The sequence below is a fragment of the Aquarana catesbeiana genome, linkage group LG07, assembly GCF_042186555.1.
Source record: "Aquarana catesbeiana isolate 2022-GZ linkage group LG07, ASM4218655v1, whole genome shotgun sequence".
Taxonomy (NCBI): domain Eukaryota; kingdom Metazoa; phylum Chordata; class Amphibia; order Anura; family Ranidae; genus Aquarana; species Aquarana catesbeiana.
In genome coordinates, this window is record NC_133330.1 from 322,779,165 (window position 1) to 322,918,238 (window position 139,074).

Below are 139,074 nucleotides of genomic sequence, written 5' to 3' on the forward strand. Positions count from 1 at the left end.
CTTGAAAATTGCTGTTCACAGACGCTCTCCATCCAATCTGACAGAGCTTGAGATATTTTGCAAAGAAGAATGGGCAAAAATGTCCCTCTCTAGAAAGCTGGTAGAGACATCCCCAAAAAGACTTGCAGCTGTAATGGCAGCGAAAGGTGGTTTTACAAAGTATTGACTCAGGGGGGCTGAATACAAATGTACCCCCCACACTTTTCACATATTTATTTGTAAAAAATGTTGAAAGCCATTTATCATTTTCCTTCCACTTCACAATTATGTGCCACTTTGTGTTGGTCTATCACATAAAATCCCAAATAAAATACATTTACGTTTTTGGTTGCAACATGATAAAATGTGGAAAATGTCAAGGGGTATGAATACTTTTTCAAGACACTGTATGTTGGTCAATAATTGCATCATAGTAGTACCTGAGCCCCTGTGCTGTTTACTATATAGCTCGGAGTAATCAGTGTGCTCTGTGCTGGTTACTAAAGCCTGGTACACATGATGAGATTATCGGACGAATAATCGTCTGTTTTGTTTTGCATGCTAGTCTCAAATCGAAAATGAAAAGGTTACTAAAGTTCCGAAAATTCTCGTACAACAGAATAATAATTCGGAAGTGATATAGTGCATTGCATTGTATTTCTATTTTATTTTCGAACGAAAACTGTACTGATTAAATGAAAATCATTCGCTCTGGTATTGTATGAGAAACATTTTTGTGTTTGTCCCTTCAGATAATCTCAGATGAACTGTCGTGACCAGTTCTCACAAGCTGTGTACTAACGATCAGATTATTGTACGATCGCTTAGAAAGCAGTACTTTTCATTCGATAATCTGATCATGTGTACTAGGCTTAAGTAGTTGGTGTGCCCTGTTCCCATCAGTGAGTAGCTCAGAGTAGTCAGTGTTCCCTGTGCTGGTCACTGAATGGATCAAAGTAATCGGTGTTCCCTGTGCTGGTCAATGAGTGGCTCAGAGTAGTTGTGTTCCCTGTGCTGGTCACTGAGTGACTCATAGTTGTCAGTGTTCCCTGTACTGGTTGCTCAGATTCTCAGAGAAATTGGTGTTCCCTGTGCTGGTCACGGAGTGGCTCATAGTGGTCAGTGTATTCTGTGCCAGTGTTCCTTGTACTGGTCACTAAGTAGCTCACAGTGGACAGTGTTCCCTGTGCTGGTCACTGAGAGTCTCAGAGTACTCAATGTTCCCTGTGCTGGTCACTGAGTGGCTCTAGAGGTCGGTGTTCCCTGTGCTGGTCAGTGTATGGCTGATAGGTGTCGGTGTTCCCTGTGCTGGTCAGTGTATGGCTGATAGGTGTCGGTGTTCCCTGTGTTGGTCAGTGTATGGCTGATAGGTGTCGGTGATCCCTGTGCTGGTCAGTGTATGGCTGATAGGTGTCGGTGATCCCTGTGCTGGTCAGTGTATGGCTGATAGGTGTCGGTGATCCCTGTGCTGGTCAGTGTATGGCTGATAGGTGTCGGTGATCCCTGTGCTGGTCAGTGTATGGCTGATAGGTGTCGGTGATCCCTGTGCTGGTCAGTGTATGGCTGATAGGTGTCAGTGATCCCTGTGTTGGTCAGTGTATGGCTGATAGGTGCCGGTGATCACTGTGCCAGTCAGTGTATGGCTGATAGGTGATCCCTGCACTGGTCAGTGTATGGCTGATAGGTGATCCCTGCGCTGGTCAGTGTATGGCTGATAGGTGATCCCTGTGCTGGTCAGTGTATGGCTGATAGGTGATAGGTGATCCCTGTGCTGGTCAGTGTATGGCTGATAAGTGATCCCTGTGCTGGTCAGTGTATGGCTGATAGGTGATAGGTGATCCCTGTGCTGGTCAGTGTATGGCTGATAGGTGTCGGTGATCCCTGTGCTGGTCAGTGTATGGCTGATAGGTGATCCCTGTGCTGGTCATTGTATGGCTGATAGGTGATCCCTGTGCTGGTCAGTGTATGGCTGATAGGTGATCCCTGTGCTGGTAAGTGTATGGCTGATAGGTGTCGGTGATCCCTGTGCTGGTCAGTGTATGGCTGATAGGTGATCCCTGTGTTGGTCAGTGTATGGCTGATAGGTGATCCCTGTGCCGGTGTTCTGCCATATAGTGTCCTCGTATCAGATAGTGTCCGCCTCGTACTGCGCAGGCGCAGCGCCTGCGCAGTACGGAGGAGCAGGAGATGCCGAAAATGCCCGAAGTTGATCAGCTGACCATCAGCTGTACACGGCGCTCGGGCACTTGTTAGCGATGGCAGTGTAAGAGGGCCCCTCGCGGGCTCGCTTCGCTCGCCACGCTTCGGGCACGGCCTAGCTGCGCTCGGCAAATATTTATTCTAACTCTATGTCCACTTGGATAGTAGGGAATGATCCTGGACATAGGGTAAGAATAAATGCGCAGGCACCGTGTACAGCTGACGATCAGCTGTTGAACTTCGGAGACTTTCGGCGTCTCTTTTGTCCTCCGTACTGCGCCTGCGCAGTACAGGGAGGACACTATATGATAGGGGACTGAATTCGATAAGACACCTGTCAGTGGATGGCTGATAGGTGATCCCTGTGCCGGTCAGTGGATGGCTGATAGGTGATCCCTGTGCTGGTCAGTGTATGGCTGATAGGTGATCCCTGTGCTGGTCAGTGTATGGCTGATAGGTGATCCCTGTGCTGGTCAGTGTATGGCTGATAGGTGATCCCTGTGCTGGTCAGTGTATGGCTGATAGGTGATCCCTGTGCTGGTCAGTGTATGGCTGATAGGTGATCCCTGTGCTGGTCAGTGTATGGCTGATAGGTGATCCCTGTGCTGGTCAGTGTATGGTTGATAGGTGATCCCTGTGCTGGTCAGTGTATGGCTGATAGGTGATCCCTGTGCTGGTCAGTGTATGGCTGATAGGTGATCCCTGTGCTGGTCAGTGTATGGCACTGCAGTATATGGACAGGGGGAGGCAGGCAGGGGAGGTGCAGCACAGCCGGGCGGGCGGGTCACGTGACGCTGCGGCAGCTCTCAGTCTGGCTCGGTCGGTAGCCGCTCTCTCTGCGCTCTCTCCGGCATTTCTCCGCTCCGTTGGCAGCCATGGCGGGGGCGATCATCGAGAATATGAGCACCAAGAAGCTGTGCCTGGTCGGCGGCGTCCTCCTCATCTTCCAAGTGCTGGCATTCCTGGTGGGGGGGCTGATCGGTGAGTGGCGGCTTCCAACAAACTTTTCTCCCGGGGTTCCCGGATCGGCCCGGATCCTAACCTCCTAAAACTGACCGGGGAGCCGGGACCCCCCCTCCCCCGGCACACGGGGGGGGGGGGGGGGGGCACCGGGCAACTTTGCTGAACAAGAAGAAAAGTTTACTTTGTAACTTGTGTGGGATCCTCATCCTGCCTTTGTTGGAGGATCCTCACCAGGAAGGGTGGGCTGCCTGTGATCACTCCTCCAGACCCCCCCCTTTATATACCCCCTTATCTACCCCCGATAGTAGGACCCCCCAATCCTGGCCGCAGGCACTCCTTATGTACTAATGTCCTGCAGACCACCCCCCCCCCCCCTTCCTTCAATGGGGGACTTTACTAAAAACATCCCCAACCTTCATCTAAGCCCCCCCCTTTTTTTTTTACACCCCCCCCTATCTACCACCCATACCCCGATTGTAGAACCCCCTTTCCTGGGTGCAGGCACTCCCTATGTTCTGCAGACCCCACCACCCTCTTTAATGGGGGACTTTACTAAAAAAACAACCCCGACCTTCATCTAAGCCACCCTTTATTATACAATACCCCCTTATCTACTCCCCATACCCCAATTGTAGGAACCCCTTTCTTGGCTGCAGGCACTCCTTATGTATTCATGTTCTTCAGACCATGCCTTATGTGTTTAATTAACCAGACTCTATTTCCCATCTACGTTTTGATTATGATTTTCTTTTTTTTTTTTCATTGTATGGTCTCTTATTTTACCGGCACTTTAATTTATGAGTTTAAACAAAAGGAGTACCACTTAGGGGTTGTTATAAGACCCCCACCCCCAGGGTACTCCAATCCCTAGCGGAGAGTTTGCTGTGCTTTGAAGCCCTGTTTGTTTTTTGGGGGGGAGGGGTGGGGTATTCATAATTTTATTATGATTTTTTTATGTCTAATTTTTATACTTCTCTCTTTTTTTTTTTTTTTTTTTTTTGTGTTCTGCTTTACAGCAAGATGCTTATTAGTAAAAAAAAAATGATACCAAATAGAATGTTTTACCTTTTTAAATCTCTGCCTACATGACACAGATAACAGGACTTGCACATTTTATGTTTTTTTCATTTTTTTTTGTTTTTTATTATTATATTTTTATCTGCATACATAACACAAATAAAAGCAGGACTCAGTTTTTTTTTATTTTTATCTGCATACATGGCACAGATAAAGCCAAGGCTAACACAATGAAATTTGAAAGTAAGTATGTGTGTATATATATGAATTTTATTGTAATCAGATTTTTTTTAAAGTGAATGTCACCCCAACACTTCATATACCTGATATGTGCCTGCTGTACCATGTACTTGAATTAGGAAGTCTCCTGTTCTCTTTGTATTCTCTAATCTCTGTGTGCTTCCTTTATGTGAAAAAAAGGTGTTCCTCTGATTTCCTATTAAAAACTGACCACACTAAGCAGGAGAGCACATCGTGCTCTAGCTGTTCTGGGAACTCAGCTGATCGGTTACACTTCCTTTTAAAGAAAGCTTTACACCCCTTTCACACTGAGTTGCTATATTGCTGGAAATAGTGCCTCTATTCCAATGTGAAAGCCCGAGGGCTTTCACACTGGATCGGTGAGCTGGCAAGACGCTCAAAAAAGTCCTGCAACCAGCATCTTTGAGGTGCCATAGGAGCAGTGTATATACCGCCCCTGCCCATTGAAATCAATGGGCAGCGCCAGCAAAGTAGTGGCGCTTTTAACCCTTTTTTTGACCGTTAGTGGGGGTTAAAAGCGTCCCGCTAGCGGCCGAAAAATGTCGCAAAAACGTCAGTAAAGTGCCGCTAAAGCGGCGCTTTACCCCCGATGCTGCTCAGTGTGAAAGTGCCCTTATACATTTACACCATTGATAGGCTGTCACACAGAGTGCAAAACAAAAACAAGAAAAACATATATTAATCATACATTATATTTAAACCAGAGTAAAAGAGCATTGTGAATAACACTATAGATTTTATTTTTTTTGGTCTGCATACCTGGCATAGAAAAGTAGGACAGACACTTTGTTTTTAATGCTTTCCTACGTTATTTTATTATTATTATTATTCAAGATTTATATAGCACCAACAATTTGTGCGGCGCTTTACAGAATAAAGGCAGACAGTACAGTTTCTCTACAGTTCTAGACAAGTGGGTTGGCTGACCCTGCTCATGAGAGTGTACAATCTATTTATTGTTTGTATACTTATTGATTATAGGTATACAATTGGTGTATACTTATTGATTATACTTATTGAGTATTGATGGGCTCTAAGGATTTGGCAGTTTTTGTTTTGATGATGTTGACCTTTACTGCTGATTTGTAATGCAGTCTGTGTTTAATGTATGTATGTTTTATGTAACTATGTTGCAATTTTTATTCATGCTTGCTAAATATTTAGCAAAATTGTTTATTTTAAGAGAGCTGGTAGTATAGCTGTGACATTCCATTGAGCTTCTGCAATCTTGAAGAGGCTTATCTCAGTCTCTTCCCTTCAGGGGCGGACTGACAACTCATGGGGCCCCCGGGCAATAGGAGATTATGGGGCCCCCAGGCAATAGATTATGGGGCCACACAGTGTATATATACACACACACACACACACACACACACACACACACACACACACACACACACACACACTGAGAAGGCACTGGAGAGGCGGAGCAGCTATAATCCTGAGATTAAAAAAAAAACACAAATTTTTACATACTGTCCCTGGTTTCATTGAGGCTGGCAACCCTGATGGGGCCCCTTAGTGGCATGGAGCCCTCGGGCAGTGCCCGAGAGCCCGAATGGTCAGTCCGCCCCTGCTCCCCCCCCTTTTTTTTTTTTTTTTTTTTTTACGCAGCATGAGGCTGTTTACATTTTGTGATATGACATTTAGGTCCTAGTGTAGAGACACCCCAACAATTGGGGGGGAGGGGGGATTTACTAAAACCAGAGAGTGCAAAATCTTGTGCAGCCCTGCATAGGCAACCAATCAGCTTCCACGTTTTATTGTTAAAGCTTAACTGAACAAGCTGCAGTCTGAAGCTGATTGGTTACCATGCAGAGCTGCACCAGATTTTGCACTCCCCGGTTTTAGCAAATCATCTCCGTAGCTTTCAAGTAAATCTGCCATTGTAACCTTCTCAAAATGTAACAATGTTACCTTAGATTTAGGAAATAAAATTGCTTGATTTCCCCCATTCACACTGACTGTGTTTGATGGGGAAATCCCTCACGCTGCGCTATTGTATTCTGGCAGCAGGAGGTTTCCCCGCCATCGGAATACAATGAACCGCTGAACCTGACAAATTTCGATCTGTCTATTGCCGGCTTTAGTTTACCAGCTGTATACAGATGGAACCCCCCCCCCCTTACACACTGTTCTGAGCTAGCCGAACACATATACAGTGCCTTGAAAAAGTATTCATACCCCTTGAATTTTTCCCCATTTCGTCATGTTGCAGCCAAAAACGTAAATGTATTTTATTGGGATTTTATGTGATAGCCCAACACAACGTGGCACATAATTGTGAAGTGGAAGGAGAATGTTAAATGGTTTTCAATTTTTTTTTTTACTAATAAATATGTGAAAAGTGTGGGGTGCATTGGTATTCAGCCCCCTTTTACTCTGATACCCCTAACTAAAATCTAGTGGAACCAATTGCCTTCAGAAGTCACCTCATTAGTAAATGGAGTCCACCTGTGTGTAATTAGATCTCAGTATAAATACAGCTGTTCTGTGGAGCCCTCAGAAGTTTGTTAGAGAACCTTAGTGAACAAACAGCATCATGAAGGTCAGGGATAAAGTTGTGGAGAAGTTTTAAAGCAGGGTTAGGTTATAAAAAAAAAAAAAAAAAATATCCCAAGCTTTGAACATGTCACGGAGCTCTGTTCAACCCATCATCTCAATATGGAAAGAGTATGAGTCTATTGCATTTCATGTAATAGACACTGGGGGCGTTGTTTTGCTCAACAGATCTGACCTGCTCCAATATATCTGCGGTCGGCAACTGATTAATTGAACAAGCTGAAGTTAAAAGCTGGTTACTATGCACAGCTGCACAAGATTCTGTGTACTCCAGTTTTAGTACATCAACCCCCCCGCCCATTGTGTCGCAGTTATATACACTATATTATTATTATTTTTTTATTTCCTTCGCAAAGGTGGAGTTACACTTTGATGGTCCTGTAATACATTTTTTATGATTCTTGCAACATTTTCCATGAACTCCCTCTCCTTTTCCCTCTAACTTCTGTTTATTGGAAGTGATCAATGCATATTAGTTGTGGTCATGTGCACTACAAATCCCATGGTCCATAGTGTATCTTAGGAGCGAGCAGGAGAGGGTGGCTACATACAGTGAGATCATGGAGAATGAAAATAGCCACCAGTGGCGCCTGGTGGTAAAAATTTTTTTTAGGGGGGGGTGGCAAACAGTGATGGGCGGAGGCTTCCCCTTCCCCTGCAGACATCACAGCGGCTTCCGCCATGCGTCTCCTCCCTCCTCCTCCTAGGTTAATTGGGAAGCTTCTCCTTTCGGCCAGTCGGGGAAATGGGTCTCGGACCCGCTTCCTGATTGGCCGGGAGGATAATCGGTGTGACAATAGCGAATACTCATTTGCTATTGTCACACAACTGGGTGGGATCAGTTCACTTTTTTTTTTTTTTTTTTTAAGCCTATTAGAGCCTCTGGCTCTACAAAAAAAAGAAAAAAATTGGAATTTATGCTTCCAGTGCCCTGCATGTAGTTTAGGGGGCCGGACACATGGATTGGGGGGGGGGGGGGGGGGGGGGCTGTGTCCCTAATGGAAGGTCCGCCACTGGTAGCTACCCTCTAACAGAAAGTTGGATCACTGCAGCAAAAAAAAGGGATTTGGGGAAGGCTGAGAAGGGACTTGACTGAGCTAAGAATAAGGACTTAAAGATAATTTTCTTCTCTTCCTGGAAACCAGCTAACCAGAGCATTGATCTTTTTTTGTTTCAGTGAAACTGTAATTTTTTTTTTTTTTTTCTCATCTTTGACTTTATTTACTTCCTAATTGTCGTCCTGTATTCCTAAGACAAATAACCTGCTCCAGCATGAGCTTCCTTTTCTTCTCTTTAAAATCCAGCATTCATTTCAAAGCCGGGAGTGTCAATTACAGCACTTTACACAGGAAGCCCATACTCTGCGCTCGGCGGCTTTTATTGTGTTGAATCAGGAAATTGTTGCGTCTGGCCCTAAGGCTGTCACATGGGGAACCTGCAAATAATGACCTTCAACTTCATATGGAATGGGAGGTGAACGCTGACCCATCATCATCATATTTCTCATGTTAAGGGCGTGTATGATATAGAATGTATAGGTTAGGTAATGTATAAGTGTAGCATTTCCAGGTATTTATTACCACTCCTAGATATCACAGTCCTTCCTCTGACAATGAATTTTCTTTCCAGAATGTTGGAACTATCTTTGTCCAGGAATCATCCAGAGCCTCCATCCACTCCCTGAGCTGAGATGCCAGCTCAGACATGACAAAATCCTGTAAGGCTCCATGCACATTGGATGTTATAAAAACGCAGTAGCTTTGCAGTGAGTCTTTCAACATTTTTGAAATAGCGTTTCGTTAGCGTTTAAAAAAAAAAAAAAAATTTTAATGCATCAAAAACGTTAAATAACGCAGGTGAGCCATGTTTTTGACCGTTTATTGACGTTTATCAGCGGTTAAGCATTGGGCGTTTTTTGTGGTCAGAAAAACGACTCATGAACGCTTTTTTTATTTTTATTTTTTTTTTTTGGCGTTCAGAAAACAGCCCATAAACTCCACTGCTGATAAATATCCAAAAACGTCCATGTGTGCAGGGACACATAGGATAACATAGAGGGGAGTTTATGGGCTTTTAAAAAAAACGCCCAAACTCCTATAAACGCCTGTTTTATGAGCTTCAGTGTGCATGGAGCCTAAATTTTGATGCCTGTGCAGTATTTTTCTCAAAAAATAGGTGCAGGAACCCCCCCCCCCCTTTTTCTGAATCATCTTTTGTCTCCAGGACCGTCCCAGTTAGAGATTACGGAACCAAGTACTATTTTGTGATGCTACAGTGCATATGAAAAGTCTACACACCCCTGTTAAAATGTCAGGTTTCTGTGATGTTAAAAAATAATTTCAGAACTTTTTCCACCTTTTTAATGTGACCTATAAACTGTACGACTCAATTGAAAAATAAACTGAAATATTTAGAAGTAAAAAAAAAAAAAAAAAATGATGTGGTTGCACACCCTCTTATAACTGGGGATGTAGCTGTTTACAGAATTAAGCAATCACATTCAAACTCATGTTAAACAGGAGTCAGTACACACCAGCCATCATTTAAAGTGCCTCTGATTAACCCCAAATAAAGTTGTTTTAGTAGGCCTTTCCTGACTTTTTCTTAGTCGCATCCAACAGCAAAAGCCATGGTCCGCAGAGAGCTTCCAAAGCATCAGAGGGATCTCATTGTTAAAAGGTATCGGTCGTCGTGTCCTGGCTATGAAGGAGTGACAACGTGTATCGCCTCAGCTTGGTATCACCGCCGCTTACAGCACAGCTCCGGAGGGGGATTCTTACCTCCAACAGGTCCTCCAATGTCCCAGCAACAGTGGCTTTCTTCTCAGCCAGCACGGACCGACTGCTAGCTGCAGGGACAGCTAGATTCGTACTTCCGTGGGCAAGGTTGCGAGGCTTCCAACATCGCGCTGACCGGTAAGGCCCAGAAGGCCGCAGAAGCCTCCCAGCACACCGCAGCTCAGCTCCAGAAGACTGCAGCTTCCCCGGTTCCCTGAATCAGCCCCCCGCCTCCCCTGCATCTCCAGATAGGGGCTCTGAATTGCCTGACTTTCTTTGGGATGAGGACATCAGACGCCATATTTTGTCCCTCCCCACCAGAGAGGACCTGGAGCGCTTCGCTAGCAGGGTAGAGAAGGCCTTCACAGAGGACATTGCACACGTAAAGGCTGATACTTCACACCTGGGTGCCAGAATGGAATCTTTAGAGTAGAGCATTGAGGAAGCTCTCCCTGTTATTACCATGCTACAGTCTAAATGTCTCATGCAGGATCAGCAAATTGATACCTTACTATGTCAGGTGGATGATGTGGAAAACCACAGTTGGAGGGCAAATATCAGAATCCGGGGCCTGCCAGAAGCCACAGCTTCCAGGGACATTATCCCCACTCTGGTGGATATCTTTAGGGAAATACTGGAACTACCAGCCTCTGCTCCCATTGAGATCGATCGTGCACATAGAGCACTCCGACCTCCATCTCAGGATGTGGACAATCCCAGAGACATCATTTGTAAGCTACATAAGTTCACGCTTAAAGACCGCATCATGCAAAAAAATGCGTGGCAAAACCCTTTTTCTGATTTTGATGGAGCACATTTATCTTTCTATCAGGTTATCTCCAGATGTACCCTAATGCAGTGCAGGGCACTCTGCCAACTACTGGCTGCTGTCCAGGAAGCAGGCCTGACATACCGCTGGGGTTTTCCTTTCTTTCTACAGGTATCTAAAGATGGCAAGAAGGTCACCCTACGCACCAAAGATGACCTCCCGCACTTCTTATCTACTCTTGGGCTGGACTCTGTGGAATTCCTGGACTGGTGAGGATCTTCAGACATCCCTGCAATACAGCTACCCCAACCATTGGCTGCCTATTAAATGCAGAAGTTGTAAAAGAGATTGGCAGCATCCAGCCCCTGGTCCCCCGTCAGGCTCCAACACTTCCAGAGACTGATGGAGCAGAAAAAAACCCTGGTCTTATTATGGCTGCGATCAGACTGCTCCGTTGCAAAAATGCATATGTGTTTTTGATGCGTTTCTAGTGCATTTTCTGGGTGCTTATTACCCAACATGCACCTGTGAAACTTGAACATGTGACTCAAAGTGCACTAAAAATGCAACGCAGGTGCGGTTTTGCCACATTTTCTAATCATTTTAATGGGGACCTGTGTTTTTGGTGTGGTTTTCATAACTTTCGAAGATGCAGCGTGCAGGACTTTTCAAAATGCACTACACCGGCAGTACAGTGGTGTGAAGAGTCCCGTGGGTTTTCACAGGATTGAGTTTTTAGCACAGTAAAAGCAGTGTGAAAGCAACTTTAGGGAGAAAGGAAATGCTTCCTGCTGCCTGAAGCAGACTGATATCAACATCTCGGGCAGTTGCGCTGCAGTGCCTATGTGCTCTCCAATAGGAGGAGAGAGCAGAGTGAATGAGAGGAGTCATCGGCCTGTTGCTTCTCCTTTCACTGTCCAGTCACAGGCTGGGGGAGGCACCTGTAAGTGTTACTGTAGCAGAGGGAAAAGGTTTCCTGTGCTGTGTGGCAGAGCTGTGTAGATCTCAGAACTGGATGGACAGACATACAAATCCTTTGACAAGTTTACCAGCTCCTGTGTATACATTTCATTTATTGTTTGCCTGGAGTTCAGCTTCATGCTGATCCTAAGGAAAGTTTTCTTGGATATGCAGCATTTCACGCATTAGATATGGGATAAATTACTCCGAGCATCACCTTTCTGCTTGGCAGATGAACATTCTAAATTGAAGGTGCCAAAACTGACTTTCCGCTGTTAAGTATTATGCAATGGCAGTGTGCATGTAAAAGGATTTCATTGGTTTCTGTGTACTCTGAAATTCCAATGTGCTTTTAAAACATTTATAACCTATATAATAATTTTACTGATCTATATTCTCTCTCCTGCTATGGGACCGGCCTGCTGAGCCTGTATGTATGTATGTATGTATGTATCGGGGTGGATAAAAATCAATGGTTTAAAAAAAAAATAATTTTAATAAAATGCTTTTGGAGTGAAAATCTATTTAAAAGATATAGTTTTCTATTTAAGATACGTTAATATTTTAGTTTATTCAGTATGAAATGGAGCTTAGTTATGTAGCATGAGGCTGTATATTTTGCAATATTTACATTCAATGAATCCAAGCACTGCAAGCGGAGATAACATGCTCTGCATTCACACAATTTCACAGTAACCATGAGATAAAACAAAGTTCAGGAATATTCCTTTATCCCATTGTTTTGCAAATCTATGTACACTACAAACGGTATGATTGAATCGGTTCTGATATCGCTGTTTTACTAACCTTACAGCTTATTCTAAATAGGAAACCTTAATTTTGTTTGCAAATATTAAAGATTCTAACTTATCAGCAAGACTGAGTCCTTACATTTAAAGAGAACCTGTCATTTCAGATCCATCATGGCAGCGCCTGTTAGCGGGCATCCACTCATCTGCTGCCGCCACGTCCCTCACCTTGTTGTGTCACCGCCGCATCACCAGCCGTCCCATTAAAGTGAATGGGACTGTCGAGTCAACAGCGGGTCAGAGGAGGAGCCGCTACGGGACAGAAATGACAGTTGCTCTTTAAAAATTATGATTTAAAAAATGAGTTGACTTAAATCAAGCCTTTTTCTAGTGATTTAAATTGACTTAATTCAAATCAAATCCACCCTGATTTGAGATATATATTACACAGTATCTCACAAAAGTGAGTACACCCCTCATGTTTTTAAAATATTAAATTAAATATTTCATTATATCTTTTCATGTGACAACACTGAAGAAATGACACTTTGCTATAATGTAAAGTAGTGATTGTACAGCTTGTATAACAGTGTAAATTTGCTGTCCCCTCAAAATAACTCAACACACAGCCATTAATGTCTAAACCTCTGGCAACAAAAGTGAGTACACCCCCTAAGTGAAAATGTGTGTTTGTTTTGTTTTGTTTTTGTTTTTTTTGTTTTGTTTTTTTTTTTTTTTCTCTTTAAAATGTGATTGAGGCCAGTAAACAGCAGGATTGCATTTTACTGCCACTAGAATATGTAACAATGTATCAATGTATCATATTCCTCTTGAAGTCATCTGATTTATTATTTTATTTTTTTTCTCCCATTTTTATTTTTTTACTAGAGCGAGAGATGACCTGGGATTTCCTGTTTTTCTACATTTCTGGGCAAGTTTAAACTTGTACACTTATGTAGCAGCCCAGGAGTCCAACCCTCCTGTGTTTGAATGCATTACTAATACCTAACCGCAGGAGAGCGCGGAACATGATTGGCTTCCTTTTTTTTTTTTTTTGGGCTCGTTCCCATTACAAGATGTGCATGTGTTATAATATTTGTTATTATTATCATACAGGATTTATATAGCGCCAACAGTTTGCACAGTGCTTTAAAATATAAAAGGAGACTACGCAATTACAACACAGTTAAACACAGAAGGAAAAGGAGGATCTTGCTCATGAAGCTTACAATCTAAAACTTTTTTTTTTATGTCCTTGACAGGCTGCACTGAGAGTCCTTTCACACTGATCTGTTTTTCTGCTGTTTTTGGCTTGCCAAAAGCAGAAAAAAAATATGTGACCATTAAATCCTAGGGAACTCTTCACACCGGTCAGTTGCATTTTTAAAGGTCCTGCATGCTGCATTTTTGGTAAAAAAAAAAAAAGTACACTAAAGGCACTAAAAACACACCTCCCCATTGAAATAAATAAACGCATCGTAAACATGGCCCCCGCCCCTTTTCACATGTGCAAAACACACTGGAAACATGGCAAAAATGCATATATATTTTTTTTACAATGGAGCAGTGTAAAAGCAGCCTACTACATATATACTGTAGGTACCCCACAGAAAAGACCTATATGAACAATGGAAAAGTAAATATATGTGTGTGTATGTATGTATGTGTGTGTGTGTGTGTGTGTGTGTGTGTATATATATATATATATATATATATATATATATATATATATATATATATATATATATATATATATATTGTAGCAGAGCGTCCCAGAGAGAGCCAGGAAAAGTCCTGTTCGGGGTTTATACATCTCTCAGGCTCCTCTCATACAGGTTCAGGGATCCATGGTCCAGTTCAGGTCTTGGTCCTCTCCCCCAGGCTAATTTAAGCTCACCTGAGCAGACAGCCCTTGCTCTTGGCCTGGGATACTCAGAGAACTTCTGTGTAAGAGTGCAAAAAAATATGTGGAAGCTGACAAGCTGTAGGCTTGCTCAGCTTAGTAGTTAGGATCTGTAAATATTGTTTAGTTAGTGCCGAGACACGGCTAGGTTTTGTTTTGGCTATTTTTGTTCCTATTGGTTTCTTTTGGAACACTGTACAGCACCTGTATATAGACTTGTATGTATCACAAATAAACACCGCACTGTTTGTCACTATTCCACTGGATTTGGTATCTGTGCCTGAAAGACTGCTGATCCCAGGGAGCTTTGTGCCTGCTACCTGTCCCCCAGGTTAATATATATATATATATATATATATATATATATATATATATATATATAGTGTTATCTCCCATGCGTAGCACAAAGTCATTCATTTTTTTGCATCTTGCTTATATATTGAGGTATTCGTATGCATAAAATGCGTTAATGTTTATGTGGGGTCATAAGTATTTAATATGGATTTTGAGGTTTTTAAAAAAAAAAAAAAAAAAAAAATGAATGACTTAGTGCTACGCATGGGAGATAACACATAACATTATATATATATATATATACACACACACACACACACACACACACACAGGCTTGCGAAAGTATTCGTCCCCCTTGAACTTTTCAACCTTTTGCCACATTTCAGGCTTCAAACATAAAGATAAAATTTTTATTTTTTGTGAAGAATCACCAACAAGTGGGACACAATTGTGAAGTGGAACGAAATCTTTTGGATTTTTGAAACTTTAACTAATAAAAAAATGAAAAGTGGGGCGTGCAAAATTATTCGGCCCCCTTGCGTTAATACTTTGTAGAGCCACCTTTTTGCTGCGATTACAGCTGCAAGTCGCTTGGGGTATGTCTCTATCAGTTTTGCACATCGAGAGACTGAAATTCTTGCCCATTCTTCCTTGCAAAACAGCTCGAGCTCAGTGAGGTTGGATGGAGAGCGTTTGTGAACAGCAGTTTTCAGCTCTTTCCACAGATTCTCGATTGGATTCAGGTCTGGACTTTGACTTGGCCATTCTAACACCTGGATACGTTTATTTGTGAACCATTCCTTTGTAGATTTTGCTGTATGTTTGGGATCATTGTCTTGTTGGAAGATAAATCTCCGTCCCAGTTTCAGATCTTTTGCAGACTCCAACAGGTTTTCATCCAGAATGGTCCTGTATTTGGCTCCATCCATCTTCCCTTCAATTTAACCATCTTCCCTGTCCCTGCTGAAGAAAAGCAGGCCCAAACCATGATGCTGCCACCACCATGTTTGACAGTGGGGATGGTGTGTTGAGCTGTGTTGCTTTTACGCCAAACATATCGTTTTGCATTGTGGCCAAAAAGTTCGATTTTGGTTTCATCGGACCAGAGCACCTTCTTCCACATGTTTGGTGTGTCTCCCAGGTGGCTTGTGGCAAACTTTAGACGAGACTTTTTATGGATATATTTGAGAAATGGCTTTCTTCTTGCCACTCTTCCATAAAGGCCAGATTTGTGCAGTGTACGATTGATTGTTGTCCTATGGACAGACTCTCCCACCTCAGCTGTAGTTCTCTGCAGTTCATCCAGAGTGATCATGGGCCTCTTGGCTGCATCTCTGATCAGTCTTCTCCTTGTCTGAGCTGAAAGTTTAGAGGGACAGCCAGGTCTTGGTAGATTTGCAGTGGTCTGATACTCCTTCTATTTCAAAATGATCACTTGCACAGTGCTCCTTGGGATGTTTAAAGCTTGGGAAATCTTTTTGTATCCAAATCCAGCTTTAAACTTCTCCACAACAGTATTACGGACCTGCCTGGTGTGTTCCTTGGTCTTCATGATGCTCTCTGCGCTTTCAACAGAACCCTGAGACTATCACAGAGCAGGTGCATTTATACAGAGACTTGATTACACACAGGTGGATTCTATTTATCACCATCAGTCATTTAGGACAACATTGGATCATTCAGAGATCCTCGCTGAACTTCTGGAGTGAGTTTGCTGCACTGAAAGTAAAGGGGCCGAATAATTTTGCACGCACCACTTTTCAGTTTTTTAATTGGCTCTGGTGCGCTCAGATGAGGCGGCTCTGGTGCGCTCAGATGAGGCGGCTCTGGTGCGCTCAGATGAGGCGGCTCTGGTGCGCTCAGATGAGGCGGCTCTGGTGCGCGCTGATGATGCTTTAACACAAGCCAGTTATCGCCTCTCTTCTCCTCTCCTCATGCTGTCAGCGTGGGGAAAGAAAAGGCGATAACTGGCTTGTGCTTACATCCATGATCAGCTGTCATTGGACACAGCTGATCACGTGGTAAAGGGCCCCTGTGATTGGCCCTTTACCCCAATCTGTGATCAGTAAGCCCGTGCTGTAGCTGTCTTTTGGCTATAGTGCAGGCAGAAAGCGGAGGGAGTTTTCAGTGGCTCAGTGCAGTCACTTAGGGATGTATTTATAAAACTAAAAACTGCATAGCAATTCCTCCAGTGGAACTGCTGGTTACTGACCTTCGTTCTTTGCAAATGGGGAAAAAATCAAATGTTCTCAAGTTATTTCCTCCACATTTCAAATGTTATTTATTGATAAAGAAGTGTGGTTTGGGAAAACCCCGCATTATGTCCAATAGATGGAGCTAATGATCATAGGAAATACATAAAACAGAAAAATTCTTGAAGCAATTGATTTTTTTTTTTTTTATGGGCATATAGCAAAAGGTACAACAAAGTACATTCATAAAATCATAGTTTTTTATTTTATTTTATACAAATATTAAAGTTGTATATAGCACTCAATTAAATTCATATCAATTAAACATCCACATGTTTGCTCAACGTGTTTCAAATGCTTCAACAGGAGCACATGTGAGGAGTATCCGTATAGGAAAACCCAGTAATGTAAAATCAAGTTTCCATACAGTTTGCTGGAACGGAAATTCTCAAATCTGGAAGGGGACAGCCTAGGGGCATAAAGATAGTAGTTCAAAAGGTGTAATAAATCTCCAATATAGTTCTCCACTTTTCTTCATCAAAGGCAAAGGGCAAAATTTTCCTGCAAGAATCCAAATCGGTTCTGGTCTGGAGTTTACTCCTGCCATCCATAGAGGGGATGCAACAGCACCCCCAGATCCTTAACCACAGTAGCAATATACTGTATGTATTCCAGATAGTTTAATAATCAGAAGATCAAGATACTCCAAACACCATCCCCCAGGCAGATCCCATCAAACTGTCTAAGGCTAGCTATGTGGTTGAACAGACCATCCCTCTTTCCTCCATGGCCGTCTGACAACACCTCTACCAAGAAGACAGCTGCTTTGACAGACAGAACTTTTATCTGTCCTCCATGCATTTGCCCCATTGCCCGGCACACTTTGGAAGACAGAACCCCCTCCCCCTGAATTCCTCATGAGACGCTTGTCTCGGGCAAGTGCTTGAAGATGGAGCAAAGTGATGTCTATCAAAGCAGCCATCTCCTTGCTAGCTGTGTTGTCGGATGGTAATGGAGGGAATAGGGGCGCCAACATCGCAGCTAGCCTTAGACAGCATCTAGGAAGATGGGACAAAGTACTAAATGTTATTGAAGAAAGACTTCTTTAAATTTTTGAGGTTCACCCCTTTTTGTCATTCTTCTTGTGCATTTGAGTGTGATTTTTTTTAAAAAGTTTTAAATAAGGGATTTATCGCATTCTACTGAGCTTCGAATAATAGTTAAGTTTCCTGCAATTGGAATGGAATACATTTTATCCCTGCCAGGCTGCTGCTTGGAGTAATGAGGCCGGGCCTCTATTGTACTATTTGTGCTGTGCAGAGCGGTTTACCTGCAGCAGGGGGTAATTGACCGTAAAGGCAGATCGCACTCATTGGATGAGAGGCGCTGACACCACATCTGTGCTCCGTTATACAGGATTTAATCAGCGCGGACACCCAGCATCGGAGGGTTTGAAAAGGCTTGTTGTTGGTGCCGTCCCAGGGGTCAGGTGCCAATTAAATGCTTCCTTGCTGTATTGTGAGCTAAACTTGCCTCCAATGCAGTGTCCATGCTCAGAATTACTAGGAAAGCCAAGATTTTTTACCTTCTTAACTGAGTGCATTTACAGCGTATCTAATCCTAAGAACGTAAATGGAATATATTGCAGCTTGTCAGGCTTTAGATGTAGCAGTTGCCTTTGGTTTTTTTTTTTTTTTTTTAACTTTGCATCCCTTTGTTAGCAGCTGGTGATCCCGCCATTAACCCCCACCTCCTGTCCTCCTGCCAATAACCCACCTCCTGTCCTCCTGCCAATAACCCACCTCCTGCCAATAACCCACCTCCTGCCAATAACCCACCTCCTGCCAATAACCCACCTCCTGCCAATAACCCACCTCCTGTCCTCCTGCCAATAACCCACCTCCTGTCCTCCTGCCAATAACCCACCTCCTGCCCTCCTGCCAATAACCCACCTCCTGCCATTAACCCACCTCCTGCGCCACTGACCCACCCCCTGTCCTCCTGCGCCACTGACCCACCCCCTGTCCTCCTGCGCCACTGACCCACCCCCTGTCCTCCTGCGCCACTGACCCACCCCCTGTCCTCCTGCGCCACTGACCCACCCCCTGTCCTCCTGCGCCACTGACCCACCCCCTGTCCTCCTGCGCCACTGACCCACCCTCTGTCCTACACTCTACTGTATCTCTATGTAGCGCTACCCCCACAGAAGCCGCTAGTAATTTTTCCCCCCACTCTCAGCCTGCACAGCCAAGCACATGGCATTTTCAGCATTCTTCCACTGGCTCAAGAATCAGTCTAGGGGTTTCTTTTTATGGTTTTTATTGAACAGGAACTTGCATAGGGTGGGGAGAGCATGGTATACCCCCAGCTGTAGAAATGAAGGGCTGATAGGTTTCTGGCTGCTCTAAAAAAAAGTTGCAAACTGTATTGCACATCGTTGGGCTACACTGTACTCTCTCCTGGTTAATTAGTACAAATCCTGGCTGTCTAAGCACTTTAACAGGATGGCACACTCCTGGTGGGGCCCCCAGCTAAGCCCCTCTGGGACTGAGATGTCTTCCAAAATTAAGGACTCCTGAGGCTTCTCCTCTGTCTCTCTGCCCTAAGGGCAGGGCCCACCAACATGTATCTCCTCCAGCAGGCTGAACTCTGAACGCTGGCTGCCAGGCTTTAGACCATTTATAGGCTCTCCAACCACCTACTGAACACACCTCTCCAGGGATTGGCCAGAAATCTATAAATATTCAGGCTGCTTGTTCTGCTCTCCTTCCCATTATACTTCCAGAACTCTCCAGAAGACATGGGAAAGTAGCAGAAAAGCAACCTGTGAGACCCTGAATAGCCCAAAGTAATCAATCCCTGCTCTTCTGCTTATAGAGGAGCCAACTAAATTTGCCTAGCACCCTACTCTAAACTAGGAGGATGCTACATTTATAAAAGTTGACTGGACTCCTCCTACTCTCCTCTTCTCCATGACATAGGGAAGATTTTTTGTAGTCCCCAGAGATTTGAAAATGATGAGACTGATGAACTTCCTGTGTTGTACTGCAAGATTTTTTGGCAGGATCAACAGGTATTTGCTCGCACATATTGAACGGATAGAACATAACATACATTTTACAGAGTAACTGCAGCTTTCTACGCTTTTCTGGCTCTAAAGGAGTTTATATATGTTCACCCATGGTGCTATATGATGCCAGGAGACACCCGTTTTAAGGTAAACCAAAATCATTTTTAGCCAGTTTTAGTTAGAAGCTGGTCATCCTGGTATAGACATCTTGGAACTTTAAAGTGGTTGTAAAGTCTCAAGGTTTTTCACCTTAATACATTCTATGCATTAAGGTGTAAAACCTTCTGTGCTGCAGCTTGCTCACCCCCCCTTTGTCTTACCTGAGTCCGATCCAGCAATGTGCACCAGCGCAGCGTCTCCAGCCGCTGTCGCTCTCCTGATTGGACAGATTGATAGCAGTAGGAGCCATTGGCTCCCGCTGCTGTCAATCAAAAGGTGTGAGACGGGAGCAGGGGGCGGGGCTGAGTGACGCTGTCTGTGTCAATGGACGCAGCAGCGGGCCTGCATGGGTGCCCCCATGGAAAGCGGTTTTCCATGTGGGGCACCCGATATAGAGGAGTAATGAATGGTATCTAATATCTTTGGGTACCTTTTTTTTAAAGCAAAGACAAGCATTTAACACATATGACAGAGCTCTTCTAATAACATTTGTTCTGTGTTTTTCTGATTTTGTAATATACTTTTTGTTTTCTCTCATTCAGCACCAAAGCCAACAACGTCACTGGACTTCTTGGCAACAAAATGTATAGATGTCCGAAGGCCCCATCACACTCAGAAGTGGTTGCTTCCATGGGGGAATGATCGCTGCAACAGCTTCCGGACCTTCGACGAAGAAGCAAGTCGTTTCATTGAAGCTAATGACGTCGTATTTTCTGTCCATATCCCTTTCCAAGGCCAAGAGATGAGCCCCTGGTTCCAGTTTATGCTGATCATCTTACAGTTGGACATTGCCTTCAAGCTCAACAATTATATTGGTACGAACCCTTAAAATCCCTTTAAATTCTCTTGATCTGTTAAATGTCCAGCTAAAATAGTCAAACTTTTTTCCCTTTTCGTCATTTCAGGACAGCCACAATAGAGAGATAGTCTCCTCCCCTTCCTCTGGAAACACTGCGCCAGCCCATAAATTCTCTCCTCCCCTGCCGGACCTCAGTTATTAGTGTTTCCTCCGGTGGGGAGACACTGTGCAGAGGAACCAGGCCGGGTGCAGTCAGGGAGACTGTGGCCTTTCTTTCTAAAAAAAACATCCCTAGGGAAGCAGGGGCTTCCAGGATGAAGAGTGGCGGTACATACCACAGCTGAAGCCACCCCTTCCTTGCCGAGCGTGGCATCAGGTCGTGGGGGACCCCTATCGCGTCCACAGGTCCGCAGCATGGAGACAGTCCGCTCTCTCTGTATCTTGTACAGGCCGCAAATTTGGAACCAGCGGGCCGGACGACGGGTGACGTCATTTCCGGGGAGGGGGGGGGGGGTTACGTTTTCCCTTTGACCCACGACTTCCGGTTCCGGGTCGCGGGGCTGATAGGGGGCCGGGCTCAGGCTGGAGTGAGTCGCTTCACATGTACACAGTGTGAGACTCTACACAGGCAAACCACCTGCAGTCATGTCTGAGGCAGATGCTGCTGCTCATACGGACGCTGTCTCCAGCCTTCCAAAGGTAAGAGTTCCCTGGGGAGGGGTCCTCTCTATCTAAGGGTTGCTCTCCCTCATGTATGGTTCCTTACTTAGAGGGAGGGCAGTCCCCCTGGGTGGTCAGGGGGTGGGGGGGTGAGCGCAATTCCCTTAAGGTGGATCTGGTACACCCCCAGGGTTGTTTCCCCTTAAACTTGCTGAAGGTAATATGTCTCTAAAAGGAAGTGTGCCTCTTGTAGAGACAGTTTAGGGGAAGCATGGACTAAGGTTTTGTGTAAAGAGTGCATAGAGAAAGGGAATCTGAACAGCAGTCTGGGTTGGCAGCTTCTGTGAAAGAGCTGTCATCCACCTTTTCATCTTTTTTAAAAAATTTTTTGAGACTTTCAAGCTTCCCTCTAAACCCATTCAGCAGGACACAACCCCGCCTCATGCTCAGGGCTCTGCACCTGCTAGATCTACTAATATAGTTATGGCAGAGGAGATGTCAGGCCCTTCCGGGGTGGAGCTGAGGCAACCGGACAGTGGCACGTCTGACTCCCATGAGGAATCAGAAGGGGAGGACCAGGACAGGGAGTCCAGGAAAATCTCCAGGTATAAATTGTCCCTGCATGAGGTGGAAGATCTCTTGGGGGCAATATATACAACCCTCGGTATACACGAGGATAAAAAACCCCTATCTCTCCATGACCTTATGTATAAGGGCTTGGGAGATCAAAAAAGAAAAGTTTTTCCAGTACATGAAGTTCTGGTGGAAACGATTAAAAAGGAGTGGCAGGATCCTGAGAGGAAACCCTTTTTTTTTTTTCTAGCTCCCTTTAAAAGAAGGTTTCCGTTTTTGGAGGATCCAGCGTCCATTTGGAATAAAAATCCCAAATTGGACGCCGCCTTCTCTCAGGTCTCTAGACACACAGACCTGGCATTCGAGGATATGGGGGCCTTGTCGGATGTCATGGACAAGAGGATAGACTCACTTCTAAAAAAGACGTGGGACTCAACTGTGGGTAACTTGAAGCCAGAAATAGCTGTTACGGTGGTAGCCCGCAATTTAGAACACTGGCTTTTCCAGATTCAGGAGCACATTGAAGCTGGCACAGCCAAGGAAACTATCCTAGCCTCGTTCCCCACGATTCTGCGAGGAATCGCATACATTGCAGACGCCTCGGCAGAGTCAGTCCGTATGTCGGCCAGATCAGCGGCGCTGGCGAATTCGGCCAGGACAGGACAGCGCTCTAGCTGAAAACTTGGCCGGGGGACACTGCCTCTAAGGTCAAATTGTGCGGGATACCCCTGACAGGTGATCTACTCTTTGGCCCTGGGTTAGAGACGGTCTTAGACCGTACAGCGGACAAAAAGAAGTCCTTTCCGCCTAAGAGGAAAGCCCCAGCTCAGACAAGGAAGGGGTTTCGTCCGAAAAAAGGCAAGGAATCTCCCAAGCAAGGGAAGAAAACTTGGGGCCAAAGAGGCAAGGGCAGAGGAGGGGCGATTTTTCGCCCTCCTGAGAAAGCCCGTAAAGATCAATGACTCTCTAGGGACGGTGGGAGGAAGGCTGGGGGTCATAAGAAGGGGGTATCTCTTGGAATTCTCAAGGCCACCCCCGCAAAGGTTCCTTGTTACGCAGCTTCCCAGCTGCACAGCAAAGGCTGAAGCTTTGGTGGACGCCCTGAAGGAGCTGGAGATTCAGAACGTAGTTCACAGAGTACCAAAGGGGCAGGAAGGAGAGGGGTTCTATTCCCACGTATTTGTGGTGAAAAAGCCCTCAGGAAAATTCAGATTGATTCTGAATTTAAAACCCTTAAACGGGTCAATTTGCTACAAAAGATTCCGCATGGAGTCAATCTTTACGGTCAGGGCCCTGTTACCACACAACTGTTATATGGTGTCTCTGGACCTCAGAGACGCATATTTACACGTCCCTATGGCAGAAACCTCCCAAAAGTTTCTCCGTTTAGCAGTAGACCTGCAGGGCACAATACTGCATCTGCAGTTTCAAGCACTGCCCTTCGGGCTATCCTCCTCGCCCCGCATATTCACAAAGGTACTGGCAGAGGCATTGGCCTTCCTGCGACTCCAGGGGGTATCAGTTATAGCCTATCTGGACGACCTGCTCCTTTTTGCAGTATCCCCAGAACAGTTGATCAAGGACCTCGATCTAACAAAAAGTGTACTAACAGGTTTGGGGTGGCTGCTGAACTTAGAAAAGTCCAGTCTCATTCCCTCACAGCGCATTGTGTACCTGGGGTACCTGCTGGACACTACGCTCTTGAGAATGTTTCTTCCAAGGGAAAAAATTCTAAAACTGGACAGAGCAGTTTTCTCCCTCCAGTGCAGCCATCTGGTGTCCAAGAGGTCCATAATGTCAACGTTAGGCCTTCTAACTTCTACTCTTCCAGCAGTGCAGTGGGCAGGATTACATTTTCGCCCCCTACAATCCTATGTACTAAGAGTATGGGACCACAGTCAGAGGGATTTAGACACCTTAGTACAGGTTCCCCATCAAATAAAGAGATCTCTTTGGTGGTGGAGGAAGGAAGTGAACTTGTCATCCCAGTCCCGCAGATCGTAACCACGGACGCAAGTGGCAAAGGCTGGGGGGCACATCTGGGATCCCTTCTAGCGCAGGGCACGTGGAAGGGCGACGAACTGCAAAGATCGTCCAATTGGAAAGAATTGAGGGCAGTGGGCCTAGCCCTCAGATTTTTCAAAAAGGAACTCCAGGGCCACCATATACAGGTACGGTCGGACAACTCATCCACCGTGGCCTATATAAACAAGCAGGGAGGCACCAGGAGCGGAAGTCTGCTGGCCCTAGCAAAAGACATTCTAAGCTGGGCCGAGTCCAACACTTTCTCACTCTCAGCGTTTTTTTTGAGAGGGGAGAGGAATATAATCGCAGATTTTCTCAGCCGGAGGAGTCTAAAGGAAGGAGATTGGGCCCTCAACCAGGAGGTCTTCAATCTCATATCCGAGAAATGGGGACCCCTGGAAGTGGATCTTTTCGCTTCAAAAGACAACGCGAAAACCCCCTGTTTTTTCTCCCTAAACGCAGGGGAAGGAGCACTGGGGGTGGACGCATTATCTCAGAGTTGGCATTTCAGGACATGTTATGCCTTCCCTCCTCCGGTGCTATTACCGGCGGTTCTGAGGAAGTTTCAACTAGAAAGCACCTCTCTTATTCTAGTAGCTCCACATTTGGCCGAAAAGGGCATGGTTTTCAATCCTCAGTCAGTTAGCAGCGGAGCCGCCCCTTTTACTTCCACCGCGAAAGGATCTTCTGTCGCAGGGTCCAGTTCTCTGCCCACAGGTGCAGCAGTGGAAATTAGCGGCCTGGCTACTGAGGAGGGTATATTAAGATCCAAGGGGTTTTCAGAGAGCTTAATCTCTACCCTCCTCAACAGTAGGAAAAAGGAGACACGTAGGATTTACAAAAAGGTCTGGCTCCTTTTCAACAAATGGTGCATAGAAAACTCCTCGGTGCAGAGTCCCGTAGCTGTGTTGGAGTTTCTGTAGTGTGGAGCGGACAAGGGTTTATCTGTAGGTACCCCTAAAAGTCAGGTTTCAGCACTCAGTGCTTATCTGGAGAAGTCTCTGGCTACTAATCCATGGGTGGTCAGATTCTTTAGGGCACTGTCAAGACAGAGACCTACCAGAGGTCCTCCCTTTCCCGGGTGGGACCTATCTCTGGTTTTACAGAGCCTTACGGGAATTCCCTTTGAGCCATTGGACAAGTGCCTGTTAAGGGAGCTTACCTTTAAAAACAGTATTTTTAGTAGCAGTGACAACTGCCAGGAGAGTCAGCGAAATTGGGGCGTTATCAATTAGACCTCCTTTTTGTGTTATTTTGCCAGACAGGATAGTCCTTTAGACTGATCCAGCTTTTTTGCCTAAAGTGGCGTCAGGCTTTCACAGAAGCCAGGAAATAGTCCTACCCTCGTTTTGTCCCAATCCTTCAGGTGAAAGGGAACTCAAATTTCATTTTTTAGATGTAAGGAGGTGTATCCTACAATACCTAGAGATGACTAAAACAATAAGGAAGTCTGATTCTCTATTTATTTTGTTTTCTGGGGCCAGAAAGGGTCTCAGAGCGTCCCGACGCACGATTGCCAGGTGGCTTAGATTAGCTATTGGGCAGGCATATTCTTTAGCAGGGAAGGAGATCCCTAGAGGCATAAAGGCACACTCCACCAGAGCAGTGGCAACTTCCCAGGCAGAGAAGGCTGGAGCAACGCCAGAGCAAATATGCAAGGCAGCGACATGGTCCAGCTACTCCACTTTCGTTAGACATTACAGAGTGGACCTAGTGGCGGCAGGTGAGCAGGCTTTTGGGCGAAAAGTTCTGCAAGCTGTAGTCCCACCCTAATTGGTAAGTGCTCGATTATCCTCTCTATTGTGGCTGTCCTGAAATGACGAAAAGGGAAAATGAAAGTTACGTACCGGTAACGTCTTTTCCTGTAGTCTTTCAGGACATCCCTAGTTACCCACCCTAGGCTTGGGGGGGTCTTATTAAAGACCAGAACGCAATATGGTAATGATATTGATTGGTATGTTATTAATGTGTTCTTGTGTCTCCCCAGCTAGCCGGAGGTACTCTTGAAAGAACTGAGGTCCGGCAGGGGAGGAGAGAATTTATGGGCTGGCGCAGTGTTTCCAGAGGAAGGGGAGGAGACTATCTCTCTATTGTGGCTGTCCTGAAAGACTACAGAAAAAGACGTTACCGGTACGTAACTTTAATTTTTTTTCTTCTCCTCTCTGGGTCCCATTGGAAAGATTTCTCTTTTTAATTCCTGTGTGGAAAAGACACAAAAGGAAGCAAGAGAAACATTTTTGCTAAAGTGAGAAGAACTTAGGTTTTTAAATGTCATTGAAACAGGTGTCACCCCATTGAAAAATTTCTCCTTACCTCCTGTTTTGGCAAGAGGGTAAATCTCCCCGATGGGGCTATTGAGATTTCACAAGGCTTCCTATTAAATGAAAAAGAAAGAAGCAAACTATAGATGCTTTAAAGAGGCTTTTCAATTATATTTTTTATGTGCCTCTTAGGACTGTAGTCATTGACACAAGGCCTTAGGGAATAGCTTGGCATTTTGGCCTCTGTTGCACATCAGAATTTGGAATGGTCATCAAGGATCAGACTTCCATGACAACCACACAGGATGCCCTCTCTTTGTGACCAGCAATGTTGAGGTGTGGTAGATGCATAGCTGTAAATCCGCTTGAGTGCTTTCGTCATATACCGCTTCCTCCCAGTCTGAATATAGATATCAGATATTCCAACTGCTAACAACCAGAATACAAGACAATACTCATTTGGTTGCTGAACATGGACTGTTTATTGAAAACACAGGTAATACTCTGGACAACCGCCCCCCCCCCTTTGCATTCCGGGCGGGGTAGACTGTCCAATCAGCAGTGAGAGCTGTTGGATGAATATCTACATACACATCCCATAATATCCAAGACAGACACAATAGAACTTTGGAATACAGCCACGACCCAGTAATAATAATGTCCTTTTGCATTACATAACGGAATATCTTCCTAAATGCTTGTAGCTGCCTCAAATGCCAGGGCCCATAGTCGGTAGGCAAGAGGCTAGCATTCAGTCCCCTCTAGAAGTCTCTGTCCCTCTGAGTCTGTCACAAGGTCATTAGAAGGGTTGGCTGAATTCTCTGTCTCAGTCTTTCTCAACCTTTTAAACACAGAGGAACCCTTAAAATAACTGTCTGGTCTCAAGGAACCCCTGATAAAAATGACTATATCTACAACTTGTGATACAGTAGTGTCAGGGCCGCTGATAGGCCAGTACAAATGGCCCTGTTGTACCGGCCTGGCCAGCAGGGGGGCCCGGGCAACCTGAACAGTTAAGTGATGAATGTAAAAAAAAAAAAATCCTCCAGCCATGACCGATAAGAGTCCCCGCACCAACCCCCTAAACCCCCCCTCCTCCGTTTTACTTTTTACGTTTTTTTTTTTTTTTTTTTTCTTGCCAGCTTACTGCAGACTAGGTGGCAGGGGAGGGCCTATTTCTTCTATTTCTGGTGCGGAAGAATGCCTCTTCCGCGCCCGCTCCTCATGCTGGCTCAAGTCCCGGCCAGCGCGTCCTCCATAGTGCCGTCCCCCTGGCACCGCGGAGTGATTCCTCTCTCTACGCGTGAGAGAATTAGCAGTGAGGCGGCAGAGGACAAAAAAGAAGCAGCTGGCATCGGCATCGCATCTGACTGTAATAGTTTGTGGACACTCCAGTCCAGGCAGCAGCAGGATCAGGGAAGAAGTGACTCCTTGGGCCCGGCTAACAATTACACAGGTGTGTGCTTGCTTTGGGGGGGGGATTCAAGATCTGGCATGGGTGGCACTATCTGCAGGTAGGACATGCGTTATGGCCCATATTGCACTGCCACATGATTGAGTTTGCAATTGCAATGGAGGGTACAAGACATGAATGGGTGAGGTGACAATGTCTCCTTATGCACCATGCTTTACCATATTGTGAATTAAAATAATGCACCCAAAGCCTTTTCAAAGAAAATTCTGTGTCCTGAATTTTATCTGTCTCATTTCACTTTTGTCTGTCTATGGAACGCAGGGTGTTAGTTATGTGAGATGCCTTCTTTCTGCTACAATTTGGCCACTTCGATTAAAGAGGGGCTTCTCGAAATAGACATCTTGTCTCACATATGTAAGCTGTGTGTATAGAGCGGGCTCCGTCTATTGGGGCTGGAAGGGCTCCAACAAAAACACAGCTGCTCTGAACAGGAATGTTTTGAAGTTCAACCTGACAGACTGTCTGCAAGATGACAACAACCTTTAAATTTTGTAAAACAAAGAGCAACCAGTTGGGACTTTATATGAGAACGCAGGGCTACCACCGCCAAGCGCCTCCATCCCTGTTAATTGATCTCTTTTTGCAACACATCCATTGTCATACCCCTCTTTTATCTCACCTCATATTTCCTTCTTCACAGACAGCCACACTCCCGTGCTATACTACTTTTTCTTCACCCATGGGGGCCCCTCCTTGGGGAACATTTTCTCCTTTTGGCGATCCATCTACGCCCGGGTTTGTCCACCTCAGCTCCCGGGACTGATGTCTACATCCGGTCGGCCTTCCGGCCCTCCATGCCTTTACCTAGTCCCATTGACATCTCTGTAAGTAGTTGTGGTAAATTGGGGTCATTCCCCCTCTCCTTTTCCTATCCAAAACAATGATTATTTTAGTTTACCCTATAAATTAACTATGTGTTTCAATACATACAGACATCTACCTCATACTTGCTCCTGAAGAGTGGCAGTCGCCACGAAACGCGTAGAGCCAATAGATGCCCTTTTCGCTTATACTGTACTTTATCAATACTTACCAATTGGATCGTACCAACAAATCTAGACACAGTTCTCTATCAGGGAGACACGCTTCTATGAAAATGGCTTTCTATGATGTGCATGATATGAACTCATTATGCTATTATTGTTGTCATTATTATTGATATACTTATCCACCTAATGTACTTTGTTTTTATATAATATTTAACATTGTGAACTCATTATGTCATTATCCTATTATGGTATCATTACTACTATTGTTACTATTTTTTACAAATAAACCATTGACTGCTATTTGTTGCTTTGCAATGTTGTCATCAATGCCCATAGTTATATTATACCTAGTACAGCCCATTTTTCATATGCATCGTGATTTCTCCAGGGATGCATTCTTCATATAAAGTCCCACCCTCCTTTCTCCTCATCAACCTTTAAATTTTACTGGGGAGGTCCATGTGCCCTAATAAACTTTGATATCTCCTCGCCCTGTACTGGTAGCTTTAACCCTTTGCAGGTGGTGGAAGCCAGCCGGTCAAAGGTGCATAATGCTGGAGGTGTTGCATGGTCATGATTGACTTTCACAGCGATTATGTGATCGGGAGCCCGTCCCACAGGCTGCCGATTATAAACAGTGACTGTGTGGTCACTATACAGGGGGTGTGCTGAGTGAGCGCGGTCACGGGTATTTTTCCACTCCCTGTAATAAGGTGACAACGCTGTTCATTCTGCAATGAAATTGCACAGCAATGTTGTCACCCTGCTTTAAATGGACTTTTAAGTGGAAACCATGATATGTTGTGGTAACAGCTACTAAGTGACTTAAGCTGACAATAATTAATCCCCCCTTTATTATATATATATATATATATATAGATAGATAGATATATATATATATATATATATATATATATATATATATATATATATATATATATAGATTATAACTTCCCCTGATGCCACACTGATTGTTCCAGAGTGTCCCCTGTATCCTCCTCCAGTCCCCTCCCCTCCTCCGGTCCCCCATTGTTTTTTCCTCCAATTCCCCCCCCCCCCCCCCCGTCCTCCTCCGGTCACTTTCTGTGTGCTCCTCTGCCCCCCCCTCCTCCGCGCGCTCCTCCAACAGTCCCCCCACCCCCCCCGGGCTCCCCTGTCCCAAATCTTTCATAATGGAGAGCAGAGGAAGGAGCCGGTAAATATGTAATTTACCGGCTCCTTCCTTTTCCGAATGCACAGAGTCAGTGATTGCTGACTCTGTCCATTCATAACTGAGCATCGTAAACTGTGTTTACGATGCTTCAGTTTATGAATGGAGAGGAGCCGCGGTCTCCTCTCCATTCATGTTCAGTGCAGCTGAGGTTGCTGAGAGAGGGACTGGGGAATCTCTATCCTCAGTCCCTTTCCATGTCTCAAAGGGGAGATGTAAAAAAAAGGAAACATTGTAATAAATATTCTAAAGTAATATTGTAAAACAAATAAAATAAACACTGATGGTCCACTCCACTCAAGAAAGCATTGTAAAAAAAAAAAAAAAATTGTAAAATTTATTTAAAAATTAAAATCAAAAGCTACGGACAGTCCATGCCTCATTAGTGGCCATCAGTGCTGCACCATTGTCACATGACACTAAAAAAAAATTATCGGTATCGGCGAGTACTTGAAAAAAGTATCGGTACTTGTACTCGGTCCTAAAAAAAAAGTGGCATCGTTACAACCCTAGCTAAAACCAATGGCCACTACTCCATACTCATTCTACTAGACCCGTGGCCTTTGATACTGTTGACCACTCGCTCCTTCTCAATAAACTGCACTCCTTGGTCTTGAAGATTCTGCTCTTTCCTGGTTCTTCTCCTATCTCACAGCACTCCTTCAGTGTAACCTATAAAAAAGAGACGATAGTTTGGCTTTTTTAATAGCAGAAACATCAAGTGGTTCTCTAGTGAATATCAGAATATTTGTTTCATCTATTTGGGTGATTCTGAATCGATTTTTTTTTTTTTTTTCACATATTTTAGAAGAGAACGCAATGGTGACTCTGGATGTGGCCATGGCATACCGGGATGAGCTGACTGACCCGTGGACTGAAATGGCTCGATCGGTGGAGCAGAGAAAACTTCAGTGTACTTTTCCGGCTTCAAAGGTGAGTTCACCAAATACTTTACTAGTCCACGGAGCCCGGCGTTGTCTTGCTTTTTTAGTGAAAGCTTTCCCTACACTGCCCCCCTCCCACATGACCGTCTTGAATTCACCCCGCGGGGATCTTTGCCAGGTCTATGGAACCCAGCTGATGCCTGTGGTGTGTCTGTGCAATGCGCCCGAGGACACACCTTTGGACCTCTGCCAGTAAACTCTGACATCTGCCCATTTCTGCACATGTGCGACATCCTGCCATCTGCCTCTTGGGATAAGTGACGTAGAAATCCCAGGAGGCGGTTTGCAGGATTGCGCGCCTGCACGTAAACGTCACAACAGTTCCCAGAGTGACCCGCAGCGATCCTGCGATACTTTAGGAAAAAAAAGCAAAAAAAACAAATTTACTTTGAAAAGAAAAAAATGTGTTTGCAGATCTGTTATAGATTGGTGGGGAGGATGCTGGGAAAGCAACATTAAAAACATGTTTGAAGGTCCGCTCTAATAGATAATTACATGTATTTTATTTTAAAAGCAAGCAGTGTAAGTTACCTGAATGTGACCTGTAGTCCCTGTACAGCAGAGTGTGAGAGGAAGGAGCAAGAAGAGAAGCCAATTAGTTTGTGTGTTCACAAATGTTTGACACAGACTGGCCCCTGCTGCAGGCTCACACTTTATGATTTGCTACAATGTTGCAGTCTGGTCACTGGGGAGAAGTGACTAATGGTTGTTGTTGGCGTGTGCGTTTTGTTTAACTTTTAAAGGAGTTGTAAAGGCAGAATGTTTTTTTTTTATCTTAATGCATTGTATGCATTAAGATAAAAAAACCTTCTGTGTGTAGCAGCCGCCCCAGCACCCCCATAATTACATGAGCTCCTTCTCTCTCCAGCGATGTCCACGATCCCCTCAGCCTTCCAGTACACTCCTCCTGATTGGCTGAGACAGAGCAGCGGCACTATTGGCTCCCATGGCTATCAAACAAAGTAACTCAGCCAATCAGGGGGGAGAGGGGGCGGGGCCAGGGCAGGGCTCCGTGTCTGAATGGCTACACGGAGCTCTGACTCAGCATGGGTGCCCCCTGTAGCAAGCTGCTGGCTGAGGGGCACTCAAAGGAGGGAGGGGCCAGGAGCAGCAAAGAGGGACCTGAGAAGAGGAGGATCGGGGGGCCACTCTGTGCAAAACCAACTACACAGAGGAGGTAAGAATAACATGTTTGTTTAAAAAAAACAAAAAACAAAAAAAAAACAAACAAGCCTTTAAAGTCAGTTTTTCTGCTGTCTGTTCCCCCTTTAGGGAGAGTCACTTTCTCTCTATTTGTCCGGTTTCTATTATTATTGAAAGTGAACGTAAAAGAAAATCTCAAATTTTGGGTTGTCCCCAGAAAAGTAATAGAGGGGAAATCTTCCAATGAGGACACTGAGTTCTGGTGACCTGGGGGGTCCCCAAGGAATTCCCTTAATTTACATGGATTTCCTCTCACTTCCTGTTTTTGTTTCCATAATGACGGTATCCTCTGTAACTGTTTTTGTTTAAAGCGGACTTTGACCCTTTTTTATTTTAATATAATAAAATAAATAGTAAAACCAAAATCTAAATTTTGAGTGGATTTGACCTTTTTTTTAAATAAAAAAACAAACAAAATAAAATAAAAATGTAATGTGTCCTTGAATGTTTGCTTTACTTGCACCTCTTTTTTAATTATTTTTACAGACAGAAGAGAGCGAAGGACGTTATTATGAGTGCGACGTTCTTCCCCTCATCGAGCTGGGCAGTGTGACTCATAAATATTACCTACTCAACATCAGGCTTCCCGTCAACGAGCGCAAGAAAATAAATGTGGGCATTGGAGAGATAAACGAGATGCGTCTTGTGGTGAGACATCGTAAAATATTCCAACTCTAGACGTTAATTCTTAGTTGAGACTTTCACAGGCTCGTTACTCTGATAAACGACCTGAAATGGAGCAAATGTTGTTGTGCCTTCCTTCTTGTTGATTAGCAGTGCTCGGCAGAATACACAATTTAAAACTTTTGGTGTTGAACTGTAAAACTCCTGCTGAGTGGTGATACCAGGAAGCAGACTTTCTAAAAATATATATATATATATATATATATATATAATTAATTAATTATACACACAGAGCGATGGGGAAGAAAGCATTTGTTCCCATCCTGATTTTGTACGTTTGCCCACCGACAAAGAAATGATCGGTCTATAACTTTAATGGTAGGTTTATTTTAACAGTGAGAGACAGAATAACAACAAAAATATCCATAAAAACGCATTTCAGAAAAGTTATAAATTGATTTGCATTTTAATGAGTGAAATAAGTATTTGACCCCTCCGCAAAATATGACTTAGTACTTGGTGGCAAAACCCTTGATGGCAATCATAGCGGTCAGATGTTTCTTGTAGTTGGCCACCAGGTTTGCACACATCTCAGGAGGGATTTTGTCCCACAGATCCTCTCCAAGTCATTAAGGTTTCGAGGCTGACGTTTGGTAACTCGAACCTTCAGCTCCTTCCACATATTTCCTATAGGGTTAAGGTCTGGAAACTGGCTAGGCCATTGCAAGACCTTATTGTACTTCTTCTTGAGCCACTCCTTTGTTGCCTTGGCCGTGTGTTTTGGGTCATTGTCATGCTGGAATACCCATCCACAACGCATTTTCAATGCCCTGGCTGAGGGAAGGAGGTTCTCACCCAAGATTTGACGGTACATGGCCCCGTCCATTGTCCCTTTGATGCGGTGAAGTTGTCCTGTCCCCTTAGAAGAAAAACACCCCCAAAGCATAATGTTTCCACCTCCATGTTTGATGGTGGGGATGGTGTTCTTGGGGTCATTGGCAGCATTCCTCCTCCTCCTCCAAACACAGTGAGTTGAGTTGATGCCAAAAAGCTCGATTTTGGTCTCTTCTGACCACAACACTTTCACCCAGTTCTCGTCCGAATCATTCAGATGCTCATTAGCAAACTTCAGACGGGCCTGTACATGTGCTTTCTTGAGCAGAGGGACCTTGAGGGTGCTGCAGGATTTCAGTCCTTCACGGCATAGTGTGTTACCAATTGTTTTCTTGGTGACTATGGTCCCAGCTGCCTTGAGATCATTGACAAGATTCTCCTGTGTAGTTCTAGGCTGATTCCTCACCGTCATCATGATCATTGAAACTCCATGAGGTGAGATCTTGCATGGAGCCCCAGACTGTTGTAGCCCTCTCACCAAGCTGCTTGGCGATGGTCTTGTAGCTCATTCCAGCCTTGTGTAGGTCTACAATGTTGTCCCTGACATCCTTGGACAGCTCTTTGGTCTTGGCCATTGTGGAGAGATTGGTCACCGATTGATTGCTTCTGTGGACAGGAGTATTTTATACGTGTAACAAAAAAAGGGGGGGGGGGGGGGTTACTGCGCATAAGTGATATTAAGTGGTCAAAAAAAGGGGATCAGGTAAAATTACAAATAATTGAAATATTTAAAATATTATAAAAGCTGCAAATTCCTATTTGTGACACAAACACAAAACATGAATATTGTAAAACTAATTGAATCTCGCTATTGAAAAACAGATGTGTATATAAGTGATAATTAAATCACCTTTAGGATACATCCAAATAAATGTGTATTATCATATAGATAGACATGTATAAATCAATAAGTCTACCATCAAAAGTGCAATCTTCGTGTGCAACAATGGAAAACATTAATGTCCATATGTGAACAATAGAATACCCGAGTGTTGAATTAAATGAAATGAAGATCCTGCTGGATAAGGACAAAGTGCTTGAATCCACCACCATGTGTAGAGTGACTGGCCGCTTACCAGAAACCCATGACCCCCCGTTACAGAGGGTCTGAGTGAGCTGTTGAATCGAATTGCTCCAGACCACCGTCAAGCCAAGATTGGACACTAGGATGGAACATCAGGGACTTCGGTGTGGATGGATGGATCAGCGGGAAGTCAGGTTCTCAACAGAGTGATGTGACCATGTATGGAAAAGAAGGGGGGGGGGCTCTAATAATGTTAAATCTTAAGGCTTTATTAAAAACATAAATAAAATATACACTCACATGTAAAATGGAGAATGAGCGCCTATGGAAAGAAGTCTGGAGCACTGGCCGGATGCTCACAGACAGCCCGTCCTGCTGGTATCACAACATCGGTGGGAGGTGATGCGAACACGTCTTGAGCCATGTGTTCACATCACCTCCCACCGATGTTGTGATACAAGCAGGACGGGCTGTCTATGAGCATCCAGCTGGGGTCATGGGTTTCTGGTAAGCGGCCAGTCACTCTATACATGGTGGTGGATTCAAGCACTTTGTCCGTATCCATTAGGATCTTCATTTCATTTAATTCAACACTCGGGTGTTCTATTGTTCACATATGGACATTAATTTTTTCCATTGTTGCACACGAAGATTGCACTTTTGATGGCAGACTTATTGATTATTTATACATGTCTATCTATATTATATATGATTATACACATTTATTTGGATTTATCCTAAAGGTGATTTAATTATCACACATCTGCTTTTCAATAGCGCGATTCAATTAGTTTTACAATATACGTGTAACAAGCTGAGATTAGGAGCACTCCCTTTAAGAGAGCTCCTTACCTGTATAAGAAGACACTTGGGAGCCAGAAATATTGCTGATTGGATAGGGGATCAAATACTTATTTCATTCATTAAAAAAGCAAATCAATTTTTTACTTTTTTGAAATGCGTTTTTCTCGTTATTTTTGTTCTGTCTCTCACTGTTAAAATAAACCTACCATTAAAATTCTAGACTGATCATTTCTTTGTCAGTGGGAAAACAGCCAGATCCCTCTCAGATTACACTGTCACAATGGTCAAAGTGGAGGACCAGGCCATATAAGGTACGCCGTTGGAATTATTATAAGGTTTCTAGGTCTTGCCCTGTACGCCCAAGTTCTATAGAGAATTTAGGTGCGTGCTACAGCCTTAAGATTAGGTAAGAAAACCTTTACTGAGTTTACTGTGTGGGGAGGGAGTGAAGGAAGAGGCCTCACTGTGCCACCTTCTGTTTTTTCAGTCTTTCTCCGAGGGGTGGGATGTCTGATGCCACTATAGACTTAAGAATCTGTCCAGGTCTAGCTGACCTCAAGGCATTGGCCAACTTTATACATAATTTTCTCCCTGTGCTGGTAGATACTACTTTGCAATCGAGCAGTCACAAGGGGCCCTGGTCTCAGACCTCCTTTTCATTGACTTGAATTTTACATTTTCTTTGAGCCTGTAATCTTCTACAAGTGGTCTGACTCATCATTTCTGATGCCGCCAGCCCAGCAGAGCTTATTCATTTCAGAGGCTGAGGCCTGACTTACTGATGACCTTTCCTGCGCCAGAGAATGTTTGTCTAGAGCTGTTGACTTTAATGCTGAATGGTTTCAATTGTTTTATTGTGCCATTTACTTCAGAATAAATGCATAATCGCAAGTGAAAGGGTAGACCAAATTGGTTTATAATATGTAATCGATTGTACGATCTTGAAGTGTACCTGTTACCCTAGTAGACCTTTTGCGACAGAACTTGTAATGCAGCAATGTTACAGGCTCCTAGCAAACTGATAGATGGGTGATCTGAAATATTGGCAGTGACTTCCTCCCCTCTACATGGATGTTGGGTACACCTTAAAGAAAACCAGTCACAGCTGGGCTGTAGGACTTAGAATATTCTGTTGTAAATTTGCATACCTACTTATGATTTTCATTTGTCCCCGTAGTAAGCATTTTTTTTTATCAATGATATGATTTAGGTACCATAACAAGTAAGATGGATGGCCATCTTGCAGGGTCAGCCAAAGCTTGGCAATCTATACTTTAGGAACTTGTGAAGTCCATCTTCGGAGATAACATGATGGCTGGCCATTGACCATTTTCTCCGAAATACAGCCTACCCACAAAAATGAGAACCTTTTGCTAGTAGTAAAAGTAGTGATTTTGATTTTCCTAAACAGTTTAAACAACATTTTTTTTGGCACAAGTAACAGAAAACACGACAAAACAGGTTGGTTTCAATTGAACGTTGGCGCAAATCCCGGACAAGCCCCCAATTGTTTTGCTTGTATCTCGTTGTAATAAACTTCGGTTTCTCCGACGGAATTCCATTCAAGCGGTCTTGCTTACACACAGTCAACCCAAAGTCTGACTGTCCAGAACGCGGTGACGTACAACACTTGCGACGGGACCAGAAAAAAGGAAGTTCAATAGCCAGTACCCAATAGCTTCCGTCTTGTACTTGCTTCAGAGCATGCGTCGTTTTTGGTCCGTCGGACTAGCATACAGACGATCGGTTTTCCCCATAGGAATTGGGTCTGTCGGAAATATTTAGAACGTGTTCCATTTCTAGGTCCGTCAGATTTATCGAAAAAAAAAAAAAAAAGTCAGATGAGGCCTATACACGATCGAAATAGACGATGAAAAGCTTCCGTCCGACTTTTTCTGTCGGACATTCCGCTCGTATGTACGCGGCTTTAGGTTACTTTGCGTTAAAGCAAGGGAGCAGAACGCTGTATTCTATTATTGTGCTTTTACCAAACAAGAATTCTTTACAAACTGCTTACAATTGTAGGAAAATAAAAAAAGACAGAGTATAAGCATACAAACCACTGTAAAAAAAAAGTCAGATGAGGCCTATACACGATCGAAATAGACGATGAAAAGCTTCCGTCCGACTTTTTCTGTCGGACATTCCGCTCGTATGTACGCGGCTTTAGGTTACTTTGCGTTAAAGCAAGGGAGCAGAACGCTGTATTCTATTATTGTGCTTTTACCAAACAAGAATTCTTTACAAACTGCTTACAATTGTAGGAAAATAAAAAAAGACAGAGTATAAGCATACAAACCACTGTCAATGCTTATTTACTAGGAAGGATAGGTAGGATGTGCTTGTGCATTGTATGTATATTTGCAATACTCTATGGGGTTGATTTACTAAAGGTAAATAGTCTGTGCACTTGCTCTATGAAGGGAAGATGCGAGGAAAAAAAAAAAATAGCATTTTTGCTTGCACATGATTGGACAATAAAAAACAGCAAAGCTTTCCCTAACTAAAGAACTTCCCCTCAGATCTAGCGTAATTGCACTTGCAGTGTACATTCTATTTGCCTTAAAATCAAAACTTAAATCAACTTCTATATGTGGTGTATTGTTCTCCCACAATTGTACATAGTTCTTATGTACACCATTCTTGTTTGGCAAAAGCATGTTACCAGACTTACGGAAGGAGCCACACCATCCCATCACCTTTGCAAGGCCACTTGAGGATCTGAGTCTCAAGATAGATTCCCTTGCATTGGATAGCTGATATGTGGAGGCGCATATGTTAAGACTATCTCCATTTTTGACACAATACGCCTTTGGATATGTCAAGCCCTTTTTAGTCCCTGAAGAAGATCTACACTGTGTTTTTGAAACGCGTTGACAGTTTGGGTTTTATCTTCAGCTGGCTATATATTTCTCCCCAGTTTCGTGTGTTTTTACTGTCCCTAATATTTTTGTCATGTATGTTTGATACATATAAATAAATTTATAATTATTTTATTATAAATACTGTTTGTAATCCATTTTAAAATCCCAATTTGAGGAATCTTTTCTTTTATTAAAGCATGTTAATATACCACAGGGTTCTGCCCTCTTGCTTTTGTCGCAAAGTAACCTAAAAGATGCACGCAAAACAGTAGAACCTAGTGGGTAGATAAACTGGTCTCTATTGGTTGTGGTGCAACTTATGGTATAGGGGATATGGCACAAGGACCTCAGTTGGTGGTTCTTGTTGCCACCAACAATTGTAGTTCATAATATTCAGTGTATGCGATGCTACAGACTGTTGGCGACTGCAAACTCGTTTTAGGGAATAGTGAGAGATTACAGTTATACTACCAGTGTGGTTGAATTATATAGAGGTATGTTGCAAGATATAGAGACTGTGTACGTTGCTTGAAATTGCTAGGGATGACAACCGTTATTGCAAATCAATACTCTCACTGCTAAATGCTTAAGTCCAAGGGCCACACTCTTTTTGTAGTGTAGCGGTACTCCCATAGGGGCTGCTGGTGATTGTGGCCCATCTCCCACCCCACACAGCCAGGTACATGAATTTCCAGACACACTTCAGTCAAAATATAGTCCTTTGTTTTGTTTTTTGTTTTATTAGGGGAATAGAACTTGGATGGGGAAATGGTACATATGGGATGCCAGTAACAAACATGCCCACTTCATTGAAGATAGGAAATTTACGGATTAAACTATATACACCACTGGTGTATACAACCTCTTCCCTTCACCTCCAGCACATACACTTGCTTGCAGACGATCACTCCAAGGACCAGCTAGAACTGTGGTTGAGGCCTGACACTGGCTCAGCTAGGCCCAAAGCAAATGCCCTTTGCAGGCAGGACCGCGGGCCCCTATGGTGTAGCAAAATTGGTAGTAGTTCTTAGTGCTGGCTGCTCCACATGTGGCTACTGCTCCCAGCACCACCTCTTCAGGCCCTGCCAGCCCTCCTGGCTGCAGCTGCCTCTTTCCACTGCCCATGCCACTGCAGTCCTGCTGATTTGGCTCTGCACCCATCCTAGACTGCTCCATCCCAGTCCTCTCAGGCTTGCCTCCCAGTCCTCCTTCTGATTTGTGTGTCACTCACCAGCCCTCTTGGCTGTTTCTGTTGCTCCTGGAGACTTGCCTGGCAGTGTTCTCCCACTGTCCTCCTTGCTCCTTTGCCCCCTGTCCAGGACATCTTAGTCTGTCTTCAGGAGGGTCATGTCCGTCCCCCCCCAGACTGGGGAGCTCCCTCAGAGGCCACAACAGCCTAAAACTCCATCTCCAGCTTCCACCCAACACTCCTCCCCAGCTGGGCTGATCCTGAGTATTTGAGGGGCCTGCCCCCTGCCAATCCAAGGTGGGGATTGGTCTAGTCCTTCAAAATACTCTAGGCAGTTCCACCTTACCCCCCCCTCCCATCTTTCCAGAAGGTTCCAGCACATTCTAGAAATAGGTGGAAGGTCTCAGTGATGCTGCCTGTAAGTCATCCAGCTCTCCCTGGATTTCTGCCCAACCCAGGAAACAATCAGGCTTGGCTGCCAGCCAAGACTGCATAAATTTACCTGTACTAGGAAAAAACTATTTACACTTATAGCACTAAAGGTTGTTACAGTAGTATGGGTGCATTTTTAATTTTTTACAAGATGTGGCATGTACCTTTTTTTTTTTTTTTAAGGAGAAATTCACATCCTGGGCAAAGTAACAGGTTGAGATTAAGTGGCTAGTATCTATGTTCCCTGCAGGCTGCAAGACTAAAGCCCCTTTCCCCAGAAATGTCTGGTAATTACAGGTATAGGGGGACACATGACACTAACCTCCCTGCTACCCTACAATGGAGGACTCCTGTCCTAAGCTAGTCAGCAGATTATCTTTTAATTGATTGGTAGTTCCTAGATTGTCCTGACTCCACCATAGACTGCCGTCCCTGCTCCAGGTACATTGCATGTTTGCCTCTGATTTATTTTTTATTCTCTATCCCCTATGTAGACGATTTTCCAGAATGGAGGCTTTACCAAAGTGTGGTTTGCTATGAAGACATTCCTGACACCGAGCATCCTAATCATTATGATCTGGTATTGGAGGAGGATCGTTATGATGGCCCGGCCGCCGGTGCTGCTGGAAAAGTAAGGGAATAGTAAATCCTTCTTTAGCAGATTTGCGTTGTCTTAATAGCTGCAGTCTGCAGGTACCATAACTACAATGACATCGGTCATACGATACAGGAATAGAAAAAAAAAATGCAGCATATTGCATAATTCTACTGTAAATGGTGTAAAATTAGCTGTTTCATTTAGAAAATTTTTGAATATTTAAAGTCTTTTGTTAACAGTGATTTTATATGGAGCATTCTGTGCTTTGACACCCTTTTCCTAATATTCCAAACTCTGCCGTCATCTCTTGGCAAATGTACCAGTTCCTGGAAAGATTGTACAATACTTGGTGACTTTGTCTTTTTAAATATGGATGTACAAATATACCCTAACCTGGCAGATTGACTCCATAAAATAGACCAAATAAATTAAGATTGTTCAGGAGTAATGCCCTGTACACACGGTCGGACTTTGTTCGGACATTCCGACAACAAAATCCTAGGATTTTTTCCGACGGATGTTGGCTCAAACTTGTCTTGCATACACACGGTCACACAAAGTTGTCGGAAAATCCGATCGTTCTGAACGCGGTGACGTAAAACATGTACGTCGGGACTATAAACGGGGCAGTGGCCAATAGCTTTCATCTCTTTATTTATTCTGAGCATGCGTGGCACTTTGTCGGTCGGATTTGTGTACACACGATCGGAATTTCCGACAACGGATTTTGTTGTCGGAAAATTTTATATCCTGCTCTCAAACTTTGTGTGTCGGCAATTCCGATGGAAAATGTGTGATGGAGCCCACACACGGTCAGAATTTCCGACAACAAGGTCCTATCACACATTTTCCGTCTGAAAATCCGACCGTGTGTACGGGGCATAAGAATTGTTGTTCACGACCTATTCTGTTCATAAAATAAGTGCTGCACTAGAGAAAAAAAATATATAATGCAAAGAATATCAAAACTTTAATCACATCATGTGCAAGAAATAGTAAGAGTCCAAATAACTATATAATAGTACACCATTCAATGTGAAAACAAATATAAGTTTTTGATAAATCTTCCCTCAGTGGTAATAAAGTGCAGCTCTTCACACTTATGGACACCACACCACAGTGTTGCTCGCCAGCACTGATTGGGGAATCGAGCTTTAAGACCTGCTTAGACATGTGCAATAAATTTTCTTCTAAATCTATTTTTTTAACGAATTTCGACAAATTCATTTGGAAATATCCGAATTAACGAAAACCCGCTTAACAAATTTTTTCAAACATTCGAAAATTCGTAAACCCGAAAATTCTAAAATCTGAAACAATAACTAATAATGATTACAAATGATTAATTTATAGGTATTTGGAATTTCCTTTTAAAAAAAAAAAAAAAGTTAGTGAGCGTAACCCATATGAATTTATCCGAAGTTACGAATGATCAGAAATAACGAATGTCGTGTCTAAACGAATGGAACGTAACATAATAATAATTGAATAACAATAATAATATCATTATAAATTATGGACACCACACCAGTTTTACTCGCCAACACTGATGGGGGAATCAAGCTTTAAGACATGCTTAGACATGTGCAATTTGTTTCAAATTTGTTTTTAAACGAATTTAGACAAATTCATTAATTTGAAAATATCCGAATGAACGAAAACCTGTTTTAACAAATTTTTCTGAAATATTGTAAATTCAAATATTCTAAAATTCGATAATTTGTATACTCAAAAATTTGATTATTCGTATATTCTAAAATTTGTGTATTCTAAAATTCAAAATTCCAAAAACCCAGAATTTTGAAAATCTGAAATAACTGATAACTATTACTAACGATTAAATTATAGTTGTGGGAATTTCCTTTCAAATTTGGCTGTTAGTTAACGTAACAAATACAAATCTATCTGGAGATACGAAATTCGAAATAACGAATGCTGTATCTAAATGGATGGAACGTAACGAATTAATAATAACAATAATAATGATAATAAAATATATTACTATTTATTATTAATTTAGTTCCATTTGTTTATATGCGGCATTTGTTCTGGATAATTTGTAACTTTGGATAATAAATGGCTTCATGTGATTGCTATCCATAACCGCTTGCCGTCCAGCCGCCGCAGTTTTACTGCGGCAGAATGGCACGGCTGGGCGAAACGACGCTGCTTTATGTCGCTTCGCATTTTGGCCACTGGGGGCGCGCATGCCGCTGCGTGTGCCCGGAGCTGATGCGAGTGCCTGGCGGGCACGATGACTGCCGGGCACCCGCAATCGCTCGTGACAGAGCGAGAACCAGGATCTGTGTGTGTGTGGGTTCTTTCAGGGGAGCAGAGACCGATCGAGCATCTAAGTATGAACACTCTTCTCTCTCTCTCTCTCTCTCTCTCTCTCTCTCTCTCTCTCTCTCTCTCTCTCTCTCTCTCTCTCTCTCTCTCTCTCTCTCTCTCTCTCTCTCTCTCTCTCTCTCTCTCCTCTCTCTCTCTCTCTCTCTCTCTCCTCTCCCCCCCCCCTCCCCCCCCCCCCACCTCCCCCCCCCCCCCCCCCCCCCCCCCCCCCCCCCCCCTCCTAGACAGTCCCATCCCCACTACAGTTAGAACACACATAGGGGAACACAGTTAACCCCTTGATCGCCCCCTAGTGTTAACCCTTTCCCTGCCAGTGACATTTACACAGTAATAAGTGCATTTTTATAGCACTGATCGCTGTATAATTGTCAATGGTCCCAAAAATGTGTCAAAAGTGTCCAATTTGTCCATCGCAATATCGCAGTCCCTATAAAAATCGCAGATTGCTGCCATTATTAGCAAAAACAAATAAAAAATAAAAGACAGTTTTTTGACATGATCAGTCATATTTTCAATATTAATGCCAAAATTTCACAATTTCTGCCAGGGTATGCAAACTTTTGAGCGCAACTGTATCTGTTGGTGTGCTGACATGGTACCTAGAAGCGCAATTTCTTTTCTAACCAACGACCCATTACATTGGCTCAGGGCATGTCATATAAACTACTGTTGCAGTGCATATTGCACCATCGTCCTCTTGGCATGCTACTGCACACCCCTATAGCACCAAATCGTGACAAATCCCCTTTTTTAACTATTTGGCACCAATTGTCATCCTATTTTTTTTTTTTTTTTTTTTTTTTTTTTTTTTTTTTTACAAATGTCATAGCCTTAGATGATTCGATTGGTGGAAGGAAAGAAAATTGCTTCATTTGCTCATCAAAACTATAGGAGAATGCCTCCTGAAGTGCTATTGTGTTCTGCTGATGGAGGGCGTAGGGATCCTTCCTGACCGGCACAACACAATAGCGCTTTGGGAGGAATTCCCCCATCAACACTGACTGTAAAGCCAAGATCCATCCATCACCTGAACCAACTGAGTGAAGCTGAAAACAGGTCACAGAAGTGCCAGAATAGCTGCACTCCTGTTATCTATAGGAGAATTGGGGCCAAAATAGATTTGGCTATGCTTCTCATTTAAAGCCAATCTCCTAGGAAACAATTACTCTGATATGCATAGAAGGGAGATGTTTTACCTGCCAACAAATTTTGTATTTCTGTCCATCCAGTCTTGAAATGTAAGAGGTCTGGCTACACCATGCAGACCTGTCTGGCAATAGAAGAGACCCGATTTTTCTCTGCTGCAGTTAAGCAAAACTTGCATGTCTTGTCCCTCTTCCAGCCTGTGACTGGACAGTGAGGGGAGAAGCAGCAGACTGGTAAGCTCATCTTTCTGTCGCTCTTACAGCATGTTCCTTGCACTGCAGCAGAGCTGATTGGCTTCTTGTGCTGCTCCTCTTTTCCCCAGTCTTGAGTTCTGCTGTACAGGGACTACAAAAGGCTGATAAGAAATCAAAACTCGGTACTTGCTTTTAAATGCGAGTCACGTTAGTTTAATGACATATTATTGGGCTTCTATGGATAACCGTTATTACATACTACAAACAACTATATGCAGTCTTGTAGACAGATTTTGGGGTCTCCATAATGGCAGCACAAATAGGGCGTCTCTGGGACAGATATTGGGGTCTCCACAATGGCAGCACGTATAGGACTTCTATGGGGCACAGATATTGAGGTCTCTACAATGGAAGCACAAATAGGGCTTCTATGGGCACAGAACTGAATTAATGCTGCCTCTCCCTGGAATTCACCTTTTTAAAAAAAAAAAAAAAAAAGTTTTGGCTGGAGTTAAGGTTTTGGTATATTTGCAGCACTATAGTTCCAACCTGCAGTGTTTCGAATGATGAATTGTTTCTGGTTGGCAAATATTTATCCTATGGATATCCTTTTTTAATCCTATTTTCTTCCTTCAGGGTTATCTTCGCTCTGGGCATCTCCATGACTTTTATTAACATTCCCGTTGAATGGTTCTCTATTGGGTTTAACTGGACATGGATGCTGCTTTTCGGAGATATCCGCCAAGGCATCTTCTATGTGATGCTCCTTTCCTTTTGGATCATCTTCTGTGGGGAACACATAATGGTAAGAATTGAGACTTGACCAGTAAGCAGAGACCTCCTTCTGCTCCCTGAGGCTTCGGACTGGGTCACTTTTCCTCTACTCTTTTCAGAGCTGCCCAGCAAAATGAAACCCCTTTTTACCAAATATCTGAAAATTTTAAGTTGTCGGAGCCCTAAGCTAGCCCGGTTACTGCCTAACGGCAATGTAAACAAAGCTGCGTGGAAGAGTACTTGTTGTCCTGCTGCCTGAACCGCCATTCTCCTGTATTTAAAAGATACAGGTTGAACAATCTGTCTCCAACACTTTTGAATGTATCAAATGCTTAGTCCTTGCCCCATCGTGTGATGTGGTTTCTTCGTCCGACCCCTACCTCACCATAGGCTGCACTATTGATGTAGGGATCAGCGGAACAAACCGCCAAGTGCAACGTGGACACCATGCATCCAACACCCCTGGAAGTACCAGATGTTGAACATTTTTTTTAGGTAGCGATATCTTTTTTTTTTTTTTTTTTTTTTTTTTTTATAGTATAGAATGGTGGTGCAGTCAGCAGGACTGGTTTTAAAAGCTACTTTTTTATATTTTATTTTTTTAATTTATAAATTCTATTAGGTGGTGACCAGATATCTTTTAAAGGATTAGTTCATCTCAAAGTGTAATTTAAAGTTTTTTTTTTTTTGTAGACGCTAGCTAGTCTCCAAAGACTTGTGGCTATTCTGAGGGGCTCCCACTTTCCCGGACGATTAATTTAAAAAAATTTTTTATTACAAATAATGTAAGATACGGAGTTGGAACACACGAAGGTGGGAGGGAACACCCAAAACTCCCAGGGAGACGAGGAGAAATGGAATTATGACCTTACCTTAAAGGGGTTGTTAAGGCTTGTGTTTTTTCACCTTAATGCATTAAGGTGAAAAAACACCTTGCAGTCACCAGACAGAGGGTCAGGGGTCCTGCAGCCTCATAGGACAGTCGGAGGAGAATGGAAAAATCCTCCTACAAGCTTTAACCAGACACTCATAAAAGTCACAAGACTGCTCTATACTGCTGATGAGAAAAGGTATTTAGCAGTTTATTTACTAAAATAGTTGCATTTCCATGTTCTGTGTACTGTGGGAGACCAGATATAGTGAATGTAGGCCCCTGGGTTTAGTAACACTTTAAAGGATAGCTCCACTTTAATAGAAAAAAATAAAACAAATAATATACAATTGCTACAAAATGATATTGTAATTTTAATGTTAGTAAAAATTACCTTTCCTGTTCAATACACAGCCACTGTGAATTTTCATAAAATTCAATTCAATATGGCAACCCGGGGGCATTCTGTGCATACCAATAAATGTAATGCTTTCCTGAACACAGAGTTCAGAATACCTCCAAAATCGTTGTTTCCTGGTTGTGTGATTGGCTTATAGATTTTCCCAAAAGGCGCAAGTCAAATTTAACACACCGTGCAATAAGGGGTTTCCGTTTTGGTGAGATACTCCACATAGGTTAAATACTTCCAAAGAGATGCAAACCTTGCAGCTTTTCTCCCTAGAACACTGAGGGTGCACCATGTGATTTATAATGAACCAGACCCTCCCCATTCAGATTCATTCTGCAAAAGGTATGGTGAAACAAAGAGCTATTGTGTGTGATACCTGCTATATACATTGATCACACAGAGGGGATTGTTTTTTTTGTTTATTGATCAACTTTTTATATTTTTTTTTATAGACCCAAAGATTATAAATAAGTATAAATATACCTGTAGACAGCATTTCTAAACTGGTTAAATCAAAAGATTTGATGAGAGAGTGCAAAGGGGACCTGTCCTAATTTGGGTGACTTTACGCCGTCTGTGTAATCTGTTCTCTCTGCTATTTAGGCCAGAATGTATTGACTACATGTTCATTGCTAAATGTATAGGACTTAAATGTCTTCACTTTTTTTCCCTCTATAGGACCAGTCTGAAAGAAATCGTATATCTGTATACTGGAAGCAAGTTGTCCCCATAGCATTCGTCTCCTGCTGCCTTTTTATATTTGATATGTGTGAGAGGTAATTTGGGGTTTGTTTGTTCTGGATGGGCAAAGTCTAGGTTCACGTTTTAAAAATCATTCAATTTATTGATATGAGCAAAATGCCACAGGTACTGTGTAAAAGCTAGAATATGGTCATCAGCATCGCTTTTTACAAGCGACGATGATGGAACAAAAAACAGCAAAACAGCCGCTGTCTGTCACTGTATTCTACCACTTCATAATAATACTATTAACTGCTTCTCTACCGACCAATTCTGACATTCCTCTCCATGTAAAAATCATCATCCTTTTTTTTTTTTTTTTTTCAATATTCGCTACAAAATTACTTGGAGCCCCTAAACATTATATATTTTTTAAGCAGAGGGCCTAGAGAATAAAATGGTGGGCATTGCATCATTTTTTTTTTTTTTTCATATCACGCAGTGTTTGCGCAGCTGTTTTTTAACCACTTCTTGCCCGCTCTATGTAGAATGACGGCCGCAGGGTGGCTTTATTATCCTGACTATGCGTCATATGATGCTCAGCAGGATAAGCCGATCACGCACGTCCGATCCTGGTGAAGAGCCTTTGACGTAGGCTCTTTACCAGATGATCAGCTGTGTCCAATCGCAGCTGGTCACCTCGTAACCAGGAAGTGCCGTTTATCAGCTTTTCCTCTGTTTTCGCTGACAAGGTGTGAGTAGCGGAGAGCCGATCAGCAGCTCTCTTGACGGGGGGGGGGGGGGTCTGCGCTGATGATCATTGCATTGATTATCAGTACAGACCCATCCAGGATGCCCAATAGAGCCCACCAGGGATACCATCCAGTGTCTGTCAGGGATGCCAATCAGTAATGCCTATCAGTGCCACCTATCAGTGCATATCAGTGCCGATCAGCGGCTCTCCTGACGGGGGGGGGGGGGTTTGCGCTGATAATAAGTGCATTGGTATCCTTGATTGGTCTGTACTGATAATCAATGCACTGATTATCAGCACAAACCCCCCCCCGTCAGGAGAGCCGATGATCGACACTCATAGGCGGCACTGATAGGCTTTACTGATTGGCAGAGGCGTTGCTAGGTCTACAAAAGATCTGGTGCTAGAGCCCATAGCAGCGTAGTAAAGAAAGTCATACACTTGGGTGGGCATACATAGATATATAATATACGTGTGTGTGTATATACCCAGAGCTCCCCCCTAACATCAGGGTCCCCAGAGAGCCCCCCCTAACATCAGGGTCCCCAGAGAGCCCCCCCTAACATCAGGGTCCCCAGAGAGCCCCCCCTAACATCAGGGTCCCCAGAGAGCCCCCCCTAACATCAGGGTCCCCAGAGAGCCCCCCCTAACATCAGGGTCCCCAGAGAGCCCCCCCGAAGATGAGGGTCCCCAGAGAGCCCTTCATTGGTCTGTACTGATAAGTGCCCATCAAGGATGCCAATCGAAGATGAGGGTCCCCAGAGAGCCCCCCGAAGATGAGGGTCCCCAGAGAGCCCCCCGAAGATGAGGGTCCCCAGAGAGCTCACCCCCAAAGATGAGGGTCCCCAGAGAGCCCACCCCCAAAGATGAGGGTCCCCAGAGAGCCCCCCCCCAAAGATGAGGGTCCCCAGAGAGCCCCCCCCCAAAGATGAGGGTCCCCAGAGAGCCCCCCCCCCAAAGATGAGGGTCCCCAGAGAGCCCCCCCCCCAAAGATGAGGGTCCCCAGAGAGCCCCCCCCCAAAGATGAGGGTCCCCAGAGAGCCCCCCCCCAAAGATGAGGGTCCCCAGAGAGCCCCCCCCTAAGATGAGGGTCCCCAGAGAGCCCCCCCCTAAGATGAGGGTCCCCAGAGAGCCCCCCCCCTAAGATGAGGGTCCCCAGAGAGCCCCCCCCTAAGATGAGGGTCCCCAGAGAGCCCCCCCCTCCCCTTGGGGACCCCTGCAGAAAATCGGGGCTATGGGCCCCAGATTCAGGGCTATAGCCCCAAAAGCCACCCCCTAGCAACGCCACTGCTGATTGGCATCCTTGATGGCCACTGATTGGTATCCTTCATTGGTCTGTACTGATAATCAGTGCCCATCAAGGATGCCAATCAGTGCTGCTTATCGGTGCCACCTACAAGTGCCCATCAGTGCTGCATATTAGTGCCGCTTCATCAGTGCCTAATCATCAGTTCTCATCAGTGAAGGTGAATACTTACCGTACTTATTTACAAAATTTTATAACAGAAACTAAGAAAACCTTTTTTTTTTTTTTTTTTTTTTTTTTTTTTTTTCTTCAAAATTTTTGGTCTTTTTGTTTAGCAGAAAATAAAAAACCGCAGAGGTGATCGAATACCTCCAAAAGAAAGCTCTATTTGTGGGGAAAAAAATGATAAAACTTTTGTTTGGGTACAGTGCTCAATTGTCATTCAAAGTGCGACAGAGCTGAAAATTGGCCTGGGCAGGAAGGGGGTGAAAGTTTCCAGTATTGAAGTGATTTAAAAACACAAATTTTGGGGAAAAATACACTTTAATGTGTGGCAAAATGTGGTGAAACCGGAAGTGACAAAATTTTAGTTCCTTCCGGTTTCTTATACCATAAAGATGATTGGGTACATTCTGTCCTCTGTCATCTCACAAATCTTCCCTGTAACTGATACTTCTGGAAGAGAGCTTCTTTTAAAAAACAACAGACTTACTGGCCAGATCATTATACACACATATGCATATTCAGGGCCGCTGATAATGCAGTACAGCCAGCCCTCCTGTACTGGGCCCGGGCCCCATCCGTTCAAAAGGGGAAGCTCCGGGCACCTGCTGAGCAGGAGAGCCGGCTGTACTGTCTTCTTATTGCAGACACTGATCCTCTTCTGCCTCCCCCTGCAGCGCTGCCAGCTTCTCCTCCTTATTCTCTCTCTGGCTGCACTGCAGGGGGATTGGTTCTAGCACTTGTGCCCCTTCCATCTGCTCTCCGAACCCCCCATGTGCCCCTTTGCCCCGCAGCGCTGATGGGTTTCCTCCTCTCCTGCCGAAAGCTGCTATGAGCACACACAGGGATATTTCAGGATGGAGAGCTGGGAAAGGGGCTGGTAATTTACTGGCTCCTTCTTTTCCTGAATGAACACAGTGTGCTGGTCAGTACCAATCACTCCTGTGTCCATTACTGAAGCATAGTAACCTTTTTACTATGCTTCAGTTTGTGAATGATTAGGAAACTTCAGAGCGCTTCCTATTCATTTATCTGTGCAGCTGAGGCTTAGTCATTTTCGGCTGTGGGGCCCTGTCAGGTAGGCTGTATGGGGCCCAGTGATTTGTAACCACAGCCTTGTTCATGTCGCCTAATCCTGAATGGGCCCAAGTGACTGTTTCATGTTGTTCATTCCTATACTGAGCAGGAAAGTCCCCCTCATACAGGTGTGCCATAAATTTGAGAAAATAAGTCCTAAGGTCATTTTACATTAAGGTGGTTGTAAACCTCAGACATTAACAAAGCATATCCCTTTTATAGTGTGTACTTGTCCCAATCCATAGCAAGTGTCATTTCTGTCCACAGCCTAGTTCCTCTGCTATCTACATGAGTCACTTCCAACAAGTTTTCGTGAGACTGAAGGGGTAAAATAAATAATGTTCAAACTATTTATTGAAAAAAGTTCATCATATATAAACAGTGTTCAAAGAGGATAAAAACATAGACAAGTGACACAATTTGTACATTGAGTCCTTGTGCGCCTACGCGTTTCGTCATGAGCCTTCTTCAGGACACAGACCAGGTTCAAAATGGGGACAGAAGCGAATCTCACTATTTGAAAATGAGATATATTCCAATTTAAAAAATAGAGCATACTACATATACATATTATATCATTAAAAAAACATATGCTAAACTGGCCAAGAGAGCACAAGGACAGAAAGACACCATCAAAACAAGATACCTTTTAAGAAAGTGAGCCTCATGTACAAATTCATAGCAGCCGGAAGGTTTTCAAGGATATGGAATGTTTATAGCAAACTGTGGTTGTAAACCTCAGACATTAACAAAGCATATCCCCTTTTATAGTGTGTACTTGTCTCAATCCATAGCAAGTGTCATTTCTGTCCACAGCCTAGTTCCTCTGCTATCTGCATGAGTCACTTCCAACAAGTTTTCATGAGACTGAAGGGGTAAAAAAGTGACAGGGGAGGGTGCTCCAGCACACAGCCTCTGATTGATAGCCGTATTTCTGTTCCTGTATGCTGTGTAAAGGGGGGTATGTCCCTTCCCTCCTATCAGTTCTCGGAGCTCTCCTCACTGAAGTGTAAATGCAGCTCCCTGTCCCCTGCTTTCTGAAAGCTTAAACAAACTGTATAAATTCTGGACTTTGAATAGATATAGTGAAGAGAAGACTGCAGGTAAACAGGTACAACTTATGTAGGAAGATTTGATTCATCTCTGTGTATCACCTGAGGCCAGTCACTTCACCGGGTATATGTAAGAATTTTACAACCACTTTTAAGGTGTATATTTGTTTATGGCGCCTATAAACAGGGATTTTTTTTGTATAACTATGATGTTCTTCTCTTATTCTTACCCAGAGGAATGCAACTGAAGAATCCATTTTACAGTATTTGGACAACAGATGTTGGGGCCACTCTTGCTGTATCCTTTCCTGTCATGTCGTATCAAGAACGTGTTAAAGAGCAACTTCAGGCAACAAATGTGGCTTGTCTGTATATATCTTCATTGCAAAAAGATTGCTACATTTTTTTTATTTCTCGAACATCACGGGACGCAGAGCCACAGTAATAACTGATGGGTTATGTAGGTACCATTAGGTATTGGACACTGGTCACACCCTAAGCAGGAAGTTCAACCCCCTATATAATCCCTCCCCTTACAGGGATACCTCAGTTTTTACGCCAGTGTCTTAGGTGTTGGACGTGTAAAGATGTCCTGTGCTAAAGCTCCAAAGGGAATATCCTGATATCCTATACTGGGACAAGCCAGGCGAACCGGATCCATTCAAAGTCTCCTTTCGTGGCCAAATTGGATGGTACCCGGGCCTCGTGTCCGAAGAAACGAGGTTTTACCTGTAACGCTTCTCTTTTTAGAGAGCTGGACCCCGCATATCAGAAAAGGGTCTTTAACACCTTATTTCTGGCTGGGTGCTTTACAGGGCCAGAACTGTGGATCCCCCTATTTGTAGGGGGCCCCAGTCTCTGACGTTTTTTTTCAAACAGAGCCCACCGTGAGAGGTGAAGATTGGGTCTGTATATACAGAACCCTGCGGCTGGATAAGGTAAGAGGAGATTCCACAGAATTTTGAATTCTAGTAGGTTTTCTCCTTTAAGGTAAATGCATGCTATGCCTATTGTGATACCTTCTCATGCTGATTTCTGTCTCAGCGTTCGACGCTGCACAAGCTCCTCCGACCGGCTCCAGGTAGGATGGGAGGGGGGGTTTTCTCCTCTGGGATATTCCCCCCAGGCTAGAGGGGGGCCGCAGGAGGGCTGTAAGGCGGTTTTACACCGCACTGTCACCGCCGCCGCTGCCGCCGCCAGGCCGCCATTGCACGTGCAGTCTCAATCTCTGCCAGCCTCTCTCCTTCTTCCTCCATGCATGTCCCGGAAGGGTCGGCTCGTGCGGGAAGCGCACGTTTTTCGAAAAAAACAAAGGGGAGGTAGAGGGGGGGGGGGGGGGCGGGGCGTCAGCACAGCGTCAGCGTGCTCAGACGCCCACATTGCCAGTAACAGACAAACTGAGCCTTTGGAGGGACACAGAGCTGACAGTCGCATGTAAGGTGGGACATAGGCATTCTCCTAGGCTGCATTTACTAAGGTAACACCAGACTGGGCATTTGGTAGCAAGGCTTTTGCCAGACTACATCGCTCAGCAGTCAGTGTTCATTTTGGATACCTCCACCTTGTTGCTTTGCACTATGGGTAGAAGAGGTTCAAATACCCCCAGAACCAGAGACACTAGGGGATCTCAGTCAGGTTCTGAGGACCCCCTGTCTGCAGCATCCTCCCCCCCTGAGGGGCCAGGGACGGCTAGCCAGGGAGAGCCGTTGGGGTCAGGGGCTGTACCCGCTTCTGGTACTTCAGCCCCTGTATACATTACACAAGAGGTTTTTTCCTCAACCATTACTGGTTTAGAGGAAAGATTAATGGCCGTGATTACGTCTTCACTCAGTGGAAGAAAACGCACTAGGCCTTCCTCTGCTCCCCAAGACACTCAGGCAGAGGAGCTCTGGGATAAAGGAGAAGAATCCCTTTCAGAGGATCGGGATTGGACAGATGATTCCTCTTCTGAGGAATCAGCTGGAGAGGGACCCTCTTCGGCTTCCCAAGAGGAGAAAGTCTTAGTACAGATCCTTACTGGATTGGTCCGCTCCACATTTAAGTTGCCCGTACCTGAATCAGTTAAGGAATCTTCTTCTTCTTTGGGGTCCCTGAAACCTTCTCAACAGCACATGCTTTTCCTGTTCATAATTTACTTGAAAAGCTCCTTTATTCTGAGTGGGATCACCCAGATAAGCGTTTTCTTCCGCCGAAAAAGTTTTCATTACTTTATCCTATGGAAGAAAAATGTATTAAAATGTGGGGGATACCGGCCATTGATGCGGCCATTTCCTCTATAAATAGTAGTCTGACTTGTCCTGTAGACAACGCTCAGATGCTCAGGGATCCTGTGGATAAAAAGATGGAATCCTTATTGATGGATGTTTTTTTCCTTAGCAGGATCAATGGCTCAACATGCAGTAGCAGCGATTGGAGTCTGTCAATACTTAAGTGACCATGTTAAGCAGGTCATAAAAGTTCTACCTGAACAGCAGGCCCAGGGGTTCGCTAACCTTTCAGCGGCCTTATGTTATGTTGTTGACGCCATCAGAGATTCTATCATGCAAACCTCTCGTCTTTCACTAGGGTTGGTGCATATGCGTAGAATCTTATGGTTGAAGAGTTGGTCAGCCGAAGCACCATGTAAGAAGCTGTTGGCTGGGTTTCCTTTTGGTGTTGCAAGGTTGTTTGGAGAAGACTTGGATAACTATATCAAGAGAATCTCTTGTGGGAAAAGCACTCTCTTACCTGTTAAGAAGAAGAGTAAGCGTCCCTCTTTCAAACGGACTCTTTCCCCAGCGCCAGGGGCATCAGCCTCCAGGCAGTCACGACGGCCTCCTCCGTCTGGGTCAAGAAACAAGAGTCAACCCCAGGGACAAAAGAAGTCCTGGGGGAAGAAGTCTACTAGACAAGACACTAATGCCCCGTACACACGGTCGGATTTTCCGATGGAAAATGACCGATCGGAGCGTGTTGTCGGAAACTCCGACCGTGTGTGGGCTCCATCGGACATTTTCCATCGGATTTTCCGACACACAAAGTTGGACAGCAGGAGATAAAATTTTCCGACAACAAAATCCGTTGTCGGAAATTCCGATCGTGTGTACACAAATCCGACGGACAAAGTGCCACGCATGCTCAGAATAAATAAAGAGATGAAAGCTATTGGCCACTGCCCCGTTTATAGTCCCGACGTACGTGTTTTACGTCAAAGCGTTTAGAACGATCGGATTTTCCGACAGCTTTGTGTGACCGTGTGTATGCAAGACAAGTTTGAGCCAACATCCGACGGAAAAAATCCTAGGATTTTGTTGTCGGAATGTCCGAACAAAGTCCGACCGTGTGTACGGGGCATAAGGCCTCTTCATGAAGGGGCGCCCATGCTCGCTCGAGTGGGGAGAAGACTGCTACAGTTCCCAAAGCTATGGCAGGAGGACTTCCAGGATAGATGGGTAATCTCCACGGTAACCTTAGGCTACAAGCTGGAGTTCCAAGAATTTCCCTCTCCTCGTTTCCTCAGATCAAGTGTTCCCAGAGACCCAGAGAAGAAGAAGTCGCTCCTTCTAGCGTTAGAGCGACTTTTGTCGCAAGAGGTCATTATGGTGGTTCCCACAAAGGATCAAGGATTGGGCTTCTATTCCAACCTTTTTACGGTCCAAAAACCAAATGGGGATGTCAGACCCATTCTGGATTTAAGAGATCTGAATCGATTCCTAAGGATTCAGTCCTTCCGCATGGAATCAATTCGGACAGTAGTCTCCATCCTGCAGGGAGGAGAATTTTTGGCATCGATAGACATCAGAGATGCATATCTACATGTGCCCATTTTTCCTGCTCATCAGAAGTTTCTGCGCTTCGAGATAGGAGGGCGCCATTCCCAGTTTGTTGCTCTGCCCTTTTGGGATAGCCACTGCACCTCGAGTGTTCACAAAGATCTTGGCTCCTCCTCTGGCCAGATTAAGGGCTCAGGGTATAACTGTCCTAGCATACCTAGACGACCTGCTCTTGATAGACCAGTCGGTAGCCTCCTTGAACGGGAACTTGGGGACCACGGTCAAGTATCTGGAACACCTAGGTTGGATCCTCAACCTAGAAAAGTCTTTCCTAAAACCAGTAAGAAGACTGGAGTATTTGGGTCTGATCATAGATACAAGCCTGGAGAAAGTATTTCTTCCTCAGGCAAAGATTACTGCTTTAAGGGAGCTGATTCTGACAGCCAGGACCAAGAAGGGTCCTTCTGTCCGCCTTTGTATGAGGCTGCTAGGAAAGATGGTGTCTTCATTTGAAGCAGTTCCCTATGCTCCGTTTCATTCAAGACTGCTACAACACAGTATTCTGTCGACCTGGAACAAGAAGGTTCAGGCGATGCACCTGTCTCATGCAGTGCGTCAGAGCCTCAATTGGTGGCTAATACCCAAAAACCTGCAGAAGGGGAAATCCTTTCTACCGGTTACCTGGACGGCGGTAACAACAGATGCCAGTCTGTCAGGTTGGGGAGCAGTTCTGGAACAGTCTGCGATCCAGGGGCTATGGTCCAAGACCGAGAGGACCTTACCCATCAACATTCTGTAGATTCAGGAGGTATATCTAGCCCTAAAGGCCTGGACTATCAGGCTACAGGGTTGCCCGGTGAGGAATCAGTCCGACAATGCCACAGCAGTGGCTTATGTCAATCATCAGGGAGGCACCCGCAGCCGTGCTGCTCAAAAAGAGGTGAACCAGACCTTAGTCTGGGCAGAGATGCATGTGCCATGCATATCGGCAGTTTTCATTCCAGGGATAGAGAATTGGCAGGCGGACTATCTAAGTCACCAGCAGTTACTCCCAGGGGAGTGGTCTCTGCATCCCGACGTCTTTTGGGCCATATGCCAAAGATGGGGGGTTCCAGATGTAGATCTTTTTGCATCCCGATTCAACAAAAAGATAGACAGACAGATTTGTGGCAAGGACAAGGGATCTTCTTGCATGCGGGACGGATGCGTTGGTGATTCCGTGGTATCGGTTCTCACTGATTTATGCATTCCCGCCTATTCTGCTACTGCCCCGACTCCTTCGCAGGATCAGGCAAGAAAGGAGGTCAGTACTTCTGGTGACCCCCGCTTGGCCCAGAAGGACTTGGTATGCAGAAATAGTAAGGATGACAGTGGGTTCCCCGTGGACCCTACCGGTACGCCCTGACCTGTTATCTCACGGTCCAGCGTTCCATCCTGCCTTACAAACGCTAAATTTGACGGTTTGGCTATTGAGACCCACATTCTGAAGAGTCGTGGGCTTTCAGGTCCTGTGATATCTACCTTGATCAATGCAAGGAAGCCAGCTTCCAGAATGATTTATCATAGAGTCTGGAAAGCTTATGTATCCTGGTGTGAATTCAGGGGTTGGCATCCCAGAAAATATGTCATAGGTAGAATTCTTGATTTTCTACAATTAGGATTAGAGATGGAGCTGACCTTGAGTACCATCAAGGGCCAGGTCTCGGCCTTATCAGTATTGTTTCAATGGCCACTTGCTTCGCATTCTTTGGTCCGAAACTTTATGCAGGGGGTGATGCGTCTTAATCCTCCGGTTAAGGCGCTCCTAAACCCCTGGGACTTGAACTTGGTTCTGTCGGTGTTACAGAAACAGCCTTTTGAACCAATACCTCAGATTTCTTTGGTCTTGCTGACAAGGAAGCTAATTTTTCTGGTAGCCATCTCTTCTGCTAGAAGAGTATCAGAATTTGCAGCTCTTTCCTGTAAAGAGCCTTATTTGATTGTACACAAGGATAGAGTGGTACTGCGCCCTCATCCTAGTTTCTTACCGAAGGTGGTTTCGGATTTTCATCTAAACCAAGACATTGTTCTGCCTTCCTTTTTTCCAGATCCCTGTTCTCCGGAAGAGAGGTCACTACATTCTTTGGATGTAGTAAGAGCAGTCAAAACCTATATGGGAGCAACTGCTCAAATTCGCAAAACAGATGTTTAGTTCGTGCTGCCAGAAGGTCCCAATAGAGGACAGGCAGCGTCAAAAGCTACCATTTCTAAATGGATTCGACAATTGATTATTCAAGCTTACAGTTTGAAACAGAAGATTCCTCCGTTTCAGATCAGGGCACATTCCACAAGGGCTGTTAGTGCTTTTTAGGCAGTAGATCACCAGGCCTCTATGGCTCAGATCTGCAAGGCCGCAACCTGGTCTTTAGTCCATACATTCACCAGATTTTATCAGGTGGATGTGAGAAGGCATGAGGATATCGCCTTTGGGCGTAGTGTGCTGCGGGCAGCGGTACAGGGTATTCAGGTCTGATTGCACCCTACTTGGTTGTGATTCCCTCCCCTCAGTTGGCATTGCTTTGGGACATCTCATCAGTTATTACTGTGGCTCTGTGTCCTGTGATGTTCGAGAAAGAAAATAGGATTTTTTATAACAGCTTACCTGTAAAATCCTTTTCTTTCGATGGGCATCACGGGGCACAGAGGTCCCGCCCCTCTTCTAATACACTTCTATTGCTTTGCTACAAAACTGAGGTATCCCTGTAAGGGGAGGGATTATATAGGGGGTTGAACTTCCTGCTTAGGGTGTGACCAGTGTCCAATACCTAATGGTACCTACATAACCAATCAGTTATTACTGTGGTTCTCTGTCCCGTGATGTCCATCGAAAGAAAAGGATTTTATAGGTAAGCTGTTATAAAAAATCCAATTTTTTTTTTATTTTTTAACTGCATCATATACATGAACAGGCAGCCCTTTTTTTCCCTATTTAATGCAAGCCATTTAAGTACCTGAATATGATGTGCTATCAGCTTCCTACATTCCTTGTTCAGCAGAGCTCAGTTGTGCTGCAGTACTCATGTGCTAACAAGGGACATGTTGATAGGAGGAGAAAGCAGAGTGACAGAGCTGCTTCTCCTTTCACTGTCCAGTCGGGCTGGAGGAAGAAGACCCGAAAATCTTAGGCTCGGTTCACATATAAGCGAATCGGATGCATTTGATTCACATAACGTGAATCGGACCGGCTTTCAATGGCGTCGGTTCACACATGTCCGGGGCGGCCATTTCTAAAAAGTACAAAACAAAAAATTGCTGCGCCAAATAAATAGTGTTCAAGAATTAAACAATAATCCATAAGGTGCTTTGAACGCTGAAGTGATTAGTGACAAATGAATAAAAGAAGTCCATTGAAGTAAAAGCCAAACAAAGGTGATGGTTTAGATCAGGGATATGCAATTAGCGGACCTCCAGCTGTTGAAGAACTACAAGTCCCATGAGGCATAGCAAGACTCTGAAAGCCACAAGCATGACACCCAGAGGCATGATGGGACTTGTAGTTTTGCAACAGCTGGAGGTCTGCTAATTGCATATCCCTGGTTTAGATGAATAACCACCAGGTGCACCTCCACCGTGATAATAATTGGGATGTAGGCTTACCAGATCTCTAGACTCCACGTTATAGGAGACTAGACAAGGGTTCGGATAGTGATCCGGCACTCAAAGCGAATCCCTCAGTGGTTAGAGTGGAAAGGGTGGTAATATTTTTGGCCAAACGAGCCCCCAGTGTTCCTCAGACATGACCAAATAAGGAAGAAAAAGGGGTCCACATAGTGTAAAACAGTCAAGCACTTTATTCTGAAAAAAGTTTGTTAAACCCTTCCAGTAAATAATCAACAGTTAAAATAGTAGTTCCCAGGGTAAAAATGACTTGTATACAAGCTCAGATGGCATGGTTAGTTCAGACATAGACTCCGCCCTACGTGTTTCGTCATCGGGGGGGCACGCTTTTAACCGCATCTGATTCACATAGCGTGAATCGGACCGGCTTTCAATGGAGTTGGTTCACACATGTCCGGGGTGGCTGTGATCTGTTTCTAAAAAGCGTCCTGTGCGATTTTTGGGTCTGGTTTAGGTTTGAATTCGAATAAAAATTTGCACCTGAACCGGTGAACAAAACTGCACTGGTCTCCGGACTGTAAGCTCCAGTCGGACATGTGTGAACCCAGCCTTCGTGAACCGCAGCATGCAAAAAAGGATTGGTGTGAAAGCTTGCTGGGGGAGGGCCTGTGAACAGTGTGGCACTTAGCACTTTCCCTTGAGCATTCCTTTCACACCAGCAGAGTGGAAGTGATAAGTCTTAGCTCAGCTCACACAAGTGTGCTTAATGGATTCAATAATTTATCCCTGTTCCTATTGCATCCAGTAACACTGATTTCATGTCAAGTGCTGGAGCAGCTATGTATTACGCAACCCATTCGTTCTTCTTTTTTTTTTTTTTTTTTTTTTACTAAACAATTGTTATAAAAACTGCTCAGGATTTTAAAATTAATATTATTTTAGTATAAACCAACAGGTTATAGTGGGGAGGTTCAAAAGAAGCAAAAAAAAAAAGCCCTTCACTGGACTATTGTGAAGCACAGTAGATCCTTCTTAAAAGGCACCTATGTCTCACTCCATCACAAGAACAGCTCTTTTTTTTTCTCATTTTAGGATACTGGATGGAGCCATACAAAATATTCGCTCATGCCCCTTTGCCAACTGTACATCCTGAACCGCTGGTTTAACACAGCACATAATACAGCTTGATATTTTAAAGCAGGGTTTCCCAACCAGGGTTCCAACCCAAGGGTTCCTCCAGAGGTTGCTAGGGGTTCCTTGAGCAACGAGCAATATTTGCCTCTCAGATAAGTTCCCACTGACACCATTGATCTTTTCAACTAACTGTAAGGAGGTAGTTATTTCCAATAACCACAGGTTCAAGTAGCATTCTTCCCATTGACCATCTCACTAATATATTATGAGTTGTAGATATAGTCATTTTTAGCAGCAGTTCCATGAAACCGCAAAATTATTTCAAGGGTTCCTCAGTGTTAAAAAGGTTGAGACCGGCTGATTACAGAACCATTTCCTCCAGCCTGCATGCAGCTGTTTCAGGCTTGCTGGTCTTCATCTGTGCATTGCATGAAAACCTTCTATGGAGTAGGCTTGAGGCCAAAGAAGAAGGTAAAACTGAAGAGGTTATGGTGAGGTGGGCCAAAAGAAACTAAAAAGCCCTCCAATGAACCATGTGATGTACAGTAAAATCACCTCTAAACAGAGGGCATCTTCATCTCCGATTCCTTCACAAATCCCCTCGGAATAGTTCTGGATGTAAAGTTGGCCAAGGGGCATAAAGGGAAAAAAACTGAGTGGCTCTGTCCATTGTCCTAGAATGAGGAATACAGGAATAACCCCCTTTTGTGACGAGATGAGTGAGACCTACCCTTTATTCCAAGAATCTACTTTTGGCCCACCTCACCATAACACGTCAAGTTCTATTTTTTCATTGGTTCCCAAGCACTAACCCATAGAAGCCATTGTATACATGCATGGCACCAATGGTGGCCAGCAAACCTGTTAACGTTGGAACCAATGTCTCTGTATGTATAGGCTCTATTGGTGCTGTTAACTAGCAAGACTGGAGACACAGTTGGCTCAGGGGCAAAAAAACAATGGTTTGTAAGGCCTGGCCCACTCTCCTAAAATGAGGTATAGCCTTTTACTTTGGAGATTTGTTAAGTAATTGGAAAGGTAGGTATCTTCTGTTCTAAAAAGGCTATTCTGTGCATCACCTGTGTATTTGTGTATATACAGTATGTAAAATATTAAAGTGATGGTAAAGCCAAGGTGCCCCTAGACATCAAATGCCACTGAGATATCCCAATAAAATCCGACTGGCTAAAGGTCTTTTATACAAACTGTTCTCCAATTGGCCGAGCATGCATTTTTATTCTCATAGAGGGAGGATGAAAAGATGTTTCATACAATTATACTAGACGGTAACCACAATTGCCTCTGCCTAGCATAGTTTTTTATGTTTTTTTTTTTTTTTCCATCCATAGAAATAAGTATTTAATATGTGAATGAGAGAAAGATGTTTGCTGGGTTGGGTGCGGCCCTCGGTCTTGCCAGTTAACATGGTTGCGAAATTCTGGGCGTGCTGCAAGGGCAGTCTGTTTTGTTTTGTTAAAGAGAAAGTATAATGCTTTATGGGGGAGCTTTATGTGACACTTTTTTTTTTTTTTTTTTTATCACAAACAGCATTCCAGATCATCCCAAGTGCATAGCTCCTAACTGCCCCTAATTTTGAAGGACTGTCCCCCATTCACAACAGAGTCCCTTGTTCCTCCTCATGTTTCCCTCATTTTGGTCTGATCTATATAGTATATATAATGCACTACTTGTGTATCAAAAAGTGTTTCCCAATCCTAAACCTTTCATCCAATGTCTAAATTGCTGCATTTGTAAATTCCTAAAGCCAATATAAAGAAATCGTAATGGTAAAAAAACACTTGTGGTTTTAACCACTTAAGGACCGAGCCTCTTTTTGAGATTTGGTGTTTACATTTTTTTTGCTAGAAAATTACTTGGAACCCCCCAAACATTATATATTTTTTTCTAACACCCTAAAGAATAAAATGGCGGTCGTTGCAATACTTTCTGTCACACCATATTTGCGCAGTGGTCTTAAAAGCGCACTTTGTTTGGAAAAAATACACTTTTTTGAATTAAAAAATAAGACCACAGTACAGTTGGCCCAATATTTTTTTTTATATTGTGAAAGATAATGTTACACCGAGTAAATTGAATACCCAGCATGTCACGCTTCAAAATTGCACCTGCTCGTGGAATGGCGACAAACATTTACCCTTAAAAATCTCCATAGGCGACGTTTAAAAAATTCTACAGGTTGCATTTTTTGAGTTAGAGGAGGTCTAGGGCTAGAATTATTGCTCTTGCTCTAACAATCGCGGCGATACCTCACATGTGTAGTTTGAACACAGTTTTCATATGCAAGCTCTACTCACGTATGCGTTCACTTCTGCATGCGAGCTCGACGGGGCGCGTTTAAAAAAAATAGTAATTTTTTCTTATTTTACCTTTTTAATTTTTTATTTTTACACTGTTCTTTAAAAAAAAAAAAAAAAATTGTGTCACTTTTATTCCTATTACAAGGAATGTAAACATCCCTTGTAATAGAAAAAAAGCATGACAAAACCTCTTAAATATGAGATCTGGGGTCAAAAAGACCTCAGATCTCATATTTACACTAAAATGCAATAAAAAAAAAAGTCCCTTTTAAGAGCTATGGGCGAAAGTGACGTTTTGACGTCGCTTCCGCCCTGCAATGATATGGAGAGGGGTGGGGGGCCATCTTCCCCCTCACTCGTCTCCATACCACACAGGAGAAAGGACCCGATCGCCTCCGCCGCTGCCGACAGCTCCGGTAAGCGGCGGAGGGCACTGGAGCGTGGCGCGAGGGGGGGGGCTTTCTCCCGCCGCCGATAAGTGATCTTGCGGCGAATGCGCCACAGAGACTACTTTGATCTTAAAGCGGACAATCTGCTGAAGAAAAGGATATTGGAGTTATGGCAGCTAGCTGCTACCAGAACAACGATATTCCTCTTCAAAGTAGTGAAGTAAAATGATGGCAGGCGGTCCGTAAGTGGTTAACCGATCATTTTTTTTTGTGTATAATTCTCCTTTAAGGGGGGGGCGTGGCAGAGGGGGGCTATGCCTACATACTTTTGCTAATGGGTGTCCCTCATTCCCATCTCAGAAAGTTGGGAGGCATGCCAAAGGTGTTCAGTATGGTTGAGGTCAGGGTTCTGCATGTAGGACACTCAAGTTCCTCCACAACTCATCAAACCTTTATGGAGTTGGCTTTATACATAGGTACACAGTCATGCCCGAACAGAAAAGGGCCTTCCCCAAACTTGCCAGAAGATTGGAAGAGCACAATTTTCCAAAATGGCTTTGTATGCTGTAACCTTAACAGTGCCCTTTACTGGAAGGACATAAACATAATTTGGAGGGATGTCCACATTCTTTTCGATCAGATACTGCCTGCTTTGAGGTTTAGTTTGTCTGATTGAAACCTTGGACTTGGCCATCTGATAAAAGATGAGTTGCTTCTATGACTGATTTAAATGTATGCAAATTTCAGCTTGAGCTTTTAAGTTCAGTAAACAACTGACTTCTTTCTGCAAAGCAGAGGAGGATACACAGTTAAAATGTAAAACGGAGACTAGAGCTCCAACTGGTGGCTAAAAAACGTAACGCAGCATATTAATATGCTATTTCCTATTTACCTGATTAGGAAAAACAGAGAAAAAAATATTTTTCTGAACCCAATATATGATCAAAACATCTGCTCTCATGTTATAGAGGTTAGAAGAGGGGTAGCTGTACTGTAGTCCTAATACATTTCTTGTTATAGGGTGACAACGCTGCTCTTCAAAAGATACAGGGGTTGATTTACTAAAACTGGAGAGTGCAAAATCTGGTGCGGCTGTGCATGGTAGCCAATCAGCTTTTAACTTCAGCTTGTTCAGTTAAGCTTTGCCAAACAAAAACTGGAAGCTGATTGGTTACTATGCAGACCTACACCAGATTCTGCACTCCCCAGTTTTAGTAAATCAACCCCACAGTACAGTGAGGAAATATTGTCACTCTAAAACAGGAAGTGTGTTTTTGGCAGGATCACAGGTCCTGTATATAGGCAGATAACAAAAAAATGAATGCAGCCATCACATCGTATGCTGCAAAATATGAAAATGTTCTTGGGTTTAGATACATTAACTTTTACAACTCCTTAACACTGTGTAAACAAAAATGTAAAAGTCAGCAGCTACAAATACTGTAGCTGCTGACTTAAAAAAAAAACTCACACTTACCTGTCCCAGGATCCAGCGATGTCCTCACCCGACCCGGTTCTTTGCCGGTTTTCGGGTCCAGGCGATGGCCACTTAACTGTGGGCAGCCAACCGAAACTCGGCTTCACAGTCGGCTGCCTACTGCGCATGCACAAGCACCAGTCTCGCAGTTCCCTGATCCCGCAGTCTTCTGGAACCCGTGACATGTCCCAAGAAGGAAGGTCCAACTTACGCCCAGATTGCTGCGACAATCCAACCCATAGTGGGGGGGGGGGCAGGTACCTGTCAAAACCAGGTACCCACTCCTCTTCCCCCCCCCCCCACTTCCCCCAAAACAAAAGTGCCAAATGTGAAGCAGGAGGAGGAGGAAGAGTAGAATTCTCTTTTTGGTGATATTTCCTTTTAAATGGGCGATTATGTGGAATATTGATTTGTAGACCTCTGCAGAGAAAATTTAGCGTAGGAATTTAACTTTTAATTTTTCAAATATGTAAGCTCTTAGATTAATATCCACCAATGTTCATAGCAACTGTAATATAACGTGTGTTAAAATATTTACCATTGCTTGAAGCATGTTTTTGTACTCCTTTTTGTTACATACAAATGTTTCCAGATGCCCCCCCCCCCCCCATCTTCTGGGGTCATCTCATTCTTCAATCTTTAAAGGGTTTTTAGTTGCCCCGGAGTGTTGTGGTTTGTGATGTGCTCAGACATCTGTATGTGGAACGCACATCTTTGTCATTCAGCAAACGTTTTCCTTAATTGGCCTCCTCCAGATGCCTTTCATCATTGTTGCTGGAATTTGTGCTTGCCTTTATTTCTTATTCCTGTGTTTCATGGTCTACCAGGTTTTTCGAAACATTGGTGAAAAGCAGAGCGGTTTACCAGCTCGCCACCTACATTGTGAGGTGGGAGATCGATTGGATTTCTTTTTAAGCCTTTTGTATAAATTGTACTGTAAAATGACATGATTAAGTAAGGTAGGCATGTGTTGGGGTTGTAAGAGGGGTCAGTCCACTCGAAAATTTTATTTTAGGAGGAGCCTCGTGGATGTTCTCCACCTCAAGACTGGTTGCGTCAACTCAAGCTTATGTCTGGCATATACAAGTATGCCCAATAGCAAGTTCTCCCTGCTATAGTTCCCAGCTCTGTGCCTTTGGGTGAATAGAGAGGAGCGCCCTGTGTCCAGAAAAATGTCTCACTTGTTTATTGAAGATTAGATGTGTGCGGTTCAAAATAACAAAATGAAATTTGGCTAAAATTCGAATCGAACTCGAAAACAAGAATATATAAAATAGAATCGAAAATAATAGAATAGAAAACAAAGGAATACAATATAGTAGAATAGTAGAAACAATAGAAAACAATAAAATATAACTGTCTTCCAAAATTGGAATTTCGAAGAGAATAAAATCAAAAAGAATAGAATAGAGTAAAATAGAATATAACTGTCTTCATGTGAATGTTGAATAGAATCAATTGAAATAGAGTGGAATTGAATAAAATAGAAAAGAATAGAACACGTATGAATAGAAGAGAGTAGAATATAACCGTCTTTTGAAATTCAAGTTTTGAATAGAATAAATTTGAATGCTGATTCAATTTGGCCGAATTTTTTAAATTCAAATCAAGTTCCAAAACAAATTCCGAAAACGAGTGAAGACAATTTACCTGAATTAAATTTTTAAATTGGCAAATCGAAACAAATTTTTTGTTCCATACGTCTATTGAAGATAAAAATATACAAGTGAAGCCAATGTGTTTCGGGGGGAATTGCCTTTTTTTTTTTGTTTCACGGCTGCATTTCTTGGACAATGGTTAAGCTCTGAGAGGGCATGGGTATCTGCAAGGAGGGGCAAGTGCTGCGCCCCCCCCCCCCCGGCATGGGTGTCTGCAAGGGGGGGCAAGTGCCCCCCCCCCTGGAATCAGGGATCGGCAGGGTGTCCTGGTCCTTGCAGGTTCCGCCGCAGACTTTTTTTTTTTTTTTTTTAATGAGTCAGCTGCTCTCTGGCTCACTGAGACTGTCCCTCCCTGGCCTGCTCTAAAGGGGGATCTATGGGGGACCCTGGCCTGCTCTAAAGGGGGATCTATGGGGGACCCTGGCCTGCTCTAAAGGGGGATCTATGGGGGACCTGGCCTGCTCTAAAGGAGGATCTATGGGGGACCTGCCTTGGCCTGCTCTAAAGGGGGATCTATATGGGGAAGCCTGGCCTGCTCTAAAGGGGGATCTATATGGGGGACCTGCCCTGGCCTGCTCTAAAGGGGAATCTATATGGGGTACTTGGCCTGCTCTAAAGGGAGATCTATGGGGGACCTGCCCTGGCCTGCTCTAAAGGGGATCTATATGAGCATGCCTGCTCTTTGTGATGATGACTAAGCCCCCCAGGGGAGGAGCATGGGTGACCCAAATATATTTAACCCTCTCAGAGCTTAACCACTCCAAGAAATACAGCCCAGAAAAAAGGGGGAGGCAATTCCCCTGAAATGCGATGGCTCCACTTGTATACTTTTATCTTCAATAAACAATTTTAAAAATCATCAAGTGAGACATTTTTCTGGACACCAGTCGCTCCTCTCCAAATACTCTCCATTACCCAAGTGTTCCCTGCGGTTATGCCCCCCTTGTCATTTTCATAAAGGTAGTAACCCTAGACCCCAATGGAGTCTATCATCTATCATCTACCATCTACAATGGGGATGAAAACCCATTGGAAGCGATTCCCTCTATGCACGCTATACAGTGGTTTGCTGCTAGGCAGCTTCCAGCGGCACCAGTCCAGCACTGCCTTCCACCCAAACTTGATACCCACAGCTTTGTTCCTATCCACCTTGGAGTTTTTGGTATTCCCATTCACCTTGGATGTTGGCACATTCTCTATAATATACAATTAAAAATCCAGCAGCGACTATGAAGGGCACAACAGGTGTGAGAGTCAGTATAGAGGTCTCAACCAGAGAGTCCTTGAGGGACAGGAGAAACTGTTGGATAGTGTAATCCTCCTGTATTTATGAAACATTGAAATAGAAGTTTTGGGTGGACTGACTTTTAATATCACCAGGTATTTCTAGACCTAGAATCCCTCTAGGACAGTGGTCTCCAAACTATGGCTCGAGGGCCAGATGCGGCCTTTTGCTTGCCTTTCTCTGGCCCTTGGTATACCATACCATTGCTACCACTAATATGAGGTATTTTTACCACTGACACCAATGCTGGGGCATCACTCCTTTAACTAAGGGGTACTATTCTTCCCACTGACGCCAACAAAGGGGCACTATTCCTCCCACTGACGCCAACAAAGGGGCACTATTCCTCCCACTGACGCCAACAAAGGGGCACTATTCCTCCCACTGACACCAACCACTGACACCAACAAAGGGGCACTATTCCTCTCACTGACACCAACAAAGGGGCACTATTCCTCCCACCTATAATAATGATGGGGGACTATTTCTCCACTCATTGACCACAGGTGCTATTTAATTTCTTACTACCATGGACAACCAAGCCAGAGGCATTATTTAATCCCACGGATGCCGGGGCATTTTCTACTCCCACAGAATACAGTCCTGACCCCCTAAAGTCTGAAGGAAAGTAATCTGACCCTTTGTTAGAAAGTTTGGAGACCCATGCTGTAGGACAATACAAGCTAAACTCCTCACCCAGAGATCCCAATCCCCCCTTGAATACTACTGTGATATGATACCTGTAATGATATTTAGGGATAGTAACCACCTTATCCATATACAGTTCGGTCCATATATATTTGGACACATTCAAAATTTTCATACATTTTGGCTCTGTATGCCAACAGAATAAAATTAAAATGAAACCATCCAAATGAATTTGAAGTGCAGACTTTCAGCTTTAATTCAAAGGGTTGAACATAAATATCAAGTAAAAATTTTAGGAACTGCAACCATTTTTATACACAGTCAACCCATTTTTAGGGGCTCAAATGTAATTGGAAAAATGAATATAATCATATATAAAATGTTTAATGTTCAATGTTCAATCTTCAATGTTTTAATATTTTGTTGAGAATCATTTACTGGTAATGACTGCTTGAAGTCTGGAACCCATGGACATTACCAAAAACTGGGTTTACTCCTGTCTGATACTTTGCCAGGCTCTAGTTGCGGTGGTCTTCGGTTGTTCTTTGTGGGTCTTTCTGCCTTTAATTTTGGCTTCAGCAAGTGAAATGCATGCTCAATTGGGTTGAGATCAGGTGATTGACTCGGCCATTGCAGAATATTCCACTTCTTTTCCTTCAAAAGCTGTTGGGTTGCTTTTGCAATGTGTTTTGGATCACTGTCCTTCTGTACTGTGAAGCCCCGTCCAATCAACTTTGCCATTTGGCTGAATCTGGGCTGACAGTATATCTCTAAACACTGCAGAATTCATCCGGCTGCTTCTGTCTTCTGTCACATCATCAAACACCAATGACCCAGTGGTACTGGAAGCCATGCATGGCAATGCCATCACACTGCCCCCACCAGATGACCTGGCTTTGGATCATGAGCTGTTCCAAGCCTTCTCCACACTTTTTTTTTTTTCTTCCTGTCATTCTGGTACAGATTAATCTTAGTTTCACCCGTCAAAGAATGCTTTTCCAGAACTGGTCTGGCTTTTTTAGATGTTTTTCTGGCAAAGTCTAATCTGGCTTTTCTATTCTTTAGGCTTATGAATGGTTTGCACCTTGTGGTGAACCCTCTGTATTTGATCTCGTGAAGTCTTCTCTTGATTGTAGACTTTGACAGCGATACGTCCACCTCCTGGAGAGTGTCCTTCACTTGTATGGATGTTATGAATGGGTTTTTCTTTACCATAGAGAGGATCCTGCAATCATCCACCACTGTTGTCTTCCATGGACATCCAGGCTTTTTTATGTTGCTGAGCTCACCAATGCGTTCTTCTTTCCTCAGAATGTACCAAATTGTTGATTCACTCCTAGTGTTGCTGCTATCTCTCTGATGGCTTTGTTTCATTTTTTACAATGGCCTTACAATGGCCTGTTTCACTTGCATGGACAGCTCCTTTGAACGCATGATGTAGGTTCACAGCAATAGATTTCAAATGCAAATACCACACTTAGAATCAACCCCAGACATTTTACCTGCTTAATTAATGAAGAAATAACAAAGGAGTAGCCCACACCTGGCCATGAAGCAGCTTTTGCTTCAATTGTCCAATTACTTTTTGGCCCCTTGAAAAAGGGGGGATGGCTATTCTTAAGAACTGTAATTCCTAAACTCTTCCTCCGATTTGGAAGTACATACCCTAAAATTAAACCTGAGTGTGCACTTTGAGTCCATATCTAGCCTAACTATAGCTTGAAAATGTTTTGGTAAATACCTGGAAAAAAAACTAAAATTTGTGCCTGTGTCCAAATATATATGGACCTAACTGTATATGGAACCCTTCATTTCATGTATGTTGCAGTTGACCCTCCCTATCCCATATTGTGTTATCTTGTAACAATAACTGCTGTGAATTTAAGATCAATAAATACACTGAACAAGAAAGGGGTCTCTTGCTATAGGAACAAGATAGAAAAAAACCCCCCAAAAAATCATGATGGGCATTGCTCTGGAGGGGAAGAGGGAGGTTTGGTGTTTTTAATTTGGACAATGCCTAAACAAAGCCTTTCATTTTGCCCTTCTATTAATTTTTACTTTTGACTTGCAGGGTTCGATTTTCAGATTCAAATTTCTGATGATCGTCACACTGGCCTGTGCAGCTTTAACCACCGTATTCTTCATCACAACACAGGTCAGCCCAACTGTCATATTCTGTTTTCAGTTGGTATACTTTGATGCTTATTGCCTGCTTGGACATTTGACTCTTCTGATCTGCATATTCTTTCCGAGTCAGTGACTTGGAAAGTCCTGAAGCCAAAGCAGTGGAGACAATGTTTAGGTTCCAGGTACAACTTGATCTCCATTGTCTACCTCTGTATGTCTGTAGGTATCGGAAGGTAACTGGAAATGGGGTAACTATTCCATTCAGTTGAACAGCGCCTTCTTCACGGGCATCTACGGCATGTGGAACCTGTACGTGTTCGCCCTTATGTTCCTTTACGCTCCATCACACGAGAATTACGGCGATGACCAAAAGAATGGTAAGGGAGCCGCTTGCCAAAACCCCAGGTGGCATATATTTCCTAAAATGAAGACGTGATCTGCCCGGTGCACCATATTTTCATAAGACGGTTGTGTTTTCTGGACCAGGACACCCAATCTTTTTTTTTTTTTTTTTTTTTTTTCACCAGAAACTCATTTAAAACATATCCAAACCCAACCACAAAAATGTAATACACTGCTCAAAAAAATTAAAGGAACACTTTTTAATCAGAGTATAGCATCAAATCAATTAGACTCCTGGGATATTGATCTGGCCAATTAAGTAGCAGAGGGGGTTGTAACAATATCACAAAAGCTGTAGCTAGTGGCCATGTTGTTTGAGAACCTTAGGGCAGCCATGACAGCTTGGCTAACAGTAATATTACAGAAAAATCTGAACACTCTCCTCCCTTGTGTTCAGGAATTCATAGTTTTAGACTTCAAAGGAACTGTTATCTCAACAGAGAAAGCAGAACCAGGCTAGGTCTGTAAAAAAACAGCTAATGTTGGCCTGGCAGGATGTCCAGGCCTGTCGTAAAACTGTCACCCTCTCAATTCGGAGAACCAGCAGACACCAGTCGTAAATAATTTAGTGTACATCAAGCTTAAACAGTGGAATAAGTATGACATTTCAGCATGTTTCATAACTTCCAAAGTAATAATAGTACACCCATAATATGGACATAATTTAGTTTCCTCAGATAATTTGTAACATTTCAAGTCCAGACACCCCTATATCAGGTCAAATGGGAAACCACTGGTACCCCTTATACCTTCTAGGTAAACTAGACATTGGAGACATAGAATGTTTATATCTGTTTTGAAGGAAATCTAACGCTGAACAATAACATGGATATTTGCAGTCTGTAAAAACTATAGATGCAGAGACATGAATATGTATCACAAAGTGTACCTGGGACATGGTCATGAGTGTAGAGACCTCCCAGCAACCAACCTCTAAACAAGATGACCAGACGATTGGTCGCTGTCAACACCCCTTTGATCTGACAGAAAAGGGAGCTGCCAAGACAATGGTCAGTTCTCCTTTTACCATCCAAGCAGGAACATCTGCCAAGTTTGAGAACCGATTACCCAGCTCATCGATCGACCTCTGATCAACCCTTGGACATTAATTGCAAGTATTCTTCCTCCCCAATTCTACCATATTTCTTTTTTGCTGTATATTGTCTTTATCTCTTTGAAACTTTCTCTCTCTCTCTCTCTCCTGCTAGCATCACTAACACCCCCCGCCCCAAATCCCAATTCCTACCACAATTTCCTCTTCTAGCACACATCACCCCTTCTAGGACAACCCACCAAATCCCCTCTCCTAACATAAATACTATTTCCCCACATCCACACCCCAACCCCCCCCCCCCAAGTTTCCCTCCTAGAACAAATCTTACCCCTGACTTTACCCCCCCCCCCCTCGCTTCCCCAGCACAATGGCACAAATTCCTCCCCAATCCCCCCAACTAGAAGTAATCATTCTCTCCTCCCCCCTCCTAGCACAAATACTCTCATCCTCACCACAAATATTTATTACTCTAATGGCGGCTCGTCCACTAGGGGCACATGGGCGCCGCCCCCCCCCCCCCCCCCCATATCCATGTATCCGGCCCCCTGTTCTACATACACGGCGCCGGATGCATGGATTCCAATGGTGGGGGGTGTGGTTTTTTTTTGTTTTGTTTTTTGAAGCACGTGATTAAAGCCAGAGGCTCTAATAGGCTTAAAAAAATAGGCTGGTAGGAAACTCCTCCCTTCTGCCACCATATCTAAGGGCTGGTAAGCTGCAGTATATTACATTTCTGTTTCTTTACACTTCTTAAATTCTTTCTTCTTGTGAAAACTGGTCAGCTGTTCCCAACGGCTCAAATTGTTGACTTGGTGGTTCCAGTTCCTTTGCTCCTGCACAGCATTATTTCACCTTAAAGTGATTGTAAAGTCTTGTGGGGTTTTTTTAGGTAAAAATAACAAACATGTTATACTTACCTGCTTTGTTGCAGTGGATTTGCACAGAGCAGCCCGGATCCTCCTCATCTTGGGTCCCTCTTTGGCTCTCCTGGCCCCTCCCTCCTGTTGAGTGCCCCCACAGCAAGCAACTTGCTATGGGGACACCCAAGCTGAGCTGTAGCTCCCTGTGTCCATTCAGGAACGGGGCTGTGGCCCGGCCACCCGCTTTCTCTCCTCATTGACTGACTGACTTTGACAACAGCGGGAGCCAATGGCGCCACCTGCTGTCTCAGCCAATGAAGAGCGGAGTCCCAGGCAGCCGAGACAATCCTACAACATCCCTGAATGACTATGGGGCTCAGGTAAGTATTGGGGGGGGGTGACTGAGCTGTTGCATTAAGGTAAAAAACCACCTGCCTTTACAATTACTTTAAAGGGATTGTAAACCCTTGTTTTTGTTTTCTTGTTTTTTTTATTGATCCTAGCATTATTACTAATTAAATTACAAAAACGAGTATACAATGTTCATTATGGATTTAGCAAAAATATAAATTTTACATATTTTCTCCCTCCTGTTGTGGCGGTTGCCATCATGATTGTGGCCATGTGAATCCCAATCGATATCTCTTCCTGGATTAGCTTTGGAGAGGTGCATGCCGGGTAACTTTACCCAGCATGCACCTCTTGATCTCGTGCATGTGCGATTCACCGGCGGCCGTAGCGCCGATTGTTTATAAAGTTGCCATAACAATGGGCGGCAAAGGAGGAAGGTCCCGCCCCGTTGTTATGGCAAGATAAACACGTCTCGGTGCTGTGATCCGTCTTCAATCGCGTCATTTCCTGTCAGGAAATAATGCGATTTTTGATCACAGTACTGGCCGCAGACTCCTGCAAAATGATGACACATCAATGATGACACGAGGAGCACGTTTTTGGCAAGTATAAAAAAAAAAGATTTCCACCAAATGTTTCTTTTATAGGTTAAAAGGAGTCTTTTAGTGGAAAAAAAAAAATTCAGGGTGGAACTCTGCTTTAATGCATCCTATGCATTAGGGTGAAAAAACTTCTGACCCCTCCCCCGTTTTACTCACCTGAGCCCGATTCGATAGATTGATAGCAGCGCAGCCATTGGCTCCCGCTGCTGTCAATCAAATCCAATGACGCGGGGCTGAGTCTGGCATTCTGTGTCTATGCACGCAAATGCTGGACTCAGGAGCGCGCCCACAAGGTAACCCCCCTCCCCCCGGGTGATCGTTTCTCCCAGGGAGTTTACCGATGCGAGGAGGAGCCACGGTGCCGCCGGGGGACCCCAGAAGACCAGGTTCAGGGCCACACTGTACAAAATGAACTGCACAGTGGAGGTAAGTATTTATATGTTTGTTATTTAAAAAAAAAAAAAAAAAAAAGGAAGGTTCACAATTACTTTAACTTTAGTTAGGAGTTAGGAGGACCTTTGTCAGGTTTTTAAATGTTGTCTGTCTGTTATAGGCTGCAAAGAAGGTGTTCCAGGATTCCCCTCCCCAGTAGGTGAGGTCCTGCAATTCACAGCTTTAATAAAAGGGACCCCAGAAGACCAGGTTCAGGGCCACACTGTACAAAATGAACTGCACAGTGGAGGTAAGTATTTATATGTTTGTTATTTAAAAAAAAAAAAAAAAAAAAAAAAAAGGAAGGTTCACAATTACTTTAACTTTAGTTATAGTTAGGAGGACCTTTGTCAGGTTTTTAAATGTTGTCTGTCTGTTATAGGCTGCAAAGAAGGTGTTCCAGGATTCCCCTCCCCAGTAGGTGAGGTCCTGCAATTCACAGCTTTAATAAAAGGGACCCCAGAAGACCAGGTTCAGGGCCACACTGTACAAAATGAACTGCACAGTGGAGGTAAGTATTTATATGTTTGTTATTTAAAAAAAAAAAAAAAAAAAAAAGGAAGGTTCACAATTACTTTAACTTTAGTTATAGTTAGGAGGACCTTTGTCAGGTTTTTAAATGTTGTCTGTCTGTTATAGGCTGCAAAGAGGGTGTTCCAGGATTCCCCTCCCCAGTAGGTGAGGTCCTGCAATTCACAGCTTTAATAAAAGGATTAAAAATGGACTACACCAGACTCAACTGAAATGTAAGTCAAGCAGATTCAAGTTTAAAGTACATCTAAACCCAATCATTAAAATCTCATATGAATTTTCAAAAATTAATTTCAAAAGTTGATTTAAATTTTTCTAAATTCTATACTTTGAATAAAATAATACCTGATGAGCCTTTCATGAAGCTCTTTGTTCAGCCACTGGGGATTAAAATTTAGAGGCTGTAGTTGCACAACATTTGCAAATACACTATATTACCAAAAGTATTGGGACGCCTGCATTTACACGCGCATGAACTTTAATGGCGTCTTCGTCCGTAGGGTTCAATCTTGAGTTGGTCCGCCCTTTGCAGCTATAACAGATTTAACTCTTCTGGGAAGGCACTAATTTGTGAAAGAAGGCCTGGCTCGCAGTCTGCGCTCTAATTCATCCCAAAGGTGTTTTATCGGGTTGAATTCAGGACTTTAGGTCAGTCAAGTTTCTCTACCCCAAACTTGCTCATCCATGTCTTTATGGCTTTTGCTTTGTGCACTGTTCCAAATCATTTGGTGGAGGGGGGATTATGGTGTGGGGTTGTTTTTCAGGGGTTGGGCTTTGCCCCTTCGTTCCAGTGAAGGGAACTCCTAAGGCGTCAGCATACCAAGACATCTTCAACAGCTTTGTGCTCCCAACTTTGTGGGAACAGTTTGTGGATGTCCCCTTCCTGTTCCAAAGACATGGATGAGCAGAGTCCTGACCTCAACCCGACCAAACACCTTTGGGATGAATTAGAGCGGAGGCTGCGAGCCAGGCCTTCTTGTCCATCATCAGTGCCTGACCTCACAAATGCGCTTCTGGAAGAACGGTCAAACCTTCCCATAGTCACACTCCTAAACCTTGTGGACGGCCTTTCTAGAAGAGTTGAAGCTTTTACAGCTGCAAAGGGTGGGCCAACTTAATATCGAACCCTAAAGACTAAGATTGGGATGCTAATAAAGTTCATATGCGTTTTTTAAAGGCAGGTGTGCCAATACTTTTGGTCATATAGTGTATATGTGGAAGCTGCACTGCCTCATCAAGGCCCCTCTGTGAAGTTGCGGTCCTAGCTCTAATTTTTGGGAGTCTAATATAGCAATGGATAAATTAAGGGCAGGCAGTCGTAGGCATCCAATGTGTCCCCATGCCAAAAAGGTCTGCTTTTTGTCTGTGCTGTGCAAAGCCCTTCCATGTGCATTTTACTTAAAAAGCTGATTATAAATTTGGCAGGCTACCTTGTGCCCTTGGTAGCCTGGCAAAGAAGGGGGTCAGTCTTCTAACTCAAGCTTGTGGATCTCATTTGTGAGGAATAGCGTGGTTATTTATTGGTCACTTGGGGGGGTTTCAGTTCCAAGTTCCTTCCTCTGGAGCACTAGGGTCATCATTGTCCATGGAACATTTTGGTTTTCTTTATGAATGGGTTTTGTTACTCACACGAAATGCGCTTCACTCCTACTCCTTAGGAAAAGCCCCCTCCTATCTTTTGAGAAGTGTCCTGTATATCAACAGCAGGGGAAGAGCCGCTCCTTTTTCTTTTCCTCCTTTACTGGGGTGGAATGTTGCCAGCAGGTCAGAGCCCAGATCACCAAGAGTGGTCTCTTCATCTAGAGTTTTCTACCATTGGGGGTTGTCAAAACAGGACCAGGTGGCCTTCTATTGGTAGTGGACAGGTTGAGTGATTTACTAAAACTGGAGTGTGCAAAATCATACATACAGAATTAGAGAAGCAAAATGATACCCCAGCTCCGCTGCCAATATGATGATCTATGAACTGTGATCTGGTGCTCTAGCCAGGACGTTCAGGCTCCAAAATGCAGTACTTGAATCAGAAACGGGCTGGCGACTCAGATGCTCTTGAATAAAAGTCCTTTATTGGGATACACGGGTACGTTTCGGCTAAGAAGCCTTCATCAAAGCATACATGTTTGATTTAAAAACTGATATTTATAACAGAGTAAGCACTCCAAATAGGACGGGTGCATCTTAATCCGAGCAATCAAAACAAATAAAAACACATGGAGAAAAGAAAGAGAAGCACAGCAGGCATATGAGAAACATATCATGAACAAATAAAGCATATTCAAAATGGTGCGATAAATGTATCAAACAATGCGACTATGTTGAAAAATGCAATTATGTTAAAAAAAGATTTATATCCATCCTGTCGTTCAAACCATACAGTTTTCTAGTATTGAGGGTATGTATCCACCATACTTCACGCTTGAGCAAAATATGATGAGTGTCACCTCCTCTTGGAGGTTTTTTTAACCTGTTCAGCACCAAAAAAGGAAAAAGTGTCAAGATTACCATGATGGAATTCCTGGAAATGTTTTGACACATTTGAGATATTTTTAGCATTAGTATTTGTAGTGTCATTCACATGTTTCGAGATTCTAACTCTCAACGGGCGTATAGTGCACCCAACATATTGTAGGCTGCAGGCACTACACTGAATAACATATACCACTGATTTAGAGTTGCAGTTTATATACTGTTTTGAGGGTATATGTTTTCTTGGTAGAAAAAGAAAAAACTGAGGTGCTTTTTTATGTCTATGACACTGCCTACAGGTGTTGTGGCCACACATGTAGGAACCTACAGTGGAAAGCCAGGTCTGCGATTTGTTTGACTTCTGGGAGCAAAACAAGCTGGGTGACAACATACTTCCCAGACTGGGGGCCCTTCTACTGGAAAATTGACAACCGCCCTGGATAACAGTACAAATCCTTGTCAGCATACAAAATGGGGAGATGCGCTTTACGAATCGCAACGATCTTGTATTCTAAAGAGAAAGTAGTGACAACATTAACTTTTATTTCTATTGTAATCCCTACACTGTTTGTGTTTATTTGTGCCACTATTCTGAATCATCTCCACCTGATCTCTATGAAATGTTATATTTTGACTTCTAGCTATTGATCGTGTACTATAGCCCCTTTCTTTGAATCGCTGTGTATTCTTGTAAGAAATCCTTATCTGTAGAGCAGTTTCTCCTGGCCCTGATGAATTCACCAGTAGGCAAAGAATTGATGGTGTCACTGGGGTGACAGCTATTGGCCAATAAAAGGGAATTTCCTGCACAGGGCTTTCTAAAAGTTCTGGAAGTCATTGTGTTGCTATCTGTAGCAACACACTGACTTCCAGAACTTTTTTTAGTACACGATCAATAGCTAGAAGTCAAAATATAACATTTCATAGAGATCAGGTGGAGATGATTCAGAATAGCGGCACAAATAAACATAAACAGTGTAGGGATTACAATAGAAATAAAGTTAATTTTGTCACTACTTTCTCTTTACGAATCGCAACGATCTTGTATTCTAAAGCGCATCTCCCCATTTTGTATGCTGACAAGGATTTGTACTCTGTTATCCAGGGCGGTTGTCAATTTTCCAGTAGAAGGGCCCCCAGTCTAGGAAGTATGTTGTCACCCAGCTTGTTTTGCTCCCAGAAGTCAAATCGCAGACCTGGCTTTCCACTGTAGGTTCCTACATGTGTGGCCACAACACCTGTAGGCAGTGTCGTAGACCTAAAAATTGACAGTTACTTACCAGTAACTGTTTTTCTAGGATATCTTCCAGGACGGCACACCTGAGAGATGAGAGGCTCCTCCCTACAGGAAACACAATAAATTGACAGCTGTTTTAAGTCCCCACCCTTCCCCTTGATCCTCAGTTTGTAGAGAAGTAACTCCTGAACCTGGTTCACAAGGGAAATCATTCCTCATAGGTACTCACCTTCTAGTGTTCTACAATTTTCCCTCCTCCAACGGGCGGGAAGTAGGCCTGCTGTCCTGGAAGATATCCTAGAAAAACAGTTACCGGTAAGTAACTGTCAATTTTCTCTTAGTCATCTTCCAGGACGGCACACCTGAGAGGATAATCAAATACCTCAGGCCTACCTTAGGGTGGGACCACTGCAAGACCCTCTTGGCGAACCTTGGTTCTGCAGTGAGTTTTGCCTCCACTCCATATGCTTGATGAAGGCATCTTAGCTGGATCATGCGGCTGATCTGCAGGTCTACTCCACCGATGTCCCTGCCTTCTCCGCTTCGGATGCGGGAGCTAGGTGGAGTGGGCTCTTAAAGATGGAATCAGAAAACATGTTAAACTTGTAGGTTAGCAATGTTGCCTGTCTCACACATCTAACAACTATGGCCTATTGTGCCTGTAGGTGCTACTTAGAACCCCTAAAGATTAATCAGAGATCTGTGTTGTAAGACAAGGACACTACATTGATCACTAAGAGGGCCTGTCTTAACAATACCCTGTTCAGGGAATTAAAACTGCAAAAAAAGGTGGCCCCCTAACAGACAACCTTTTTTGTTCATTTTTATCTTTACGTCAGCAAAGACTAAAGTGAAGCCTACTTAAGGGTAATAGATTAACGGAGGCTTGATCCCTGGGTTTAAGCCATGCCCACTCTGTGGCTTTACTTACGCCTGAGTGCCTACTTCAGGAGAATAAAGTCCATAGCAAGAGTATAACACTTATACTGCTACATCTAGTTCTGCTAGAAGGGCGAGATGAAGGCCATGCACCGAGCCGTAACCTATTCGCTCGGGTATACATCTTTGTACTTCATCTTCAGGCCATAATACCCCTCTGAACAGAACTTCCCAAGTTCTTACTAAGCAGGGTGATTCTTTATCGCCTTCCTCCAGTGTCCTATAACCCTACTGGGCTTCAACCCTAGGAAATGGTTCCAGCATTCCTGAATGTAAGGGGCTGAGGCTTTCTGACATGTGACGTCTGCAGCCAGAACTCCTGGCCCCTCCACGGAAAAGAGGGCTGAAATACAAAAGGTGATACATGCATTATTAATATCACAAATTAAAAAAGATCATAGATTGTGGACACAGCACAATAGATTTAGACAGAAAGGACACAAGCATAGACAATAATGTGTATCTGAGTGTGGCTAGCTAAACCAACATATCAAATATGGGAGAGACCCAAATCTGAACTTTAATGTAGACAAACAATCCTCAGTCTGGTTTTCTGATGTGCAGCCAATATGTAAAAACCTTAAGACACGCGCAAACCCTCAGCCTCAGTTCACACTGGGACGACTTGTCAGGTGACCTAGTCACCTGACAAGTAACGTCCCATTCTGTGCAATGGAACGCAATGGTGCGCAAGTCGCTCTGACTTAGAAAAAGGTTTCTGTACGACTTTGGGGGTGACTTGCATTGACTTCGATACAGAAGTCGTTTCGCAAGTCGCCACTGAGTCGTGTCCTGGGTCGCCTGAGGCAGTCGCGCTGCAAGTCGTGCTGCCTCAGTGTGAACCGACCCTAAATGCTGCGTGTTTCTGAAGTGCAGCTAGCTAGGTCATAACTGATATAAATACATAAAGGATGGGAACCCTCTTTACGGTGGAGTTTTACTGATGTACAGCAAAACAGGGCCATAAATATAAGACAGAAAGACCCAAACTTCTATGTTGCGTATTTCTGACGAACCACCAAATACAGTTATAAGATCAATATGGCACACAAGACAATATCTTTTCTGTTATGCAGTTCTGTAGTGCAATCACATAGAACCAACACGGAAAGGACACAAGCAACCTGCAGCATTGTGTTTTTCTGAAGTGCAGTAAGGTAAGGGAATCTGAAACAGAAAGCACCAACAAGCTTCAATGTTGAGTATTTCTGCTGTGCAGCAACATAAAAACAGACAGCCTTCCTAGCTGCGATCTTTCTGGTGTACTGCAAAGTAAGGCAATAACTCCATGATGTCTATTCTTGTTGTGTAGCAAAACCTCAACCAGAAGGGACAGATAAAACTTAGGGCTCCCACACCTGTGCGACCCAACCTGCAACCGCAAAAACGCAAGAGAAAAGTCATACACTATGGCTTCCAATGGGTACCATTCGTGTCTGTGCAACTCCAGGTCGCAGCGCCACCAAGCAGACCCTGCTTTCTGGATCCACAGACCACAAGATTACACAGGTCGCAGGGAACTTGCAATTTTCTGGTTGAACAAGCGAGGGGTCTCCAATGCTGTATCTCCCTGGAGGAGTGCAGCCAACAACCCCCTGCTGTGTATCCTTAAGAAGCAGCAAGGTAGAACAATGAGAAACAGAAAAGACACCCCTCACTGCTGTGCCTTTCTGATATGCAGCCGATAAGGCAGTGAATATAGAACATACAGAACACAAACAAACAATCTTCAATCTTTGTGTATGTCTGATGTGTAGTAATATACCAATACTGAGCAGAGACGGCACCACCCTCAATGTGTCTCCCTGCTGAGGCAGCAAAAACAAATCAGAAAAGGACAAGCAACCTCACTGCTGTGTCCCTTCTGATATGCAGCCAACAAGGCAGTCTATGTAAGACATAAAGGACAGACAACCTTCAATCTTGTATATGTCTGATGTGCAACAATATAACAATCTGAATAGAGATAGCACATTCCTATTGAAGTGATTTGGCATGCGACTCAACATGTCAAATCGCATGCCTAAAATCGGCAGCCTTTGCCGTTAATAGCACGGTCAGCCCGACGCCACTTTGCGGGGCTGCACCGATTACCAAAGGCAGTACCAGTACTACCCCTGGCACAGGTTCAATTTGTATTTCTGCTATGTAGCCCAACAATTCAGGACCATCAATCTTCACTACTGCCTTTCTAATAAGCAACCAATAAGGCAGTAATACAGGACACAAAAACCCCCAGACAGAACTCAACCTTGTGTATGTCTGATGTGCAGCAATATAACAAATATGGGCAGAGATGTCACAAGACTCAATGATGTGCATTTTCGCCATGCGGCACAAGACCAGAAAGTACAGACCACCTTCCCTATTGTGTTTTTCTGATCTGTAGCCAAATAAAGCAGTACCTTTAGGATATAAAAGACAACAAGCTTCAGTGCAGAGCATTTCTGATGTACAGCAATATACCCCTTATGAGCAGAAATGTCACAAATCTCAATGTGTATTTCTGCTGTGCCACAAAACATCCCAGCAAGGACAAACCTTCACTACTGAGGTCTACTGGTGTGCAACCAAGGAGTCGTCATGGTGTATCCCTTAATGAAATAACCAAACAGAGCAATTTGATCCCTAGGCATAGCCTGGGCAGTAGATACTAACACTTCACCCCCAGTGAAGGAACAAATCCTAAAATGGTTGGACACCTTACTATAGTAGCTGTTGTCCTACCTTAACTCCGTAGATTGAGCAAACGCTAGTCAGCTCACACACAGGTGGGGCTGATCAGAAACTAAAGTCTTGATGAGCCCAGCCCTAGAGACCAATTTAGGACAGCCTCTAGAAAAGGTGGTCACCAATTTAGCCTGGAGGTAAATAGCCACCTGCAGGCCTTAAACAAGCAATCATGTATCTATCTAGCTCTTGCATATGTTTGCACAGAAAATCCTTAATTAAGGGATATAGGAAGCGATTTATGGTAAATCGCCTTTAGATCTGTCACTGAGTGGACTGTAGCCCAAACCAACAAAAAGGTTTTTCTTACCTCCTGCACTATAACCACAATGTAAAAGGTGGAGTGGGAGGTTGGAGCTTATGAAAAGTTACCCATAGCAAGCAACCCCCAAAAGGAGGATCTGTCACAAGGGAAACCCTACTGTGCCACACAGAAGCTTGGTCCCTGCCACATTGTTGAAAGTTAGGTCAGCTTTTTAAGCATTTTGGAACAACTTCAGATTCCTAGCAGCTGGGCTAATAGGGCCATATAACCTAGTGCATCTGCTGACCAGGGGAGCTTACTTCTGAATCCTTCAGCCATTGCACAATCAATAAATTTTTCAGTGGTATACCTGGCCTGTAAGGAACTCTTTGTATCTACCAGGTCCCCCCCTTCGCTCTATTCATCCCTACTAATGTACCACAACCGGACATGTAGGGAGAGGCTGGCAACCTACTGTTGTGATAACCACAGTGTCTCTGCTGTAAGAGGGAGCTGTGGCTGGTGGTTTTAGCAGTAGCTTCTGGGCTATTTTGTTATGCAGACCCCAGGTCCTGCACTGCATCACTCAGTAAATACAGGGGGAAGGGGAAGAAATGCCTTACCTACCTCTTTCCCATCTGAGGTGGTTTAGGCACACTCGCTCCTCTGCACCACTTGTCCACCATACAGCATCTCCAATGTAAGAGGGAGCTGTAGCTGGTGTTTTTAGCAGAAGCTTCTGGGCTATTTGAATCCAGACCCCAGGGGAGATTATCTCAGATGCCCAGAAACCATCTGGCTGGGATTGGGGATTTTGCAGCTAAATTCCCAGGGTAAAGGAAAGTACTCACTGTTGTCGTCTTCCCCTTTTGCCACAGCCACCGGGCTTGCTTTTCCATCCTTATGGTCCACACGCAAGGAGGATAGCCGCCAAAGTGCCGTACGTTCCTCATTCCCATCTGAGGTGGTTTAGGCAGACATCCACCGTAGTGAACTGGTGCCTCCTCGAAAGGAGGATGTGGGCGCCTGCTCCTGCTGACTCTCAGCCTTCCCTCCTGGGTAAGAACGCAGGTCGTTCAGGCGGCGCCCTCCCCAGCAGCCCACGCGAGCTACCAGGGGCCCAGGAGTCGGGGGGGACAGGCTCCCCCTGGAAAGAACCGACGGCCAGCACCCCTGTCTAAACGGACGCCCGGACAGGTAACGGGGGGAAACGGGGAAAAAGGCCCCTGAAATTCTGTGGACACCACTGTACCCAGGGGCCTTCAGCTCTCAGGGGGGCTCTTCCAGTTTCTGCTGCCCCCCCTGAGGAAAGGATAGGGGAACCCCCCAGGAAGGATAAATATATCCGGCCAGACCCAGAGGCCCATCCAGGTACTAACCAGGCCCGACCCTGCTTAGCCTCTGAGATCAGACGAGATCGGGCGCTTTCAGGGTGATGTGGCCGTAGGCCTTCCCAGGCATTTGGTCCGGCTCCCAGGGGGAGACCACCAGCCCTAGGCTTCGGGTCCTTTGGGAAAAAAAAAAACGGTTTCGCTGTGTAGGGAGAAACACAATCAAAAACTGAGGATCAAGGGGAAGGGTGGGGACTTAAAACAGCTGTCGATTGATTGTGTTTCCTGTAGGGAGGAGCCTCTCATCTCTCAGATGTGCCGTCCTGGAAGATGACTAAGAGAGAAGGTAGGTTTATTATATAAGATATAAAACACACACTTGAAAGTGATTGTAAAGGTTTTCTTTTTTTTTCTTTTATAACAAACATGTTATGCTTTGTAATGGTTTTGCACAGAGCAACTCTGATCCTCCTCTTCTTGGGCCCCCCACTGGTGCTCCAGGCTCCCCCCACCCCCCCCACTAGCCGCTTGCTATGGTGGCGCTCACTCCCAAGACAGTGTGTGTGTCCAATGACACACACACACTAACACAGTGTTTCTCAACTTTTTTCCAGTCGGGGCGCCCTTAAAAAGTATTTTCAGTCTTGAGGCCCCCCAGTCCAAGGCTTAGTTCACGTTGCTGTGTGTCGCGGAACATGTGCAAAATCGCACTCGTTCCTGACACACAGACAAATGCTCTGCTCTTAAGGGGTGCAATTCCTAATGGTACCCCACACATTGGAAAATGTGGGGTGCTTTTGGTGCAGTGCAATTTTTAAAAAAAAAAAAGGTCGGGGACTTCTTTCCCTGCATTTTTGTGGGTAGGGAAGCCCATTGAATTGAATGGGCCGCCCTACACGCAGCCACACAGATGTGAACCAAGGGCCTGTTCACATGTCAGGTTGGAGGGGTGGTAAAACCACATGGTTAAGCTGTTTTCACCACCCCCAACTTCTCCCCCTTTAGCTGCAGAGGCAGCCTCTGGGGGTGTACACATGCTGTGGCTGCAGCTGGAGGTATACCCAGGGTGAATGGGGCTGCACTGCAACTACCCCGCAACTGTGTGCATTGCATGGTTGCGGTGTAGTGATGCTGAATTAAAACAGGTGGCGAGGAGGCAACATAATGCCTCTTAACCGCCTGTCAAATGCCTCTGAAAAGCGATCTGTGCGTGAGTTGCTTTTCAGAGGAGAAGCAGTCCTTGCTGCTATCACAAACAAGCCCTACAAAAGCAGGTCTGATGGTACAGGAATGGAGGGGGTCAGGATTAAAAGTAACATACACACACAGACACCTGTACACACACATACAGAAAACATACACACATACAGACACGTGCACACACACACATACAGAAACATAGACACATACAGACACTCACATGCACACACACAGACACATGTATAAAGCCCTTTAAAAACAAATCTAGCTTCTAGCACAATACCTTTCTAGCCAGGTACTACAAGATATCGCTGAAACCCTAAAAAAAATTTACACTTTTATCTACAATAACACTATTTTTTTTTTAACTAAGAAAAACAAATGGTGGGGGTTTTTTTTTCGATTTTGTTACATTTTTGTGTATGGATTGCATAAATTTTTTTTTTTTGCAAAGCAATATCGCCAAAAGAAAGCCTTGTTTGTCCTAAAAAAAAATACTGTATGTATTGCTTTGTTATCTTAATGACAAGATTATAGCAGAACAAACAGGCCCATAGAAGAAATGTAAAGATCGGTTTGGTCTATAGTGGGAGCTGAACTGGTTAAGGACTGACTGTACCGGCTAGGCATCCAGCAGAAGGCACATCACCGTACGGTAGACCAAGACCCACTAATGGAGATAATTCAAGGAAGTTTTCATTGTCCAAAAGCAGCTTTAACCTCTCCCGCACCAGCAGCTTTTTGTTCCTCTGTGTATGGCGCAAGATGGCGTTCTCGCCTCCTCCCAACTTCACCTTTTCGGTAAGCTCCAGGTACCTACAAAATGACACAATCACACTTCTTCTAAGAGATACTTTAATCTGAAACCATCATATAATGTAATTATATATCAACTACCAACCTTTTACAGGAAACATTTCTTAAAGGGTCCCCAGGCTTTCAACTGGCAGGTAAATGTAATAAAAGGTTTGAATAATTAAAAGGACAACTCTACTGTTAGTACGAGTTATTTAATGAATCTCCCACCCTCCTGAGTGCAGCCTGTCTGTTTACATGCCTACCTTCTGCCCTGTTCCAGTGATCTTCACCGTGCAGCCCCCGTTTGGTGCCAAACAGCCCTGCCTTTGCCGAAGTCCCTGACGGGTTCTCAGGCCCAATCATGGCTGTCTCCAGCATAGTACTGCTCTCCCATTGTAAGAACAGGTCCAGCTGCGGATACCGGTCCCCTGAAGTCATTCATCTTGCCAGTCTCTGACTGGTCTTGTCACCTTTTCTTCTCTGTGAAGTTATTACTTACATTGCAGGACCAGCAATCCTGCATGGCAATTGTTGATGTAGGAGTGACCATCCACGTCCTGGAGCAAAGAGGACCAGACAGACAGTTGATATGGGGCCATGTATAACTCCTTGTCTGCCAGTGACGTTTATAAATGGCGGCTGGTAGAACAGTCAAACACCGTGCTGGCCGCTAGTGTTCAAATTTGTACAGCAGGCGATGGGCTCTCTGATGGAAGGGATTTCACTGGCTTCACTTCCCAACAAAGGTCCCACCGGACTGCTCCACCATGGATTCCAGGCTCCATTACCCTACCTGCAAGCCCAGAACCGGCAAGGCAGGTATTGGCAATGGATGAACACAGAAACAATGTGTATTACATCATTTATGGGTTCAAATGTAAATTTCCCCATCCACAGCAGCCAGGGTAGAAGCTATTGGTGAATGATCTGCAATTCACTAGCTTCAGTGAAGGCCAGGGCAGGGTAGACATCAAGGGTCTAACAGTATGCTATCACATAGGGGGTGAAAAAAAAAAAAAAAAAGGCTTAGTGGCTAACACTTATGCCCTGTACACACGGTCGGATTCTCCGACGGAAAATGTGTGATAGGACCTTGTTGGAAATTCTGACCGTGTGTGGGCTCCATCACACAATTTTCATTGGAATTTCCGACACACAAAGTTTGAGAGCGTGCTATAAAATTTTCCGACAACAAAATCCGTTGTCGGAAATTCCGATCGTGTGTACACAAATTTGACGCACAAAGTGCCACGCATGCTCAGAATAAATTAGGAGACAAAAGCTATTGGCTACTACCCCTTTTATAGTCCCGACGTACGTGTTTTTCGTCACCGCGTTCCGAACGATCAGATTTTCCGACAACTTTGTGCGACCGTGTGTATGCAAGACAAGTTTGAGCCAACATGCATCGAAAGAAATCCATGGATTTTGTTGTCAGAATTTCTGATCAATGTCCGACCGTGTGTACAGGGCATTACGCCTATCAACACTGGGGTTCTCAGCTGGAATCTTGGCCAGGACAGGACACCATCTGTATGGAGTACGCATGTTCTCCCTGTGCTTTAATGGGTTTCCTCCCATATTCCAAAGACATGGTGAAAGGTTAATTGGCATGTGTGTACAAATTGGCTATGCATCCTGTTTGCCACTCCCAAGCTAAGAAATTAGAGAGGATTAAGGAAAGGGAGAGAAAGCACAAAAAAGCGCCACTCTAAGTGCAGTATAAAACACAATTTATTTGAGCACAGGATTTATTGTACTCACAAAAGTATGTGACAGGTAGGCATATCGATCAGTCTGCACTTAGAGTGGTGCTTTTTTGTGCAGAGTTCTGCTTCTAAATCTCCACTGAGCTGCCTTCAAGTGCTTTTCTGTACAGACTTTATGGACTGCATTCAGTCGTAATTTACAAAAACGTTTCTTTCTTTTTATACTAAGGTGTGTAATTAGACAAGTGGATCTCCACCAAGGTTGATGTAAAGCGCCAACTTTTTTCCTATTTGTAGGACTAAAGAAAAGACCTACCTTGTACAAAGTTTGTCAAGAAAATTCTATGTAAAAAAAGGTCTCAAGTTTATCAGACATGGTGGCCAGAGAATCATCAGATATGAAGGGCATACGAAGAAAAAACAAGCAGTAGATATTTAGGGGGGAGGAATGACAAATTTTAAATTATTCTGGAAGTCTTCAGAATTTGTCTTTAAGGTCTCTGCACTCTAGAACGGTGGTCTCCAAACTGTTGCTCTTTGCTTGCCCTTATCCGGCCCTTGGGCCCTATTTCTCCCACTGATACCAATGATGGGGCAATAATTTGTGCACTGACACCAACAATGGGGCACTATTCCTTCCCCTGACACCAATGATGGGACACAAATAATTTCCCTAATACCAAAGATATGACATGTTTTCCCCAATGATGCCATAACATTTCCTACTCCCACTGACAACAGTCCTGAAGGTCAGTAAACTGGTCATTTGTTTAGAAAGTTTAGAGACCCCCTGATCTAGATGAGAGGGACGTGTCACTATTAAAGCTCCTGTTATTGATTTCATAGGGCCACAAACCCGCTTAGCTTGCTAAATGACTTGTAATTTACGAGACGCCTGAGTGCGGCAATTATTGTCATCACAGACCTTCTCATACCATTTAATACGAAGTAATGAGATAATTAGCAAAATTCCAGAGAATCATCATTTTATAGGCAACCTTTCATCAACATGCAATCAAAGAAAAAAAAACTCCAGTCATTTCCATTGCAAAATATATCTACAGCCAACATCTACAAGATCAGGTCATAAATGGTGACCGGGGACATGGAGATGGCTGGATGACACCAATTAGGAACCAACGGAAAAAATGTTTTTGCAAAAGTGTTTCACTAAATGTGCAAATGAATTGAAGCCCAACTCCAGCCAACACTTTTTTTGCTTGCATAAAACAGGCAAAGGGTTGGAGCCCCTGCCAGGTTTTTATTGCTGTCTGAATCTATTGGGAGGGAATTCTCTCAGCTCAGAACCGAAACTGATGAACAATCTCTCCAATGGGGACACAGGCAAAACAAAAACAAAATTTTTGACGGGGGTGGCGACTCCTGACAATGTTTTATTTGCTGCCTATGAAATCTTGTCCTTGCGACAACGGAACGCTCCTCTTCTTGAACGTGGATAGAAAATAATGGAGATAAAAACCTGGCAAAAATTAAAAATGTTTGGTGGGAGTAAGGTTTCAATCACTTAGCCGCAGTTTTACTGCCACGGGGTCCTGCTCTGTCGGGTAGTGGGCACGAATGCACGCCGCTGGTGGCTCGGTCCGAGCCGATCAGCAGGTACCGTAGACTCGATGTCCGCCGGCACCCGCCCGATCATTAGCCAGAGAGACAGAACTGCAATCTGCCTATGTAAACAAGGGAGATCGCCTTTCTGACAGGACGGAAGGCATGGATCCTGTGTCTCTGCAAAGCAGGAACATGATCCCTGTCTTCCCCTAGTTAAAAGCACCTCACACAAGCTAGGCCCACAGTTAACCCTTTGGTCGCCCCTGATGTTAACCCCTTCCCAGCCAGTGTCATTGGTACAGTGACAGTGCATATTTTTAGAACTGATCACTGTATCAGGGTCACCGGTTCCCAAAAAGTTTCCGAATGTCCGCTGCAATATTGCAGTGCCGCTATAAGTCGCTTATCGCCGCCATTACTACTAAAAAAATTAAATTTTTTAAAAAAATTACATCGTTTGTAGACGCTATAAAAGAAATTTGGCACCTCCTTACTGCTTGCCAAATGCCCTGAATGCAATCTAAATGCAAACTGCTCCTCAGAGGGAGTGTGAAACAGCCCCATTGTAAAGGTAATGGTTCATTTGGACCAGCGTGGTCTAAATGAACCATTTTAAAAGTGGCAAAAAGTAGGAGTTCGGCTTTAATATTGGCCACAGATGTATGCCTAACCCCGCTCACCTGTGACATCAGCCAGTGCAAATGCTGAAAACTGTTGTGACGGGGCTTGTGACGGGAGTCACTTTGGGCGGGGGGCTTGTGGAACCCAACTTACCTTAGAGAGTTTGGGAAATTCCTTGTCTAGCTCCCCCGGCCCCTCCTATGTGTAAGTCACCCTGTGTCTATTAAGGGGACAGGGTGACCCAGTCGGGTCTGCACTAACCAGACTCAGCATTTCATTTTACCCCTGTTATCCTGGCTCATACACTCAGGTCTATACTCATACCTCCTAACTTTCTGAGATGGGAACTAAGGACACCTATTAGCAAAAGTATGTAGGTATAGGACACACCCCCCCCCTTAACTACTAGCTGCCCGTCCACTGTCAAATGACGGCGGGACGAGGCAGCTGTTGTTCTGGGCGGACGTCATATGACGTGAACGCCCTCCCAAGCCACTAGGGGGCGCGCGTGTGCCCGCCCGCCGCGTCGCTCGGGACCCGATGCACGTGCCCGGCGGCCGTGATGTCTGCCGGGCACCCGCGATTGCCCTGTAACAGAGCAAGACCGTGGATCTCTGTGTGTAAACACAGAGATCCACGTCCTGTCAGAGGAGCGTAGACCCATTGTGTGTCCCTTGTACATAGGGACACCGATCAGTCACCTCCCCCAGTCGGTCCCCTCCCCCCACAGTTAGAATCACTCCCCTAGGACACACATTAACCCCTCGGTCACCCCCTAGTGTTAACCCCTTCCCTGCCAGTCACATTTATACAGTAATCAATGCATTTTTATAGCACGGATTGCTGTATAAATGTGAATGGTCCCAAAAATGTGTCAAAAGTGTCCACCGCAATATCGCAGTCACAATAAAATCGCAGATTGCCGCCATTACTAGTGAAAAAAAAAATAATAAAAATGCTATAAATCTATCCCCTATTTTGTAGACGCTTTAACTTTTGCGGAAACCAATCAATATACGCTTATTGCGATTTTTTTTTTTTTTTCCAAAAATATGTAGAAATATACATATCGGCCTAAACTGAGGAAAAAAAATGGATATTTATTATAGCAAAAAGTAAAAAATATTGTGTTTTTTCAAACTTGTCCCTCTTCTTTTGTTTATAGCGCAATAAATAAAAACCGCAGAGGTGATCAAATACCACCAACAGAAAGCTCTATTTGTGGGGAAAAAATTATAAAAATTTCATTAGGGTGCAGTGTTGTATGACCGTGCAATTGTCATCCAAAGTGCGACAGCGCTGAAAACTGAAAAATGGCTTGGGCAGGAAGGGGGTGAAAGTGCCCTGTATTGAGGTGGTGAAAGAGAATTATAGAGATTTATACAAAAAAAGGAAGGAGGAGGATGGATTAATTAAACAGACAAGTGCTTTTTTTTTTACCACTACTATTCTTTTATATTGGCTTTTGAAATTTACAAATGCAGCAATTTAGAAATTGGATGAAAGGTTTAGCTCTGGGAAACACTTTGAAAGAAAAAGTACATTTTTTATAAAATTATATGGATCAGACCAAAATGAGGGACAAACGAGGAGGAAAGAGGGACTTTGTTCCAAACCAGGGACAGTTCCTCGAAATCAGGGACAGTTGGAAGCTATGCCTATACTGCTAGGCCGATTACGTAAAAGTTGGCTGAATTTTGGTGTCCGCTGCCTGTACTGTACAAAAGTATGGCAGGAAAGGGCTGCATGTAGCAGCAGTGTTAATTTTGATTTGGTTTTAGTCTTCTGCAATTGTTTTGGTCATAGTTAGTCGACTAAATCTCCAATACATTTTAGTCAACTAAAATCATTTTAGTCATCTAAAAATCGAGCGGGTGTAGTTAAATTGTAATGCGCTATTTAAGCATTTCTCTACAATTTCCAAACACATTATATACTGCGGGAGTGAAAAAGCTAATCGACCATTTATGGTATTTAGGTTTGAACATGCACTTCAGTGTTAATTTTAATGTCAAATTTCAATTTAGTTTTAGGCTGCGTTCACACTGAAAGCGCCGGCCATTAGCGGTAAAGCGCTGCTCGTTTGAGCGTCACTTTACCGCTGTTCAAGTGGTGCTTTTGTGCCGCTTGCAGGGCGCTTTTAACCCCAAAAAAAGGGGTTAAAAACTCCCGTGTTGTGGCGCTTCGGAAGCGCTTTTCAGGCATTCATTGCAGTGGGCAGGGGACATTTTGGGAGCCTGCACTGCCCCAAGGATGCTGCTTGCAGGAGTTTTCTGAACATCCTGCAAGCGCAGCGCCCGGTAAGGATGAGCTCCGCGTGTTCACACCGCCCACCTGCAGAGCCCGCCAGGAAGTCGGCACTGCACTGGCACAGGCAGCGAGACATTTCCCGATCTCTACAGCCGCGCATCGGGACAATGTCTCACTGCCTGTGATTAGAACTGTGCCGACTTCCTGGCGGGCTCTGCACGTGGGCTGTGCAAACACGCCGGAGCTCATCCTTACTGCCCGGGTGTGAAAGCACCCATTGTAATGAATGGGATGCAATTTTCAGGCGCTATTTCTAGCACTAAAATGCCCGACTACTGCCTCAGTGTGAAAGTGGTCCAAGTCATACTCTTTTGACTAAAACGCCATTTTAGTTTTAGTCGTATTTTAGTCATCTCAATTGTTTGTCGTATTTTAGTCGACTAAAATAGTATTCATTTAGTCAATTAAAATGTTTTAGTCTACGAAATTAACACTGGTATGCAGGTATACCCAGCTCAGAGCGTAACATGCGCACACTAAGGATGAGCTCCGGCGTGTTCGCACAGCCCATGTGCAGAGCCCGCCGGGAAGTCGGCGCTGCGCTAATCACAGGTAGTGAGACATTTCTCAATCTCTGCAGCCGCGCATCGGGACAATGTCTCACTGCCTGTGATTAGCGAAGCGCCGTGCCGACTTCCTGGCGGGCTCTGCACATGGGCTGTGCGAACACGCCGGAGCTCCTCCTTAGCGCACACATATGCCCCCAGATGCAGACGATCTGCTTCCAGTGGCATACGTCCATACCTGTGCGGCGTGTGCACATGTGTATATTTGGAGCTGAGTATGCCTGTGTGCAGCCACGTCCTGTCATTCATTTGTACAGGAGGATGTACACAACCCTGGAGGCTCCTGGGTGGCGAAATACATCCGTATTTTACATTATAGCACCACATATGAGCCTACTTAGGGTGAACTCCAATATTCAACCATCAAAGTAATACCTGCAAATGTTTGCAGAAGTTTTAATCTTGCAACACCTGTTGCAGCGCCTTGTTGCTGTCCCCACCAGCAGGATCACCTATGAGGAGAAGTAGTGTCCCGGCTCACCTTTCCCTGCAGCGCTCACTGTTCCTGGAATTGGCCTCATTGACATGTCTGTGGATGGGCAGGATGTCCCCTCTGAGGACAGGGAAGGCCTGGGCAGCCCTGCTACTGAGCCTGCAGCACTGGGGCGGCTGCAGGAGGTGTCTGTACAGCCTCAGAGCTGCCATCAGCCAGCAAATGCAATGGCTGCAGCCCTGAGCAAAGTCTCCCAGGGAAGGGCAAACACAGGGCAGCACTTTCCACACAGCTGCAGATTCACAGCAGCTGATTCGCCACAGCACTTCCTTGTTGTTGTAATTGCCTCATGGGACCACCAGATGGCGGAGGCTGCGCTGGAATGTTTCTTTCACAGAAGGTCATTGTGCAATGAAAGTTCCAAAACCTGCAAAAATAAGTATATACAATGGATCTGTCCTTTAAGCAGAGGGCTTTATTATTATTATACAGAATTTATATAGCGCCAACAGTTTACGCAGTGCTTTACCCACTTGACCTCCGGAGGAATTACCCCCTTCATAACCAGGCCATTTTTTTGTGATACGGCACTGTGGTAATTTATTTGACAAATGCACGGTTGTGCAAAGCTGTACCCAAAAAAAAAAAAATATATGTCATGTTTTTCCCACAAATAGAGCTTTCTTTTGGTGGTATTTTTTGTTTTTCTATCTTTTTCTTTATTAATTTGTATCATACATCATTTTATATTTAATGAGACACCGCCTCAACTGATACAAGCATTAAAAACACATATAGAAATTATTTCCCAATACCCTTCCCACTCCTCTCACCCCCCTCCCACCCCATCTTCCCCATCTCCTCCTGACCCCTATTCCTACCGGTCCTGATCTTGACTTTTCCCCTCTTCTTAAACTTCGTCAAACTGTCTAGCATCTTTGGGACGTCTTCTGATTTTTATTTTATGCTCCCATCTTTTGGTAGTATTTGATCACCTCTGCATTTTTTTGGGTTTTTTGCGCTATAAACAGAAAAAAAAAAGACCGAAAATTGAAAAAAAAATATATACAACTTTTTACTTTGCTATAAAACGAAAATTTTTTTAAAAAATTGAATTTCTTCATAAATTTAGGCCAATATGTATTCTGCTACATATTTTTGTTAAACAAAATCCCAATAAGTATATTGATTGGTTTGCACAAAATTTATAGCATCTACAAACTGGAGATATTTATATTTTTTTTTTTTTATTTTTTTTTTACTAGTAATAGCAGCGATCACCGACTTATAGCGGGACCGCAATATTGCGGCACACGTTCTGACACTGACATTTTTTGGGGATTAGTGACAGTGATCAGTGCTTAAAAATATGCATTGTCACTGTGCTAATGACACTTGCTGGGAAGGGGTTAACATCAGGGTTATAGGTGTGCCTAGCCTAGTGTTTTAGTACAGTGCGGGAGGTGCTTTTACTAGAGGAAGACATGGATCCTAGTCCCTGCTTTGCAGAGACACAGGATCCATGCTTTCCCTCCTATCAGAAAGGCGATCTGCCCTGTTTACATATGCAGACTGCCGTCCTGCCTCTCTGCTACCTAGAAGAGCCGGATCACGTGTGTATATATATATATATATATATATATATATATATATATATATATATATATATATAATCTACCTCCCAAAATTTTGAGATGGGAATGAGGGTCACCTACCAGCAAATGTATGTAGGCATGGGACATGCTCCCTGCCACACCCACTTAAAGGAGAATTAACCCAAGAAAAAGGTTAATTAAATCCAGCTCATGCGAATTTCTTTTTCGATTATATTTCTCGCAGGATTCTCCCACCATTGATTAGAAATGTGTGAAAAATTCCAACATGCCTGATCACTCAACTTCGATGGCCGCACGAAAATTGGCTGTTGCTGCGGCCCACTAATGGGCAGAAATTTGAACAAACATTCCTAGTTACTATTTTCAAAAGAAAATTCTTTAGGAGTTTGACCCATGTATGGCCGGCTTAAGACCATCACAGATATTCCCCGGCCTCGCAGGTAGACCGTAGCCATTGGCTCAAAATCAGTATGTACAGGGGTTAGACAAAATAATGGCAACAAGTATGGTAAAAACGAAATTGTTACCTAATATGGTGTTGGATCGCCTTTGGCATCCAAGATGGACGGAATGACAATTATAAGTCTTGGGTTGTGGATAATGGAATCTAATACCACTCTTCATGTGAAAATCTGGATCACAATCCTGCGCAATGTCCTTTTGTCTCTTTCGGCCAGTTGACTGTGTCAACTGCGCTTATCCACTTCTTGACCAGCTTTACAGCTACAGGGCGACGGCTCTGTGCATAATCACATATATGTAGCACCCTCTAGTGTGCTAGAAGGATAGTGCATGTTTTTGAGAGAGTGGGTACATTTCCAGGCTTGGCTGTGTTTCGATCTGGGTTGGGGGTGACTCAGAGCAGAGCTGGGTGACTCACAGGCAGCATCATCGAGACCAGCCACTGATTTCCAGAATGTTCTAGTGTTTTTTGGAAGGGAAGGAGGAGAGGGAAGGTGGAGCTGTCTGGGGTATTCTGGGGAGCCCTGACGAAATCACCAACCTGGATTGGCAGGGGCAGGCCCCCTTAAATACCCAGGGTCAGCCCAGCTGCGGAGGGGTTGTTCGGTTTGGAAGCTGGAGATGGAGTGCTAGGCTGTCAGGGCCTTTGAGGGAGCTCCCCATTCTGGGGGGGGGGGGGGGGGTGACCTTGGGTCTGGGGCTCGAGTGCGGACAGGACCCCTTCTCATGACACACAGAGGTGACAGGTGGCACGGGAGCAAGAGAGAGGACAGCGGGAGAGCACTGCCAGGCAAAGTCTCCAGGAGAGGAACAACAGGTCACAGCCAAGAGGGCTGGTGAGAGGATTAGGAGATTGCAGTCTGAGATGGGTGCAGAGCCAGTAGGATGGACTGTGGTGTTATGGGCAGTTTAGAGAGAGGCAGCTGCAGCCAGGAGGGCTGGCAGGGTCTGAAGATGTGGTACTGGACTCAGTAGCCACGCCGACAGCTAGCACCAAGGACTACTATATTTTTTCCTACACTATAGGGGCCTGTGGTTCCTGTCTGCTAAGGGCATTCACCCTAGGCCTGGCTGAGCCAGTGTCAGGCCTACAAATCAGTGCTAGCTGGTCTGGGAAGTGCAAGCAAGTGATGTGCTGGAGGTGTTGAGGAGAGAGAGTCAGCAACCAAGTGATATGCTGGAGATCAAGATTGGAGTTGTATATACACCGGAGGTGTATATAGTCGGTCCTATATATATTTTTCTGCAATCAGTTTGGGCCTCTCATGAGTATCCCATCCCCATCCAAGTTTATTCCCCTCAATAAAAATACAAAACAGAGTTCAAGGACTGTTTTTTTTGCCTCAGGCTGAATGAGAACTGTGGCTGGCCGGATAGGGTGACAGACGAACACACTCAGCAGTAGGGTGCCCACGTGTCCCGGATTGCCCGGGATTGTCCCTGATTTTTTATTTTTGTCCCGTGTCCCGGGCACCTTCATTCCGGGATAATACAGTGTCCCAAGATGAAAAAAAAATAAAAACACCGCCAGACCAGTCCGCTCCGCCGACTCCGCCGCCACCCTTATAAACATTACACACTACTACACAGTCTCACACATGAGTCATCATAGGCTGGTTGCTAGGCTAGGGCCGCCCCGCGTCTAGCAACGTCGGCTGAGGGCTGACACGTGGGCAGTCAGTGTGGGCAGTGCACCTGCACCCTACGGCTGAGAGCAGCGTGCGCGCCTTCGAGAACGAGAGAGCAGCCAGCACAGCCACAGAGTGACACCACGCCAGTGACCAGACAGAGCCTGAGCCACAGTCATTCACTGCTGGTAAGGATCATCCTCCAGACTGTGCCCAGTCACTCAGTGCCAGTCCCGGGCCCGGGCCGCCACCGTCTACTCCCGCATCCGCCCTCCGCTGCTCTGCAGCAGCACATTGCCATTTCCCACGAGGTCTGCAAGTTTGCCGCCTTCAGTGCCAGACATTGACAAACTTCCAGGACCAGGACAGGAGGTTAGTGTACTGTGTTACACTCACACACACTTTGTTACAGTGAGCATGCTCCCTGTCCGTTCTGCTGCTGTCTGCCCCCCTCCGTTCTGCTGCTGTCCCCCTCCGTTCTGCTGCTGTCCCCCTCCATTCTGCTGCTGTCCCCCTCCATTCTGCTGCTGTCCCCCTCCATTCTGCTGCTGCCCCCCTCCATTCTTCCTCCGTGTCCCCCTCCATTCTGCCGCTGTCCCCCTCCGTTCTTCCTCCGTGTCCCCCTCTGTTCTGCCGCTGTCCCCCTCCGTTCTTCCTCCGTGTCCCCCTCTGTTCTGCCGCTGTCCCCCTCCGTTCTTCCTCCGTGTCCCCCTCTGTTCTGCCGCTGTCCCCCTCCGTTCTTCCTCCGTGTCCCCCTCTGTTCTGCCGCTGTCCCCCTCCGTTCTTCCTCCGTGCCCCCTCCGTTCTGCTGTCCATACCACCTGTCTAAACTGGTTACCACTGTTTGTTTTTTTTTCCCAAAAAAATTGGCAAAAAAAGTATCAAAAACCATCTTTTTGGGGCGGGTGCGGAGGGGGGGGAGGCGTGTCCCTGAATGGCAGTTTGGAAATGTGGTCATCCTACTCAGCAGCCCTCAAGAGGGTACCGCTACATATACGTGATTCTGCATTTCCGGGTAGGGATTTGTGCTGTGATTCGTCACAGCACATGCCGATCACCGGTCCTGCCCAGTGACTGACCGGCACCCTGAGTCTCACAGAACACAGCTATGTGAGTATAAACAGGGGATCTGAGTGACAGGGGATCTAGTTGGTTTTTCATTCCCTGCCAAACAGGGAATGGAAACAACTGGATACCCAGTAAAAGCAGCACATAGTACACACATAAACACTTGTTAGGAACATAGATAACCACTTGATCGCCCTAGATGTTAAAGTGGTTGTAAACCCTTTTTTGTTGACTTTTACCTATAGGTAAGCCTAGAATAAGGCTTACCTATATATAGGTAGTGGAAATATCTCCTAAACGTGCGCCGTTTAGGAGATATTTCACTTGTACTGCGCCAGTGCCGCCATTGGCGCATGCGCCGTGAAGAAACGGACCACCGTTCCGTTTCTTCCCCCAGCATGTGCCGTGACTGACTCACAGAGCCGGAGTCCGTGGCCCCGGAAGGAAGAGGAGCGAAGATGGACGCGGCCTCCTCAGGGGACAGAGCGGGCTTCGTTTGCAGATAAGTGTCATATAATGGGCTAGTATGTGATGCATACTAGCCCATTATGCTTTTTATTTGCAGGCCTTGCGGTGAGCAATAGAGGAGGTAAAACCCATCGGGGTTTGCTTCCTCTTTAACCTCTTCCTGCCCAGTGTCATTAGTACAGTGACAATGCATATTATTAGCATTGATCACTGTAATAATGGCACTGGTGATGTCAGTGGCAGTTAGTTCCCACAAAGTGTCAGATTGGCTGCCGCACTATTGCAGTCCTATTATAAGTCGCTGATCGCCGCCATTACTCGTTTAAAAAAAGAATACAGTTTGTCCAAAATGTATTAAGAGATTTTATCTTTTTATGGGATATGTTTTACAAAAAATAAAAGTATGGGACTTTGAGTGAGGCAGGCTGTACCACAATGTAGAAGTAAATCCATTTATTAACAAGGGTAAAAAATATGCATAGAATATACATGAAGGGTAAATGTTCGAAGCATGCAAAACAACATGAGTATCAAGTAAACTAAACTTGAAAAATAGTGCATAAATAAGACCATAGTATAAAACATTGGTACCATAACATGGGAGCAGATATACAAGATACATGAATGTGAATGTAAAAAATGGGGACTGCATCCTTTGAATCTCGACGTGTTTCATCAATAATCTGACTCATCAGGAGCCAGTGCTAGAATGTCTGTAATTAAATATAAAATGGTCTTAATAAGAACCCATGTTATGGGAAAGTTATTTACAAAAAATAGATGGTCTAATCCACAAACTTACATCCCATTATAAGTTCAACCTGAGCGATACTGGTGTGCACGAGTGGACATACAAGTCTCCCTGGGAGCTGAGGTGTTTGGATCCGCCAGACCGGTGTGTTCTGGCAAGGGGGCTGTGGGTTGTTTTTTTTTTTTTATTGTTTTTTTTGTGTTTTTTTTTCGCTCAGCCCGCTGGGTTCAACGAAAAAAAAACTGTTTACCAGGCTTTAACAAGCACTTAACCCATACAGTTTAGCGGGCCACACCTCAGTAGTTTGTGTGTGGGTTTTTTTTTTCTCCTGCCTGGAGTGGGGCTTTAAAGGAACCTCGGAATTGATTGTGGTATGTGCCATACACTTCCCTCAAATCATGACAAAAGATTGTTTCTTATATTTATGGTCATCATTTGTATAATTATTTATACTTTGTCTTATGTTACAGCTGGATTAATATGTGGTGGTCCCACATTATCCCCTGAGGAAGCCATCATTGGCGAAACATGTTGGGACTCAACATCTATCTGTGACCACCTTCTTTTCTTGGGATACCAGCAACCCATTACATGTATTATGTATATGCTCTATATTGGTTTTAATTGGAATTTTCTCTTCCTTTTTACCTTTTTTTTTTTTTTGTACTAATAAAGATATTATATTTTTTTACTATCCAATTCTCTATGTACCATTTGTTACAAGCACCGCAATAATCCCAATCCTCCATTTTCCTGATCTTTGCTATACGGGATGAGGTGCATGATATTCTAGAGCCACTCAGATTATTTTCTACTGTCTACAAAATTAACTTCTCTTTTTTGGCCCCTTCCCCTGGCCTAACCTGACCAACCCTCCTTCTCCATACTTACCTACTGCTAATGACTGTGGCCTACACTGTTTACATCCAGCGCTACAGGTCTTCATTGCACATTACAGCTCTGTAGACTTCTACAAGACCGTCTTGGATCGTCTCTGGCCTTCCAGGCATGGTCAGGTTGGTGAAGACTTGTGGCACCCACAAATGTTGCACCCTCTTAGGTAGGTGCTGAGGAGAGAGCATAGTTTTGGGTCTCTCTGCATACCAGGGAGGCTGCTAGGTAAATTTAGGTGTTCTCTGCCTACCAGGGAGCAGTGATCCATTAATAGGGTCTGCTCGTTGTGCTCAGATGCTGCTCATGTTGTCTGCCTGTTTCACACTGGTCCAATAGGATGAGGCCTATTGGACAGTGGGAGGAAACCTGACAAATGAAGGCATAGGCATAGTTACAGCTAGAAAAACAAAGAAAAAACTGCGCTATACCATGAATAATATATGCATAAAAATAAATTAATGCAAATAGAAAGGATATGAGAAAACATCAAATCTAAATATATACATTAAGATTATATAGCAAAATACATAAGACAGAAATTCAAAGAATATTCTGAATAATATTAAATGCATATAAATCAATAGTGCCAAAATAAAAAATTGGTGAAAAACCATAAATAGTGATGATATATTATCATGTAGCAAAGTCAATAGACCAGAAAATCGGAAAATCTTCAAGGGGAATGGGAAGAGTCCCCTGATAGCTCTTCATAGGGACCAATGTGGAAAGGTAGGAAATTGAAAACACCCCTCGCAGTGATCCTCCACCACCTAAATTACACGCTTACCAGATTGCAAGCTCAACAGGCTCGTAGACAGACCAAAGACCGGGTAGGCAGTAGGCAATAAAGCACCCCTCTATGCAGCGTGGCAGGTAATGGGCAAACTGGGCACATATAGGACCTCAAATCCAGATATCCAACCAGCAATAGGGCATCCCTCTAGCAGCGAAGCTGCGGGCATGTATTGGAAGGTACCGCAACCCAAATCACGGACATAAGGGCAAAGAAAAAGTGGCCACAGTGTAACTCCGATAAAGCAATTTATTTGTATAAGGTAAAAAACTTACAGAATAGCAGTTAAAAAGAGCGAATTCACTGGCCGGCTGGCGAACGCCCATTCAGGATGAGATGCGATGACGTCAGAACATCAACCTCCCGACGTACGTTTCGTCCGTAACTGACGTCGTCTGGGGAACTGTTCCCCAGATAACGTCTGTTACAGACGAAACGTCTTGCTTTATCGGAGTTACACTATGGCCACTTTTTCTTTGCCCTTATGTCCGTGATTTGGGTTGCTGTACCTTCCAATACATGCCCGCAGCTGCGCTGCTAGAGGGATGCCCTATTGTTGGCTGGATATCTGGATTTGAGGTCCTATATGTGCCCGGTTTGCCCATTACCTGCCACGCTGCATAGAGGGATGCTTTATTGCCTACTGCCTACCCGGTCTTTGGTCTGTCTACGAGCCTGTTGAGCTTGCAATCTGGTAAGCGTGTAATTTAGGTGGTGGAGGATCACTGCGAGGGGTGTTTTCAATTTCCTAACTTTCCACATTTATCCCTATGAAGAGCTATCAGGGGACTCTTCCCATTCCCCTTGAAGATTTTCCGATTTTCTGGTCTATGGACTTTGCTACATGATATTAATATATCATCACTATTTATGGTTTTTCACCAATTTTTGATTTTGGCACTATTGATTTATATGCACTTAATATTATTCAGAATATTCTTTGAATTTCTGTCTTATGTATTTTGCTATATAATCTTGATGTATATATTTATATTTGATGTTTTCTCATATCCTTTCTATTTGCATTAATTTATTTTTATGCATATATTATTCATGGTATAGTGCAGTTTTTTTCTTTGTTTTTCTGTAATGTTGTGCATATTGCACAGTTGAACTGCAGCTTTCTTAGGGGTCTTTTTTGTAAGCGCAGTGTTTTTTTTGTTTTTTACTATAGTTACAGCTAGGGTTGCCACCTGTCCAGGATTCACCCGGACAGTGCGGGTTTAGAATCATGCGTTCAGGTTTCAGACTGTCAGAAACATTATTTAGACTCAAGGACCGCCTCACTCATAGTCACTACCATCACTCGTTGCCATTGAACCGTTCCCCAGGTACGTTTTCTTGTGGCAAATGCGATAAATGTCGCTTTCTTTCCAACAATAACACTGTGTAACTGCCTGATGGACGAGTTCATTCAATTAAGTATAGAGTAACATGCCAGACTGTAGGTGTCATCGATCTTATGCAGTGTATATGCAATTGTTTTTATATTTGGAAAACCAAACGCCCATTCCATAAGAGAATCAACGACCGTATCTCTCTTAAAAAACGTAGGATGGAAACACCAATGAGCTGCCATGTTGGACTATTTCATGGGTTTAGTTTAGACACAATCAAGTTGATGGCCCTTGAACATATCCCCCCTGATGGTAGAGGGGGGAGCAATGACCAAAAACTCTTACAACTAGAGTCACGCTGGATATATTTGTTATCTACAAACCTTTTCTGTAGCATTCTCAGTATCTGCCCCTGGCTTCTTGTTCCTGCTGTTTCTTTCTTCCCTTCCTTCTCCCCCCCCCTTTTTTTCCCCCCCTCCACCCCATTTCTTTCCTCCCCTTCTCCCCATTTCCTAGTCTTTGTCATACCTATGGTCATCAATAACCTTCCCCTCACCATCCATCCCCCTTAGTTATAGTTTGGCCCAAAATAAATAAATTGGATATTTTCGACTGTGTTGAAAACGTCTTTGAGAGTAAGAGTAATGGTAAAGCTATCGTGCTCAATGATAATTATGGTGAAGTTGGAATATATGCAGCCTTAATTTTCATAATTGTAGTCATTTTTAACAGTTTGTGATTCTGTCTGTCTTATTCTATTCATTTTTCGAGTTATTGTGTTCTTCCTTGATTGTATTTGATATATATATAAACATTTTTTTTCTCTTTTGTAAATGCATGTGCATCTTCCTGTCTTATGCGCTGCCTTCCGGGGTCCAGTCACATCTTATTATCGGTTCGCCATGTCATCCTTTTCATGGGGGGGGGGATGCTGTCGCCCACCTTGGCTCTCATGCGCATTTTTGGGTGACCGTATGGACACCCAGGGTGTTCCTGTCCCTTCAGCAGGGCACCCGATTCACTGTGCTGACATGTGTCGCCTGTCCTGGCCTCTTTATCTCATATTGTCTCTAGAGACGTGAGATTTCCCCCGTTTACCACCAGAGGGAGCTCCCCGTCTTGTCGGTGTCTTCCGGACCTTAGGACCCGGCGGCAGACTGGGGAGTAAGCAGTCATGACGATGCTTGCACCTGTGCAGCCCAGTCCATGGTCCGCTTCCGGTATCAGTACCGGATGGATGGTATTTAAAGCCGCTGTTAGAAGTCAGTTCATGCTGCAGGAACCAAGGGACCCATGCACTTCAATCTCTCCACTCAGGTATTTACATAAGTAGCTTTTTTGTGTTAAATTCATCATGCCCGTTACCACTCTGTGCCACTTAATGCTTATACTGAAGGACATTGTCCTCTTCACTGCTGACACTTAGCAGCAGGTATTACATAGTGTGTTTTGTGCTTTATTCAGGCATTCCTTTAACCACTACGCATCCGCGCTAAGGCTGAATGACGGACCTGAATTTCCGGGAGGCCGTCATATGACGGCCTCCCCTGTGCACGCTCCCTGCGCGCGCCGTGATCACCGAGTCACTGAGACTCGGCTGATCACCGATCCGAGTAAGGGACCGGTCCCGGCCCCTTACCATGTGATCAGCTGTCAGCCAATGACAGCTGATCACATGATGTAAACAAAAGATCGGTAATCGTTTTTTTTTTTTTACTCACGCTGACAGCACGAGTAGGAAAAAAGCCGATCACCGGCTCGGATGTCAGGGACATCGGTCCCCAAGTGGAAGAGGCACATCTGCCTCATCAGTGCCACCTAACAGTGCCACCTAACAGTGCCCACACGTGCCACCTATCAATGCCCACAAGTGCCACCTAATGCCATCAAGTGCCACCTATCAATGCCCACTTGTAGTGCCAATCAGTGCCACCTGCCAGTGCTGCCCATCAGTGCCCATCACTGCTGCCTATCAGTGCCCATCACTACCACCTCATCAGCGTACATCAATGGAGAAAAAATGGAGAAGGAGAAAGGAGAAAAATGACCCGTTTTAAATTTTTTATAAAAAAATTAAATTTTTTTTTAAAAATTCAGTTTTTTACATTTTTTTTACCACCAAATGAAAGCTCTATTTGTGGTGAAAAAATGATAAAAATTTCATTTGGGTACAGTGTTGTATGACCGCGCAATTGTCATCCAAAGTGCGTCAGCGCTGAAAGCTGAAAATTGGTCTGGATAGGAGGGGGGTTTAAGTGCCCAGTAAGCAAGTGGTTAAAGTGATCTGTATCCTTGGAGGTGTGTGGTCCCTGGCATTAAGCCAGCTGCCCTATCAGCCCCTGTGAGTGTTAACCCCTATTATTCATTGTGTGCCATGATGATGTGAAGGTTATTTCCAGCTTACCCTCACACATTAGGACATTATCGTTTCCTTTTATATATTTTAGCTGGCCTTTTTGTGCCATCTACGCTCACCTTCAGCGCAGGGCTCCCTCGGTACGGCGGTAGCATTTTTCTATCCTGGCAGACCTACCCTGCTCTCCCCCTTTTTCCCCCCCGTTCTATGAGGTACAGGTAGGCAATCGCATTATGACAGTTAAGATGCACATGCATGTAATTTAAGCAAATAAATTCATTTTCTCTGTATTTATGTTGTGTTCTAACCATTGTCATATGTTTTTCACTAGAAGGCAGTGTACTCTGCATGTGACCAGCATCCACTGAGGAAGCCCGACGGATGGGCGAAACATGTTGGGAAGTACATTGTTTATGCTGTGTTACTGCATCTGCAGTTAAATACATGTGGCACTTCCATATATAAATCTCCTCCTTTTTATATTTTGATATGAAAAATATTTTATTGTATTTTCTTAATAAAGTAAAAGTCTTTTTATACAAAAATATTTGATACTTATTCAACTTGCACCTTAAAAATCCCCACTCTTTTTGGTTCTAAACATTATTTAGACTGGACTATGGCTTCCCAGCAGGGTTGCTGGCTGTAGTTGTCTAAGCTGAGAGTGTCTGTTACACTCTCTTTCACACTGCCCAAAGCCACCACTATCAAACCCCCCCCCCAAACACACACAGACTGGAGAGGAGAGAGGGCTCGATCTGAACCTCTTCCCCCCCCCCCCCCCCCCCCCCATCCCTACCCAGGGGACTGGTGTAAGGATTTTTGACACCCTAGGCGAAACCTCATTTTGCCGCTCCCCCCATGGCTCCGCTCCTGTGGATCTGGCGCTATACAGGAAGCATCGGCTCTGCTTCCTCTAGTGCCGGCTCCATTCTTCACACTGATGCTCGGGGATGGCGAGTCGAGAACCCGCAATCTGGGCTTGCCGACCCGCCATCCCAGAGCAGGAGGTGGCGAGCCACATCAGAGGGCCAGCAGTTGGGCACCCCTGCTGTAAGGAATGCATTGTGTGTAAGGCAGAGCTGGCTGTACTGGGATGATCACCAGATAGTCTCTGAGAGAGACAGACAGGCCGGTCATTGATGATCATAGAGGCGCGCAGCGGCAGGGGATGTTTGCTTCCATTCTGTATACATATCTTCCAGGCTCCAGTCCTGTGCTGCGCCTTTAATTACACTATCGGTCGGACGGAGCGGCTGCCTGAGACTGAGTTACATGCTGCAGCCTGCAGAGCATGCAGACCCAGAGGGAAAGCAGTGGCTGGGCACCCTAGGTGGCAGTGTGCCCTAGGCGGCTGCCTAGTGTGCCTAGTGGTAGCACCGGCCCTGCCCCTACCCCTCTGTGTCTGCCCACACTCCAATCCCCGGCGCTGTGCCTCAGAAAAGGAAAGTAGGGGCCGGAAATTTGAAGTCCAGCAGCCTCAGATACATCTGGATGAGAGGTGCTGACTGCCAAGGGGTGAGTGAGCTCACCATCCATCTCTGTCTGTGACTGAAGTCTCCCCCTTCTCTCTCCTGCCTCTGAGTGAGTACGCTAAGGCAAAGTAAGTAAGTAAGGCGAGTTCCCCTTTACACCAGAGGCCACAGTGTTTCCCCTTACATCAGAGTCTTCTCCATACAACAGAGTTCCCAGTGTTCCCCCTTAAATCAAGGTTCCCAGAGCATCCCTTATTTCAGAGTCCCCAGAGTTCTCCCTTACATCAGAGTCTGCAGAGTCCCCCCTTACAGTGAAAGGGAACTCTGCGAGTTCAGATAAAAAAGGGCAACTCTGTGTGATGTAATGGGGGACTCTTGTTATTAACTTCATATGATTAGAAATGTTATTTAATAGCAAAATGTATGTATACTTTATACTATAAAAGCTAAAGTGTTCGGGTTTGACTTGAAGAAATGGTTGCAACCCTAGTTACAGCCGCGGCCATTGGCAGAAGCAGGTGCCTCAGGGCATTATGGATGACTGTATATATGCCTAGGGCACATGTGCTCGGGGGGTCTTCGGCTGGAGAGCTGGTGGTGCCCCTCCTCTGTACAGGCTGCCATGCGGCCTCAGGTGGTCGACCTGAGGGCCAGAATTGAGGAAGCTGCAACCCACATGTCCTCTTAGAGCTGACTAGGAGGGAGAAGCATCTAGAAGGATCTGTTACTGGTTACTGTGAGTACAGATCTGTGTCTAAGGGTCTGTTCTGTGAGGATTAGAGAAGTCAGGGGACGGGTGTCAGCTAAAAGGGGTGTGTCCTGAAGAAAAGTGGTACATGGAGCAAGCAAAGGACTTATCTTCGCACACGGCCATAGCGTGGTCTAGTAGAGAATCTGCTATCCGGATCAATTTATTGGGGTCAAGTGAGAGTTGTCATCACCTGTGCATAGTTCAGGTTGGAGTATCCCACTAATCCCTTCTCCTATCCAAGTTCTACCAATAAATACAAAAAAATAACCCAACTACCGTAGACTGATTATTGGATAACGAGCAGAAGAGTGTGCGGGTGTAGTGTGAAAATCCCCAAGTGTCTGGCTGCAGGAAAATCAGAGGGAGGCCCGGGGAAGACTTTACTCGGCAATCTCTACAGGGGCAGTGCCATATTAGAATCATTTTTACATTTCAGAATGGGGTGCCTTGAGACGGTCCATGATTTTAACCACTTGCCGACCAGCCGCTGTCATTATACTGCGGCAGGTCGGCACGATCCCGCGAACCGTCATAGCTATATGTCGGTCCCTTCAAGCGGGATAGAGCAGGCACGCCCGCTGCACAGCGAGGGGGGGGGGGGGGGGGGGCGATGCTCATGACCTGCGGTCGCGATGGCTGCCGACCAGGAGCGATCGCGGGCACGAGAGGCAGAACAGGGACGTGTTCCTACGAGCTAGGAACCACGATCTCTCATCTCCTATAGTCAGTCCCATCCTCCCACAGTTAGAACACACACATAGGGAACACAGTTAACCCCTTGATCGCCCCCTAGTGTTAACCCCTTCCCTGCCAGTGACATTTATACAGTAATCGCTGCATTTTTATCGACCCAAAAATGTGTCCGATGTGTCTGCCATATTGTCGCAGTCTCCATAAAAATCGCACATCGCCGCCATTACTAGTAAAAAAATAAATAAATAAAAATGCCATCAATCTATCCCCTATTTTGTAGACGCTATATCTTTTCCACAAACCAATCAATATACGCTTTTTGGGTTTTTTTTTACCAAAAATATGTAGAAGAATACATATCGGCCTAAACTGAGGAAAAAAATTCGCTTTTTTTAAAAAAAAATTGGGGATATTTATTTTTTTTTTCAAAATTGTCGCTATTTTTTTTTTGTTTATAGCGCAAAAAATAAAAATCGCAGAGATGATCAAATAACACCAAATTAAAGCTCTATTTGTGGGGAAAAAAGGACGTCAATTTTGTTTAGGTACAACGTTGCACGACCGCGCAATTGTCAGTTAAAGCAACGCAGTGCCGTATCACAAAAAAAATGGCCTGGTCATTGAGCAGCCAATTCTTCCGGGGCTGAAGTGGTTTAAAGGGTGCCTTGAGATTATCTAGAATTTTAAAGGGTGCCTTGACTGAAGAAGGTTGAGAAACACAGCTGTAAGGGGGGCAGAGAGTAGGTTCTTTAAATACCATTGGGGGGGCATGCACAGTAATCGCACATGACGTGGTTCCCAGCAATTATCAAATAAGAAAATAGGTAAATAGTCTCTCCTCAATCCCCGGCCCCTGCTGCTGAACTGATCAGGTCTGGGGAACTTTTATTCAATTACTGGGAGCCACGTCTTGTGGGTTTACTGTGAATCATGAACCCAAAGGTATTTAAATTGTCCATTCTGGACCCCGGGCCCCCTGCTGAACTGATGGGGATCAGTCTGGTACAGGAGGACCACTTCTACCCCCCCCTATCAGCAGCCCTGCTGCTGTCAATCATATCACTTTCATCGTTTCACAAGTTTGCTACATGTGGTAATGCTGTGAGTGAGAAATTTTCCTGCATTTTCATCCCGTAGAAACAAATGCTTTCTATAATGCTATAAATGCATTTTTTTTTATAGACTGCATCCTAGACTGTGGTACTTTACAGTTTAAAAAAACAGATGAAAAAAGTAAGAGACCTTAATATTTTACCCGGCCCTAGGGTCAGCTGACTCACACAGAGATTTTCACAGTGGCCAATGGTCTCCTCAACATTTACAACCTCCCCTTACCCCCCCCCCCCCATCTCAAGTGCAGGTCATTGTAACGTTGTTGGTTGCTAGGACTGCTGCCGTCCTAACAACCAATTACATGCTTGCCCCAGCATTCAGAGAAGAATGGCACTTCCTCCATCCAGGCCTGCTCTGCCTCCATCTGCTGCTACAGCTGTGGACCCAGGCTCCCAGCCATGCTGTAAGTGTATGAGGTAAGTGTGGACTCTGATGGGTACTCTTGTAAGATCAGGACTCTAATATAAGGGCTTACATAGACCCCGATGTAAAGGTGGACCTCTGAAGGGGACCTCTGATGGGTGCTCTTGTAAGATCAGGACTCTAATATAAGGGCTTACATAGACCCTGATGTAAAGGTGGACCTCTGAAGGGGACCTCTGATGGGTGCTCTTGTAAGTAGGGACTCCGATGGGACGCTAATGTAGGGGAGACTCTGATATAAAGGGCATATATGGACCCTGAAGCAAGAGGGGGGGCTCTGAAGCGGACCCTGATGTAAGGGGGACTCAAATTAAGACTGATGTAAGGGGCACTCTCATGGGGACCCTGCTATAAGGGGAACTCTAATTAAGATCCTAAGGTAAGTGGGTACACTGATTGAGACTCTGATGTAAAGGGTTGCCCTGATGGGGACTATGAGGTAATAGGGGAGACCTATGGGTTCAAGTTTATTTTGTATTTCTTTGTTCTGAATCCTATCATGCTGATTACAAAAAAAGCTCCAAGTAAAATGTTTGCTTTCATGCAAATTGTTTCCGTTCATTTATGAAACCAATTTTTTTGGCCCATGAATATTTGTAAAATTTACAGCGTGGTCCTTATACTGAAAAGTTTGGAGACTTCTGCACAGGGGCAGCGCAGGGAAGTGGTGGGTGGGGGGGGGGTGTACTGAAGCACCCCCATCAGCATCTGTCAGCACTTTCCACCACAATTCTCTCGCAGGTCCACCACTCATCATATTAAGTGTAGGAAGATGGCTTCCTGATGTAGGCAGTGCTCCCGGCCTTAAGTGTGATCGCCATCAGGAACTTATCAGTAAGAGGACCACGTAGTATATTTTACAAATATTGGTGAACCCAAAAAAATCACTTTTATAAATTAAAGCCCACCCAGAAATGGAACTTCCGTTGTCCGGATTCCTTTGCCTCCCCCACCCACCCCCCCCTCCGGTGTCACATTTGGCACCATTCAGGGGGGTAGATACCTGTCTAATACAGGTATTTGCTCCCGCAGTATCCGCGGCCATCTACGCCATGTCCGGCCCCCCCTTTGTCCCCCCCCTGCTGTCTTCTGGGAGACAGCAGGGACCACTCAGAATGCGCAGCGCGACTCGCGCTTGCGCAGTAGGGAACCAGGCTGTGAAGCCGCAAGGCTTCCCTTCCTGATTCCCTTACTTAAAGCAGAGTTCCGCCTGAAAAAAAAAAAATTTAAGTCAGCAGCTTCAAATACTGCAGCTACTGACTTTGATAATGACACTTACCTGTATAGGGAGCCCGCAATGTCCTCACCTGAAGCCGACCCGTCCCTCGGCTCCTGGTGGAGGTGCCGGTATCTTAAGTATGGGAATAAGGAAGTGAAGCCTTGCGGCCTCACAGCCTGGTTCCGTACTGCGCTGCACGAGTCGCGCTGCGCGTTCTGAGTGGTCCCTGTTGTCTTCTGGGACCTGTGTGTCTCCCAGAAGACAGCGGGGGGACGGAGGAGGGGCCGGACATGGCATAGATCGCCGCGGATACTGCGGGGATTTTTCGCCGGACGTGGGAGCAAATACCTGTAATAGACAGATATCTGCTCCCCCCTGAAAGGTGCCAAATATGACACTAGAGGGGGGAGGAATCCGGACAGTAGAAGTTCTATTTTTGGGTGGAACTTCGCTTTAAGATGGCGGCGCCTCCACCTGGAGCCGAGGGACGGGTCGGCTTCAGGTGAGGACATCGCGGGCTCCCTGTGCAGGCAAGTGGCCTTATTTTAAAAGTCTGCAGCTGCAGTATTTGTAGCTGCTGACTTTAAATGTATTTTTTTTTCAGACGGATTTGCGCTTTAAGGGGTGTCCATCAGAGTCCCTCTTACATCAGGGTCCCCATCAGAGGCCCCCTTACATCAGGGTCCCTAGATGCCATAACCCCGGTATTTTCGGGAACGGCATGCGTTTCTCTTTAAGATAAAAGTGGTCTCCGCGGCGGATTCGCCACGAGACCACTTTTATTGGCGGCGGGAGAGGTGCCTTCCCGCCGCACTCCGGTCATCTCCGCCGCTTACCTGACCCGCCGGTATCGGTGGAGATGATCGCGTCCTCTCCCGTGGATGCCCGGCTGCCGACTGAGGGGAAGATGGCCCCTGCTCAGCTCCATGGCATGGGAGGGCGGAAGCGATGCCAAACGTCACTTCCACCCACAGCTCTTAAAGGAGAATTTTTTTTTTTAAATGGCTTTTTTTTTTTTTATTGCATTTTAGTGTAAATATGAGATGTGAGGTCTTTTTGACCCCAGATCTCATATTTAGGATTATGTTATGCTTTTTTTCCTATTACAAGGGATGTTTACATTCCTTGTAATAGGAATAAAAGTGACCCAATTTTTTTTTTTCAAAAACAGCGTCAAAATAAAAAATTAAAAGTAAAATAAATAATTAAAAAAAAAAAATTTTAAAGTGCCCCGTCTCGACGAGCTCGCGCGCAGAAGCGAACACATGCGCGAGTAGTGCCCACATATGAAAACGGTGTTCAAACGACACACGTGAGGTATAGCCGCGATCGTTATGCCGCGTACACACGGTCGGATTTTCCAACGGCAAATGTTCGATGGGAGCTTGTTGTCGCAAATTCTGATCGTGTGTAGGCTCCTTCGGACATTTTCCATCGAAATTTCCAACAAACAAAATTTGAGACCTGGATCTCAAATTTTCCGAAAACAAAATCCGCTGTCGTAATTCCCGATCGTGTGTATACAATTCCGACGCACAAAGTTCCACGCATGCTCGGAATCAAGCAGAAGAGCCGCACTGGCTATTGAACTTCATTTTTCTCGGCTCGCTGTACGTGTTGTATGTCACCGTGTTCTTGGCGATCAGAATTTCCGACAAGATTTGTGTGACCGTGTGTGTATGCAAGACAAGTTTGAGCCAACATCTGTCAGAAGAAAAACATGGATTTTGTTGTCGGAATGTGCGATCGTGTGTACGGGGCATTAGAGTGAGAGAAATAATTCTAGCCCTAGACCTCCTCTGTTATGCCCCGTACACACGGTCGGACATTGATCGGACCTTCCGACAACAAAATCCATGGATTTTTTCCGACGGATGTTGGCTCAAACTTGTCTTGCATACACACGGTCGCACAAAGTTGTCGGAAAATCCGATCGTTCTGAACGCGGTGACGTAAAACATGTACGTCGGGACTATAAACGGGGCAGTAGCCAATAGCTTTCGTCTCTTAATTTATTCTGACCATGCGTGGCACTTTGTCCGTCGGATTTGTCTACACACGATCAGAATTTAAAGGGTCGGATTTTGTTGACGGAAAATTTTATAGCCTGCTCTCAAACTTTGTGTGTCGGAAATTCCGATGGAAAATATCCGATGGAGCCCACACACGGTCGGAATGTCTGACAACAAGCTCCGATTGCACATTTTCCGTCTGAAAATCCGACCGTGTGTACGGGGCATAACTCAAAACTGGTAACCTGTAGAAATTTTTAAACGTCGCCTATGGAAATTTTTACGGGTAAAAGTTTGTCGCCATTCCACGAGCGGGCGCAATTTTGAAGCGTGACATGTTGGGTATCAATTTACTCGGCGTAACATTATCTTTCACAATATAGAAAAAAAAATTGGGCTAACTTTACTGTTGTCTTATTTTTTAATTCAAAAAAGTGTGTTTTTTCAAAAAAAAAGTGTGCTTGTTAGACCTCTGCGCAAATACGGTGTGACAGAAAGTATTGCAACGACCGCCATTTTATTCTCTAGGGTGTTAGAAAAAATTATATATAATGTTTGGGGGTTCTAGGTAATTTTCTAGCAAAAAAAAAAAATATTTTACTTGTAAACAACAAGTGTAAAAAAGAGGCTCGGTACTTTAGTGGTTAATTGCGGCTGTGCGAATGTTAGTCACATTTGTAAAGCAAATTCTTAGAAAAAAAAAAAAAATAGATCCCTAATAGTGACTTCCATTAAGCCTCGTACACACAGTATGAAAATCAGAAGGGGATTGTCGTTTGACAGGCTGTTGTCCGAAGTTCTTACCGTTAGTACGCTAACTTTCAACAATTGTTTTCCAATTTTCGGCCAACGAATGTTGGATGACAGGCTAATAAATTTTTGTCCAGCTCCATGTCAGATTTTCGGATGGCCAGTACACAAATCCGTCACACAAAAGTCGAAAGTACAAACCCGCATGCTCGGAATCAATGCTCACCAAACACGAAATTAGGAGAAGGGGCCCAAAGGGTGGCGCTCAAGAGCTGGAATTCCTCGTAGAACGTCACTACGTTCGTGTTTGTGGCAGGACAATTTGTGTACCGTTAGTATGCAAGACAAGATCCCGGCACGCGCCCTTTTGACAAAAATCAGACGCTCGGTTTCCAACATATCGTACCGTGTGTACGAGGCTTTATATCTTGACCTATACAACATTTCTAGAGACAAAGGCTCCAATAGCAGCAGAGATTATGACACCAGGAGCACCTGTGCTCATTGCACCGCCATCCAAACCCTTTTATAGGCTTCGTGGCTCCCTATACGGCTGGCGAAAATAAATGACACCGGACCTCGTATGGCGATTTTTATTTTCTGTCAATTTTTAGCAGAACTTTAAAGAACGGCGAGGAGGACAGTTTAGGTAGATGGCGGGCCCGGTGTCCTACTTCACTGCAACATTTCAATAGTCAGCTACTCGCTATCCGTATCACTTCGCCCTTAGGGGGTTCAGAGAAAAGCAGAATATATCTCACATTAAAGGGCTGGATACCTAGCTCAATGGATTCAGTCACAGCGGGAAGTCTGAGGATTAATCAGGATGAGTGCTGTGAATTTTACAGAAAGCTCTGCCTTTCAGCCTCACAGCGGGTAGTGGGGATATTGCTATAGTACATGAAAGCCACCTTGTCAGATCTTATCATCATTACTTGCACTGCAACATTCCAGCAGAGTCAATTGCACTTATTTGGTATTCTCTACCCCCCCTCCATGCACATTATCCACCTCCCCAGCTTCACAGTCCACGGCTGTCTCTGGGCTCCCAGGATGATGCAAATAGCTGTGTTATGTTATGGGTAATTGGGTAATATAGCAGCCTGAATAGAGTATAGACTGCTGACACAACAAACATAAACAAAGTCGAGGTGTGAGGTCATTAGCACGGATCAGTTGCAGGCAGCAACAACGTCTAAATATATGTTAACTCGATCACTAAAATCTCATATATATATATATATATATATATATATATAATTTCAGTAATTCAATTCAAAAAGTGAGGCTCATGTATCCATACCTCCCAACTTTTTGAGATAGGAACGAGGGACACCTATTAGCAAGAATATGTAGGCATAGGATATGCCCCCTGCCACGCCCTCTTAAAGGTGAAATATACAAAACAATTATTACTTAAACCCACAAGTGCTTTTTTTTTTTACCACTACTATTCCTTTATATTGGCTTTTGAAATTTACAAATGCAGCAATTTAGAAATTGAATGAAAGGTTTAGCTCTGGGAAACACTTTCTGAAAGATAAAAAGTGCATTTTATATACATCTATATAGATCAGACCAAAATGAGGGACAAATGAGGAGGAAAGAGGGACAGAGGGACATTTTTTCCAAATCAGGGACAGTTGGGAGCTATGTATATTATATAGATTCATTACACAGAGTGATATATTTCAAGGATTTCTTTCTTTTAATTTTGATGATTATGGCCTACAGCTAGTGAAAACCCAAAATTCTAAATGTTGGCTTACTGAAAAGTCTGTCCATGTACAGTATAGTATGCACTCAATACTTGGTCGGGGCTCTTTTTGCATGAATTACTGCATCAGTGCGCTGTGGCATGGAGGGGATCAGCCTGTGGCACTGCTGAGGTGTTATGGAAGCCCAGGTTGCTTTGATAACGGCCTTCGGCTCGTCTGCATTGTTGGGTCTGGTGTCTCTCATCTTCCTCTTGATTCTCTATGGGGTTTAGGTCAGGCAAGTTTGCAGGCCAATCAAGCACAGTGATACCATGATTATTAAACCAGGTATTGGTAGTTTTGGCAGTGTGGGCAGGTGCCAAGTCCTGCTGAAAAATTAAATCAGCATCTCCATAAAACTGGTCAGCAGAGGGAAGCATGAAGTGCTCTAGAATTTCCTGGTGGAGGGTTGGGCTGACTTTGTACTTGATAAAACACAGTGGACCAACACCAGCAGATGACTTGGCTCTCCAAATCATCACTGACTGTGGAAACTTCACACTGGACCTCATGCAACTTGAATTCTGTGCCTCTCCAGTCTTCCGCCAGACTCTGGGACCTTGATTTCAAAATGAAATGCTAAATTTACTTTCATCCAAGAAGAGGACTTTGGACCACCGAGCAACAGTCCAGTGCTTTTTCTCCTTTTCTCAGGTAAGAGGCTTCTGACGTTGTCTTTGGTTCAGGAGTGGCATGACACAAGGAATGTGACAGTTGTAGCCTATGTCCTGGATACGTCTGTGTGTGGTGCCTCTTGAAGCGCTGATACCAGCCGTAGTCCACTCCTTGTGAATCTCCCCCAAATCCTTGAATGGCCTTTGCTTTACAATCCTCGGAAGGCTGCGGTTATCCCTGTTGCTTGTGCACCACACTTTTTCCTTCCGCTCAACTCTCCATTAATATGCTTGGATACAGCACTCTGTGACCAGCCAGCTTCTTTAGCAATGTCCTTTTGTGAATTTAAAGACCATTTAAAGACTCAGGAAATCTTTACATGTGTTTTGAGTTAATTAGCTGATTAGTGTGTGACACCATGAGTCTACAATATTGAACTTTTTCACAATAATCAAATTTTATAAGGTACTTATTTTGGGTTTTCACTAGCTGTAAGCTATAATCATCAAAATTAAAAGAAAGAAATGCTTGAACTATATCACTTTGTGTAATGAATCTATATAATATACGAGTTTCACTTTTTGAATTGAATTACTGAATTAAATAAACTCTTGGATAATATTCACATTTTTTGGGATGCACCTGTATGCAGTGCCAGGACAAGGTCATGCAGCTCCCAGGTCAAAGATGGCAAACTGCAACCCCCATTTTATATGAGCTTAGGGGATCCTACCAGTGGTCATCCGCTTGTCAACGGGAGGACTTTTATTAAGAGTGGAGTATTTGCAAGAACTGGAGCTGTGCACGATGGCAAAGAGGAGATAGAGAGCACATCCTCCTTTCCTCCTGGCTTTCTACTGCTCTCCTCACTGCTCCCAGCAGCTGATGGCTGACAGGAATAGTGATGCTGCTGTCACTACTCTGGTCAGGCATCTAGTCAGAATGGCGGCGCCCCCATCCCTGCAGTATATAATTGCGCCCAGGGCAGCCACCTCTCCTGCCCACCCCTTGTCCCGGCCCTGTATATGTGTATGTATATATATATATATATATATATATATATATATATATATATATATATAATGTATTAGGCCTCATTCACACAGGCATATTTAAGCGTACACCCATGTGAAGGCTGTATTTACTCCCATGGGATGCATAGGTGTTCTGTGCATCCCTGTGCGCAGGGCCGGTGCTACCACTAGGCAAACTAGGCAGCTGCCTAGGGCACTCAGCCAATGGTGCTCCTACTGTGTTCTCTCTGTAGCAAGCAACTAAGTCTCAGCATCAGCAGGCAGCCGCTGCTTCACACATAGTGTCAGAGGCACAGCGGCAGCGGAGGACTGTGTCCCAACTCCCAAATGAATGGAAGCAAGCAAACATTCATTTGATGGGCACTGGTAGGCTGCATTTGATGGGCGCTGGTGAGGCAGCATTGATGGGCGCTGGTGGGCTGCATTTGATAAGCATGTAATTAAAAAGGTGGGTTATACAAGGGCAGGGAAAAGGAGGCGGAATCAGGGTGGAGCCAAAGGGGGGAGGCGGCAAAATGAGGTTTTGTTGCCTAGGGTGTAAAAAATTGTTGCACCAGCTGTGCAGGCAGTCCGCACGTGCCCACATGGATGTCAAATTTGGAGCAGCGGCTGCCACTGCATCCCAATAGACATGAATGGGACTGCCTGCACGGGAACGCATGGAACACCTGTGCATCCTGTGCAGGCAACCGCAACTGAACCTGACTGGCCCAACACTGACAGCTTCCTTACAGGTTTGGCTGATCCCAAGCTCATCCCTAATGGAGACTTTGACCAGACATGGATGGAAATTTGGCCGGTTCAGCAAGAACCGGCTGAGATTCAATCCATATATGGACAGGCTGATTGGACGACTTGGGTACAACCAACCTGTTGGATTTGATTACTGCTTGGCGGCTATAGCCACTAGTTGTACCATTTGTGTTCTGTCGACCTGGAAGGAACCTGGAACTGGTTGCAGAACTTCACCAAAGGGATCTGGTCTTGAGAAGGGTTTTTCTCACTCACTGGGAAGTGCCCAGAGGAAGCCGGGAGGTAGCAGCTGTCCTAGGGATTTGTGAGTAATGACCCTCTACGGATTCCTGGTGACTGTGTGCTTTTGGGATAAGTGCCAGATGTTTCTATGACTGAGACTGCTCTCATATGGTCTCAGATACTGGCCATTCCCCTGTCCTCAGTGGTGTCCTGGACTGTGAGCTCTGTGAAGAGTGCTTTCCTATACTGTGCAGTGTTCTTGAAGTTACACTGGTTACCTACAGCTGTGCAACTGTTCAGGGTAATCAGGTGCCAAAGAGACTTGCCTCCTGGTCCCCAGCTGTGAGGCTTTGAGACCGTCCAGAAAGATATCTCATGGTAACCAGCTGTGAGGGTTTAGACTGTCCTCTCATTGATGTTGATAGCCGTTTTGAAGTATCCCATCTCCTTAACCCTCTCCTGTTACAAGTTCTACAAGCAATAAATTACAAAAAGACAACCCCCTAGACTGTTTATTATTATTATTATTATACAGGATTTATATAGCGCCAACAGTTTACACAGCGCTTTATAATATAAAAGGGAGACAATACAGTTATAACACAATAAGATACAGGAGGTTTAAGAGGGCCCTGCTCAGAAGAGCTTACAATCTAATAGGGTGGGGCAGGTGGTACAAAAGTTTGTAACTGTGGGGAATGAGCTGATGGAAGTGGTAAAAGATTAGTTATGCCGCGTACACACGAGCGGACTTTCTATCCTACTTGGTCCGGCACACTTTCCGACGGACTTTGTCCGCCAGGTGCGCCGGACTTTAAAACGAACGGACTTGCCCACACACGCCGGGATTTTCCGGCGGGCTAAGTCCGCCCGTCTTTCCGACGGACTTTCGCCGGAGTTCCGGCGGACTTTCAGAATGAACGGACTTGCCCACACACGGACAAGTCCGTTCATTTTGAACGTGACTCAGGTGCGACGGGACTAGAAAAGGATGTCAATCTTGCCGCTTTTACCGGCTAGATTGACACCTTGCGAGCCCCGTCGCGGGGCATACCAGGCCCATAGGTCTGGTATGGATTATAAAGGGGAACCCCGCTACGCCGAAAAAACGGCGTGGGGTCCCCCCTAAAATCCATACCAGACCCCGATCCGAGCACGCAGCCTGGCCGGTCAGGAAAGGGGGTGAGGACGAGCGAGCGCCCCCCCCCTCCTGAACCGTACCAGGCCGCATGCCCTCAACATGGGGGGTGGGTGCTTTGGGGGAGGGGGGCGCCCTGCGCCCCCCCCCCCCAAAGCACCTTGTCCCCATGTTGATGAGGACAAGGGCCTCTTCCCGACAACCCTGGCCGTTGGTTGTCGGGGTCTGCGGGCGGGGGCTTATCGGAATCTGGGAGCCCCCTTTAATAAGGGGGCCCCCAGATCCCGGCCCCCCACCCTATGTAAATGAGTATGGGGTACATGGTACCCCTACCCATTTACCTAGGAAAAAAGTGTAAGTAATAAAACACACCACACAGGTTTTTAAAATATTTTATTAAACAGCTCCGGGGGGGGGGTCTTCTTCCGGCTTCGGGGGTCCCTCCGCTTCATCTTCTCCCGGCGTCCGGTTGGTTCTTCTCCGCTCTCCGGCCTCTTCTCCCGGTGTCGCAGGTCTTCGGCCGGCCCCTCCGCTCTCTTCATGTAGCTCTATTGCGAGCGGAGGTCCGGACTTCTGGGCTTCTTGGCTTCTTGGCTTCTTGGCTTCTTGGCTTCTCTTCTCTTCTCTTCCCCCAGATGTTGACACGACGCTCTCTCCGGCTGGACTGGTCTCTGAGGGCTGCGTTGTGACTTATATAGGCGGAGACCCCGCCCCCATATGATGTCACAGTCCCTGGGCATGCTGGGACTGTGACGTTTTAGGGGCGTGGTCGACCACGCCCCCCGACCACGCCCCCTAAAACGTCACAGTCCCAGCATGCCCAGGGACTGTGACATCATATGGGGGCGGGGTCTCCGCCTATATAAGTCACAACGCAGCCCTCAGAAACCAGTCCAGCCGGAGAGAGCGTCGTGTCAACATCTGGGGGAAGAGAAGAGAAGCCAAGCCAAGCCAAGAAGCCAAGAAGCCCGGACCTCCGCTCGCAATAGAGCTACATGAAGAGAGCGGAGGGGCCGGCCGAAGACCTGCGACACCGGGAGAAGAGGCCGGAGAGCGGAGAAGAACCAACCGGACGCCGGGAGAAGATGAAGCGGAGGGACCCCCGAAGCCGGAAGAAGACCCCCGAAGCCGGAGGAAGATCCCCCCCCGGAGCTGTTTAATAAAATATTTTAAAAACCTGTGTAGTGTGTTTTATTACTTACACTTTTTTCCTAGGTAAATGGGTAGGGGTACCATGTACCCCATACTCATTTACATAGGGTGGGGGGCCGGGATCTGGGGGCCCCCTTATTAAAGGGGGCTCCCAGATTCCGATAAGACCCCGACAACCAACGGCCAGGGTTGTCGGGAAGAGGCCCTTGTCCTCATCAACATGGGGACAAGGTGCTTTGGGGGGGGGGCGCAGGGCGCCCCCCTCCCCCAAAGCACCCACCCCCCATGTTGAGGGCATGCGGCCTGGTACGGTTCAGGAGGGGGGGGGGGCGCTCGCTCGTCCCCACCCCCTTTCCTGACCGGCCGGGCTGCGTGCTCGGATCGGGGTCTGGTATGGATTTTAGGGGGACCCCACGCCGTTTTTTCGGCGTAGCGGGGTTCCCCTTTATAATCCATACCAGACCTAAGGGCCTGGTATGCCCCGCGCTCGCCGCAATAGGAAGATTTGTTTTTCCTATTGCAGCGAGCGCGAGATGCAATACCATCCCCTCGTGTCGTATTTGGTCTGTCGGACCAGCCTACACACGAGCGGGCTTTCCGTCGGACCAGCACACACACGAGCGGACTTTCCGCCCGAAACTGAGTCCGACGGAAAGATTTCAAACATGTTTGAAATCTAGGTCCGGCGGGCTTTTGGGAAGAAGTCCGCCGGAAAAGTCCGCCGCCGCCCACACACGGGCGGATTGTCCGGCACACTCTGGTCCGCCGGACCAAGTATGCCGGAAAGTCCGACCGTGTGTACGCGGCATTAGAGACGCTATAGGCTTTCCTGAAGAGATGAGTTTTCAGGGATCGCCTGAAGGTAGCAAGAGTAGGGGATAGCCAGACAGGTGGAGGTAGCGAGTTCCAGAGGATGGGAGAGGCTCTGGAGAAATCCTGGAGACGAGCATGGGAGGAGGAGATGAGAGAGCTTGAGAGTAGGAGGCCTTGGGAAGAGCGGAGAGGACGATTTGGGTGATATTTGGAGACAAGCTTGGTGATGTAGCTCGAGGCAGAGTTGTGAATGGTTTTGTATGTTGTGGTTAGTATTTTGAATTTAATTCGCTGGGTGATTGGGAGCCAGTGTAGGGATTGGAGGAGAGGGTTGGCAGACACTGAGTGGTTGGTAAGGTGTATAAGTCTGGCAGCAGCATTCATGATAGACTGAAGAGGGGAGGAGCCTATGGAGAGGCAGGCCAATGAGAAGGGAGTTGCAATATTCAAGGCGAGAGATAACAAGGTGAATTCTACAAACTTTTGACAGCGATTGGATTTGAGGTTGAAATGACAAGTCAGAGTCTAGGATTACACCTATTACTGTGATGGTTGCATTGTTGATTTTGATGGAAAAGTCATGGAGGGGGGCACGGGCGGGGGGGGGGTGAATATTAATAGCTCAGTTTTAGAGAGATTAGTTTAAGGAAGTGGTGCGACATCCATGCTGATATGTCAGTAAGTTAGTAATGGGAGAGGAGACTGAAGGAGTGAGGTGAGGAGTAGACAGATAGATTTGGGTGTCATCGGCGTATAAGTGGTATTGGAAGCTGTGGGCGGTTATCAAGTGACCAAGGGAGGAGGTGTAGATAGAGAAGGGGTCCAAGAACAGAGCCTTGGGGGACCCCCACAGAAAGGGGCAATGGAGAGGAGAACACAGAATTGTAGGTGACACTGAAGGAGCGCTGTGATAAATAGGCAGAGAACCAGGATAGAGCAGAATCTCGGAGGCCAAGGGAATGTAGTTTAAATTAGAGCCGGAGTGAATGGACTGTTGCTGGAGTGTATCGGTGGCCTCTGTGCTATATGGGGGAAAACTAGTTAAAAACCACAGCCTCTATGGTGGTAGTGCTACATATGAAACAATAAGAAGGATACAAAGATTAAAACATATTTATGAACGAATGTAGCACTACCCCCGTAGGAGTCGCTGAAGTTAGGGTTCCCCACTGCTGCACAGCCAGTCACATAGCATTTCCTTCATTCACTCCAACTCAGAAAACAGTGCCCATCCGTGCAGCCTGTCAGTACCTATCAGTGCAGCTTCATCAGCGCACATCAGTGAAGAAGAAAAATTACTTATTTGCAAAATTTTATAACAGAAACTAAGAAAAACATTTTTTCTTTCAAAATTTTTGGTCTTTTCCTCATTTGTTTAGCAAAAAATGGGGTATAATCCCCCCCCCTCTGACACCAATGAAGGGGTAAAATTCCTCACAATGACACCAAAGATGGGGCACAATTCCTCCCAATGACACAAACAATGGGACGCTATTCCTTCCACTGACACCAAAGGGGCATTGTTTATTCCCACTAACCTCTGGGCCTTTTCTACTCCCAATGCCCACAGTCCAGCCCCCCTTAAGTCTGAAGGAAAATAAACTGGCCCTTAGTTTAAAAAGTTTGGAGACCCCTGCTCTAGTGGAACCCTGGTTTGAGAATGACTGCTCCAGGGTGTAAATGTTACCAGCCTTGTAACCAGACAACCCATGTCAACACCATTATAAGACTTGTAGCGTTCATCCCCGAAAAGGGCCCGTTGATTAATACAAGGTTCCTTTCCCAGTTTAGTGCAAGAGCAGCCAGGCATACTGCAACAGTCAATCATTCGACTCAATGAACAGTTTTGGGTCGCCTTTTTAAAATGTATTGCTGAATAACTTGGATATACCATAGGGAGCTGTGGGGTACTCCATGAATGCTCAGCAATAAATTGAGGACACTCTTCACTATGTTACTAATTCTCAGGACAGTTCCTCCAGCAAAGGCCCAAGAAAAATGGACAGCATTGAGACACCTTCAGAAACATCCCAGGCCTGGAAAGCACTAATATTGACATGCCAGGGATAGCAGCAGCAACCTTCACCAGGATCCTACACTGTGAGTACTGTCTGTACTCACAATGACCCTGGATACTTGGATTCCTTCCAATATCAGACAGACAATTGCTCAATGAATCTTCCAGACCAGATGCTCAATGAGATTTTAGCAGACCAGCCCTCCCCCCAGCTCTGCCACTGCTGGGACCTTGATGAGCACAGGTAGTATTTTCAGTTGGGCTGCCCAAAAGGGCAGCAGCCCTTCAGGCTGGGAACTTCTCCTCCTGGACAAGAACAGGGCTGCTTCAAGCCCCTGATGATTTATCTACTCTTCAGCCACCTACTGGGCACCCTCCCCCAGGGATTGGATGGGACCACATAAATATTCAGACTACTGGTTTACATCCTCCCAACCCACTATATTCTGGAATCCTCCAAAAGACAGTGGACAGCAATCAAACCTGCAGCCTGCAGAGCCCAGAACCAGCCCAAAGCAATCACAAACTTCTCCACTTCTCCACTGGTTACAGTAGAGCTAAAAAGAACCAAATTTACCTAACAACCTATTCAGGAGGGTGATACATGCTCTTCGACTGTAATACCAATAGGACAACCCTAGCTTTCATCGCTTTCTATCCACTTTCCCAAGCAATAAAAACTTGGTTGGACCTCTATGTCAGGATCACTTAAGTGCTCCTGCTCCTCATTCCAGCATCTGGGTTTTGGCTATTGCATTCTCCCTGTCTGTGTCCACCTGCGAGGTGATTGATGTGGTCAGTCAACAGTTATAAGCAAGCCAAACGCTCAGTCCCTTGCTTGTGATAGAAAGTGATACGTGTGTTGTTCCTGATCAAGCTCCCTCTCCTTCTGTGTCTCTCCTTCTTTGTGAGTTTGGATTTCCCTGTGTATGACTTTGGATCGGATGATATTGGACTATTCCCTGAACTCAGCCTGCCCTTTACCTAGACTGTCATAGAACCACACTATCTGTCTGCTAACTGCAAGTATCTATTTGCTTTGCTCAGTTCGCATCTGCCCTGGCGTGGTGGCCAGGCACTATAGCATTGTGTATAGGTCCTGGGGCAACCGAGTACCAGTAGGCCTGCTTGGGTGAAGGGGGCTGCTATAGGTGAAGCACACAGTAGCTAGCTATAGTGCCTGACCACCTGCGTTGGGGTAGACGTGACACTCTACCACTTTCCCGCATTACCTAAAGCAAAAAAATACATTGTATGCAAGAAATCTTCAAAACCAGTTATTATCAAGTGTACCGGTTGACCAATCTGCCTTTATATAGCCACAGTGCCATCTACCGTGCATATAACAAGAAGCGCAGTGGAAAATTACAATTTCCCCCAAGACCTTGCTTTTTGTGCCTCTGCGTTTGCCTTCAGAAAGCCTTGTAATTATTTCTGTCGGGCTCATTGACTGGGAATATTCATGACTTCATTAAAAAGAAGTAAGGACGGGAACCACGCAATAACAAAGATACCCAGTCTAATTGGTCTGGTTGCTGTCACCAGCCGTTGCCACCGCAAAGGTCTCCTCTGCCAACTTTTGCTCATTAGCCAGAAAAAACTTATCATTTGCTGCTCTGTTTAATCATAACTGCTCTCCCGCTCCTGTGCGTCCCAGCAGGGGGTTAACGCCGGTCTTCCTAATATAACAAAAGAGTCATTTTGCTAGATGGCAAATGTTTGGCAGAGTCTACTCACTGTGTCCTCTTGAAGTCCTGGAAAGAGTCCAGAGCCGTGGAATTCTCTCATCATGCGCAAAGTCAGGTCCGGAATGCTAACAGATCTTAAAAAAAAAAAAAGAACCTTCATGCCGTAATGCAAACAGATCACTTTGCATTGGCTGCAAAGACTCGCAACACGTTCTAACGAATAACAAAAATATATATATTATTTAAAAAAAAAAAAAAGATTTTAGCTGAACGCAATCGTTAGGAACGGCTATTCCTAGAGAACTAGGCCAGATCACTGCAGGAATTGCCTGACACTTTTCAACACACCACAGCTGCCAATTTATCATTTTTAGAATCATTTCAAAGGGCGTTTTTGCTGTCAATGCTGCCTAGCTCATCTCATACAATGCTGTCTCCGAGGACTGCGACTCGCTATATACCCAATTGTAATTTGCATATTAAAGTGGAAAATAAATAGATTTCATCCATTTTAAATGCGGTTTTTCAATTCATTTTCACTTTATGGAAAAAAAATGTAACTTTCATAAATAATTGATGTGAAATATCGTCCGTGTAACATCAACATATATAACGTGCAATTTTAGCACAAGTATTTTTTAATGTTATAAAAATTACCTAAACTAAATTTAAAAAATTTTTTTTTAGATAAAATGAAAGCGGTAGTAAACTGCTGTGTTTTTTTTTTTTCATCTTCACCTGGTCTTCCTTCCGGGTTTGCTGACTCCAGCTTTGTGAGTGGCTGGAGCCGTGATGACGTCACCGTTGGAGCCGCCATTCATGGCACAAGACAAGGTGACGTCACCGGCTGCATCAAAAGTAAATATCTCCTAAATGGTGCATGTTTACATTATTGTATACATTACCTATAGGTAACAGTGGAGGTTTTTTTTGGGGGGGTGGCAACCACCCAGCCCCCCCCACCCCCCAGGCATCCACATCCCCCCCCCCCGTGCGCGCTCGCGCTGTTTACCGGTCGGTCTGGCACTTACCCTGGCGGCAGGCAGATCCATGTCCTCTCCTCCACGGAGGCTTCCAGCTCCCCCCCCCCTTCTCTTCCTAGGCATCCAATAGGATCAACTGTCCTTTCAACCAATCGGGAGACCGGTGTCAAAACCGGCTTCCTGATTGGCGAGGAAGAGAATCAGTGTTACAACAGTGAATATTCATATTCAATATTCATTCGCTGTTGTAACACACCTGGGTGGGATCGGAGCGCACTTCAATATAGGGTGGGCTGACCCGAGCCCACCCTATATTGAAGCCTATATATATTCAATATAGGGTGGGCTCGGGTCGCAGAGAGTGCGCTCCGATCCCACCCAGGTGTGTTACAACAGCGAATGAATATTCGCTGTTGTAACACTGATCCTCTTCCTGGCCAATGAGGAAGCCGGTTTTGGTGCAGCGGCTCCATGTCCTCTCCTCCACGGCGGCTTCCAGCTCCTCCCCTCCTCTTCCTAGGCGTCCAATAGAATCACCTGTCCTTTCAGCCAATCGGGAGACTGGTGTCAAAACTGGCTTCCTGATTGACCAGGAAGAGGATCGGTGTTACAACAGCGAATGTACATTCGCTGTTGTAACACACCTGGGTGGGATCGGAGCACACACTCTACGACCCGAGCCCACCCTATATTGAAGGCTATTAGAGCCCCTGGCTCTAATTGGTGCCTCAAACCCCCCACCCCTGCATTGGAATCCATGCGTCTGTGTCCTGAAAGGGGCCAGACGCATGGGTGGGCGCGGCAACGGACGGGGGGGGTGGCGCCCATGCGCCCTTGATGGATGGGCCGCCCCTGATAGGTAAGCCTTATTATAGGCTTACTTATAGGTAAAAGTCATGCATGGGAGTTTACTCCCACTTTAAATTTAGTCATATACAGAACATTCTATTGATTTTTAATAATCGTCATTGGGATTTATAAAGTATTCTAATTCTGAATCTAAATCATTGAGTTTTATTTCAGACTCTTACCTGCTTCTGTAGATATTGAAAGAAGCCGTCCCAGTGAGTTTGTGAAAGCGATTGGGAAAGTTTGCCTGCTACAGTCCCAGTGGTGTAATAAGACAAATAATGTATCCGCAGCACCCCTATAGAAGTATCTCCTATATATGACAGTGTATACTGGAGTACACTTAAAAGGTAACTCCACTTTCATGGAAAAAATTGCAATAAAAAAAAAAAAATGTTGAAAAATAATTATAAATAAATAAAATAAATAAATAAATAATGAAAATGTTGAACAAGCCATATTGCAATTAAATTTAAATAAAATTACTTTTCCTTTTCAGTTTGCAGTGTTTTAATTTTTTTAAACAATTCAATGCAGCAGGGAAACCTGGAGGCGTTCTGTACATTATGGGTGTATGGAACATTCCTAGAAGTGTCATTTCCCGCTTGTGTGATTGACTCACCGATTTCTCCAGAAGTCTGCACCAAGATTTTAGGCATTCTCTGCAACAAAAAAATGTATTTTTGGTGAGATACTCCCAAAGGCTTAATCATTTCTAATGGGATGCAGACACCGCAACTTTCCTCACTAGAGGACTGCGAGTGCGCCAGCTGTTTAATATGGAACAAGTCACTCCCATTCAGAGTCACCCTGCAGACAACAAATAGCCTTTGGGGGTTATTTACGAAAGGAAAATCTACTTTGCACTGCAAGTGCACTTGGAAGTAAAGTCGCTGTAGATCCGAAGGGGACATGCAAGGAAAATAAAAAACAGCATTTTAGCTTGCACATGATTGGATGATAAAATCAGCAGAGCTTCCCCTCATTTCAGATCTACCCCTTAGATTTAGGGCACTTTCAGTGCAAAGCGGATTTGCCTTTTGTAAATAACCCCCTTTTTTTCAGAGCAAAAACAGGTAAGAATCTGCAACACAGTTTTTTTTTTTAAATTCCCTGCTATGTACATAGATCACCCAAAGGGGATTGTTTTTTTTCTCAACAAAAATGGAGTTACTCTTTAAGGGCTGTGCAGGGGATTCCTGATATTTTATCAGGAGCTCTGTGCTGACTTCTGGGAAAAACAGTGAGCTTACATTTTTTGGGACGCATTGGGGTTGATTTACTAAAACTGGATAGTACAGAATCTGGCGGAGCTCTGAATGGAAGCCAATCAGCTTCTAACTTCAGCTTGTTTAATAAGCTTTGACAAACACAACTGGAAGCTGATTGGTTTCTATGCAGAGCTGCACCAGATTTTGCTCTCTCTAGTTTTAGTAAATCAATCCCATAGTACCAAAGCTGATATCCTTGCCATGGTTGCAAGAATTTCAGTCATAGCTGGCTTCTTTTTTTAAATTGATAGTTCCATTTGTGATTTTTAATTCCATTTTTTTATGTAGAATTGTTTTTGAAGTAGCAGTAACAAAATGACGGATGTTCATATTGTTGTATGTACATTTGCTAGTCATATAGCAAAGAATATATAATATGTTTATTATATATCTATATATATCTAGATCTCTCTATATATAGATATATATATCTATATATATATAATTTTTATTTATTTATTTTTTGTATTTTTATATGATCTTGTACCCGATTTTAGTTTTTGTTTTGCTACTGCGAAAGAACTGTGCTTACAGCCATTTGAACCTCTGTAGTTTTGATAATTTCTCCTCTGAACATTCTCAATTAAATCATCTATTCATTTTAAGTCAACAAAAAATGACTTTCTATAAATTTTTAATTGATAAAAACAAAATTACAGAGCTTATAATGTTGTATGTAAAACATTTCGCAGTCATGTAGCATTTCATGATCTTGTAGCAATTTTTTTTCTTTCTACAAAGACTGCTCCTAAGAAATTCGCAATACAAATCTATTGAAAGTAAACAAAAATGACTGACAGGTAAGTTTAGACTTCCAATATTTTTTTTTTTATTTATTTTTTTTTTTTTTAGCGTTAACAAAATTACAGAGGCTCATGAAGTTTTATGTACATGTGGTGTGGTGATTATGTAGCAAAAAAAAATCTATATATTTACATAACCTTGTACTTTTTTTTTGCTATATGACAGCCTGTACTTACTCCTGTAATTTTGTTAAATGTATCTCTAAAAAAAGCTCTTTAAAATCTATATATTTACATGATCTTGTCCTTTTTTTTGCTATGACAGCCTGTACTTACCCCTGTAATTTTGTTAACTGTATCTCTAAAAAAAATTTCATGAAAATATATACCGTATATTTACGCAATCTTGTACTTTTTTTTTCTTGCTACATGACTGCCTGTAGCCAGTTCACATCATTGCATGGAAGTAATAGCATTTGGCATGGTACCCTTTCTTCTGCATTGGGGCCCATTCAAAATTCGGCGGCCTTAATGCAACGCAGGATGAAGCGCGTTGAGCCACCTGTGCTACCACAAAACCTGGGCCCTCAGTGATTTTATACTGCCTTTTTTTTTGTGCACTGCCTACTTTTTTTTTTATCCCAACTAAGTTCTAGGGAGAAAGTTCTTCCATCAGAGCCTTGCTGCACAGATGTTTCATGACAGCGCCCCTTTAATCATTTTCCTGTTTGATGGCATTGCTGAAGTGCGTGTCATGACCGTTTTTTCTGACACCGTTTCCCGTTTTTTTCAGTGCAGACACCTCTGATGAGAGAGTCCTCGGCTCCGTGTTGCGTAACAATGTGTGCTATAAGTCTCAGACATGATCTCATTGCAGTGCTCCGGATATTTGAGAAAACAGTCATCAATTCTGCCCTTTGGTAACGTGAGCCAAATTTGCAACAATGCGAGTGCACAGCATGGAGCGTGCTGCAAGCTCTGTCATGGAGATGCATGGTCGGGATCACACATCGCTGGCTCTTCAGCTGCCGGCAAACTACAAGTCTAAGCATGCCTTGCAGGTCAGGAGCGAGGACAAGGATCGAAACCCAATATGCCCAGGACTGCAGACAAGATCCAGTAATCATCCTGAGACTCTGTGACTGTCAGACCTTCTCAGAAGCATGGGGGGGGGGACTACAAATCATGGGACCCCCATAGCACAATTTTGATCGGGGCCCCCAAGTAGACATGTGCAGTTTGTTTCGTTCCAAATCAATATTCGGACAAATTTTTTTGTTATTCGGAGATTCAGATACATCCGTATACCTGAATTACAATATAAACAAATTTTACTGAATGCTCCGAATAACGCAACGAAATTCGTCCGAATTTCGGAAATTCAGACTGAAATTTGAATCGAATTTTACATTGAACTCCAGTCGAATTCTCACTACACATAATGCTGAAATCGAAGGCTGTTGGGGTTATTTACGAAAGGCAAATCCACTTTGCACTACAAGTGCACTTGGAAGTGCAGTCGCTATAAATCTGAGGGGTAGATCTGAAATGAGGGGAAGCTCTGCTGATTTTATCATCCAAACATGTGCAAGCTAAAATGCTGTTTTTTTAAATTTTCCTTGCATGTCCCCCTTTGGATCTACAGCGACTGCACTGCCAAGTGCACTTGCAGTGCAATTTCAAGTGCACTTTGCACTTGTAGTTTACACTTATAGTGCAAAGTGGATTTGCCATTAGTAAATAAGCCCCTATGTGTGCTATTAGAGTACTATTTCGAAATAATGCTGTTTTTGTTAAGCCAAAGGTGATTTGGGTCATTTAATTATATTTCATATTATCTATTTATTTATTTTATTTATTTATTTCAGGTACTTATATAGCGCCATCAATTTACGCAGCGCTTTACATATATATTGTACATTCACATCAGTCCCTACCCTCAAGGAGCTTACAATCTAAGGTCCCTAACTCACATTCATACATACTAGGGACAATTTAGACAGGATCCAATTAACCTACCAGCATGTCTTTGGAGTGTGGGAGGAAACCGGAGTACCCGGAGGAAACCCACACAGGCACAGGGAGAACATGCAAACTCCTGGCAAGTAGTGTCGTGGTTGGGATTCGAACCAGCGACCCTATTTGATTACAAAGAGTCATTGTAATCATTTGATGAAGATTTTTCTTTTGTTTATTCACTTTGCTGCATTCGAATCGAAAACAATATAACATTTTCGTTTCGACCGATTCGAAAATGTATCGATTTGATCGATTCGAATTGAAAAGAATCGGTAAATTAGAAGAGAATTTGAAAAATACGAATGCTAAATACGAATTCCGAAAACGAATTGAACGAATCAACCAAATTCAACTAAACGAAATAACTATATAACGGATCGAAACAAATTTTTTCGTCATGCACATGTCCACCCCCAAGTAACTTCCTCTGTAGCACCTGGCCGCATCAACTGTGACAATACTGACATTGATCTTTAAGCGTTTTTTTTTTTACCAAAAATATGTAGCAGAATACATATTGGCCTTGTTGAAGAAATTAGATTTTTAAAATTTTTGGGGGGATGTTTTATAGCAGAAATTTTAAAAAATATTGTTTTTCTTTTCGAAATTGTCATTCTTTTGTGTACATAGCACAAAAAACTAAACCCAAGAGTGATCAAATACCACTAAAAAAAGCTCTATTTGTGGGGGGGGGGGGAAATGACATAAATTTTATTTATGTATCGCATTGCACGACCGCGCAAATTGTCAGTTAAAGTAACGCAGTGTAGTATAGCAAAAAATGGCCTAGTCATGAAGGGGGGTAAACCTTCCCGGAGCTGCAGTGGTTAAAATATGAGCTCTGGTGACATTGCAACCCCAGTATGACACAGAAAATAATGTTAACGCTGATAGAGGGCAGGTATTGACTTGTATTCAGGAATTTCCTCAATGTTGATCCTGCCAATAGACACCCCAATGCGTTTCGACCAAAAATCGCAATCTTCATCAAACTTTCATAACACATTGGTTCACTCCCACAGGATATAGTTACCTTCAGTCAATGGGGAACGGAGTTTAGAACCATAGTTGTTAAAACAAGGTCCAGAACTTCTCTTAGGTCATTCTGACCTCCCAATCGGCAGGGCCTGAGACTACTGGCTTACAGGAAACCACTTGTAATGGTCCTGGGATCCCCATGATTAAGCCGAGTAGGTGGGGCAACACTCATCGGGGGGGGGGGGTGGATGTAACCAGGGCTGAGGCTGTTTTCACTGTCTACATACAGGGTTTTGTTGTGATGTTAAAGATATGCATAGTGTCCATAATGGTATGGTGGATTTGTTCCATGAGTTTTATTGCCTCCATGTGGTGCAGCACGAGGTCCCAAGGCACAGTGAGGGAGCGCCAGTGCAAAGCAATAGCCCAGTGGTCTCCAAACTGCTGCCCAGGGTCCAAATGTGGCCATTTTCTTGCTTTTATATGGCCCTTGGGGAACTATTTTGTTCACCGATACCAACAATGGGGCAAAATTGCCTCCACTGACACCAATGAAAGGGGGCACAATTCCTCCCAATTACACCACTGATGGGGTACAATTCCTCCCACTGACACCAACAATGGGGCCCAATGACATCAATGATGGGGTTCACTTCCTCCCAATGACACCAAGGATGGGGTCCAATGACATCAATGACTGGGTGAAATTCCTTCCAAAGTCACTAACAATGGGGCGCAACAACATCAACGATGGGGCACAATTCCTCTCACTGACACCAATGATGGGGTGCAATTACTCCCACTGAAACAAACTATGGGGCATTATTTTTTTCCCACTGACGTCTGGATCTTTTCTAACCCCAATGGCCAGTCCGGCCCCCCTAAAGTCTACAAGACAGTAAACGAGCCCTTTGATTAGAAAGTTTGAAGACCCTTGCAATAGCCCAATGAATAGCACTAAATAGAGTGTGCACCAACTTTTGGCAGGAAATTGTCACCTCTGGCAGATCCGCAAAAAACAAGCACATCGAGAACGTCAGTGTCAATTGCACTCCTGTAAACTGAGCTAACCTTAGTGGACACTCGTTGCCAAAGGGGTTTAAGAGCCCACACTTTTATAGTTGGTTATTAATTCAAACTGTTAGCTGTTAGGTGGAATATGCAAAGTTTTCAATCAAAAGTTTGTGATTTGCAAACCTAGTGAACCTTTCAAACCCATGGTAGCAGCAAACCCAAACCTTGTTCCTACTGACCACACATACAGTACACTATATTACCAAAAGTATTGGGATGCCTGCCTTTGCACGTACATGAGTTTTAATGGCATCCCAGTCTTAGTCCGTAGGGTACAATATTGAGTCGGCCCACCCTTTGCAGCTTCAACTCTTCTGGGAAGGCTGTACACAAGGTTTAGGAGTGTGTCTATGGGAATGTTTGACCATTCTTCCAGAAGAGCATTTGTGAGGTCAGGCACTGATATTGGATGAGAAGTCCTGGCTCGCAGTCTCTGCTCTAATTCATCCCAAAGGTGTTCTATCATGTTGAGGTCAGGACTCCTTGCAGGCCAGTCAAGTTCATCCACCCCAAACATCCTTATCAATGTCTTTATGGACCTTGCTTTGTGCACTGGTGTGCAGTCATGTTGGAACAGGAAGGGGCCATCCCCAAACTATTCCCACAAAGTTGGGAGCATGAAATTGTCCAAAATGTCTTGGTATGCTGACGCCTTAAGAGTTCAATTCGCTGGAACTAAGGGGCCAAGCCCAACCCCTGAAAAACAACCCTACACCATAATCCCCCCTCCACCAAATGATTTGGAAGCTCTGTCGTAACCCCATAATCCAAATCTCATTACAAACCCCTAGGTGGGCCACCTCTCTTCCTGAGCCTGACAAAGGGTAAAGGCCATTTTTGCCCAGGCCTGGAAACTAGGGTCACCAACCAATCATTATTAAAAGGGATAACCCTAAACTTTATGAAAACCCAAAAGTCCCATAAATCTGTTGGGCTTCTAATAAAATGACAATCAAGGTCATTTAAAAAACACCCCAGCGCTTAGGGATACGCCTCCAAAAAGTTAGAGACACTGCTGCTGTTAAACATAAGCTAAGCTAAACATGAACTTAAGCTGTTTATTTTCCATAGAAATAATATTCACATTTCTCACTTCAGACATTATCGACTTCCTGATTATAATCCAGCATTACAAACACAAATAATGTTCCCCATGGTAGTTTCCATTTATTGTTAATAATTAGGAGAAGTTTATTTTTTTGTGTTATTAGTCATAAGCTGACAACCCATCAAACCCCCAGAACAATTTATCAATCCATGGTAGAAATACTACACCCCTAGGTAGGTCTGTAAGTCTATTACTGAAGCCTGAGAGCTCATACTGGTCACTGATTGTAGAAGTTCTACATTGGTCTACACTGGCTTATCAGACGTATTGGTCAAGGAGTACTGAAGACTAGTTAGACTGGTCAAGGAGAGTATAACCCTAGTTAGAGAATTTTTTATCGATCAATGAATGCATCAGATTACTACTAGTTGAAGAACTACAGTATATACTGGTCAATGAGGATAAGTCCAAACTGGTTGATGTGTATATTAGGCTAGTTAGAGAGATCTACAGTGCCTTGAAAATGTTTTCACACCCCTTGAAATTTTCCACATTTTGCCATGTTACGAACCAAAAACATAAATGTATTTTATTGGGATTTGATGTGATAGACCAACACAAAGTTGCACATAATTGTGAAACAGAAGGAAAATGATAAATGGTTTTCAAATTTTGTTTACAAATAAATATCTGAAAAGTGTGGCGTGCATTTGTATTCAGCCACCTCTACTCTGATACCCCTAACTAAAATCTAGTGGAACCAATTGCTTTCAGAAGTCATCTAATTGGTAGAGTCCACCTGTGTGTAATTTAATCTCAGTATAAATATAGCTGTTTTGTGAAGCCCTCAGAGGATTATTAGAGAAGCTTACTGAACAAACAGCATCATGAAGGCCAAGCGACACACCAGACAGGTCAGGGATAAAGTGGTGGAGAAGTTTAAAGCAGGGTTTGGTTATAGAAATATCCCAAGCTTTGAACATCTCAAGGAGCACCGTTCAATCCATCATCCGAATATGGAAAGAGTATGGCACAGTTGCAAACCTACCAAGACATGGCCGTCCACCTAAACTGACAGGCCGGGCAAGGAGAACATTCATCAGAGAATCAGCCAAGAGGCCCATGGTAACTCTGGAGGAGCTGCAGAGATCCACAGCTCAGGTGGGAGAATCTGTCCACAGGACAACTATTAGTCGTGCTCTCCACAAATCTGGACTTTATAGAAGAGTGACAAGAAGAAAGCCATTGTTGAAAGAAAGGCATAAGAAGTCCCATTTGCAGTTTGCGAGAAGCCATGTGGGGGACACAGCAAACATGTGGAAGAAGGTGCTCTGGTCAGATGAGACCAAAATTGAACTGTTTGGCCTAAAAGCAAAACGCTATGTGTGGTGTAAAACTAACACTGCACATGACCCTGAACACACCATCCCCACCGTGAAACATGGTGGTGACAGCATCATGTTGTGGGGATGCTTTATTTCAGCGGGGACAGGGAAGCTGGTCAGACTTGATGTGAAGATGGATGAAGCCAAATACAGGGCAATCTTAGAAGAAAACCTGTTATGCCCTGTACACACGACTGGAGTTTCCGGCAGAAAAGGTCCAACGGAATCATTCCGTCAGACATTCCGATCGTGTGTGTGCTTCATCTGACTTTTTCTTTCTAAAATTCTGATGGACCTAGAAATAGAACATGTTTCAAATCTTTCTGATGGAATCAGTTCCTATCGGAAAACCGCTTGCCTGTATGCTATTCCGACGAACCAAAAACGACACAAGGGCAGCTATTGGCTACTGGCTATTGAACTTCCTTTTTCTAGTCCCGTCGTACGCCATCGCGTTCTAAACGATCGGACTTTGGTGTGATCATGTGTAGGCAAGTCCGTTTCAGGGGAACTCCATCGGAACTCCGTCGGAGTCTGTTCTGACGGAAAGTCCGGTCGTGTGTACGCAGCATGAGAGTCTGCCAAAGACTTGAGATTGCGGCGGAGGTTCACCTTCCAGCAGGACAACGACCCTAAACATACAGCCAGAGCTACAATGGAATGGTTTAGATCAAAGCATATTCATGTGTTAGAATGGCCCAGTCAAAGTCCAGACCTAAATCTAACTGAGAATCTGTGGCAAGACATGAAAATTGCTGTTCACAGACGCTCTCCATCCAATCAGACAGAGTTTGAGCTAATTTGCAAAGAAGAATGGGCAAAAATGTCCCTCTCTAGATGTGCAAAGCTGGTAGAGACATCCCCAGAAAGACTTGCAGCTGTAATTGCAGTGAAAGGGGGTTCTACAAAGTATTGACTTATGCCGCGTACACACGACCGGTTTTGCCGTCGGAATAAACTCCGAAGGTTTCTCCGACGGAACGCCAACGGAATTCCGCTCAAGCGGTCTTGCATACACACGGTCACACCAAATTCCGACCGTCCAGAACGCTGCGACGTACAACACGTACGACGGGACTAGAAAAAGGAAGTTCAATAGCCAGTAGCCAATAGCTTTTGTCTCGTACTTGCTTCAGAGCATGCGTAGTTTTTGGTCCATCAGAACAGCATACAGATGAGCGGTTTTCCCGATAGGAATTGGTTCCGTTGGAAATATTTAGAACATGTTCTATTTCTAGGTCTGTCAGAATTTTAAAAAAAAAATATCCTATGAGGCCTACACACGATTGGAATAGACGATAAAAAGCTTCCATCTGACTTTTTCTGTCGGACATTCCGCTCGTGTGTACGCGGCTTTAGGGGGGCAGAACACAAATGCACGCCACACTTTTCACATATTTATTTGTAAAAAATGTTGGAAACCATTTATCATTTTCCTTCCACTTCACAATTATGTGCGACTTTGTGTTGGTCTATCACATAAAATCCTAATAAAATACATTTACGTTTTTGGTTGTAACATGACAAAATGTGGAAAATGTCAAGGGGTATGAATACTTTTTCAAGACACTGTATGTTGGTCAATAATTGCATTATAGTACTACCTGAGCCCCTGTGCTGTTCACTATATAGCTCGGAGTAATCAGTGTGCTCTGTGCTGGTCACTAAAGCCTGGTACACATGATGAGATTATCGGACGAATAATCGTCTGTTTTGTTTTGCATGCTAGTCTCAAATCGAAAATGAAAAGGTTACTAAAATTCCGAAAATTCTTGTACAACAGAATAATAATTCGGAAGTGATATAGTGCATTGCATTGTATTTCTATTTTATTTTCGAACGAAAACTGTACTGATTAAATGAAAATCATTCGCTCTGGTATTGCATGAGAAACATTTTTGTGTTTTTCCCTTCAGATAATCTCAGATGAACTGTCGTGATCAGTTCTCAAAAGCTGTGTACTAACGATCAGATTATCGTACGATCGCTTAGAAAGCAGTACTTTTCATTTGATTTTCTGATCGTGTGTACTAGGCTTAAGTAGTTGGTGTGCCCTGTTCCCATCAATGAGTAGTCAGTGTTCCCTGTGCTGGTCACTGAATGGATCAAAGTAATCGGTGTTCCCTGTGCTGGTCAATGAGTGGCTCAGAGTAGTTGTGTTCCCTGTGCTGGTCACTAAGTGACTCATAGTTGTCAGTGTTCCCTGTGCTGGTTGATAAGGGTCTCAGAGAAATTGGTGTTCCCTGTGCTGGACACGGAGTGGCTCATAGTGGTCAGTGTTTTCTCTGCCAGTGTTCCTTGTACTGATCACTAAGTAGCTCACAGTGGACAGTGTTCCCTGTGCTGGTCACTGAGAGTCTCAGAGTACTCAATGTTCCCTGTGCTGGACAGTGTATGGCTGATAGGTGTCGGTGTTCCCTGTGCTGGTCAGTGTATGGCTGATAGGTGTCCGTGATCCCTGTGCTGGTCAGTGTATGGCTGATAGGTGTCCGTGATCCCTGTGCTGGTCAGTGTATGGCTGATAGGTGTCGGTGTTCCCTGTGCTGGTCAGTGTATGGCTGATAGGTGTCGGTGATCCCTGTGCTGGTCAGTGTATGGCTGATAGGTGTTGGTGTTCCCTGTGCTGGTCAGTGTATGGCTGATAGGTGTCGGTGTTCCCTGTGCTGGTCAGTGTTTGGCTGATAGGTGTCGGTGTTCCCTGTGCTGGTCAGTGTATGGCTGATAGGTGTCGGTGTTCCCTGTGCTGGTCAGTGTATGGCTGATAGGTGTCAGTGATCCCTGTGCTGGTCAGTGTATGGCTGATAGGTGTCGGTGATCCCTGTGTTGGTCAGTGTATGGCTGATAGGTGTCGGTGATCCCTGTGCTGGTCAGTGTATGGCTGATAGGTGTCGGTGTTCCCTGTGCTGGTCAGTGTTTGGCTGATAGGTGTCGGTGTTCCCTGTGCTGGTCAGTGTATGGCTGATAGGTGTCGATGTTCCCTGTGCTGGTCAGTGTATGGCTGATAGGTGTCGGTGTTCCCTGTGCTGGTCAGTGTTTGGCTGATAGGTGTCGGTGATCCCTGTGTTGGTCAGTGTATGGCTGATAGGTGTCGGTGATCGCTGTGTTGGTCAGTGTATGGCTGATAGGTGTCAGTGATCCCGGTAGGCCAGTCTGGCTCTGGCTAGGGTCGCTGGGCAGGTGGGGCCCCCCAGGCAAGTGGGGCTCCCGGGCAACTGCCCAGCATGCCCATGCGAATAGACAGCCCTGGCTGATAGGTATCGGTGTTCCCTGTGCTGGTCAGTGTATGGTTGATGCTGGACACGGAGTGGCTCATAGTGGTCAGTGTTTTCTCTGCCAGTGTTCCTTGTACTGATCACTAAGTAGCTCACAGTGGACAGTGTTCCCTGTGCTGGTCACTGAGAGTCTCAGAGTACTCAATGTTCCCTGTGCTGGACAGTGTATGGCTGATAGGTGTCGGTGTTCCCTGTGTTGGTCAGTGTATGGCTGATAGGTGTCGGTGATCCCTGTGCTGGTGAGTGTATGGCTGATAGGTGTCGGTGATCCCTGTGCTGGTCAGTGTATGGCTGATAGGTGTCGGTGATCCCTGTGCTGGTCAGTGTATGGCTGATAGGTGTCAGTGTTCCCTGTGCTGGTCAGTGTATGGCTGATAGCAGTGCCATCTTAAGAGCATTATAGGCCCCAGGGCAATACAGTTCACTGGGGCCCTGTCTACACAATCACGCACAATTGCCCATCAAATGCAGCCTCACTGTACCCACCATTGTAGCCTCACTGTGCCTGTGAATGAAGCCTAACTGTGCCCACCATTGCAGCCTTACTGTGCCCATGAATGCAGCCTCACTGTGCCCACCATTGCAGCCTCACTGTGCCCATGAATGCACCCTCACTGTGCCCACCATTGCACTCTCACTGTGCCCATGAATGCAGCATCACTATGCTAAATAATACAGACTCACCAGTGCCTGGTAACACACACACAGCGGGCATCTCCTCTTGTGTATCACGGAGCTGGCTGGGTCTGTGTTCGGCGGCCGCGCTGTAACAAGGTCCCGCCCCCCTAGACTGGCTCGCGTGATAGGCGGAACACTGATTTAAACTACTATTACATGAGTCAGTCTAAGGGGGCGGGACCTTGTTACAGCGTGGCCGCTGAACACAGACCCAGCCAGCTCCGTGATACACAGGAGGAGAGAGGGAAAGATCGGAGCGCTGCAGCAGCAACTCAAAGCAGCCCCAGGGCAGGCGGCCTACCTGGAAATATCCCGGTAGGCCAATCTGGCTCTGGCTAGGGTCGCTGGGCAGGTGGGGCCCCCCAGGCAAGTTGGGTCCCCGGGCAACTGCCCAGCGTGCCCATGCGAATAGACAGCCCTGGCTGATAGGTATCGGTGTTCCCTGTGCTGGTCAGTGTATGGTTGATAGAGGTTGGTGTTCCCTGTGTTGGTCAGTGTATGTCTGATAGGTGTCGGTGATCCCTGTGCTGGTCAGTGTTTGGCTGATAGGTATCGGTGTTCCCTGTGCTGGTCAGTGTATGGTTGATAGAGGTTGGTGTTCCCTGTGTTGGTCAGTGTATTGGCTGATAGAGGTTGGTGTTCCCTGTGTTGGTCAGTGTATTGGCTGATAGAGGTCAGTGTTCCCTGTGTTGGTCAGTGTATGGCTGATAGGTGTTGGTGTTCCCTGTGCTGGTCAGTGTATGGCTGAAAGGTGTCGGTGATCCCTGTGCTTTTCAGTGTATGGCTGATAGGTGTCGGTGATCCCTGTGCTGGTCAGTGTATGGCTGATAGGTGTCTGTGATCCCTGTGCTGGTCAGTGTATGGCTGATAGGTGTCGGTGATCCCTGTGCCGGTCAGTGTATGGCTGATAGGTGATCCCTGTGCTGGTCAGTGTATGGCTGATAGGTGTCGGTGATCCCTGTGCTGGTCAGTGTATGGCTGATAGGTGTCGGTGATCCCTGTGCCGGTCAGTGTATGGCTGATAGGTGATCCCTGTGCCGGTCAGTGTATGGCTGATAGGTGATCCCTGTGCTGGTCAGTGTATGGCTGATAGGTGTCGCTGATCCCTGTGCTGGTCAGTGTATGGCTGATAGGTGATCCCTGTGTTGGTCAGTGTATGGCTGATAGGTGTCGGTGATCCCTGTGCCGGTCAGTGTATGGCTGATAGGTGTCGGTGATCCCTGTGCCGGTCAGTGTATGGCTGATAGGTGTCGGTGATCCCTGTGCCGGTCAGTGTATGGCTGATAGGTGATCCCTGTGCCGGTCAGTGTATGGCTGATAGGTGATCCCTGTGCTGGTCAGTGTATGGCTGATAGGTGTCTGTGATCCCTGTGCTGGTCAGTGTATGGCTGATAGGTGTCGGTGATCCCTGTGCCGGTCAGTGTATGGCTGATAGGTGATCCCTGTGCCGGTCAGTGTATGGCTGATAGGTGATCCCTGTGCTGGTCAGTGTATGGCTGATAGGTGTCGCTGATCCCTGTGCTGGTCAGTGTATGGCTGATAGGTGATCCCTGTGTTGGTCAGTGTATGGCTGATAGGTGTCGGTGATCCCTGTGCTGGTCAGTGTATGGCTGATAGGTGTCGCTGATCCCTGTGCTGGTCAGTGTATGGCTGATAGGTGATCCCTGTGCCGGTCAGTGTATGGCTGATAGGTGTCGGTGATCCCTGTGCCGGTCAGTGTATGGCTGATAGGTGATCCTTGTGCCGGTCAGTGTATGGCTGATAGGTGATCCCTGTGCCGGTCAGTGTATGGCTGATAGGTGTCGGTGAT

General features: G+C 44.8%; 2 protein-coding genes across 2 annotated transcripts; one reads left to right on the plus strand and one right to left on the minus strand.

Moving 5' to 3' along the window:
- Positions 1–2,943: 2,943 nt before the first annotated feature.
- LOC141103784 (protein wntless homolog B-like) lies at positions 2,944–99,920 on the plus strand. Its single transcript, XM_073593765.1, has 15 exons — positions 2,944–3,159; positions 20,397–20,669; positions 30,654–30,778; positions 32,479–32,640; positions 40,318–40,454; positions 44,747–44,915; positions 46,843–46,940; positions 51,431–51,494; positions 64,619–64,750; positions 69,529–69,612; positions 69,808–69,961; positions 73,407–73,535; positions 73,668–73,796; positions 73,925–74,031; positions 98,430–99,920. Exons 1-14 carry the CDS (start codon positions 3,054–3,056, stop codon positions 74,026–74,028), a joined length of 1,866 nt encoding a protein of 621 aa, XP_073449866.1. The 5' UTR covers positions 2,944–3,053; the 3' UTR covers positions 74,029–74,031; positions 98,430–99,920.
- Positions 75,864–92,256, minus strand: LOC141103785 (probable methylcrotonoyl-CoA carboxylase beta chain, mitochondrial). Its single transcript, XM_073593766.1, has 3 exons — positions 92,015–92,256; positions 84,583–84,779; positions 75,864–76,280 (listed from the first exon to the last, which is right to left on the minus strand). The coding sequence occupies exons 1-3, from the start codon at positions 92,176–92,178 to the stop codon at positions 76,276–76,278; spliced, it is 366 nt and encodes a 121-aa protein (XP_073449867.1). The 5' UTR covers positions 92,179–92,256; the 3' UTR covers positions 75,864–76,275.
- Positions 99,921–139,074: the final 39,154 nt, after the last annotated feature.

What these genes read in the sequence shown, in the direction of transcription:
- LOC141103785 (XM_073593766.1), bottom strand. Translation starts at nt 92,178, where the DNA reads ATGGCAGCTCTGAGGCTGTACAGACACCTCCTGCAGCCGCCCCAGTGC. An exon ending in AGTGAGCGCTGCAGGGAAAG is followed by an intron (nt 84,780 to 92,014) that starts GTGAGCCGGGAC and finishes GTCATTTTGTAG; the next exon opens with GTACCTGGAGCTTACCGAAA.
- LOC141103784 (XM_073593765.1), top strand. Translation starts at nt 3,054, where the DNA reads ATGGCGGGGGCGATCATCGAGAATATGAGCACCAAGAAGCTGTGCCTG. An exon ending in CAAGCTCAACAATTATATTG is followed by an intron (nt 20,670 to 30,653) that starts GTACGAACCCTT and finishes CACATATTTTAG; the next exon opens with AAGAGAACGCAATGGTGACT. An exon ending in CTCGCCACCTACATTGTGAG is followed by an intron (nt 64,751 to 69,528) that starts GTGGGAGATCGA and finishes TTTGACTTGCAG; the next exon opens with GGTTCGATTTTCAGATTCAA.